Raw genomic sequence first — 112,305 nt, 5'->3', positions numbered from 1 at the left:
CTGATGATGGCCATTTGCTGCTAGAAATAGTGGGAGTTAGTTTTCAGATATTCAATAATCCAACTTTTTTTCATTCCTGTCACATTTCTCCTTATTGCTACCCCAACTTAGTATAATATTTAAACTGGTACAGGGAAAATTTACAATGATGCATTATTGCTGCAAATGTATCTTAATTTATACGTCTAAAACACTGCTAAAATATCATGCTTACTCATTTGGATTTTTTTTTTAATAGCACTGTGAATGATGCAATATTAACTAAAGCTTGATCAGCCAGTTGTCTGTGCCCTCCCCCCCACTACCAGTTCTCTCTTTTTAGGTGGCACTACTGTTTGCTTAAGATGAATCAGTAAAACAAATACATGCTTACTGGATTAAACAAGAACAAAAATGCCGATGTCTTAGGTTTAGAAATTGCACTTAAAAGTATGGGGGACAATATCAATAAATTGTTCCATGAGAATATAATCACTTACTCTGGAATATAAAATAGAAACAAAAAGTATTGGGCAACAAGAGCCATTCAAACCAAAATCAACATACAAACCCAACCGACAACCTTTGCCAAAAATCGTATGAAAAGTAACATTTATATTCTATTTATATACATATAATTAATGTTTTGGGAGTCCAGCCCCCAGCATGAGACGCTGAGTCGTGTACACGTACGTGCAGTGTGTATTTGGTCAATAAAAGGTAAACTTATGGCACTGATGGCTTCAACTCAACGTTTTCCCAAACCCTTATTGAGAAATCTCTGCTCTGATTGGTAGAGCAGAGCAAGACGCCCTCGCAGCAGCCAATCGGAGATAACCCTGAAACTTGCACCACGTCCCGGTTTGGTCCACGTGTTTCGTCACGAAAACCCGCAGCCTTTGTCGGAAGTTGCTCACTCCGCATCGTTGTCGTGGTTTCGGGTATATGTCGGGCGCCGGTCTGTGAATTTTTTTCTTTTCTTTTTCAGGTTTTTGTGCACATTTAAATCATAAGGTGAGTGAGAATGAACTAGTACGGAATATATAGGTTGATATAAAATGGATACATTAAAACACGTGGTAATTGTTTTGTGACTGAGCCTGTTCTGATGCAACGTCGGTACTGCGCAATTCACATTTTTTGTTGCATCATTGGTCACTTAATTTGATGTAGTTTAGGTTTCCGATTATTTGCTGCTTACACTAAACTAGATATAACGTTACATCTCATTTAATGTAATTCTCCAAGAATTCTTACGGTTACGTTTACATTTTGACCATGTATTCAGTTAGTGCTGAATGGTGTAAATGTTGGCTTCTTTTATTCTCTCAAATTATTATTTTTTTTTAATTGGCTGCCTTTTTATTTATAGTTTTCCTGTTACATTTCTACCGGATGTTATGGGTAGTACAGCTGTATAGTACAGGTCTGCGACTAGCACCGTGGAAAGCCCCTTATTCATCGGTTAACGTTAAGCGGTTAGACACAGCCAGCGAGGAGAACAGTGACACATTCTAATTCCTAATTTGTCTGCGATATATAAAATATAGTTTACTGTAAAAAAAAAAATTAAAAAAAAATTAAAAAATAAACCCAGCAATAGACTTTTTTTTTTTAAGTTGTACACTTGTTACACTTATTATTTTTAATGATCAGTTTGGCTAGGTTTAGGCAACAAAACTGGGTGCAAATAGCATTGTTGACTACTGACACACGGTGCTGATGATAGCAGCTACCATAATCAACTTTCTATACCGACCACTGACATCTATGGCATAGCAGAGTGGCTCTTGACACTCCTGTGGCAGTAGTCTGTTGTAAAAAACAATTTAAGAAAAGCAGATCAAGAAAAAAAGCAGACTAACATTTGAGCAACTGGAACCAGGGAATGAACAACTCTACATTACCATTATGTTCTAAAATAATGTCACTAAAAATCATTTATTATTTACTATTTTCGACTAATCTGCCAAATGTTTTTTTTTCTCTTTACTCCATTAAAAAAATAAAGAATACGCACACATTTACTATATTGTAAGACCAAACATTTTCAAAATAGATGACGATTAATTTTTCTTTTGATCAACTAATCGACTTCAGCTTGAGGTATCTTCATCAGCGGTCACTCATTTTTCTGACAGCTCCACATTTAATCACAGTAACCGATTAGGTTTACTTGCATGTTTGCTCCTGACCATTTGGTGGTGGGTTTTAAGGTGTACTGCTGTTTTACATTGTTTTTTCTACTGCCAGCATTCCTGCTGTTCACATTTGGCCTAGCATTTGTTATGGGTGAGTGCTTATCTATAGTCTGCTCTTCTTGTGCTGTTGACCAGCTGTTGCAGGCAGAGCAGAATTCAGACGTGCATTTTCTAACACTTGCGCCATTTTTAAATAGCCTAAATCATAAAGGGCTGCTGCACAGTTACTCATGATCCATGATTAGTAATCATAATGAGAGCACCGAACATACCAAAGGAGATTAGAAATCCCACGATTTAAGCAGATAAAGAAGTCTGATAAGGTAAGAATATTACAGGGATTTTCATTAGATTGGGATTGATGTTGCCAGATCAGGTGATTCGTGCACAGTATTTCTTCAGCCTGGTAGGTATTTGAGGATTTGATTCTTGCCTTAAGTGGCTTATTGAAAAAAAATATAAGTTTCTCTTTGTTAAATCCTCTTGCAAGTCTTTTCTGCCAAAGCAGCCCTGGGCTCAGTGCCACGTGTGCTCTCACGGAGGATCACATTGCCCCCGTTAAACCCGGCAATGCCACCAGACACCATCTACCCCTTTTAGACATTCACCACGGCAGTTGTGGAACCTTAATAAGCAGTGGAGCTTCTAGTGGCTGCAGAGATCTGATATCAAGTATTGATGTAACATGTGGGGAGGAAAGGACAGCTAACACCTAAGATTGGGTTCTGTATATTTTTCATTTTGTGGATAGATGGTAATAAGGGCGGTTACCACTAAAAATCCATATGTAATGAAAGTTAAGCAAGGGAAAGGGTTTGCGCTCCCATGCACAGCTGTTTGCCTAAGAAGATGTTGTTGTTTCAATGTTTGAACGTCGTTTGACCTGTTGGTGCAGCCAAAGAGGGGGTTTAACAGCTGGCCTCAGTGTGTGTGCACTGTTCATTAGTGAAGGTTCATCTGCAGCCATTTCTGCCGGACAGTGTTGGAAAAACCTAATGCATGCACGGACGAGCTGAGAAAACATTTGTGTCGGATGTATAGGGGCTTAAGGATTGGGAGACATGTGATACTTTGTGTTTTTCACTTTAATATGTTGTAAAGTAGTCTCATACATTATATTGTCATCTGTAGGGCTGTAACTAACAACCATCTTCATTAGCGAATTAAACGTGGTCATTAAAGCTTTAATGCGTAACGTTTTGATATTAATGACTGGCCGTTCCATTCAAGCCATTGCCGAATGAGTTTCTACAAAGCTAATTAGGACTATCGGCTCCACACAGCTCTCTCTGTATTTCTCAGCATGACTGTGTACAGAAGATTGTGTCGTCCGGTGACTTTCCCACGCAGAAACTCAAGTGAAGATAATTACCTCTTCTGAAGAGTCCATCATGTTCTTTTTAATCCGCCGTGTCCTCCTTGGCTACTAGCAACTGCGTGGAGGAGGAGGGGGGGTGCACTCACGGAAGGCTTGGATCATTGTTCTTTTTTGCTACAGTGAATGAATGATGCAATATTAGCGCTACCAGACACTCGACCTCAGGCCCTTCCCCTAATCGCAATTCAGGTTTTTTCTCACATAACCCTGATGAAAGCAGAATTAACTCATAACTCATTGACTCATTAGATTGCTCAAAACGACAGGAAACAGTATAAAGCAGTGAATCTTTGCATAACTGTCACATTGTAGGGAAAGGAAAGGGTGGGGAGGAGGCTGCCAAAGTTCCTGTTTAAGCATGATGAAGCTTTATTTATCCGTGCTGGTGTGACTCAGCGATAATGGAAGTAAGGAGTGGTATGGTGTTTGTTTTCCACTCGCTGCTGCTTACATGTGGTGACCTATCAACGTAGGGAGAAATATACATTGAATGTACACTTTGAGCTGGCTAGAGACGGAGTCACAGATTTTAAGACTTGCGCAACAAGCAAAGCAGATTATAACATCAAGCTGTTTCCTCTGTTTTTGTCCAGGGTGAGCCATGCCGTCAGTTCCTTCAACCAAGGAGACCACCGCCAAGGGCCCCGTGTGCCCTCACGCTGCCAAGCTGCTCAGCCACACCAACGGGGAAGGCAAACTCCGGGAGGGTTCGCTACCACTGAACGGGGTTGACAAGCTGCCAGCGGTGGGCACCGAAGACGCAAACGGAACCATTCAGATTAACACACAGAACGTTGCTGCGGAGAGGAAATGGATCCGGCCCGACCTTCCCAGCCGCTGCACATGGAGCCTGGGAGCCTCGAAAGACGACTCCCCTCACACACAAGTTCCAAGGTTGGTGTGACGTTCAGAATTTCCACCACTCTTGCCCGTGAAACAATTGGAATATGCAGTTAAGTGACCTAAGGACACTTAAAGCTTTAGTGCGTAACTTTTTAATATTAATGAACGTCTGTTACATTCAAGCCATTGCCAAATGAGTTGATGCAAAGTAGAGCTGGGCAATATATTGATATTATGTCGATATTGTGATATGAGACTAGATGTCGTCTTAGATTTTGGATATCGTAATATGGAATAAGTGTTGTCTTTTCCTGGTTTTAAAAGCTGCATTACAGTAAAGTGATGTACTTTTCTGAACTTACCGGACTGTTGTAGCTGTTCTATTATTTGCCTTTACCCACTTAGACATTATATCCACATTACTAATGATTATTTATCACAAATCTCATTCTGTAAATATTTTGTGAAGGCACCAATAGTCAACACTACAATATCGTTGCGGTATCGGTATCGAGGTATTTGGTCAAAAATATCATGATATTTGATTTTCTCCCTATCGCCCAGCCCTAATGCAAAGCTAATCAATACTATCAGATCCACGCAACTCTCTGTGTCACTGATTGTATTTCTCTTCGCTGAAACATTGTTTTCTCCCACTTTTCTCCTCCCCAGAAAGGTCGCTCCAACCCTTCTCCCAAACATCCTGCACAGGATTGGCGACACTCCCTTGGTTCGCATCAACAAGATCCCCAAAATGTTTGGACTCAAATGTGAATTGTGTGAGTCACCCAGCACTCGAGCCGAGACACACAAATCTCAGATCAGCCAGAACGCGTGACTGTCGATCACTCATTGACACCATGTAAACACGCGAGTGGTGTGGTGAGACGTGTTATTTTGAGATAATGAATGTAACAAATGAAGGCGGTTCAGGCTCCTGTCTTATCAGAAATGGCTTTTAATGGAACACATCTTTCCGTTGTGTAGTGGGCAAGTGTGAGTTCTTCAATGCTGGCGGGAGTGTCAAGGACAGGATCAGCCTGCGGATGGTGGAGGACGCTGAGAGAGCCGGGCTCCTCAAGCCGGGAGACACTATTATAGAGCCCACCTCCGGAAACACTGGTAATTAACTGCATGTGTTGCTATGGGGGGAGAGGTATTTAAAGGTACGAGTGGTATGCAATGTTGTAAAGTGTGTGTGCGTGTGCGTGTGCGTGTGTGTGTGTGTGTGTGTGTGTGTGTGTGTGTGTGTAGGTATTGGGTTGGCCCTGGCTGCAGCTGTGAAAGGCTACCGCTGCATCATCGTCATGCCTGAGAAAATGAGCATGGAGAAGGTGAGTTCTGTTCTATTGAAACTAGGGCTGTGCAATTAATCGATTTTTTTTAAAATCGTGATTATGATTGCTGCTCCTAACAATCCCAAAAATAGAGTAATCGAGAAAAACGATAATTTTTTACATTCCGTTTTGCAAGTCAACACTTATTTTCTAAATGGAGAGGGGAAAAAAGCTCAAACGTATTGGAGGGAACTTTCACAGTTCAAGGTGTTTTCACTGTTGTTGTTGTTGTTGTTGTTTTATTTCAATAATTACGTCTTTCCAAAAGTCAATGAGTAATTGTGTAAAAATAATCTTGATTTCAATATTGACCAAAATAATTGTGATTATGATTCTTTCCATAATCGAGCAGCCCTAATTGAAACCGTCACTCTGTCCCACTTCTGCATTCTTTTGTAGTAAACCAAGTCCTTACTACTTCTGCTAAATGCAGACTTGAGATGCCCTGGATCAGCACATTTGTATTGATTACTGTTGGCTATAATAAGATAATTAATAGTTAGCAAATTATGGGAAAGGCTGGTATTTGAGTGGTAAAAAAGGTATAAAAGTCACTTGAGTCTTTGTGACATTGTGTTCTTTTGTTTAATGGAGTGACAAAGCTGCTAAGATCCTTTAAAACCTTTATGTCCTGCTGAAAGATTCATAGTGAAACATGTCAGTTTTTCCACAAAATTCTATAGCAAACCATAAAAAAACGGATATTTTCTCTTTAAACCGTTCTTATCTTAACTGAATTAGCTTAATTTTAAAATGTGGTGTTACTATACATAAGTGCACATCATGCTACTGTGGTACTCATAACCTATCAGTACTGGATCTTGTTTTGGCAGATAATCATTACATGACACAACTCACACGTAGAGCAAAATATACACATCATCCAAAGTCTCTTTTGGTCACAATGCCATTTTCTCTAAAATGTATATAATACAGTATTAGTAGACATTTGGTCAGATTTATCTTCTTCTTTTTCATTTTTTTTCCTATACAGGTGGATGTTTTGAGAGCTCTTGGAGCCGAGATCGTCCGCACGCCCACCAGCGCTCGCTTCGATTCGCCAGAGTCTCATGTGGGCGTAGCCTGGCGCCTTAAAAACGAGATCCCCAACTCTCACATCCTGGACCAGTACCGCAACCCGAGCAATCCTCTGGCTCACTACGACACCACAGCTGAGGAGATCCTGGAGCAGTGTGACGGTACAAAGCTCTTTTACCCACAGCCCTGTCATAAGCATGAAATGAAAAAAGAAAATCCTCAGATGTTAGATTTCTGATGGGACTTGATGCTATTGTAAATAAAAGTAAGTAAAGAAATAAATAAAAATACAAGGTATAAACAACCTTGTATATTTACCTCAAGAATACCAATTTTACAGTTTGGGTTTTGTTGCCTCTGTCCTAGTACATTTTTATCAGTGGAGGAAACATGAACTTTCTCTGAACTCATCAGGTAAACTGGACATGCTGGTGGCAGGAGCAGGCACAGGGGGGACAATCACAGGCATCGCCCGCAAACTTAAAGAACGATGCCCCAACATCAAGGTAAGTTGCCTCTGTCCAGAAGTCATTGTTTTCTGAGATTATATTTCTTTTTTTGTGAGGTAACAATTTAACAACATAACAACATACAAAACATACAACTCGCAACATGAACACCCCCTTCGTTATCACCACACACCCAGAAAAGAAATCTAGAAAAGGTGACACAGTAGCTACAATATTCAAGACCATTCAACAAAATAGACCAAATAAACATATGTGTAGATGACAACAGCATAAGCCCACCATACACGTCTCTCCCCAGCACAAAGCTTCTTAGGAATCCTCGAGAAAGCTTAGGTACTTTCCCCATTTTCTAGTATAAATATCCAATCTGGCAAACCGTTTATATGAAATAATTTCAAACGCCGCCACCCTAGCCATCACACAAGCCCACTTCCGGATTGACGGCACCCCTTCGTTCTTCCATCCGCTGGCTATCGTTAAACTAGTCTTGACCCAGCTTGTTACGTGCTTATCTGTCCCGCTATGGTTTGACCCATCTCCCAGAACGAATAGTCTTGGGCTGAATGGAACCTGGCTCCCTGCAATCAGACATTTCTGTAGGTTATCATGTATCCCGGTCCAAAATTCCTGGACCTTGTCAAAGGACCATAGGACATGAAGTAATTGGCCGTCCTCTGTCTTACATTTCCAACAATTTGGTGTGTCTTTCAGACCGATTCCAAACAATCTGGAGGGAGTCCAATAGAAGTGATGCATAATCTTGCACTGAATGAGGCGCAAAAATCCAGCCAACAGATGGCAAAGTTGCAAATATCTAAAAGATTGAGACCTAGGGATTCCAAATTGCTGTACCACATCCTCAAAGGATTTCAACATGCCACCGAGATACAGATCCCCCAGTGTGACAATTCCCTTTTCTAACCAATCCCTCCAAAAAAAGGGGAGATCTACCAATACATAACTTTGGATTTCGCATTTAGATATGGATCCAGTTCAAACACCCGGGCCACTTTGGTCCAAACACGTGTACACGAGAAATTATCGGATGTGTTTTTGCCTCACCATACAGTTTAACAGACAGGCATTGAAAGGGCGATAATGGGGCAACAACTTTTTGCTCAATACAATACCAGGGTGGGGCTTGAGATCATATTTCTGATTATCTTTCCAAGTAGTGAAGCTATGATGCATGGCTCAAGGAATAGTGCGCTGAGCTACACGTTGTTTATGAATGGTGTGTTGTGTGCAGATTGTTGGTGTTGACCCAGAAGGCTCTATCCTGGCTGAGCCCGAGGAGCTTAACAAGACGGATAAGACCCAGTACGAGGTGGAGGGCATCGGGTACGACTTCATCCCCACCGTGCTCGACAGAACAGTGAGTTCCAGGGGCCTGTTTTTTTTTTTTTTTTTTCCCTCATGTGTACCTGACTCACAACCACTTAATGTAGTAATACGTCTTTATTTTTTTACTTCAGGTAATTGATAGCTGGTACAAGTCAGACGATGAGGAGTCCTTCAACATGTCTCGCATGCTGATACGAGAGGAGGGCCTGCTGTGCGGTAAGTGCTCAGGTTCCCGCTAATACAAACGCCAGACGTCCGGGTGAGGTTATGAAGGCGGCTCACATTTTGCTCTTTTCTGTAACAGGAGGCAGCTCCGGGACGGCCATGGCAGCGGCAGTACATGTCGCCAAAGAGCTGAAGGAGGGTCAACGCTGTGTGGTCATCCTGCCGGACTCCATCCGCAACTACATGTGAGATTCCCCACCTGTCCAGTAACCACACAGTCCATTTCTATACTGTCAAAAACTGCAGCACCAACTAGTTTCTTTGGACAACTAGGGGACAGAAAGACCTAAACAAACTCAAAACTGGTCTTGATGTACTATTTCAGCTTATTATATTCTTTTTACATTTACATTCCTTTTCCAATTGATGTCAATGTGTTGGAAAAATCACTAAGCTGAAAAACGCTTAGCTTCCATGGTCTAGAGCTTTTTCTTCTTATAAAGAACAAATGTCTGGGGATAGTTTATTGTTTGTTAGTGTAAAACATTAAGCCACGTTAAGCCACTTCCAGCATCCCCATGTGGACAATCAAGGTAATTTGATCAGCATAATATGTCACGGTGGAAAGATGGATGGATTAATCACACACAGCTTCTCAGAAAAGAAAGAAATTGTGCAACAGTGTGTTGTTTGATGATCAGGGTCATTGCTGCTCAAATGGCCCCAGAATACAGACAGAAATACTCAATGGAGGCCACTTGAGATTAGCTGGGCCTTCAGATCTGTATCGTGTAAACGCAAATCTTGATTTTTCTTTTTTTTCCCCTCAAGGTCCAAGTTCCTGAGTGACAAGTGGATGGTCCAGAAGGGCTTCCTGAGTGAGGAGGACCTTATGGTGAAAAAGCCATGGTATGTGCAATTATAGGGTGGATTCTGCTCTTATGCAAATCTCCTCCATGTATGGTTGTGTAAGAGCCTCCCATTTCCTCATTTTGTCAGGTGGTGGAACCTAAGGCTGCAGGGCTTGAACCTGTCCGCCCCCCTCACCGTCCTGCCTACCGTCACCTGTCAGAGGACCATCAAAATCCTCAAAGAAAAGGGCTTCGACCAGGCGCCTGTGGTGGACGAGGCTGGGTGAGTGTCCTGAAAGAGAAACTAGCTATCTGTCACGCTGAAATACTGCATGCCTGGACCCTTTTTGGTACCTTGTGTTTGATTGCAACGTCACTTGTGTGTCTGTACAGGTTAATCTTGGGCATGGTGACTTTAGGGAACATGTTGGCCTGTATTCTGGCAGGGAAGATCAAGCTGTCGGACCCGGTCAGCAAAGTGCTCTACAAGCAGTTCAAACAGGTCAGCTGCTAACTTAAACATCTCTATCTATCTCTTTGTGGCTCTTGTATTCAAGGAAATGTGTGAAAGTGATGCCATCGGGATGTTTTCTTAATAACTTAATAGGCTGTAATTGAAGACTAAATTCTTAATTCTGATTGGCTGGCAGCAGCAGCCAATGAGACAAACCAGTTCAGGAAGGGTCTCCAAGTGAAAAGGATTTAAACCTGCTCGACTAAACGGATTTTGGCAAGTTGAGTGCAAAAACAAGACAGAGTCCAGTTGGGTGTTTTTGATTGGATTTGGTCCAAAACGGATTGTAAAACCAGATGGTTATAGTTAAATTCAGCCAGACAACTGTAATTAAAAATTAGACAGTGACAGGGAACTGTTTTAAGACTTTGTGGAATTTTCCCATTAGTCAAAGTACCAGAATAACATTGTTGGCGTCTTGACACATTTCTTACTCATCTGATACATTGCCCTGTCACTTGTGCATTGGTTGCTTTCATTTTCATACAAATATTGCTCGTTTTATTCATTATTCTTAAGTCATTGTCTTTTTTGCCATTCTTAGATCCGTCTGACTGATAACTTGGGAAAGTTATCTCGCATTCTCGAGACTGACCACTTTGCCCTGGTAGTGCATGAACAGATCCAATGTAAGTACAACGTTTTCACACACTTCCTTCATCCATATGCTCTCATTTGCCTGAGCTCCTAGTGCATCTTTGCACAAGTGCAACAAAATCTGATAAACTAAATGTAACTTTGGCTCCTCCCGGTGGTAGTATGGAAAAACACACCGTGGCAGACAGCAATGCTTTCTTAAGAACAAATTTAAGAAAAAACGTAGGAAGATATTGGTGAATGAGGCCCAAAGTCTTTCTCAAGGTAACAGTATTGACCGCTGCAGCTCAAATGTGCACCCAGGACCCTTCCACGCCTACATATTTTTTTTTAAAGACTTTTTTTTGTGGGCATTTTAGGCCTTTATTTTGACAGGACAGCTGAAGACATGAAAGGGAAGAGAGAGGGGAAATGACATGCAGCAAAGGGCCGCAGGTCGGAGTTGAACCGTGGCCCACTGCGTCGAGGAGTAAACCTCTCTATACGGGCGCCTGTTCTACCAAATGAGCTATCCGGGCGCCCCACACCTACATTTTTATGATAATGTTGGTCTTTCAGTGGGTCGACTTGGGTTGACTTGTCACTGATCATTCCTCTCTGATACATGAGTGTCAAAGTCCAGCTGCAGAGCCAGCATCCCAAGGGTTTTGGACAACCAGGCCCTTTCGAAGTAGTCTGGTTGAGGTGAGAATTTGACAACAAAATGGCACACTGCTGAATTGTTGTGAGTTTTGTCTAGTGTCATACACCCATTCAAGGTCATGTGTACATGAGTCAAAAGAGAGAAACATATCTCCAGATCGTTCCATAAAAGATATGAGACTTTGATAATAGGGTGTTGCGTTTGTTTTTCTTTGATTGTAGGCGTTAAATAGGAAGTCAGCAAACGTATTCTCTGGATCTGAACATGCAGTACAACCTGACTTCACCACACAGAGTTTACTGTATTCATTCTCACTCTGCAGGATTGATAAGCATTTCCTCCTCTCTTTAGCAGTTGTATTCTAATAACCCCTGTTGTGGTGTGCCAGGGGGGAGGAGTGTCAGATCAAAGCTGGACACAGACTGACCGTTTGAATTTGTGGCTCCACTTTTTTTTATAAAAGCAGCATAAAGCTTTTTGGAAATGTAGGGTGACAACTCATCAAGCAAGGTAGTCATTATCTGTCCTTCTCATCATCTTAACCTCTCTCTTCCATTCTGTTCTTTCACCAGACTTGACGGACGGCTCCCCTAGTCTGAAGCAGATGGTTTTTGGGGTGGTGACGGCTGTTGACCTGCTCAACTTTGTCACGGGCCGGGAAAGGAGAGAGCGATCCATGTCGGAGTCCACCGACGAGATGAACTAAACTGAACTAAAAAGCTTGTACATTTCTTATACTAACGCAACAAACACAATGACAAGTTGGGTAGACGAGTAGAAAATGGCAACAAAAATATATATATATCTTGTGAAGTTTTTGATTTAAGGTTTGCTCTTTAATTAATTTTTTTTATTTTTTGACCTTGAGTCTTAAGGTATAATAAGCCAAATATGTCAGGCTGGTGTCAACTTGTGATAGGGTTACATATAATTTGAAGCAGTTGATTATTTCTTATTATATTTGCTTGTAGTTCTCAAAGCAAATCTTTTGGAAGTTTGTAACTTGTAGAAAGCTTTTAATTTTGTGTCAGTCTTGAATAGAGGCCTCTGTGTTGCTGTTTTTTTTTGTTTTTTTGTCTGAAAAGTACAAGATTGTTGAAGACATAGTAAAGTATTACAGCCACATTCATCTCATTTATCAAGATTAGACAAGTAGAGAACTGCTGTATATAAGCACATTATCTTTCCAGTGCTGCTTATTATGTGCTTCCTTTTAATAATAATTTAAAAAAAAACATACATGCAGAGTATAATCAAATTTCTTGAAATAAAATCTGTTAGTGTTTTTTTCCCCCTTTCCTTTTTCAATACAGCGCTTGGGATCGAACTGTAAAGTTGTCTTGACTTTTTAATCTTCGCTGTGTCTGAGAGAAATGTTTTGTATTGCATAATTTTTCCTTAATGATTGTGTATGATTAAATAAAGTTTAAAGGAAGTCTGTGACTGCTTGCATACAGTCAATTAGGTCTAGAGTGCATTTATTTTTGTATATTTGCATTAAAAGTGCCCAGAGTACAATTTTATGTTGAAGTATGTTGGGAATACAAAATGAATAAATGCAAAAATATATAGGGATATAGCTTGAAATGTAATTTAAACGTTACAGTTTATATTTTGATAGGACAGCTAGGTGAGAAAGGGAAGACATGCAGGAAATCGTTAGAGGTCGGATTCGAACTCTGGACCTTTGCGTCGAGGCCTAAACCTCTCAGTATATGTGCGCCTGCTGTACCCAGTGAACCAACCCGGCCACATACAGTTTTACATTTAAAAACATCTCGACATAAAACTTGGCTTTAGCCTTGCTTAGGATGTTTTAAACTAGGTCAAATCTAAGGAATATATATCTTTTGTTAGTTTTTTGTTGTTATCCTAATGAAACTATATAATATAGATATCTGCACGATGTACACGTTTACATAGTGTTTCTATTAATTATGTAAATATATTTGATAATTCCATATATGTGTATGTAAATAATGTATAAATATGATTAAAACACGAGTAAAAGTCTTTCATATGTATGTATTGCAAGGTTTTTAACAGTAGAATGACAAACCGAATAGCTTCGTCAAACAATTTCCCAAGTTTATAAAATGGGACGTGAACGCAAATAATAACAAGTCATTAACGTGCTGTGTTTGTGTCTGCCATGTGGTTTATGGCGCATGTAATATTCTACTCTTTGTACCGTGGCGGCGGTACTTTATTGGAATGCAATCTGATTTAATTGTGGAGCTCTGACTCCGCTAAACTCTTCTCCGGTGCATGCTGGATTAATAACCGAGCCCCTTAACGTTTGCAGTATCCAATCAGCGCTGTCAATGCAAGTGGTTGACCGTGGCGATGCTACGAGCAAGGCTAGACAGGCAGTATGGCGGAGGAGGGCAGTGTGTACGAGTTAGAGGGGCTCGAAAAACAATTAGAGAGTTTGTTGACCCGCTACTCAAGTGATGAATTGCGAGCCAATAGTAAACTGTTCTGCTCCGACTTTTGCAAGGTAAGGAGCCGTACCTGATGTGATTGTCGAAGATACTAGCTAGCTTATAACGTTATGTTAGCCGAATCCCCTCCCCCAGAACTGGCCGATACACGGCTAGCATTAGCAGGTAGGCTCGTTAGCATCTAGCTAGCTAACTAGCTAACGAGTCGTAGTCTCTTTAAAAACAAATGCCGTAACGCCTTTCAAACATTAACGTTATGTCTGATAACCCAGTCTCAGATTCAGGTGACTTTATTGAAGCGTCCGAGTCAGTAAACCAGTCATATTTTGACATGATTGTTTACTGTACAGCTAGCAAGCTAACTGGGCTAATTGTTTGAGCCAGCCTGCCCAAAATATGTCTGCAAGTTAGCTTAGTTAGTACGCTGCATGTTTACCAAACTACCGAGTGGACACATTTTTGCAAGTTTGCAACGCGCTTGATAATCATTTCACTAGTAATGAATTTAGATAACCTATCACTTAAGGTTGTTATGCAATTAGTAGCATGCATTATTAAGCATTCACTTAGCTATAAAGTCCAATTTCGAATATAGTTTAACGTTAATTAAACTGCAGCAAAAGGACATGTAGCTGAAAGTGTACCTTTGTTGTAATGCATCACATCATTCCTTGTATCACAAGATGTCCTCCATACCCTGAGGTTTTCATAATACTATAACGTTAGAGGAATAAAACCAGTTGGTAAATATAACCAAGACAATAATTTTTGCTACTAAGCTATTGGCATTGCCTTTAAACTTTACATGTAAGGTTTTGCTCTGTGTGAAAACACAGTTTGGACACTCCTGAAGGTGGATTAATGAACAATGCGTTTTATCGGCGTTTTGCCACAGAGGCTTCATAACTTCCCTGCAGTTTAATAGTAGTGAAGTAGTTGTACTAATGGGACAAAGGCCTGAGAACAACATTGTTGACAGTTAACGTTCACAGGATTCCAGTGGTGCACAAGAGTGATCTCCACCATTAGAGGGCAATATAAGCACATTGTATTTTAGGGACTTGACAGCAAGTATTGTGTAAAGGAGCACTAAATGTCCCGTTTTGGTTGCACACTGTAGTAAATGTGTGTTAAAGAGGAAAGCTGCAGACAGGCCTAACTGTTCCAGTCAGTATTTTGATTTGAGCAATATAATAAAAGATGTGGCTCAGCCATGCTGATTAATTCCATGTGTTAGTTACTGTAAGGCTAGTTAATAAGTAGTTAGACGAGCTGTCGGTTTTTAATGTCCTATCTACCAAACACAGATATTGATAGGACTCCAATGTTTTAAAATGTCTTGTTTTGTCTGACCAAATTCCAAATTCAAGATAATACGTTGACCATGTTATAAAACAGAGAAAAGAAGGACATCTTAATATCTGAAAGGCTGAAAATGCAAAAAAAAATGCTACTAGGCTTAGCCTTGTGCCTGTTGCATCACCAGTGTACCTACCGCTGCAGTTAAAACATCTAATATCGCCACAGACTTAAACAAGTTAAATGGTCCAAACCGTCATATGTCCTTGTAATATTTTCTTTGTTTTGTCTTTTCTCCGTGCAGCTGGTGGAGGAGTATGCCTCTCGCTGGCAAATGCCGCTGCCTCAGCTCAGGATCCTTGAGATATCTCTCTGCTATTTCGCTCGAGCCTGCACCTTCTTTCCATCAAACTGTGATCATGTGCTCCACACGCTCAGTAGTCTGGCTTTGTAAGTATATAGACCCCTCCCTAAAGACTTTTTAACCCTAACCCTGATTGCCACAGATTTGACTTGCCGTTTTTAGAACAGCAATGACAAATAAATCAAAAGAAAGCAATGCCACTTAAGTGCTGTGATTTAAAACGGTTTCCGACGAGATTATCTCTTACTGTACGTGAGGAGTCTCAATTGTATTCCAAGTAGTTCAACAGCATACGTGTCGTTGTGGTCACTCCCACTCAGTGTAGGAGTCAGGTGAAAGCCCGTGGGTTTTAGTCACATACTTTGCAGTACCAGCCATGATCATGTAACGTGTGATGGGAATACTCTTAGGATAACTAGCTGAATTTGCTGTAGGTGATAGCAGCACAATGTGCTAATGACCGAGTTACGAGACCAATGACAGGCTTTTTGTCCAAGGCAACTTCTCCTCCGTACCATCTCTTAATCTAATTACTTGTAATGTCCAGAACGAAGCCAGAAATACCGTCTATGCAAGCAAAGTTTAGATGTTTGTTTAGGTAATATTACTTCTTCTAAACCACATTTACTATGGCTGTTTCTGTGCAACTGTGAATGGTAGCGGCCACATTTAGCTGCCACTAGCCTTTGGTTCACCTTGATGCCAGTCCGGTGATGTCTGTGAGCGCTTAAGTGTAGTTCCCAATAACGTTTTTAACCATTAATGAATGTCAAGTGGATTTTGCAACGCACCTTCTATTTCACTGGAATCTGTTCTTACTCATCAGTCGTGCTAGCTGAAGTTATTTAACCAGAACATCAGTTATTATTATTATTATTATTATTATTAGTTGGCAGTAGGACTGTGATGACAGGGACATTTGTTAAAATGTCTCGTTTGAATTATTGTTCCTGAAAAACAAGATATTCAAACTTGGTGAAAAACTTAAATGTATGCAAAAGCATCTCACGTTGACATTCCCTTAATCCTTTGTTGTTTTTTGTTTTTGCTTTTTCCAACGTTTTAAATTGTTACATTTTTCTTCTACACATTTTCAGCGCTTATTTCTACGTCTCATATTTTCTGATATAAAACAAAAATTGAAAACGGGTCAATTTGACCCGAAGTCAACACAAGGGTTAAGAAAGAATGTAGAGTGTAAGTATATTGTACTGTTTTTTGTTTATTTTTAGTTTTGCTTCGCTGTCCCAAGTTTCACATCCGTTTAACTGTCAATGAATGAAACCCTTTATTGCCCCTTAGGGAACTGGCCCAGCACAATATGCCCTTGGAAAAGCACACATATCACATCAAACATCACAACCCCTTTGGAAAAAACACAGACATTGATTAAACAGGGCATTAACTCTATACACATACATGTTATGATATAATCAGGGTAAAAAAATCACTTGTATTCACTTGCCATTGTCACACACAGAGAGAGAACCTTTCAGACCAGTTGCATACAGAACGCAACAAGAATATTCAAATATGCAACAGGAAATATTTGGCAACCACCTCCAACGCAGTCTTGTATATTTGCGGACGGTTAGTGGCAACGTTAATGGAATTGAAAGTTGATTGTGTTCCTTGGCTCAAGTAACTCATTTTGTGATCCAGAGAAAAACCCTGGCATGCTGCCAGCGGTTGACCTTACTCCAGCCATGAATCCGTCATCCCGTCTTCCCCGGGGTTTCCCCTTAGCTTCCCAATTAAGTGCATTCCTCTGCCTCTCTATCACAGTCAGTATTTTTGCATCAACACAAATACTTGAATTCCTGTGAATACGCAGACTTAAGTTATAAAGTAGGTAAACAACAAATGTTTCCATGTGGATTTGTAGATAGAAGCCAAACAATGTTGATCTCCTCACAGGAGTCTTTTTGAGTTGCTGCTGTTCTTTGACCAGAAGGACTTCCACCAGGAGCCACTGAAACAGTTCACCGTTACATTCCAGGTGAGCACGAAGTGTAGCTCATCTTGTCAACAGGACAGTGTTGTTAATTGTGCGCTACACCTCTCAAAACAGTTGATTACTGTTATGAAGATTATTGTAATACAGGATGATGGTGCTCTTAATATAGCAATTGAAATACTAGCACTAGCAAGAAGTCCCTTTTTGTACTTCTCATCTTTCAGGAATGTCACCAGTTGGCCCTTGGGAGGCTTCAGAATGTCCACTTACTTCAGGTGGAGCGTTTGGTTCGGGGCGGCGGGCCCTGGGCCGTCCCAGCCCTACAGGCAATCCTCAGTGAGTCCAATTTACCTCAGAGTGAAGGTAGGTCACATGGTTAACATCTGTAGTATGATAAACACTAATGTCATTACCTCTCTGAACTACTGATTACACTAAATTAGTTGGCAAAATATATATATATTTTTTTGTTTCATGATGAGGCATAAACCAACAGGTTTGACTAACAGGTTTATTTAAATACTTAAAAATGGTTTTGTTCTCAGTGGTTGTTTTCTTACCGGCTAATCTCTGAAGCAGTATCAAGTAAACTCTTGGCTATTCCTCAGTGGATGGGTGCATCAGCTCCGAGATGCCGGTGTTCTTTGAGCTCCGGGTGCACTACCTGTTATCCTGTGAGCGGGTCAGTGAGGCTATGGCCCTGGCTAGGTGTTGTGCTCGGAATCCCACAGCAGGACAACACTTGTTCTTCCTCCAGGTCTACCTCACGTGGCTTTTCAAAACTTCACAGCATGACCGCCTACATAAAGAGGTGGGTGGAGTGACTGTGCTATGCAGAAGACTGGCGTGTCGTTCAGTCAAACGGTTGAGAATTGTCTCTTCAGTCTGTTGTAACTGTTGCTTAGCTACCGCACAATTATACCAAAATCTATGAACTATCTTTGTCCTAAAAACTGATGCTTTCATTGTCCCCTGATTTTCAGGTGGCTGAATTAAATGGTAAAGATGCGATTCACATCATCTGCAGTTTGGAGTGTGAGGAAAAGGACGAGTTGCTACTCGCCCTCAGTAGAGCCTTCCTCTCCCAGCAGCTTCGCAGGGGAGACATGTACTATTTGTGGTAAGTAAACTTCAGTGTGATGCGAATGTAAAGAGAGGTCAGTTTACTTACCAAGGCCTCCCCATTTAATTATCATTAAGAACAAGTTTTAACTCTGTTCATTGCAGTGATCTTGTCTTCATATGGAGTAAACTTCATAGTCGGTTGAATACATCCAAGAACGCTCTCCTTGGGGAGAGTCATCAGCTGATGCTGTCTGCGACCAATGTCAACTCAATCTTCCCATTCATCAGAGCCATACTGCAAGAGGTAAGACAGATATTTGAACTGCAGTTTATTTGTACTGTATACGTATAGTAGATTTGTGAGGATGTTAGGGTTTCTATATTTGTTGAATTGATGTTTAACCTTTTGTTTGTATCTTACAAGCTGGGTGAAGATGGTATCCAGTTCTGCGTGGAGCTTTGTGCCAATGCTCTGGGGTCTTGCCTTCCCTGCGACGTCATCACAAAGTCCTTAATCTACAAAACGATAGCCGGCCTGCTACCCAATGACCTGGAGGTTTGCCGGGCATGTGCTCTTCTCGTCTTCTTCCTCGAACGCACTGTCGAGGCCTACAAGATGGTGTACCTTCTTTACATGCATCCTGATCAGGAGTACCACGTGGAGTACAGCCCCATCAGAAATCACGTTCGCTTTGAAACCCTGCAGGTATAGCACCTTTTTAACAAATCATGACGGAGAGAAGGCATAGTTTAAGATTCTCAGTCAGTTCAGACGATGATTGTTGCCCGTCATTATTCCATAATGGAATACCAACACAATTTCTTTTCTGTCTCTCCTCAGGTCTTGAAGAAGGACTTGTATTTTGACCCAGAGTTTTGGAACCTCATTGCTTTGCGGACCAACTGTTTGAAGCTGATGAGTGAGAAGGTGGTTAGTGGGGCCCTAGAAGAAATCATGGAGGACAAATGGATCCCGAGCTACTGCACCAAAGAAGCTGCTTCCCGATTAAGCACTCCAGCATGTCAGAAAGGAAGTAAGGAGACAGCAGCTAAAAAGCGGCACCATAAAGAGGACAGACATCATAAAAAGGATACTGACACTGCATCCAAGAGATTAAAGATGGGTCCAGGCAAAACGCGGCCTAATGTTGACCACACTGTAAAGAAGAAAGGCAACCGAGGGTCATCATCATCAGCTGAACCTTTGAGGCGTTCATTTTGGCAGCTAGACAGGCTACAGGACAGGCATGGGGAACTTAAACGCACAACACGACTCTCGGAGAAGAACCCACCGAAACGGAGGATTAGAAAACCCAAGTGGCTTCTGGAGGACTCGGGAAATCTTGGAGAGAATAATGTTCTTCCGAAGATGAAAAAGCATGGGTTGAAACATCAAAAGCACCACGGATCCTCTGTCGTAAAGAGGTCTGAAACGGGTGAGCTTAAGAACAATACAAAACACAAACCTTCAGTAAACTCTCATTTAATGGCAAGGAAAAACAACCGCAGGCACCAGAAAGGGTTTTTGCTGGGCCCTCTAAAACCAGCCACCCCGCCACAAGTAATTCTTGAGCTCTCCCTACCAGACAATGAACTGATGGGAACGTTTACCGAGGACACTTTGAACAGACAGAGAGGTTTACCTCAAGTGCTTCTTTACAGACCTACGGTGAAGGTTCCTGCCGCATCACAACCCGTGAAGACTGTGCAGCGCAAAGAGGTGATTCTTAGAGCGCGGGATGCAGCTATGTTTGTACAACAGTTGCACTGTTATGCTCGGCGGCAGAAAGGAAAAGGTAATAGGCTGAACATTCAAGGCTCGGTATCAACAATCACACGCTCCTCTGTGCAAGGAAGTCCTCCAAAAGATCCACACAGAAAGCTCTGTAAAAAGCCTGCAGCTGAGATGAAAGGTGGAATTGCCCCTCGGACACCGGCAGCTGAAGTTACACAATCCCCAGCTTTAGAAACAGTCCTTCAAGTTCAAACTAAAAAAACAGTCTCACGAAAGACATTTTCAGGCGGAGAGCTCTCCAAACAGTCTGCTGCAGAGATGGAAGCTACCAGCGCGTCAAAGACATTAGCAGCAACTGAAGCTTCAGCAGAAAAACTCTGTGAAGAGTCTGCTGTTGAGATGAAAGTCACTATTGCCTCAAAAGCGGCTAAAGTGACTCAATCCCCAGGTTTAGATAAGGTCTCCAAAGATCAAACCGTTAAAGACGCTTCAAAAACCACAACTTCAGCTGCGGACAACAGTCAGATGGTAGTTACTGATAACGTCCCTCCAGTCTCAAATATGGCCAACATTTCAAACATTGGATCTTTTGAGCCCACATCCTCGCAGTCTCAAGATGTTCTTAGAGATAGAAAACAAGATCTGAAGTCACTCTCTTCTCAGGCTGAAACAGGCAGAAATCTTGTAGCCCAAGAAAAAGCAGACATCCCAGAAGTGCTCAACATTTCTGAGGTGGATGTCACAGATGTTTTCCCCAAACGCTCAAAAGGATATATGCCTTGTGAAAATGACCCAGGCGGAGGAACAGCGGTCACTACTAATACACCTACAGATCAGGACAGTATAAATAACATATCTGCTCTGACTTTAGTAACAGAAATGGTTACTGAACTTGCACCTGCGGCAGTTGATCTGGAGAATCACAAACGGCCAGCTCCAGAGGACAGTTCAGCGACAGTTCAGCGACCGCCAGAGACAGCTGGAAGTAAGTCAACAGCTGGAAGGAAATCTACAGCTGGAAATTCCTCACAAGTTCCTCACAGATTGCGCACTGCCTCCAGCTGCTCTGTAGTTGCTGATGTGCAAGGGAAGGAAGCGGGAACTCAGGATATTGGTCCAGAAACACCGGAGAACAGTAAACTACTAGAATCCGAGGAATCCAAGTTGGAGTACTGTTGTACATTCTGTAACAAGGTCTTTAAGGGAAGTCGGGTTGTGGCACATGCTATGTTCCATTATCGTAAAGATGAGTGCATGTTCTGTAGGACGATGTTCAAAGATGACCTCCTGGCCATGATGCACCTTTCTGACCATATTGAGAAGCTAAAGAGGAGCAAAGAGTCAGCTGGTAATACCCAAGAAAACTGGGTCTCTGAGACCAAAGATATCGCCACACCTAAGACCTCTGCCAAAGCTAAGACCACAAACGTGTCTTCTGGGTGCCGTAGCAGTGGGAGAACAAGGCAGTCTGCTACTGACGGTCTTAAATTAATAAGCCTTCCAGATTCAACACCATCTGGCTCCAGAAAGTTAAGATCCAATGACAAGCCAGTGGATCGTCAATCTTCACATGAAAAGAAACAAAACGTGTCAAAGCACCTTAATAATAAATCTCCTGTTCACAAGGTAAATGGGCATATCGGCAAGAAGAAAAGGCTCGGCAGACCGAAAAAGGACACCGTGAACTCGGAAGCTAAGCAGCCACTTGCACATGAGGAGCTCTCTCAAGTAAGATCAAATGATGAAGCTGAGAATCCCAGATTGCAAAAAAAACAAGATATAGAGATGGATTCCTCTGCAACATCAGTACAGGTAGACAACAAGTTGGGCTGTTTCACTGAAGATAAAATGAAGGAGACCAAATCTGTGCAGGTCCTGAAGACGGCCACAAAACACAGTGGGAAAGTTGTCGAGGAGAAAAATGTGGAGCCACAAGAGAGAGTCTGCTGTCCTGTGGAGGGTTGCGCTTGGATTACAGACCTGTCGAAAAACCGCGTCGCACTCCTCTACCATGCTCTTGAAGATCACTACGGCGAAGTCAAACCTTTAGAACTGGCGTTCCGTGTGGGAAACAGCAAATGTAGTAGTTGCATGAGGGTTATGTGGAGTTTCGATCATTTTCAGCACCACGTTGAAAGACACAGACTCACTCCGCGGCATCCCTGCCTTCATCAGGGTTGTACTGCCCGGTTCAAAACTGGAATGGAAATGAGACGCCACGCCAGGAGGCACAGTCCGCTGCAGGCAGTGTGCTGCCGCCCTGGCTGTTCTCAACTATTTATTTGTCTCTGGGCACTGAACCTCCATGAAAGAGAACACTATGCTTCCCAACCCACTAAACCAGACAAGAACACAAATCAGCAAACGGGTGACAAACATGATAACACGCCGGGTGCTAAGAAACAACCAGATCACAGGCCACAAGATGCAACTGCTACCACTACTGTAAATACGACCATGAGTGTAAAGGCTGCTCATAAATTAAGAGGAGAAGCGTTGCATAACTCGTCAACTGGGAAACCTGTTCAGGCTCCTTCTCCCACCACTGTCGGATCACCTCTGTTGAAAGAGAGAAACGCGACCAAGGATTCACACGTCTTAAAGAATCTTTCTAACAAGGACACCTCCACACAGCCCACTGGCCCTAATCTGAGATTAAGGCAAACGTTAAGAAAAGATAAAGTAACAAATACAACCGAAAGTCATAAAGTCATCTCATCGTCGTCGTTAAAACACAATATCAAAGTAAGGCATAAGTTGAAGAAAAAGCAGGTCAAAGTAAACACCAAAGGTCCTAAGAGAAGAGGGCGTCCTCCTAAGTCAAAGGAAGCTGTGCACGATGAAAACACTACTTCTGGTCAAAACAATCCAGCGGTCATAGAAAAAACGGCTCCGCTTGCGAGCCCCACTAAAGCAGCAGAGACCTTGAATGTGAGCAACGAGTCAAAAGAAGAAGAAAAGAGCCAGCCGGTCCAAGATGGAGTCAAAAGTACGGAAACGTCAATCAGTGAATCAAAGTCTAAGAAATCAACGATCAAGCAGATGAAGAAGAAATTTGTCAAACAAAAGGGCATTTCTCGTACCTCCACAGCCATTGTGACCGCTAACGGCTTAAATCAATCAATCAGCACCACCTCAGCAGACAACACACACAAGTTGACAGCTGACAAAATGAAGAAGCTGCATAAAGTGAAAAAACGCTCCGCTCCTAAAGAGAACAGCAGTCAGACGGCTTCTTCAGACTCCAGCAAGTCAAAAAAGCACAAGGTTACAAATAGCAAAGCCACCGCAAAGATTGTTAAGAAAAAATGTTCTCTCAAAGAACCAGAGTCTGTCTGGAAAAAGCCTGCCAAGTCCACATCTGATGTCCAGCAAGTTGAGGCCAAAGCATCGGCAGGAGTAGAAAGTTGTGCTGAGGAGGAGGGAAAAGCAAAGACAGAAAACGCAGACTCAACACAAAGCCGCTGTGGTAAATCTGTGTGTGCTGTCCCGGCTAACAGTTTAAGTGTGACACCACGCACCACCTCGGAGAAAACACCGAAGGTAACAAAAGAAGAAAAATCCAAGAAATCACATGTGAAAAAAGAAGGAAAGAAAGAAAAGAGTAGTCATAGTGTTTCTTCAGACTCGGGCAAGACTAATAAGACGAACAAATGTATCAATAAAAAAGGGGACATGAAAACGCTCAAGGAAAGGCGGCTGTGCAAAGATGCAAGCACAACCTCTGCTTTGAAAAAGAAAGCCAAGTCTAAATCAGCAGAGCAACAGGTTGAGGCTAAAGCAGCAGCAAAAGAAAGCTTGCCTGATGTGGAAGGAAAAGCAAAAGAAGGACCAACGGATACAACACACGACGGCTCTGGCTCTATCGCCCCTGCCGCCAAATCCGAGAAACCTCACGTCGCGAAAAACTCAGATCCCAGCAAGGCAAATAAGAAGCGCAAGAATGTTCATAAAGAAGGTGACACAAAGATTGTCAGGAAGAAATGCAAAGGCCAGGGTGCTTCATCGGCATCTAGGACGCCCGCAAAGTCCCAAACTAAAATCCAACCGCTCGCTGAGGGGACAGCCGAGGTAGCGGGGAGCGCTGTAGGCGAGGAGGGAGAAACTTTAGAGGAAACGCCACAATCTACAATTGGTAGGGCTGGTTACGCTGTAGTGACGAACGGACAAGCAACAAGGGAGGATGTCGAATCTACAGTGTTTAAGAGCGCTCTGGAAGAGTATAGTAAGAGGCCATTCATGCGCCTGCCGCCTACAGCGTACTTGGATGAGAAGTACATTACCATGCCAAAACGAAGGAAGGCGCTGTCGTTTTTCCAGTCGTCTCCGAGAAGCCCCCCGTCTCCTCAGCAGACCTACGTTGCAGCGGCTCGGCAGAGACAGCGATGCGCCAACTGTTTTGCTACTTTCAACAGTGCCGAGGATCTGCAGAGTCATCTCCAACTGCAGAAGTGCTCAAACATCTTTGGATTTGACTCTGATGACGAGGGTGAGTCTTTTTATTATTTAAAAGTTAAGCAAATTGAAAACTTAAGCATGCAAGCTTGGATATTAAGAATACCGTATTGGTCCCGAGTACAGGACAGCCCCTGAGTGTAAGACAATACAAAAATCTGAGATACTGTCCTGTATTGGGTTCAATATGGCAATAAATAATGCAAGCACGGAAGCTAAATTTGTTAGGGTGTGTCATTATTCTCTTTTTTTTTCTGTTTCAGGCAACAGTTGAACATGTCTAATGAAGTCTAAGTGAATTGACATTTTGGATGCGTAATATACTGACCTGCGTGGAGCCCACCGGAGGAATCCTAACTCGACAGATCAGTTCTCTCTGGATGACTTGTTCATTGCTGTGGGCAACGGCTCGGGCATCTGGAGCCTGAGAACTGAAAAGGGATACCTGACTTTGACTGCAGCACGTGCCTGTAGGAGCGGTCAGGACACATGAAACAGCCGCTCGACAAAAGACAACCGAACTGAATCCCAGTCAGACCGTTGGCAGAACAGCTAGTACTGAAGTGCCTGCTCTGGAACCGCCGTGCCGTTTCCAGCTGCTTCACCTGGTATGGAGATTAAGAATTGTGGCTTAAAGACTGGACTCTTGAAAGCTGTGAAAAAAAAAAACACTCGAGCCAGACGACAAGGCTGCTCCTGCTATCACTAGGATACATATTTTTTCACATCAGTAAGCCATATAATGCCATTATTTGCTTTTTGCACTGTTCTCATACGATTTATCAATTTCTTTCTGCTTAAACTCTCAACGTGACGGGGATTGTGAAATGAAAGAAGCATTTTACGAGTCATGCTATTTTAACATCCTGAGGTTGCATATAATTTTCTTACATTTGCAAAGTTGCAAGATTGCTGTATCAGAGTCTTCTTTGGGAAAATATGTCTAACTCTTGTTTAAAAACTAATTGTATTTCTTATATCCCTATGGGGTTGATTATGTACGTGCTTGTCCTCACCATGAGTAACCAGTAGGGGGCAGTGTGCACCAATCTATTTAGATTAACAGATTTTTTTTTTTTTTTTTTCTTTCTTTCTCTCTCTTGTAAATCATAAGATATTATTTGCTCTGTTTTGCAACAGAAGGATTTCTACATACAAAGCTGCTCCACTGTTTTATCACTGGATGTTACTCACTTCCTGCTACCCACCACAAAATGTGCCAGTATCCCGCTGATATTTTGCTGGGTTCTGTCACTAATCATATTCTGTTAATTATTTGCTGTCAGTGGAGCAGCTGACATCCTTGCTTATATTTTCTCACTTAAAACACAGATTTTATCTACTGAACTGTCCAAGACCATAGAAACATTGTGATTTCTCTTTTAGGTTGAATGTTCTTTCCTTCAAAGAGAGAGTCATAAACAACCACAGTTTCTAAGTGTTACCAGGAGACCTCATCGAGTCTTTCATGATCAGCGGCAGGTTATATTTATTTAAGTATTTTTCTTTTTTTTATCTTTTTGTAAATATATGAAGAGTTTCAGTGGCTTATTATAAAAGGGGATGTCGGAGCTGGGTTTATATTTTGTTCTTGAAGTAAAAAATAAAACTTCTTTCGAATGGCATCTATTCAGTTTGCCTTTAAAATGACATCCGATACACCAGAGGAGTGCGTGTTTTCATCAGAGGAGGAATGAGCAGTTTATTTCCAAAAGTAGAAAATAAAATTATTCAGTGCACTGGCAACAGATAAGACACAGCAGTATTGGAGAGTGGTCTGCAGAGGAAGAGAGAATGTTGACTTAGGTAGACGATCTCACTTTTTGCCAACCTTGGGCTTGTGTTACAGTAGAGTTTGAAATCCAGCAGGTGAAACTACTTAAAAGCTAAAACAAAAAAAGGGAACCGAATTGCCAATTGTGACTAACCTAGCAATAAAAGGTTCAAAGTTTGAAGCCTTTATATTGATATATTTGAATTGCATGTTTCTGATTTGAAAAGGAGCTGAACCTCCACCAGCTGTAGCCTCGGAATCAGACTCTCACTACCAGAAAACTTCGACTATTTCAGGGTAAATTTCTGCCAACATGAGCACATTTTCTAGCGTCACTATGAAGTCAATTGTATATCTGCCAGTGGATATTAACCCTGAAGAGTATAATGTATTGATTTGGCACAGTCCATGTTCACACACGTACAAAAAAGCAGTCAAGGGATTACATTTGTTTCAGGTAGCTGAGGCTACAGCTCATCCATTAATCGGTGTAATCAGTTAATGATGCAGAAGAATCAGATGGTCACGTAATGAGGCAGACGGTCACATGGGCCAGACAGAAAGGCGATCTCTTTGTTTTCCCTCTGAGTCAGTATTGTTTATTGTGGTAGAGAGAGAGAGAGAGACAGGGAGGGAGAGAGACTGCCGAGGAGGGAGAAGAAACGGGAGACCACAGGGAAGAGTCAAGTTCCCACCCAGAGGTGTTTGCGTGCATGCTGTGGGGTGGAGGTATTTTTGAAAAGATAGTCATTTGAAACATGAGCAATGTAACGGCTATTTCTTATCCTCGAGTTGCCAGAGAGCTTACATGCAATAGTTTTTTTTTTTGTTTTTTTTTAAAGGAGCAGTGACAAATTTCTCATTTTATGTGTGATTATTGTATTAAATGTTTTATATTTCTGGAAAACATAACAGAGTAGTTACATTCTACAATAACACATATTACTTGTAAATTATGGATTTTGACAACATTTGACAGTTTTGATGTAAAAAAAAAACCCAAAAAACTAATTAAACTTAAATGATTGGAATGTAGTGTTCACCAGAATTCACATACCGCTGCCAGTGTACCACCAAAAGATATAATATTCAACATTAACAAAACAGGGAAACAAGGCTTTTAATCAATACTTCAAAACTAGCCTACTTTAAATATTTAGTAGTAGCAGAATTTCAGTTTTTCTCTACATCCGTATAGCACAAACACTACAATCACCTCTACCCTGCAATAAATCATCCTAACATTTAATGGATTTAGTGTGCCCTAATATCATTGTTTTTCTTAAAGCTGTATGGTAATGCCTAAATGAACTGTTAAAAATAATCTTGCAGTGCAGGCAAAATGGACAATTACAAACATTCAAATTCTCCATAATAATAATAATAATAACTGAGTACAAAGGCATGTCAATTGTTTTAATGCAAAACAACAGTTACGCTTGTGACTTAAATACAGTATTTTACAACTACACATGATTCTGTCTTCAAAATATCAGTTTTAAATATGACAAAGATTTAAATATTTACAAATAATATTACTTGAGTGTGTAAAGTTAAATTACCAGACGATCCAGAGACCCAAGTGTTACCATCAATTGTGATCAGTTTCAGCCACATATGAGTGAAATCTTCAAAGAGCAGCGCTACAGTAGAGGCAAGTAGAAACTGGAGGATATAATAGCTCTTTGGGAGCGTTTAAATTAGCGTTCAATCAAACCGGGTCTGGCATTGAACCTCTTCCCTTTTACAAACCATGAGACGACGATGAAACTAGCTGCAACAAGACCTTCACTCCATCCCTTTCAGTATAGTCGCTAAAATTAAAATCTGGTGTTGGAAACATCCTCTGGTGCTCTGAATAGACCACCGAAACATGTTGTCACCATTTCCACCTCTGCTTAAAAGAAATGAAAGGAATAATAAGGCCTCGGCAACATCACAATACATGATTTCTGCACAAAAAAAAATCCTTCAACCTCTCAAACATCTCACGACTCAAGACTGCCAAAGTGCCTACAGTTTATTTCATCTAAACAAAAAAAAAAAAGAAGCATGGAGTCTGGTCTGTTATTATAAATTTCACTTTCCATTTCACACAGTTATGAGTGTGTCTGCAGCAGGCCGCTGGTTGAATATCTTGCTCAAACACGTTGTGGCGGGGATGAACGCTGGTTTAGAGTCTGATTGGTCCATCCCGCCTGTCATGCTTTTAGGCATGTGTGATTGGAGTTATTAGAGTCCCAGAGAGTCAAATATCTCTCTTCATTTTCTTTTTGGCTGAAATCACTCCACTTTTATGAGTTTTGCTGCATATGGGTGGCTGTTTTAGCCTTTTTGTTTCACTGGGAAGCACTCCCATCCTCTTGCAGAGAGTATCAGAGCACAGACAGAAGTACTAAAACTTCTCCATGTGCTGCTGTTGTAATCCAGTACATGTAAATGTGTAGTTCCACCTTCCTGTCCTCCTGTCAAGATGCACGTCCTTCTTATTGTCCCTTTGTTTTCAGGCCAAAAGCTTTCTAGCCTCATGTTGAAAGGCAATAAATGGCTTCACCTCAGTCTTTCTCCTCCTGTCTGTGATTGGTTAATTCCACCCAGGCCTCATGTAGTTGGGAATGCACTGGCAGACTTGGTGGCTGTAGTAAAAACCAGCCTGGCACACACGTCTGGGCTTTCTGCAAGGCAACCTGTAACAACTGGACAGAGGGAGAAGGAGGAGGAAAATCAAGAGGAAGATAGGAAGTGGACAGAAAAGCAGTGAGAAAACGTAGTGAGAGGAGAAAGTGAATATACATTAGGAATTAGAAGGAGAAGGATTTTTAAAGAAAGGGTGAAGGGAAAGTGGGTGAGGTTGAGAGGAACAGAGAAGAAAGACACAGGAGTTTATACTCTTTTCTTGGCTTGAATGCTATCAATTATTCAGATCTTCACATCCCTTTTTGGATAAATCCCTGTTCCAAGTTTAGTTTTTTGCGTGCATCAAACGATTCTGTGCGTGAGAAAAAGAGGGAGTTTTTCTCCAGAGAGGGAAGGAATATGGCCAAATTCTGGGAACTCTCATCTTCAAAATCACAGTAGGTGTATTGTCTTCAGTGCACCACCTACTGTGACCAGATGTTGAATCAAACTTAAAAAAAAGGACAAAACAATGAAAAGAATGATGGAAAAAGGACATGTGTACTAACGTCCCATACTGTATTAAAGAAGCTGGATTGGGTTGCATCAGCCACTCAAAAATCTATACTGAATTGTGGTTACTTAATTCTTATAAGACAGGTTCAACCCAGTGATTTAATAAGCCAGTTTGCTTGTAAAGACTTGTAATGTGGTTGCTAGAAAACATCCCAAAAAAATGAAGTCACTGTAGCACCACAAGCTGATATAAAGCATCGTTTAAGTTTGAGTAAAGAGCTTATTTATTTCAGCCCTCTTAAGCCGAGAACGTTATAGAAACTCTGCCTAAGGTCACGTGTAGTGTGTGTATGTCTGTGAACTTTCCCACACGTGTAAAGCCACCATTAGATATCACTCATATCGAAGCTCATGCCTGCCTGCGTGTTTTTCCTCGTCACTCAATTTGTCTCCGAGCCCGTCATATTGCTGCTCTGCTCACTGTCATCAAGTTCGCCCAGTCTCCCCGTCTGTCTCTGCAAGGCCTCTTGGGTCAGAGGGAGGTTGATCTCTTGCGTGCTGGCTGTGGGAACCGCGACACGCATGCAACACACGCACACGCAGCTGAGACCCGCAGTTGAATGTCTTGGACCCCCCCTGTGTCCATAAAAGGCCATGTGGAAAAGAAAATGGAGGAAGAACGTTTTTCTTTCTCGAGTTTGGAATGTATGACATGTCCATTGAGAGTTTGCTTGCACCCCCTTAACGGCCTGTCCCTCAAAGCTCTGGTTCTCACTCTTTCCTCGCCCCTTTCTATGCAGACTCCCAGGGTGAAGACTAGTGAAGGCACCCCAAGGGCTGAGCACAGCGAACAGGACCAGTTAAGTCACGGGTTCAGGTAACTCATGATGAACTGACGCGCAGAAATGCTGCATTTGAATTTGGAAAAATTGGTAAATAGTTGTTTCCAAGTGGAAGTTACTGTAACGCAGGAACTAACTTGTCCTTAGCTACAGCTGCAAAACACTGAGAGCTTTTAAGAGTGAACTAATATGTGGAGCAGCAAGCGTGACACATTAACCACAGACTGTGGTTTGACAGGTAACAATCAGGCATTTCAAAACAAACAAATATCCAAATTATCATTGCAGAAAGTATATGTTTATGAGTAAAAACCTGCAACTGTGCCAAGTTGTATGTTCTCAAGCCACTATATACTAATAGAAGTCATCACTGTCCCTTGAGCCCATGTTACATCACCTGCTCCATAGCCGCTAACATATTTCATGCTCTATTGAAACTCTTTATAAAGTGTTTGAGTGTGTTCTCGGCCACATATGGCAGTCAGTGCCTACACGCAGATCATATTTCAGACAAGTGCAGTACAGCTGGAAGATTTTCGGAACTGTGGGTTTTATGCAACTTTGGAAGTAGGAAAAGAGGAAACAATAGCTTGTTCTGACGCAAGCTTGGAAACCAGAGTGAGATACTCTTTTTCTATGGAATTGAAGTGACTATGAACACACCATTTTCATCTTATGTGGAATGTGCTGTACAACTTGTATTAAAAGAAGAGAAGGTGGGTGTTTTCTGTCAGTTAGAGACAGTAACACAACTGATTGTTAAATATATGGATACAAACAAAGGGGAAATATCATCTTTGACATCATTGATTGAATTGTTTATTATTGCTTATTTTTGGGCTTAGGACAGACGGGGTTCTAGGAGCTAAGGGTGGAGTTGGCAGAGACCCAGAGTGTGGATACTTGGGATAATTTAATCCCCCAAGGGAGACATTCTCTTGTTTGCTTGCCCCTTTCCACAGGGAGACAAGACTGCAGAGCTGAGAACTTCAGTGTTTGGCTCAAAGGAGGGACTTAGGCTTGAAACCAGGACGAGGACAGACTTGTACTCCTACCTGCAGGAGTCGGGGTTGAACCTTTTGCCCTGCCGCAGACACGACTGTGGACTCTCTCTGCACTGACACAGGCAGGTGTCGGGGTTCAGGGGCTGATTCCCAGGACACTCTGCAGCACACACGCAGCCACACAGCTCCTCATCCCACCGCTGGCCGGTGGGGCACCACTTCCCCTCACCTTGGCCTTCACACTGGCATTCACCTGAGAGAAGGAAGAGTTTCATTTAATGAATTAAAACCAAACATTATTAGAGATTGGATTGTGCACCTCTGTTGGTTTTGTTGCTGAATATTTGGTGGTCAGGTTCTGACTTGTTAGATAGTTACATAAAGCCCTACTTCCCAACAGCTTCCCTCCATCTGTGTTTATCCATTCTGGCTCGATCTTGCCTGGCAGCTTTCAGAATGACAGCCCTTTTCTTCGTAATTTGGTTTATTTACAGTAAATTGATAGGTCTTTCTTTCTTTTTTTACCACTTTCTCACACAAAAGAAGAGCACTTTTGGCATCCCTATTAAGGCATTAGAACCGACTGTGTAAATGGGATGTTACACTTTGGAGAATGGACAATGTTAAGACTCTCTCTGGTATCCCCTCATATTCATTTATTCTTTCTTTACATCTTCTGAAAAACAAAGGCTTCCACTTAGACTCTGGGGTTTGAATTCCTTTTTCAAACGGTATGGTGTAAAATATTTGCAGTAACTGTAACCCTCCTTACAGGTGTTGTGGTCCAGTTTCCAGCCTGGATCGCAGCTGTCCTTGGTGAGTCCATTCCGACAAACGCACTCGCAGGTGGACTCATACAGAATCCTGTTGGGCCCACAGAGAGCCAGCAGACCCGAGTCCAGCGCCTCTGGAAGCCACATGGAAAGGAGGTAAAAAAACATAATTGGTATTTAGTTGTTTTTTTCCAGCTTTGTTTTTGCATGCACGCACAATTTCCCATCGGTATCTATTTTCAGTCGGTTCAGACCGTTACGGATTATGTTAAGTAAGGTTTCCCAGTTTATTATTAGAAAAAAGAAAAAGGTTACTGGAGATGGAAGGCCCTGTAGTTCACTACATGATTGTACAAGTAACATGCCACAAAGACACTTTCGCTTCTCATGTTACAGTTGAATAAACATTCCCTCGGGGGGGAAAGTCGCTTCAGATCATTTCATTTGCCGCCCAAGCAACAGCAGCATCATCATCATCATCATCATCATCTGGCTGTGCTGGTGGAGTTTTTGAACGAAATCTGTCTCACATCCCAAAACCTGCTCAGTGGGGGTTTAGGTGTAGCCACATTTTGGATGATTTGGCATTCTCTCTCAGAGCTGGGCATTGTCAGTTCTGTTAACTAGTTACAAGGTGAAAGTTAGAAATAGATGCACATTTCTTTAATATTATAACATGTGGGGGATTATTTGTGCTGGAGAGGTGCAGGAGAGGGGAGGGGGGTTACACTGTGCAGGTTTTAGACTCCTGCCAAACTCTGCAGCAGGTGATTTGCATTCATCAGTGAAACCACCTGTGTTGTATCAGATGTCCCAATCTGAACCTGCTGCTATGTCATCACACTATTCAAACTCACAGATGAGGTAAATCCTGCTTTTTTTGTAATGCAACATACTGCATAGGTTTTGCTTGTTTGACATCCTGGTCTCAACCCTTTATTGAGGATGTAACGTTACATTTGCTATGACAAGTTATACTTTTGATTTGTTGCTTGATTTTGATTTGCCAAAATCATCCCTGCTTTCTAGTATTTGATTGGTGCAAAGCTTGTTTTTTTTTTGTTTTTGTTTTTTAATTTGTTAAATTATCAGATAAGGACCCAAAATAGAGCCAGCCTGAAATATTTTCTGCTCTCTACACCAGTTGTTGTCAACCTTTTTGGCTAGCAAAATCCTGAAAGTGGAGCAGTGTCCCCTCATGACTCATTCGATTGATTTTAGAGCCCAAAAAAGCTAAAGGTACCCAGTATTTCACCGAAAACAAGCACAGAAAAGTGTAACCATTTATATCAAAACCCCCTTAAGGGTCATCTCAACTGAATAATTTGACTTTATCATGACTCATGCACACTCACCTGTTTCTCTCTCAGAGTAGTTTAAGGCGTCTGTAGAGACACACACACAGTTCATTGGATCCCATAATGACCCGGAGGCACAGGGAACTTCGGGTGGGGAACACCTGCACAGACGCACATATTCTAAATGCATGGATACCGGACAAATGACTCAGAAACGTTTGTAAACACACACACACACACACACGTGTCACACGTCACTCCTCACTCTCACTCACAGGTGATCGTATGCAGCTCGTCTTATGATGGAGTGGAGCGGCCGCTTGGAGAGGCATTCGCATGAAGTGTGGTTGACGAAGGATACCATGACGACGGAGCGATCCATCCTGGGCGGGGACAGTTCCATCAACTGGCAGGAGGAAAGATGAAAGTTAGAGGTGTGTGTGTGTGTGTGTGTGTGTGTGTGTGTGTGTGTGTGTGTGTGCAAAACTAATTTGTGTAAGCCATTTTATTTCCCTTCTCTTTTCTTCTTCTGATGCTGCTTTCATTACAATATTGCTGGTTGTGACTGTGCAGAGGTTGATGTAATGATATATATGTAAGATTGTGCAACTGTGTGTGTGTATATTGTATTGACTTGATGTCTAGTTGTAGCCAAAGGGTGTCCCACTGCAGTAGGGCGGGCTGTAATACTGTCAGTGATATACTTGTTACACAACTGGATAGATTCCCATTGTCCTCTTTCCTGAGGCAGTTCGAAGTGTGAGAGCAGAAAATACCAACACGATCGTGTAATGTGAGCCAGTGTTGAAAAACTCAAGTGCTAAGAAGTGTCTGACATGGACATAAGCAGGGCAGATACAAGAGAGAATCCAGCTGTGCCACTTACAGTCTTGTTGACGAGCGTGTGACTTGTGTTGGTGCAGTAATATGCCTCGTTGGTGCAGCACCCTCCGCACCGATGCAGCGCCACACAGCGAGGGAGGTAGAACTGACTGGTGGATTCTGGGTATTCTTTGGCGACCTCAACACACACCTCTCTGGGCTGGCATGAGGTCCGCTGGATCTCCTCTAAGATGACTGAAAACAAATGTGACTTAGTAACTGAATCTGAATACAAGAGAGAGCTTTTAGGTCTTAATTGATCTGTAATTAGGAAATCATCAACCAATAATGTATCTTATTTTCATTTTCCAGTCTTCTATCCAACTTGGCTTTCATTTATTGCATTTACCACCTACGTTTGTGTGTCTCCAGTGCAAAGAAATCTGTCTGGCAGTCCACTCTAGGGTTTAAAGCAAGGCCGCCCAATTTGGGGCCTGCGGGCCAAGTTTGGCCCATGCCATGACATTTGACATGCTCATGCTTATTCTCCTATTTTTAAAAGTGCTGTTAAATCCTAACTTTATTGACTACGAAACCTACATTTTGTGCAGCTAAAAAGTACTTTACTTTAGTTTTACAGCAACGTAAAGCACAGTGTTGTTTAACAGTGCTGTTAAACTTCCTTATTAAACTTGTCCACGGAGAATTACAAGAATTAGGGTACTCTCCCCGCTCTCTCTCACGTGCTGTGAGCCGTGCTCACTTCACTGGCTTTGAGTAAGCCAACATTTTATTTTAGATTTAGAATGTTCACTTTCTATCAAATATAATACATTTTTACATAACGTCATCAACGTTTATTTTTGGCCCATGGCCTTTCGTCCAGATACATCTTTGGCCCTTCATATGAAAGAATTTGGGCACCCATAAAGAGGCTATCATTAAAAAAGTTTGGATTTGGGGTTTTTGGAAGTGATCTGGTACTATATACGCTTTCACAAATTAAAGTATTAAATATCTCATCTGAGAAACCACTAGTTTGTGGCAACTAAATTCACTGTACAGTACTTGTTTGTGAAGTATCGCAATGTTTACCTCCCAAAGTCCTGTCCATTTTGAAAAGAGCCTCCTCCCTCGGCTGACCCCACAGGTCCTCATCGTTAGAGTGGACTAAAGGGTTTGCTGAGGCGGTAGGAAAAGCGGGGGAAGAGGAGGCGTGCCATGATTTCTTCGTCAGGCAGTGCTGAAGCAAATTGTATTCGGGGTATAGAAGCTGTAATAGCTGATCCACACTCGTCACTGACTCCAAACTGGCCTGGTCATCTGACAATACTGGAGCCTGGAAGACAGGAAAGAATCATATAGACAAATGCGACCTTAATGACACAATATTTCTTCAGCTAAAATACACTTTTAGTTCTTCATGTGTTGATAGAAAGCGTTGAATTCGTAGATAACATCCCTAAGAGGGGGAAAAACAGGAGTTAAGGAGATGATAAAATGAGTCTTAAAAACTGGCATTTAAGTCACAAATTTCAGGCCCAATATACCGCTTGTGGTTATTAAATATAATAGACATAAAAAAAAAAAAATGCAATACACTTTATATTTTGAAATGTTAGAATTGGGTAGGTGATTTGTTTGCGAGTCATGTTATTTGTAGGAAAACTATTAGATACTGTTGAATTAACAGTGTAAGCTTTGCTGGTTTGAGCTGGATAAACAGTGAATACCTCAGCTACCAATGTGTTGTAACATGTTGCTGTTGGCTACTGTTGGTTATTGTGGGTACGTGTGTCCTCTCCTCACCCACACACACACACACACACACACGATTGCATATACACATATACACACAAAGCATTTGAGTTCTCAAGGAAGCTGCAAAGTCTGCGTTTTCTTTATGCCTTAGTATTGCTTTTCTTGCTGTTTCTGGTGGTTCCCTTTTATAGCTTTCAGACTGCTATACACTTTAAACAATCTCACCTAAGGCAATGTGATAAAATTGGAAAATACCTGCCCCGCAGTGCCCTTGAGCAAGACGCTGTAATCTGAGCAAGTTTACCAATGAGGTTACATTTTTGTACTGCATCTGAAAGTCCTTTTGGTTGCTTTATCAATGCAATTCATTTCTTTCTGCTACCTTTCCTTAATGTGCCCTCCATGACTTAGGAGTCTCCTACGTAAGAGCTTCAGTGGAGTCGTTAAATGCAGCATTAGGCCTGCTTAAATCACATCCATGGCTTAAATGGACCAAACAGACTGGATATTGTCAGCTCAGCCAACACCCACATTATTATTTTTATTATTATTATTGTTGTACATAGAGGGATTTATGTGGTTGACCAGGTCTATGCAGGAAATCTCGGTTTACACTAGCTCTATAAAACATTCCTGCTGTGAGTCATCGCCATAATGATTTTTCTGCCGTCATGATAGATGACTCTGTTCCGCTCCGTAGAGATACAGTAGATGAAAGAAAAAAGGTGAATTGTCTAACTGACTGGCTGCTGTATCATCTTGTGGGGACTAGATGTCAGCTGGGAGTCGGAAGAGTGTCACATATTAATTCTTCCTCCGGGGAGTGAGCGTGGCTGTTTACTTTCCCAGGCTGAGAGGGAACAGACTGGTACAGCTGGCATTACCTAAACAGAAACCAGATCTCTGATGTTATCAGTCTATCCATTTATCTCTCTCTCTCTCTCTCACTCTCTCTGTCTACCTCGCCGTCTTTTTCTGGTATGTCTCAACATATGTGTAACCTGTGACATCAAATATGAAATTATTTATCAACTTTTACAATTCTTCCAAAACAAGAGTTGTTGTTTTTTTAAACATAATAATATTGAATACAAGACTAAGAGGCTACAGCCATGCTCTGTGAGGCTGTAAAGTGGTGCTTTAAAGGGATAGTTCGGATTTTTTGAAGTGGGGTTGTATGAGGTACTTATCCATAGTCAGTGTATTACATACAGTAGATGGCGGTCGGCACGCCCCCAGTTTTGGAGAAGCAGGCAGGAGGACAGGCACAGAAATTGAGCAATGTACTGCTGTGGATGGGGGCAACAGCAAAAATGTATTTTAGACACCTAAAAAAGGCCCACCTAAAAAAATATATATCAGTTAAAGTGTACGCTATATTTAAAATCTTTTCACAGCTTTACCTTGCCGTCAAACCACCTTGTTTAAGTGTACACAGGGGGAACTGAAGCTGTTATGTATACTCTCGTCAAAGCCACCAGACTCCATTGACAAAAACAGTAATTTTACCTCGCAGAACACAGGGGTTGCTGGCCTACTGCTGCCTTGATCGGTTAGTTTGTTTGTTAGTTTTGTTAGCGCCTAACCCTTTTATAACACAAAAATCACACAATAGAACATACAAACTAACCGATCTAAGCAGCGGTAGACCAGAAACTCTGGTGTTCTGTGAGGTAGAATGTTTGTTGTTTTTGTCAATGGAGTCTGGTAACTTTGACAAGAGCATAGATAATGGCTTCTGATGGCAAGGTTGAGAAATTGATTTTTTTTTAGGTGGGCCTTTTTTTTAGGATAAAAATATTATAAATAAAATATATTCAGCTGCTGCCCCCATCCACAGCAGTACATTGCTTAGCTTTCGTGCTGGGACTCCTGCCTGCCTGCTTCTCCTAACTGGGGGCGTGCTGACCGCCTTCTACTTATGTAATACACTGACTATGTAAAAGTTATAAGTACCTCATACAGCCCCACTTCAAAATATCCTAAGTTACAAGCTAACATCAGCATGCTTACAATGACAATGCTAACATGCATGTTTAGCAGGTATAATGTTTACCATGCTCACCATCTTAGTTTAGCATTTCAGCATGCTAACATTTGCAGCTGAGGCTGATGGAAATGCCATTACCCTTAGAGTAAAGTAGAGGCTACAATTGCCAAAATGTTTTTCATTACTTGTAGCATTACTGATTTACACGCATCATTTCTGCAGGTGTATCATTTTTTTGGCCAGTTTTTAGTATTTAAGCTCAGACAATTTAACACTCAAACCTCCATAACACTGTAAGACATGACAGTGACACAATCTCTCGATAATTTTGATGGACAGTTGTAATTAATAATTGAAGGATGGAGGATTTTCTCTTATTCTTTTCTTTCAAGATCTTTCCAGATTTCCTCTTTTTCTTTTGGTCTGTCTCTCTCTCTCCCTCTCTCTCTCTCCCTCCCTCCCTCCCTCTCTCTCTCTCTCTCTCTCTCCTTTGGGTTGTTAAGTGATTACATGACATGAGATCATTGCTGTGGGACTATGAAGTCATAATGGACGAATGACCAATGCTCTTGGGTTCAGCATGCAATACTGTTGGCACACAGACACACACCCATGCATTCGTCACTCACTCTTTCCTCCAGTTTAAACATGTTATGTCTGAAGCCACAAGTTCAAACACAATTTTATTTTGTCTTTTTTTTTTAAACAATTGATAACTGGCTAGTCGCATCAAAATATGTGTTTTGGGATTCCTTCATTCAATTCCACGAGGATTGTATTACTTAAGATCTCTTCCAGTGCATTTGGACACAATCCCTTGTAGTAAACTATTTTCACATCAATAAATGACAGAGAAAGTATCATAAATCACTGCTATTAGTGACATTTTTGACAAGGAGGAAGCTTTTACCTCAACCCCAGGGATCCTTCCACAGAAGAACACCAAACACTTTCCTGGTTGGCAGGTAAACAGCATTTACAGTAAAGTAGACATTTGAAACCAAAGCAGTTGATGGGTTTTACACAGAATTGTGCTCATAGTATTGTCTGAAATGACATCACAGAAACAAGCTTTGGAAACATGTTTGGCACTATGTAAAGAAATTGATGTTTCACGGTTTCATGTAAGGTAAAGGAAGTGGTTTTATAAGCTGGGGCTTAAATTAGACTCCCTTTTAATTGCTTTAGGGTTAAATCCAATTGATTGCATTAAAGCCTTTGGATAATTACTACTACTAGGAGTGTTTTGCCAGGTAATTGAGTTCATTTTAACAATGATAATATACATTATTAAAACAAATATTTAAGGCAAAGCCAACATAAAGCACCTTGAGATGATTGAATGAACACATTACACAAAGGTGGTTAGACATGTGAGCTTATCTAAGCTGTCCTGTCCGCTGGTCATCTCACAACTACATGCCTTTTCTGGATGAAAATAATGTCCTTCCGTCACAGCAGTCACAGCACTTTAGACCTGCACTCTTTCTCAGTCTGCCCAAGGCTTTTGATACTCTTGATCATAATATTTAGCTAAATAAGCTTTTTATTGGTTCTGATGATTCTTACAACTGGTTCAAATCATATCTTTCTGGTTTGGGCTGTTGGTGCCGATAGTTTCAAATCAAGTCCCCTACGTTGTTGGTAAAGGTGTTCCACAAGGATCAGTGTATTTTTTTTGACTGAATGTCCATTTTTATGCTGACGATATCATCTTGTATGCTATCAGCTCAATCACAAAACAGGTTACAGTCTGCCTTTGATCATCTCCACACCTCTTTTATCAATTCAGAGCTTGTTCTTGACTCCAGAAAGACAAAATGTTTGCGTTTCACACAAGCACAGAGCTTGGATATTCCTTCTCCGATGCATACTCTTGTAAATCTAATAGATACATTACAGCATTATAAAAACACCTGGCTTAAAAGCAAAAAAAATTGAATTGGATTCTTGTACCGGAACAAAATAGCAAACCCATCATAAAATCTTCTCTACACTGGATTATAGTTGTATACACATCTTGTGTTTGTCAGGTCTCTCTATTAAAAGAGCTCTTGATCTAACCCCCAATAATATGACTTCCAGAGTAAACAGAGCTTTACTAGCAGCATTATCCCAGTAGATATTCTCTCATTTGGTGTTTCGATGATGGTTGAGAGCACTGTCTAACATTTGTCACGCGTCCTGTATGTAATCCACGGTAGACGCTTATTTACAAGCTGTAGAAGTTAGTGAAACTTCTCAGTAGATTGGTTTAAAAAAAAAACATTGAGTTTTTATACACTAAATTGTAAAGAAATGTTATGTCTCACCTCGGTGCCCATGTCTCCAGTTTGGTAATAGTCCATATAGTCTTGTCCTGAGCACAAATTGCTGATATTAAGAATCCATAGGAGCAAAGCTGGTATCCACATAGTGAGGAGGTGGAGAGGAGAGGAGATATCAGGGCAGAGGAGGAGGAAGTTAGTGAATCTAAAGCTGGATGTAAAGTGAAAGAAAGGAAGGAGGAGAGGAGGAAAAGGAGGAGCAGGAGGGTATCACAGACTCGGCAGGTATCTCTTTGCTCCTCTCTTCATTCTATCCTGGGACGAAGTTGCTCTTCCGGCGCAGGTTGTTTGAATTTGGGAAACCAGCTGAATAAAACATGATGAGGGAATCGTCTCCTCTTCTTCGCGACAGTTCCTGTTTTCTTTTATCCTTTCACTTCAGAGGAAGTCTTTCCTCCTGTCTTGCTGCATTTCCATTCTCACTGTTGTTTTATTTGATGATATTTGGTGTCTTGTTTGCCTTATGTCTCCAACCTGATTAGTTTATTTGCTGACGCTCCCTTTTTTCTTTCCAGCCTTGGCTGTGTTGTCAGTCTCTTCTCCTTCGCCCTTCACACTTGTGCACCTTCTCACTTTCTTTATCTATATTATCTTCCCACACAACAGCTGCGCTCTTCCCTCCCTCTCACAGATTATCTCTGCCTCTTTATCTGTCTGTTTCTTCCTCAGGAACCTTCGGGGCATAGCTCTGTCGGTCTTCCCTCTGGACTTTTTTTTTTTTTTTGCCGTTTTCTAATCTGTCACAACTTTTTCTGTAAAGCTGCCTGATCCTTGGAAAAGCATCAAAGAGAGAGAAAAAAAGAGGGAAGAGCTTATTCCAAATCCCTGTTTCCAAATGGAGTTAAAAAAAAAAAAAGGAAAGAAAAGAAAAAGAAAGTAGGTTTTTAAAAAAAAGTGTCCAACTTTTGGTATTAAGTTCTTGTCCAAACAGAGTGAATGTGCATCCTGCTCATAGACATCCTGGTGGAGTGAATGAGAAAAAATACAAGAATGGAAGGATTGTATCTTGTGGGCGGAGTGAAGGATTAGAGAGAGATGATTCGTGCGTTATAGCTGATTGAACTGGCACACTTCTATTTTCCCCCAGAAATTGCAGGCTTTACAGTCTGCAGAAGCAGGCAGCGCCTTGGCACTGATACCTTTCCTCTTAACACATGCCATCACTTTTTATGTGATTTAAATTCACTGGAATGGCTATTTTTGCTCTTTATAGCTTTTTCAAAAAGACATTCTCTCAGGCACAAAAAGAGGTTCAACCACAATCAGATAATCCTCACATGTATCACTCTTTGTCTTTGTCCTTCCGTCTTTGTAATTTCTCGTCATGGGAGCAGCTGCCGCTGAGACTTTAAAAATGTGTGTGTGTGTGTGTGTGTGTGTGTGTGTTCAGTAGCAGCCAGCGGTGATGAATGTGCAAGTTGCTTAACTGCAGCTCTAAGTGCCTTTTTATGACCTTTGCTGTGTCTCTCTCTGCTGTTTCTGCTTCACGTCAGCTGTCGCCAATTCCTGCTGGTTTCTCTTCACCGCAGCAAGCACTATTTCAATGTCAAGACTGGTTTCTGTGCGAGAAAGAGGGACGGAAATAAAACCACTAAATTGGGTCTCACACCTGCAGCTCCAAACACCTTTTCTGCCCCTACTCCTTCACACTTTCTCCCTCCCCCTCTCACCTCTTCTCTTGTTCTTTCTCCCTCTGGTTTGCCGTTCAAGGTCCTAAAAATGGCAAACTTTACATACCTCTTTAACTCTATTACCCCCAAGGCTGTAGGCATGTGTGTGTGTGTGTGTGTGTCATGAAGGATGAGGAGGAGAAGGGGAGGGCAAGGAGAGGTGAGCAGCAGCAGAAGCTTTGTCTAAATTATATCTTTCTTTTTTTCTTTTTTTCCTCTCTCAGGGCGAAGCAGTTACCGACAACTGTAAAATAAATTATGGGGAAGATGGACAGACAGACAGACAGACGAGAGAAGGAGAGGAGACAGGAGGCCGACGACAAGGAAGGAGAAAGAGGTGTGTCTGGGAAACGCTCGAATGAGAAAACATCCGATTTTTGGGCCAGTCACTGCCAGCCTTTTCAAGGATTAAAGACGCACCCCCCCCACCGCACACACACACACACACACACACACACACGGTGGCAAGTGTCTGCTTGCAGTACGCTTTATGTGTTGAAATCTGTCGACCAAATTCCACATTCCAGTCATTGCTTTCCCCACTTCAACATGTGAGCTTGGAGCAAAGATAGAGAGAGAGAGAGAGAGAGAGAGAGAGAGAGAGAGAGAGAGAGAGAGAGAGAGAGAGAGAGAGAGTGTATCAGATTGTTAAAAAAGGAAACAAAATCACCTGCTTCAAAGTGCACTTTAAATATGTATGAGATGACATTCTCTATGTCTACGTCTGCTTCCTTGGGGGGCAAAGGGTAAGGTAAATTTAAACCTCTATGATAAAATATTTAATGATCACGATCCTCCCCAGAGGCTGACAACAAACCAAATGCATGCTAGAAGAGTCACGTCAAGTGAAAAATGATTGAAGAAATACTTTTCTTCCCATTACGTTGCTTATCTTCTGCATCATCTTGGGTGGTCCTCACTCTCAGGCCTACAGTTTCTTTTCAAATGATTCTGTCACGCACAAATTACCACGTACAACTGCTTCTCATACAGGTACACATCTTAGAAAATGTGGGCCTTTATGTTTTCATAGCGGTCCTATTACGAAGCTTTGAGAAACTGAAAGAAATCTAGTCGAAGTTGTTCCGTTTTTTGTTTTTTTTAACCGTGATAACTGCTCTACGTCACAGGAATGAGTTTGGTTTGTGAAATAGCTGCCATGCTATGCCACAGATGAACTTTGTGAACCTGCTCAAAAACAAACTAATCAGAGTGGCTGCTTTTACAGTTTAAATATATGATATATATATATTTTTTAAGTTTATTTGAATATATATTTCAAAACATTATGAAGGCTCATATCAGATTTCACTCAGAATAATTATAGAAAAGTTTGTGTCCAATCGTCTCAAGAAAGGGAAACTATACACTTGCACTAATTATAGGTGCGTTTATGACAACTAGGAACTTAACTGTTTCTGAATAGTAAAAATCATATTGGAACTACGACACCCAAGTGGAAAGTGAGAACTTCTCTCTGAGCTCCAGGTGCCACGTAGATCTGAGATGTTCTACAAATACAAAAACTGGAGAAACCATACTGCTGCAATGTTAATAACACTTATTATTGTTGCTCTCAGATGAAACAGATAAACTTTTATTTTTTTATATTTCTGAGTGCCCACATTTCCCTCATCTAGTCACTATCCCAACATCAACAACCAAAGAAATGCATTTTTATTTTGATATTTTATTTATTTTATACTGTATCACCCTAAAACTACAGGCTCTGAAGGTGCTTAACCAAGCAATTTCAGGTTTTGAACTATATCCCAAACACGCTTACTTAATTTCTCAATGAAGGAAAAAAAAAAATAAAAAAAAATGTAAGAACCAACTGCTTTTGAAAATATATTCAAATTCTATTTTAAACAAATAATATCACAGCCAGCAAACGTTCATTTAAAGGCGACGAGGCAAACACCGACACAAGTAATACAATTCATGGCTCAGTTTCTCGTTTCCCAGCCGTCCTTGCTCGGCTTCGTCTCGGTTTATCCAGTGCCGTTCCTCCGTCACGACATCCTGTGCCCTGCGGTAGATTGAGTGCCCTTTGCACCAGACACTGAGGGAGTCCACACAGCAGTGCCGTTGTACTCCACAATAGTGGAAAAAACTCTTTTTCTGTGTCTGCTACAGTTTTAGAGCAGTCATGGCATCCACAGCTATTGAGCTGCTGTTGACTGGACTGGAGGCTCTTCACTTGGTTCATCTGTCTTGGTCTTCATTCTCTCAACTTTTGGCCTCTGTTTGGCCAGCGTGCTGTAAATGGTCATGGCCTGAGGGTAGAAGAACAGGATGGAAAGTGTAACCAGCATATTAGCAATAGCTTAGTAGGTGATATTTCATGATGAAAACATACCAAACAATAGGGGCGGGGGAGAGAAAAAAAAAAGAAGGAAAATCGTATGTATCGTGATTTTTTTTTTTTTTTTTTTTTTTTTTTTCCCTAGAATCAATATTTTTTATTTATTTATTTTTTTATTCAATGATTCACCTAAATATTATTGTTTATTCGCTACTGCTGACGGTTACTACATCATGTCCGTTTCCAGCAAAACAGAGCGAAAGCAGAAAATGCAGAAAATACACGTTATGTTCTTCTTTACAAATGAAATAAATGTCAGACTGGCTGACATGTGATGTGCATTCTATTTAGAAATGTCTCACGTGGGTGGCGATACTGCGATACATCAACCAACGTGTCCCTGAGCGAGACCCTTAACCCCTAGTTGCTCCAGAGGCGTGCGGCCTCTGACACATACAGTATATAGCAATTGTAAGTCGCTTTGGATTAAAGCGTCAGCTAAATGACATGTAATGATATATCATCTCCAGAAGTGTATTATTCAACTTTTCTTTTTGTTAAAGAAAGAAAAAGAAAAACGCAATACTGTCGAATCGCAATACTTATGCAATTGCTATATATATATATATATATATAAATAAATAAAAAAATATTGCAATACAAATCGAATCGGCACCCGTGTATCGTGAAATAATCGAATCGAGACAAAAGCATTTCGTCCCAGGCCTACAATGACCATAACTCCAAGATTCGTAACATATTTTGTGGACAAATTCATATTTAAAGGAAATCACAAAGTCTATTAGTGGGCAGAAACCAGTATACCTGCGTGACCATTCCACTAATGTCACCAGTGTTGGAGGGCAGGAGCACAGTGTTGGACTCTTTGGCGAGGTTGGAGAAAGCAGAGACGTACTGTTCGGCAACACTCAGCGAGGCGGCAGCATTTCCGTTCTGTTAGGAACACAACCAACAATTCTGGTCACTGTGAAATACTCGGAATGACGTTTTATTTTTGTCTTCAAATAACCCCGGATCATCTCTAAATCCTTTTTAACGACAAATGAAGCCGTGAAATCTACTTTGTACCTGTTCAGCCAGGGCATCCGACAGCAGACGAATAGCCTTGGATTTGGCTTCAGCTTTGGCTAACACAGCTTGGGCCTCACCTAGAGACGACACAGCAAAGTATCAACAAGAGTCGATTTGTTTTGGATTTACAGTATATTGTAGGCTTTAAACCTTTTTCCACATTCCCCTTGATTCACTTCTACTCAAATGTGCTTGCATGTTTGCTTTGTTTAAAGTCTGAGTCGGGAGATCCTCGTGTAGTGTTGTAACACAGTCTGCAGACACGTAATTAAATGCTTTGTGGATTTAGTGTAATGACGGCCTAAGTCCTACGTTAACAAGACCTTCAATTACATAAGTGATTGCATGATTTATGCTTGTAACCGAGTCAATGGAAAATCCGAGTCGAAACAGTTTCTATTCGTCAAAAGTCAAATGCACGGACGCCCGGGTAGCTCAGTTGGCAGAGCGCGCGCCTACATGTAGAGGTTTATTCCTTGACGCAGAGGCCCAAGGTTCGAATCCAACCTGCGGCGATGTCCAGCATTCCCCCCCCCCTCCCCCCTCTTTCACATCTAAGCTGTCCCAGTGATTAAAGGCGGAAATGCTCAAAAAATAAAAAGTCAAATGCACCAACCGGCTGCTTTGTTGATCAGTTCAGCCTTCTCTCCCTCTGAAGCGAGGATTTGGGCTTGCTTGTGACCCTCTGCGATGTTGATGCCCGCTTCCCGTGTCCCCTCAGACTCCAGCACTGTGGCTCTCTTCCTGCGCTCAGCCTCCACCTACATAGGGAACAATCAAACAAGAAGGATGCCAAATATTTCTCCTCCTAAAATCCTAAAATCACCCTGAGCCCATTTTCATAACCTCGAGGAACTATCAAGTGTAATAGCAGTCTCTGATTGTCTTACTATTTATTATAAATTATACATAAACGTGTATTGAAGGGAATGACTGGAAAAGTGGAAGGCCTTGAAGGTCGGAGGAATCTGACTCCAGTAACATCTCTAAGTTCTAATTCCCCACGTACTCGATGACCTATGTAACCAGAATACCGTGAATGATGTACAGAGACGATAGAGTAAAAGTCAATCACTCTTACTGAACAGTATTTGAAGATAATTCTAATTAGAATAAATAATAATTTTGAAGATTTGAAGTATTACAAACACGTGCGGGCTCAAGCAGGGACTACGTATCCCTAGTAACCGGACACTCGGTACGGAGCTCAGTTCCACGAAGCCCCGAATCTATCTGTCCCTGCCCTCTTATCCTCTCCTCTTCGGGTGCTGTCTTCCCTGTTGTCAGGCAGAATCTGTGTGTATGTGTGCTGCTATCTTCATCACAGCTGGATGTGCGTCTTCGGTCTAGTTTCACTTCCTCTTCGTCACCTTTTTCCCTGCCATTTCCGGTTGTTTCACTTCTCTGTCTGGTACAAACACTATGATAAACTATAGTCAAAAGCTTAAAGCTAAACCATCCTGTGCAACGGAGTCATTCTTCCATGTACAGAGGACACGAGTGTGTTTCCCTTAGATATTGTAACCGTCTTATTTTTTACCACGCAACTCTGTTGCAATGAGCACAAACACAGTAATTCATATTATAGTATATAACTTTACTAAGATAACCTGAAAACAAGGTGGTGCTGCAAAGAGGATTGCTAAATGCAGTACCCCTGAATTATAGGGATGTCATGGTTATGTGTGTGTCTTACCTGCATCTGCATAGACTCTTTAACACGAGGTGGAACCTGTATATCTTTGATTTCATAACGCAGGCAGCGGATTCCCCACTCGTCTGACGCCTGGTTGATGGAGTGGACGATGTTGGAATTAAGGGACTCCCTTTCCTTGAAAACCGGAGAGGCAGCAGGTTTAAAACGGTACATACCTGTATCATTATTTTGTTGCAATGTTTTTTTGCAAACCAAGCAGTGCAGATGTTTTCTTTTTTTTTTTTACCCTGAATACTTTATCCAGCGTGAGTTTGCCCAGTTCTGAACGCATTGTGGTTTGTGCAAGCTGAGTCACAGCATATTCTGGATCCTCTACACCATAACTAGCCTGGGGGGGGGAGAGAGAGAGAGAGAGAGAGAGAGAGAGCGAGAGACAATCATCAGTCTATGTGGATCATTTTATGTATAGGTATAATCCAACCAACTGGCGCCACCTGCTGGCAAAACACAGAGCTTCTTGATAGACCTTTTTCACGGCAGACATGTTGACATGTCATAGTAGGAAAAGCACAGGTGTATTGAAAACCATTAATGATGGCTGCATTCCACTTAGGAGAGACCCTGGTGTTGTGCATGCTGACTCACTGAAATAGCTCACTGGGACACTTGATGGAATTGAGCCATCGTTAAGGTTATCAGTTTCACCTATGCTTTTCCTAACTATGACAAGTCATAATGTCTGCCGTGAAAAAGGTCCATTACTACAAACCAGTGTTCATATAACAGATTTTTTTTTTAACATAAATCAATTTAACAATCAACTTATAGACACTCAATTAAGTAATATAAGTGTAAAATAACAGTCTGGTCTGACAGCAGTTTTGATGCATTTGTGTGCATTGCTTAAATCACAAATTTCCAACAGTAAATGTAACTTTGCCTACTGTAAAAAGTGCAAGTAATGTAAATAAATGTTTTTTGTTTTAAACACTGTATTTTTTCTGGGTTATGGTTTGATAGATGGGGAAAAAGGTGCAGTGAGTAAGTTATCAATAATAATAATAAATCAGGTGAATCAAAGGTTATGCGCGGCCCACTTTATGTTATCCCCTACATAACCAACCACGCACTAGTAGTAACAGAATGTTGGCTTGTACTTTTGAATATATCATCACCTATTCTTACCAGCATACCTTAAAAGGATCTAAGATTCTCAAAAAAAGGACTCCGTCGATTTGCAGAGTCACGTTATCTGTGTAAAGACAGAGAACATATCAGTTCATTCAGCCATGAAGATGGTTAATTCAAACCATTAATATGCACAAGTGTTTACTGTATGTCATTTGTTGCCTTCTCTTTTTCCAAAAATGGAAAATGAAAAAAAAAAAAAACTTACCTAAGGAAACAGCTGACTGTTCAGGAACGTCAATAACAATCTCTTTAAGGCTTTGTACATAACGAATTTGGTCAAGCATGGGAATGAGGACGTTCAGTCCCTATAAGAAAGGACAAAGAGTGGAATAAATGATAAGTGTTAGTTCTCTATTAGGGCTGCACAATATATCGTGTTCTTTATTGTTATTGTGATATCAACTGGCGCAATAAACACATTTCGAACGGCTGCAATGTCACGAAAGACATTTAGAGATTTTTGTGTTAGTTGAAAGAAAATATCAGTAGAAAACTGCACTTTAAAATGTAACTAGTCTTTTTTTTTTGTGGTGCCTTCCATATTCAATTAAATGTTGGATTTGTTCCATAAAAGAATGCTGGAAATGATTTCCTTTCATTCGTTCTAAATTCAACAAGCAACTTGTTATATTTAGCGGAATACTGGAAGCAGCAGAAATGTGCAGAACTTAGTACACTTTAATATCAGTTTTTATTTATTTATCGCAAGTAATATTGTTGATTGCATATTTCCCTCATATCGTGCAGCCCTATACTTTATTAATATATACATAGATGATCCTCGTGTACAAGCTTGTTGAAACGAAAATAATTACTGGCTCTAAGATCCGGTGAAAGCGACCCATCCTCTCGACCACCCAGGCCTCCTGCTGGGGCACAAACAGGACCACAGTGTTCATGGGTAAGTGGGAGGCCCATCGTTGTTGTGCTGGAGTCACCCACAGCCTGGGCACAGTCTGCTGAGAGTTCTGCAGAGACAGGAGACACACAGTGATGTACAAATCAGTTAGTCTGTCACAATAATACCCACACTTGTACTATCTCCGAGAGTTCAATTTTGGTAACAGTGTCCAAGATCTTGTGAAGACTGCAACAGTGTTGCCAGCTGTACCATAGTTATTGTATTTGTATGATCATGTTGGCCTCTGGACGACAACAATGTCAAAAGTGCCATAATGTACGATAATACTTGAACCTCCTCACTGAGGTAGCCTATGCTGTGGTCAAATCGAGTCGTTATAAATGCACCACTTAGCCCAGTTATTGATTTAATTAACTAATGGCCTTCATGCAGAATATGAACAGTATTCCAGTCGTGCTGTCTTGTACTTTAGTTTTGTAATAGCAGGCTATTACAAACATTGACAGACTGATGGACTAATGGACACATACCCCTTTCCATGCGGCACATCAGTTTGCTTAAAAAAACAATGTTAGATTTGTAGGCGTGTCAGAAAAGTCGTTTTTAATACGTGTTTTGTAAAATTACACATTAAGCCTATTTGTTCACGGGGTTATGACTCGCGTACGATCATTTTCTTTCAAATAAAACAATGTTAAGCCTGTATAACGATAGTTTAACATTTCCCATCTGGCAACGCTGAAACCAATGACTGAAACTGAAAGGTTGTGGGAAAACATCTGGTTGTTGATGACGCCATCGCGTCATTCACGTAAATGCGTACCTGTTCGTGCTGCAGCTACAATGTTATTTCATCCGTACTAATAGTAGTGCAGTACGAAAACAAACAAAAAAGTTCAGATACAACATTATTTATATCTAGCATATGTGCGCATTATAATAGACCCATAAATAATATCTGTAAATACTGTCACAGCTGTTAAGACGCTGATTACGAGGTACGTATGGGCCAAAAGCACGCAGTGCAACCAGTTTAACAGGAACAGCACCCAGGTAACGTTGTCTGCTTATGTTATTGAGAAAGCTCTGTGTTTACTGATATAAATGCACGTATAGGAAGCTTAAATGTCAGGTGCTACCAGTTGAAATAACTGGCTACGTAACGTAACGTTAACTTCACCGTATTGAGTTAGCAAGCAACTAGCTAAGTAGCCAACCTGTTTGTCAACTATAACCACAGAAAGACTGTTGGTGCATGATAAACAGTGTCCTTACCTTAAAAACGGCAGCGCCGGCCCGACACAATGTCCGTAACATTTTTGGATAAAAGTAGTCAAATTTTATAGAAAGTCACAGAAATGTGAAGGTGCATGTGTTAAAGCCAAGGGCTCAGAGACATGTCATTTTCTGGATAGGCTGTCTCCGTTGCTTTCTGCGTGAGCCATTAAATGTTACAGTGCCCCCTACTGCTTCGGATGCTGCGTTGCAGCTGAGTGTCCCAGTCATAGACGTAAATGTCTATGGTCCCAGTGCCCTCTGACAATTAAGGGACTGTATCAAACTAAACCTGACACTTGAGAATAAACGTTCCAAGCACTGCTATCATGGTAAACATGCCAGAGTTATATATAGATCTTCTATTATTCATATTTTGCCATTTCAAATGCCATTTAATAACCATTTTCTCATCCATTATGATTTACAGGCTTGCTTTGTATAGACACGTGAGAAAGCCTGCTTTACAGGTAAGTCTATGAATTAATTATGCCCAAAAGTACAGTGCTATAGTGAGTGTTTGTAATAAGTGTGTTTAGTGCATTTGTTTTTATTTGACTTTTTGTATGGCATCATATGTCATTTAAATATTGACAAACAGAATTGCAGCATTGCATTTTTTCATTTGGCAGCAGTGTTAATGCTACAGGAAATAAATCATTGTGTGTTCTTGTTTTTTAAATACAATCAATCATTTTTTATAAAACACACTGATATATTGTGTATACATTTATCGCACACTGTATCACAGTTAGTTGGCATGCATTATTTATAAAGCCTTGATAAGATGCACATGATTTTCTTTGTACATCTTGCCATTGGGCAGTAAACCCATGCAGTATTACCACTGTGCTATATCCAATGAGTAATTGTTTATTTTTACGTTAGTAGCGTGGCAAAGTGTTTGAATGTGAAGCTTCAACTCATGATCAATTTTACAACAGACCATGTACAGAAGACTTTTGAGCTGGCGAGTCTAGTGCAACACCACAAACTATTGTGTCTGTAAAATACAAGTTGAGGTTTCCATCAATGCACAGTTATTGAGAGTTTGATGGGAATGAATTGGTATGGGTTGGTTATAATCTGTTGGTCTGCAGCTTCTCTGCTTCACCAAGAGGCAGCAACGCCTCCATGTGGCTACAGCCTGAGTATGCATGCCGTGCTACTCTGGGCCAACACAGTATGTTTGCTGAGACATATTTATCAAGAGAGTGTGTACTTGTTCAGCAAATCCACCCTACACAGTTTAGTATTATTTTACAGACGCATACCTTAAGAACTGCTGTGTAAAAATCACATTCTTTTACCACTCTCATGCCTTGTTTAGTAAAATACATCAGACCCGCCAAGACCGATACTTATATTTACCTGTGTCAAATAAAAATGTATTGACACATTGAAATAACAGCTGCTATTTGATTTGACATCTTAATCTTGTGAGGTACTTGATCCAATATGAAAGGTCCTGAGATACTGTCTCGAGTTTAGTGAATCTGTGTATTTTGCTAACCCTGGTGTCAGAACAGAGTGGTGCAGAGCCCGGCTGTCATTAAGGAGAGCATCGCTGCTATGCTAGCAGGCTGAGTTGGACAAAACGGCAGAGTTCAGTAAACACCTGTGCTTTTCCCTACTGTGACAAGTCAAAATGTCTGCTGGGGAAAAGCCCTATTGTGGCAAAGCAGCCATGACTTTGATGAGTGGTAGCAGGGCCCACTTTGTAATGAGGGAGTAGCAAGCCGATGGGGCAGTAGCACAGTGTAGTGGACGGTTTGACCCTGTCCTGAATGGAAGATGGGTCTGAGCCATTCACAGCACTGTAGGCATGTACCAATGTCTTGAATGGGACAGGAAGGTACATAACATAAGGAGAAGCAGGTATTTAGACAAAGGGAAAAGATACCAATACTCCTTTCTTTGTCTGATGAAGCTGCCGCTTCAAATAACAAGTGACGACTTCTTCTTCAACACTAGTGCTCTAGTGCTACTGACCCTGATGGTGTCATGGCTGCTTAACTGTTTTAAAAAATGGTCTCTTAACCCTAGTTTGCAAAAAACGTAGCCCAAAACGGTTTACTAACACCATAGGTTAAAATAGTTGGAGACTCAACTAGATTAAAGTCAGTTGGTTCAATGACTAACCTGGGAAGCCCCCCCCTGTTTTCCAGGACCCAGTGCTTACAGGCTCCATGAGGAAGAACTTGGACCCTTTCAACCATCATACTGGTGAAGACCTGTGGAAGGCTCTGGAGGAGGCTAGTATCCAATCAGCACACTCCAAAAGTTGAGTTTCTAGCTACTGTTGGTGCGTGTGTCAGGCAAACTCACTCCGTGTTCCCTGCAGGTGCAGCTGAAGTCTGTGGTGGAGGAGCTGCCGGGGAAGTTGGAGACGGTTCTGGCCGAGGCCGAGTCGGGCTCCAACTTCAGCGTTGGCCAGAGGCAGCTGGTGTGTCTGGCCAGAGCCATCCTCAGGAAGAACCGCATCCTCTCCCTCGACGAGGCCACAGCCAACGTGGACCCCAGGTAGGCCTACTGCTGACACAACTCACCTCAGCGGCAGTATTTGCAGAGAGCACCCCATCACCCCTGGCCGTTCCCCAGCAGAAGCCGTTGCTTCACTGCTGTTGGCCGCGGGGGACAACCATGAACTTCAACTGATTTAATGAGAACACACTGACGTTCAATATCTGGGTTTAAAGGAGAGAGAATAGATGATTGTTGGGGATGTGACAAGACCTGATACTACTTTTGTCTAGATTGCGAAAAAAAGAAAGTTACAGTACTATTTAAGTAGTATTTAAAAGCTGACCAGCGCAGTGACACTGGGCTGAGCTACTTAGACAAGTAAACAACTGATGCCAGCTTCCAGCTTCCGTCTCTCTCTCTCTCTCTCTCTCTAACCCTCAATCTGGTATAGTATATTGAATCAAAGTCATACTATAGTATGTTGAAAAAGTGATTGAAAAAAGTCATAGTAGGTTGAAAAAATAATATAAAAGTCACACTTAAGTATGTCAAACAGTCATGAAAAGTCATAGTATAGTACGTCAAAAAAGTGATTAAAAAAATGTCATGGTATAGTATGTTGAAAAAAAATGATTAAAAAATCATACTATAGCATAGTCCAAAAATGCATCCCTATCTTTAATGCATGTTCAGTGTCTCTGCAGGACAGATCCAGAAAACCATACGGGACAAGTTCAGAGAATGCACCGTACTCACCATCGCCTCAACACCATCACAGACAGCGACACAATACTCATAGATTCTAGTAGAGAGTACTTTAAAAAAATTTTTAAAGCATGGGGTTTACACTCAAGATGTTTGCAACTGTGGACAAATTCCATTGTTGCAGCAGTACAACAGAAATAAATACAGACAGAAAAGCAATAGCTGCTTCCAGATTGATACCTCTCATGACTGTACATTAAATGTGGACCTAGAGCCGCGAGTCACTTAGTTTAGACTGGACGCAGGGGGGAAAATTCTCTCACAAACCGTTTTTTTTTTTTATAATTGCTGAAAAGTATTTGTGTCTCTGGGTTCTAGATGTAGGGAGAATTCATGCCTATGAAGATCCAGATGGCATCTTTTATAAAACGGTGCAGCAGACTGGCAAGCAGGAGGCAGCAGCTCTACTAGAGGCAGCTAAACAGGCGAGTTTTTCCCTCTTACTTTCTTTAGACACATTTTAAAGTATGAAAAAGTTTTATCTTAAGTGAATCTAACTTTGCAAAACATGTTTCTTCAGGTTTACAACAGCTGAAGACATCCTAGCATAGCAAACGGAGATGCAGTAACAGCAGACGATAACTCGGTTATCTTTGAGACAGCTCTGTGAGCTCAGCGAGGCTCTGACTAGAGAGTCAGAGCCTGGGCTCGTACTGCGCCCCTCCAGCCTCTGGTAACAGCACCCAGGGGCTGATAGAAGGGCCTCCTCCACTCCAGCTGATGAGGAGACAGGATCTGAAGAGGTTCAGTGGGGCCGTGAATGGCTGAGCCAAATATACGCACATTATGCTGTTGTTTTCGCCAAGCCGAGAGAGCTTGAAACTGTTGAAATAAATCACTATTTATTTTCAATGCTTCATATTTATCTTATGTTATTTGCTGCTCAGTATACTGATGCCTTGGAGAAATTGCTTGTAAATGGCTGCATAATCCTTACAAAATTGTTTGTGCCTTATTTTATGTTTATACATGCTAATTTAGCCAATGATAGTGTGTAGATTTATCCAAGGTTGCCATTTTTTTTAAATACAGGAAACATTATTGCACATGATTTCGTACCAGATCTAAGGAATTACACAGCAGCATTAATTTCTGTAATCTCGACCAATGTTTTGTACAGCCTTTAGATTCTTGGTAGTAAATGTTCCTACTCAGGTGGCATTCTGAACGCCTCTCCTACAAGTGGTGAATTCATTTTGGTTACAATTATTTGACTTTTTTTGTTGTTGGTTCTTACCATTTCAAATGCATCATGACTATCTGACATGTTGTTTCAACTGCTGCATAAACACCTACACATCTTACTTTGGTGATTTCCTTGGGGTCGACATATACACTTTAACCACTGCTCTAACTATATTTACACAGAATAGAATATGTCATTTCGTATGGCATTTGTTTTATTTACTTACAATTTTACCAGTACACCAGAAGCACCTTAGTCCTATCACCAATCTCTTGCAAAGTAAAGTGTCTTTGTTCTGCAGAGCTTTAATAAGAAAGTTTATTCACACCAGTTGAATTCTGAAATCATCAGACAGTCAAACATGATATCCTGAAAACATTTCTTCTTATCAGTTCCTGTAATCCTTTCAGCAGATTTATAAGTGACAGTTCCATGTTTGTTAGCTCCCATGTAATCGCAGGACGAACAGCCTCTCATTTCCAAGCATGACTGTCCCCTCAAACCACACGTCCAGTAAACAGATAATCTCCTCTGGTGAGAAAAGGAAAACATACTATACTTGTTATCCAGAGTGTTTCCTGCACTGAAAATAATTGCCGAGACATCAGGTAACTCACCTGGATCGTTGTCCGCTATAGTAATGAGGTAGAATAACCCTTTGCTGGAGAGCAACTGTGCTACCACAGACCGAAACCTGTCGGTCACCTCTCCTCCTCATCCCAGGCAGCCTCTATACCCGTGCTGCCGACCTGAAAGAAAAGCACACATTGATCAAATGCTCCTCATCTCTGAACTGAAGATGGTGCTGTACAGAGCCTCGCTACCTCTTCTGAAGGTGTGGGTAGGTTTGAAGAGAAGGACGCCCACTTTTCCACTTAAGCGGGGCAGGAGACACTCTGTCTAAAGAATAAAAAGGAAGGAATGGAAAACCACCTATACAATTCATAAACTTGCACTCGAAGCATGTGAATACCTGAAATGTGAATGTAAAAGTCTCCCCAGTGATGTGTTGACAGGCTGCGGTGAAACATTGTTACAGGGAGCTATAGAGCTGAAGGTCCAACCACTGATGTCAACCAATAGGAAAGAGTCCTCCGCCCTCTCGTAAACTTCTCGGAGGTGTCCTCTTCCTGCATGGGAGGAAACAAGTGACTGTAGTGGTGTGGGATAACCATGGGCACACAAACAAACACACGGTTCCTGTGTCCCGTTGCTAACTCACAGCTAGCTTATGCTATCCTAGTTGGTACTTTGGCTGTTCGGGGCGAATAAACAAACGACCCCGCTGTCACATTCACCGGAATGACGCTAGGCCAAAAGTATGCATCGCTGTGAGAAGGAATATGGCGTTTTATATTGGTTTTGTTTGTGTTTCGGCAAATAGACGGTTGCAGGTGGACTGGTGTTTACATGGTCCGTGGGGAGCTGGACGTCCGCAGGTTTGTCTTTGCCATTGTATTCATGAACATTTCCACATTTCAGTGCTAATGCAAACTATAACTATACATTACATAACAGTTGATTATTGTTGTATGCTTTTCACTTTGACTGTCAGCTGTGTCGCGACTGCAGTCCTTTTATTTGTCTCATACCTGCAGATATGCAGCCTCAATGGATGCCACCTGGGAATAAGTAGAGGAACCTTCTACAGACCAACTGAAGGAACATCTTTGTGCTGAAGCTCTGAGGTAGGACATGCTTTCTCTCTCAGGATGAACAGCTGCTGTGTTTAATGTTGAGGGATTGAGTTCATTTGAAAGGGTCAGGTCACACAGAGTCCAGAATCTCAACAACATTGTCCACAGTAAGGATTCTAATATATATATATATATATTTATCTGGAGTAACTGAGACACTGTTTGTGGAAATTACCTCAAACGAAATGTTAATGAGAAAAGACTTTAAGGTTAGGTTAAGTGTTTGCATGAGTTTAATTCCTGCTTGAGGTATTTTCAGTGGCAGAACTGTCACCTTCTGTATGTTAGACCCAGGTGTTGTTTATAATGCTGAAGAAGTCTAATAGGACTATGTAGTGATAGAGCAGAGTGTAAACTGCTGCCTTCCCTGTGTTACATCTTCTAAAACCCGCTGGTCAGGTGGCTGCTTTGGTGTTCGGAAGGTTGTAGTTTGAAGCCCTCGGCAGGTCTGTCGGGTTTAAAAGAGTAAACGCACAAAGCAATGTGTGAAATGTTTCAGAGAATTTGTGCTGAAGCTGAATGTTCCGTCAGCTCATGACAACGATGGCAGCGTTAGTGTTAGAGTTGTTGGTAAGCTGTCGTGTAAGAGAAGACGTGTGAGTGTGGTAGGCTTGGTGGTGTAGTGCTGCTGTTAGTTGTCATAAATCTCTGAGAACGTTTAGCTGGTTCCATCTTCCCCACTCAGATGGGTTTTGAAATTTAACACTTTGGAGACACAACAGTGAAAATCATGCAGCCGAGTGTGAAAGTAGATTGAAGTTCTTTGTGGTACCTTCATCGCTTAATATTGTTCTCCTCCCGCACCTCAGCTTCATGCATCCTGACACATTGCATTTTTTTAACGCCTGTATGGCATAGAAATAAAATTAGAAATACTTGGCATCATGTATATAAAATCATTTATTTAAATTGTGAAAGTGCCGCACAGTTGTTTGTGAAGGCTGACAAAAGTTTTAAACCCACTGAGTATTATACTATATGAGTATAGTACTGAGTAGTAGCACTGAATATCAGGCAGTCAGCTGTAGGAGAAGTTGACGTTAGCCAGCAGTAACTAAACAGCTTTGGACAGGCGCTTCCCTCCAGCATGGATTAAAAACGCACAGGTCAAACACTGACCCCGGAACAGTTTATAAGAAAACTAACCGTTGTGCATGTCAGCAGATGTGTTTTCTTGTTGGAAATGTGATGGTGACGGGTTGTTGTATGTGGGTTTTGGCAGGCGGCTGCTGTTTTCACTTCCTGCGTACCGGCACTGAATCTTTAGTGGTACGGAGTATTGGACCACACCGGCCTTCTCTCCCGCCCCCAATTGCAGCCCTAATATTAATACGTATCACACAATTTCATTTGTTACGGTCTTTGTGTCAGCTGGATTGCAATGCAGCTGCATGTAGTTGACCTTAGGGTGCAGCTCAGATACTAAATGATGTTAACAAAACACGGCCTGTCCTCTGCATGTGAGCTACAGTTCTCAGCACTAGTAGCTTCACCTTGTGTCTCGGTGTCTTTTATTCCTCTTTAAGGAAAAGAAATGGGCACAAATGTTTTGAAGCAGAATAATCCAATAAACTCTTGTTTTTTTCTTGTTTTCTCCCCAGATGAGTGCAGAGTTTCCGGACCACAACGGAGAAGTTCCTTCACTCCATTCATGCCTTCTTCATACCGTACTCACTGTATACTCATAGTGTTGTATGCCATGAAAAAAATAATAAAAAAGTAATTATTATGTCAAAAAATCTCTGAAAAAGTCATACAGAATGTCAAAAAGTGTTATTACATAGTTATTACATTGTAATAACACTGTTATAACATGTATTATGTTAAAAAAAATGCTGTAAAAAAGTCGTACAGAATGTCACAAAGTGTTATTACACAGTACATAAAAGTGGACGTACTTTTTTTTTTTTTCCATAAAAAAAAAAAAAATTCTAAAAAGTTTTATCCCCCCGTTCCAGATTTTTATTTCCTGCTTTGGTCTTTTCCTTTCTCTGAGTTTATCCTAGTGTTCCTTTCTGAGTTGTCCTACTGTGCTATCTTCCTTTGTCTCAGGTGTCCTACTGATCTCTCCCTTTCTCTGAGTTCTCCTACTCTGGTCTCTTCCTTTCCTCTAAGTTCTTCTACGCTTGTATCTCCCTTTCTCTGAGTTCTCCTACTCTGGTATTTCCCTTTTCACTGAGTTCTCCTACTCTGCTCTCTCCGAATTGTCCTACTCTTCTCTGAGTATTCCTACCCTTGTCTCTTCCTTTCTCTGATCTCTTACTGTCCTTGTCTTAATACTCTCCCTTCCTGTTCTTAATACTCTCCTAGTCTCTTCTTGCCTGCACTTTCTTTCCTAACCTCTCTTTCCTATCTAAGTGGCCTATCTAAGTGTTTGCACATACGCTAGCACCGAGCCGGTCTTGAACACTCGACCCTGGGCGCCTTAGAGTCGAGCACAAACCAACAGCACTACCAACGCAAGTACGCTCGGAAGAGTTCTCCGGGTGTATTTGTCGTTGTCATTCTGGGTGTAAAGCTCAAAATAAATTTGATTTAAACCAGTATGAGAACCCGTAACCTTTGTGTCTTCCAACCCATGTTCCATCACACTGAGCTATCAGATCTGATACAACCTGCACCTGCAGAGAGTTGAACCCACAACCTTCTGAACAGATCATGGCACATCTATCATGTTGAGCTATCCATGAAGTTGGAAAAGAGTTGGTTGGAGGTTGTATTTAATGTTCACATTACTGAAGAGAGACATTTAAAAAGCATTTGACTGAGCTGGGATTTGATCCCTCAACCTCAGGTTGTCATGTCAGCATCTTATCCTGGTGAGCTATTCCTCAGGCTTGGAAACCCAATTTTCGTTCTATTATTTGTTCTTCACACTACCAGGGAGACTCCTTGGACATCTTTAGCCAGATGGGGGGGGTTTGCTAGATCGGATCCACTGGCCGCTGTCAAAGGACGTGCCTGGTGGCCTGCCTTATATTGCCTCTGATTGACTTACCCTGTTATCCTAACCCTATAACCAATCCCCACTCCTCATGCCTGAACCTAACCACGTCAACACGCCTAGTGGATGTGATCTAGCATTTACCGGGCAGCTTCAGCCTGTCTTGCTGAGCCACTTCTCTCTCTCATAATGAAAACTTTCAGGAGTGGGAGGGCACATGAATGAATGAATTAATGAGTGAACAAATAAATCCTTTATTGTCCCCAGGAGACTAAAAGAGGCTACACATCCTTTGTCCCACACAGCATTCAGCTGCTTATTAACAAGCTCCGACCACATGGTCTGAATTGGCACTCTTGAACTTGCATGGTGCTTTTAATATTCATTATTCAGAAAGGATTTATTTGTTAAAAGTTTCATTATGAGAGAGAGAAGTGGCTCAGCAAGACAGGCTGAAGCTGCCGGTAAATGCTAGATCACATCCACTAGGCGTGTTGACGTGGTTAGGTTCAGGCATGAGGAGTGGGGATTGGTTATAGGGTTAGGATAACAGGGTAAGTCAATCAGAGGCAATATAAGGCAGGCCACCAGGCACGTCCTTTGACAGCGGCCAGTGGATCCGATCTAGCAAACCTAAAGATGCCCAAGGAGTCTCCCTGGTAGTGTGAAGAACAAATAATAGAACGAAAATTGGGTTTCCAAGCCTGAGGAATAGCTCACCAGGATAAGATGCTGACATGACAACCTGAGGTTGAGGGCTCAAATCCCAGCTCAGTCAAATGCTTTTTAAATGTCTCTCTTCAGTAATGTGGATATTAAATACAACCTCCAACCAACTCTTTTCCAACTTCATGGATAGCTCAACATGATAGATGTGCCATGATCTGTTCAGAAGGTTGTGGGTTCAACTCTCTGCAGGTGCAGGTTGTATCAGATCTGATAGCTCAGTGTGATGGAACATGGGTTGGAAGACACAAAGGTCACGGGTTCTCATACTGGTTTAAATCAAATTTATTTTGAGCTTTACACCCAGAATGACAACGACAAATACACCCGGAGAACTCTTCCGAGCGTACTTGCGTTGGTAGTGCTGTTGGTTTGTGCTCGACTCTAAGGCGCCCAGGGTCGAGTGCTCAAGACCGGCTCGGTGCTAGCGTATGTGCAAACACTTACATAGGCCACTTAGATAGGAAAGAGAGGTTAGGAAAGAAAGTGCAGGTAAGAAGAGACTAGGAGAGTATTAAGAACAGGTAAGAGACAGTAGTAAGACGGAAGAGACAGGAGGAATACTCAGAGAAGAGTAGGACAATCGGAGAGAGCAGAGTAGGAGAACTCAGTGAAAGAATACCAGAGTAGGAGAACTCAGAAAAAGGAGATAGCAGACGTGAGAAAGGAGAGACGGAGAGATGGAAAGGGAGAGATCAGTAGGACACCTGAGACAAAGGAAGATAGCACAGTAGGACAACTCAGAAAGGAACACTAGGATAAACTCAGAGAAAGGAAAAGACCAAAGCAGGAAATAAAAATCTGGAACGGGGGATAAAACTTTTTAGAATTTTTTTTTTTTTTTGGACAAAAAAAAAAAGTACGTCCACTTTTATGTACTGTGTAATAACACTTTTTGACATTCTGTACGACTTTTTTTACAGCATTTTTTTTAAACATAATACATGTTATAACAGTGTTATTACAATGTAATAACTATGTAATAACTATGTAATAACTATGTAATAACACTTTTTGACATTCTGTATGACTTTTTCAGAGATTTTTTGACATAATAATTACTTTTTTATTATTTTTTTCATGGCATACAACACTATGAGTATACAGTGAGTACGGTATGAAGAAGGCATGAATGGAGTGAAGGAACTTCTCCGTTGTGGTCCGGAAACTCTGCACTCATCTGGGGAGAAAACAAGAAAAAAACAAGAGTTTATTGGATTATTCTGCTTCAAAACATTTGTGCCCATTTCTTTTCCTTAAAGAGGAATAAAAGACACCGAGACACAAGGTGAAGCTACTAGTGCTGAGAACTGTAGCTCACATGCAGAGGACAGGCCGTGTTTTGTTAACATCATTTAGTATCTGAGCTGCACCCTAAGGTCAACTACATGCAGCTGCATTGCAATCCAGCTGACACAAAGACCGTAACAAATGAAATTGTGTGATACGTATTAATATTAGGGCTGCAATTGCGGGAGAGAGAAGGCCGGTGCGGTCCAATACTCCGTACCACTAAAGATTCAGTGCCGGTACGCAGGAAGTGAAAACAGCAGCCGCCTGCCAAAACCCACATACAACAACCCGTCACCATCACATTTCCAACAAGAAAACACATCTGCTGACATGCACAACGGTTAGTTTTTCTTATAAACTGTTCCGGGGTCAGTGTTTGACCTGTAGCGTTTTAATCCATGCTGGAGGGAAGCGCCTGTCCAAAGCTGTTTAGTTACTGCTGGCTAACGTCAACTTCTCCTACAGCTGACTGCCTGATATTCAGTGCTACTACTCAGTACTATACTCATATAGTATAATACTCAGTGGGTTTAAAACTTTTGTCAGCCTTCACAAACAACTGTGCGGCACTTTCTACAATTTAAATAAATGATTTTATATACATGATGCCAAGTATTTCTAATTTTATTTCTATGCCATACAGGCGTTAAAAAATGCAATGTGTCAGGATGCATGAAGCTGAGGTGCGGGAGGAGAACAATATTAAGCGATGAAGGTACCACAAAGAACTTCAATCTACTTTCACACTCGGCTGCATGATTTTCACTGTTGTGTCTCCAAAGTGTTAAATTTCAAAACCCATCTGAGTGGAGAAGATGGAACCAGCTAAACGTTCTCAGAGATTTATGACAACTAACAGCAGCACTACACCACCAAGCCTACCACACTCACCCGTCTTCTCTTACACGACAGCTTACCAACAACTCTAACACTAACGCTGCCATCGTTGTCATGAGCTGACGGAACATTCAGCTTCAGCACAAATTCTCTGAAACATTTCACACATTGCTTTGTGCGTTTACTCTTTTAAACCCTGACAGACCTGCCGAGGGCTTCAAACTACAACCTTCCGAGCACCAAAGCAGCCACCTGACCAGCGGGTTTTAGAAGATGTAACACAGGGAAGGCAGCAGTTTACACTCTGCTCTATCACTACATAGTCCTATTAGACTTCTTCAGCATTATAAACAACACCTGGGTCTAACATACAGAAGGTGACAGTTCTGCCCACTGAAAAATACCTCAAGCAGGAATTAAACTCATTGCAACACACTGCTAACGTAGAGTCTTTCTCCATTAACATTTCGTTTTGAGGTAATTTCCACAGACGATGTGTCTCGGTTACTCAGATATATGCATGTATATATGGAATCCTTACTGTGGACAATGTTGTTGGATTCTGGACTCTCTGTGGCTGACCCTTTCAAATGGACTCAATCCCTCGGCATTAAACACGGCGGCTGTTCGTCCTGAGAGAGAAAGCATGTCCTGCCTCAGGCTTCAGCACGAATGTTCCTTCAGGTTGGTCTGTAGAAGGTTCCTCTGCCCACTCCCAGGTGGCATCCATTGAGCTGCATATCTGCAGGTATGAGACAAATAAAGGACTGCAGTCGCGACACAGCTGACAGTCAAAGTGAAAAGCATACAACAATAATCAGCTGTTATGTAATGTATAGTTATAGTTTGCATTAGCACTGAAATGTGAAATGTTCATGAATACAATGGCAAAGACAAACCTGCGGACGTCCAGCTCCCACGGACCATGTAAACACCAGTCCACCTGCAACCGTCTATTTGCCGAAACGCAAAGCAAAACCAATATAAAACGCGTATTCCTTCTCGCGGCGATGCATACTTTCTGGCTAAGCGTCATTCCGGTGACGTGACCGCGTCGTTTGTTTATTCGCCCCAGCAGCCAAAGTACCAACTAGGATAGCATAAGCTAGCTGTGAGTTAGCAACGGGACACAGGAACCGTGTGTGTTTGTGTGCCCATGGTTATCGCCACTACAGTCACTCGTTTCCTCGTGGGAGCGACACCTCCGAAGACTTACGAGAGGCGGAGGATCTGCTCACGATCGAGTTGACATCAGTGGTCGGACTGGCTCCATAGCTCCTGTAACAATGCTTTCACCGCAGCCTGTCAGCACATCGCGAGAGACTTTTTCGCATTCACATTCAGGTATTCACATGCTTCGAGTGCAAGTTTACGAATTGTCTAGGTGGTTTTCTTTCCTTCCGCGGACTCTTTGGACAGAGTGTCTCTGCCCCGCTTGAAAGCGAAAAGTGGGCGTCCTTCGCTTCAAAGCTACACACCTTCAGAGACGTGGCAGGCTCTGTACAGCACCATCTTTGCGGTTCCGAGATGAGGAGCATTTGATCAATGTGTGCTTTTCTTTCGGGTGCAGGCGGCGCGGGTATAGAGGCCGCCTGGGATGAGGAGGAGAGGTGACCGACAGGTTCGGTCTCGATGTGCAGCTGCAGTTGCTCTCCAGCATGAGGGTTACGACCTGCAATTACTGTAGCGGACAACAGTCAGTTGAGGTTACCGATGTCTCGGCAATTATTTTCCAGTGCACTTGGAAACACTCTGGATAACGAAAGCATGGCTATGTTTTCCCTTTCTCACCAGAGGAGACATCTGTTTGACCTGGACGCGTGGTTTGAGGGACCGGTCATGCTTGGAAAGCTGAGGCTGTTCAGTCCTGCTTGATTCCATGGGGCTATCAAACGTGGAACTGCTAAACTTAGAAATCTGCAGAAAGGATTGCAGGAACTGAGGTTTTTGCAGGATATCATTTGGGACTGATTGGAAACTACTGTATTGTTTGCAAGGACAAATATTTACTGCAGAGGAAAACTGAAAGAAAATTTGTACTTAAGTACAGTACCTGAGTAAATTTACTTAGTTACATTCCAGCCCTGCATGGTGATCAGTAGGCCTTGGATGGGGAGACTGCCTGGGAATACCAGGTGCTGGAAGCTTTTACACTTCTATTTACAAACAGCTGCTGCTTCACTAGAGACAGAACTTTGAAAATGTTGTAAAATTATCTACAAGTGAGGCAAAATAAAAGAGTAAAATAGTTTATTGTATCAGTAAAGATAACAGAAGGCACACATATAGTATCTGAGGGCAGACATCACACCAGTGTCAGTATCCTTCTCCAGCCTCCACATACACCACCTCCTCCACTTAAACCACCATGTGATCATATAGCAAAATACACCATTACATTACAGCCATTTCTTTCTGCAGGACCCAAAGGCTGGAAGTCGTCCATCTTGGAGAGGCTGGAGTTGATGCAATACATTAGCAGGCTAAACGTCAAGCAAATGCAGCCTTTTGCAAAAATATATTCATATACAATTATACACATTTTCTAGACACTGAAGCAAATCAACTATACAAAATGCAGAAAACTATCTCAGTACAATAACTGGGGAGTCGGTTTTAAGAAAGTCCATGCTTATTATTATTATTAGCATTGTAGTGGCAGTATTACAGAAAAATAGTAGCAGTACCTTTGTCATAAAACAGTTTAGGAAAAATTACAAGTCAATATAATGCCAAAAATATTAGCTTTGAAAACAAGAAAAAGTACACAAAAGACATTTCAATATACATGTTTATAGGAGGACTACAACATCTGGAAAATACAAGTGTGTCCCTTTCAAGCAGTATAAGGTTTACCCAAAATCACAATTAGAAGTAAATCAGTTAAGGAGTGCCCATGGTTTTGAGATGCTTTTTGGTTGAAATACAGATCCCAGAGTTCACATACGCTACGCCATGCTACAAAACTACAACCGAGCAGGTTGTAGGGTCCCTGCGACGAGGAGAAATATTAAATATTGAGAAAAAGGCTGTAATGCTATGAGCGTTAAACCGTAATTTAAAGCTGTAATATTTTGAGAATACAGCCGCACGAGAAAAATTTGAATTGTAAAATGCATTACACTTTTAGCTCGTGTGTCAAAGTACAACGTTTTTCCTGAAACAGTGAGTTACAAGTTATTGTATGACTTTCCCCCCCGTAAAAATCACAATTTTATCTTGTAATATTACTATTCTTTTTTTCAAAATATTACAACTTTATTCTGGAAATCTCCAAATTCTTCTGTGGTTTTCTTTTTGGCCCTAAGCCATTGAAACAAATAAAACCAAATGAGAACTACAATAGTTTCAGACTAAAGAGTTGCATTCTAGCTTCAGGCTGAATCATCATTTTGCAACCAAAGCTTTTTGGCAAAAGAGACATTTCTTTTCGATAAAAGATTCTCTGATGAATTCAAATTTTTCTGTGGCAAACACAACGTGGGTAAACACATGTTGAAAAACCTCAAACACTGCTCAGTAGGCTAATTCAGGTTCCTCCAGTAAAATACCTCCTGTTCCCTCCAGCTGCCAGGCTGTGGAGTCTAGAACGGGTAGCCGTCAGGGAAAGCCAGTCCCTGCTCCGCTCCTTCGGCCAGGTACGGACCCTCGTCCTCGTAGCTCGGCGGGGGCGCCGTCCTCCTCGCAGGGAGCCAGGACGGCGTCCGGGTCGGCCTTCAGACTCGGTCTCTGGTTGTCTGGGAAAGCCATGGAGAAAAGCGCCTCGGGGTTGCATACAAACTTGTAGACGTACCTTTCCCCAGCCACCTGCAGGACGAGCCAATCAGAGGTGGGACAATTAAAGATGACCATTCTTTTAATACAAATTCCAATTATTTGGTAATTTTATTTACATGAACTCAGATTTTATCATGTTATGTGACTCTAGTTCTGATAAAGAAAACCCTAACATAGCGTAGCGTAAGAGTACTGGAGGAGAGAAGTGAAACCTGCCTTTACCTTCTGCATGATGCCCTTCTCGTAGTAGTACCTCAGTGAGCGGCTCAGCTTGTCGTAGTTCATGGCCGGTCGGTTCTTTTGGAGCCCCCAGAGCCGAGCCACCTGACACAACACCAGATGCGAGAAAAAAACAAGCAATAAAACATCCAGCTGAATAATATGCACGCCTTTCTAACAGAATGCCTCTTGAAACAGCCCTGTGTGGTGTTCGACGATGACTGACCTCCTCAGGATCGATGAGTTTAAACTCCATGTTGCGTCCCGTCCAGACGATCAGATGCCCGTTGGCCGGGTTGTCCAGCAGCGTGAGCAGGAACTGCCAGAGCTGCAGGGAGCCGCGGCGCTGGTACGGCAAACCCTCCTGCTTCACTTTACCTGCTTACAGAGTCCAACAGGAAACAATAAGTACACCTCTCGCTATTTCGGAGCACCACAATAATCATTATTAGGTCTATTCCTTCCAGACCATCAGCAGCAGTAATTAGAAATACTTCTTTAAAAGTTCAAATTCTGTCTTACCTTCCAGTCTGTCAGGCACAACACAAGTGTCATCATAGTACAACCGTGGCTCTCTGTCAGGACCAAATCCTGCGGGGCGTAAAAATAAAATATTAAGACATTTTACATTTGTTCTACTGAGAAACAACTTTTGTCATTTAAATTTTATTGAACATTTTGAAAAACACACAGAAGCACATATAGACAAAATTACAAATGAGTTGAAGATCCGTAAGAAAGAGCTTTGAATGGACCCAGCATGTAGTAAAATAGTAATAATTTCTTACATTTATGGATATGTATAATGACAAAACGCAAACATAAATTGAAGAATAATAATACAATAAAGTAAATAAAATGAGAATATATAAAAAAAATAAAATAAAAAAAAAATCAACAAAGTGACACGTGAGCTTTCTCCCTTATTTGTAATGCAACAAGAAACAACTTTTTTTTAAAGCCAACACACAAACTTACCAACACTGTTATTCTGGTACAAGACTGAAGACTTCCCAAACGACGACTGGCAGGTTTGAACTTCTGGAAGACACAAAGCATTAGGGGTGTAAGAAGAAAATCGATACACTTGAGTACAATATACTTTTTTTTTTATGTGCAAAAAATATTCATGTAAGACGGTGGTTCACGTTTATGTTGTGTTTAAACCTCCTATCGTTAGATGGCTATGCTGAGACACACCACTAGTGTCCTTGCCTAACAGTGCCTAACAGGGCCTGACTTTTTTGCTAGAAGCTAACAATGTAGCTATGGCTGAACTTTGGCCTACTTTAGCATATATGATATATGACACACTCACCTGAGTCAAAGCCAAAGTCTCTTGGCTCTTGTTTGATGGAGACATGGTTGAAGGTAGTCTGGGACCGGGCCAGACCTGGAACAGGCGGCCCCGGCTCTGGGTATCGTGGATCCACCAGCTCCTGTTTGAAACCTCTGGGGCCGTTGGGAACCAGGGGCTCCGAAAGGTGCCGCTGATACGACGGACGCCCATCACGGCTCGAGGGTTGGTACGCCGTGTTGACCGCTTTCTCCGGAGGGAGGAAAGACAAGCAGGGCTCCGATAGCTGCCGCTGGAACCTGCAGCGTGGAAGAACGCCAGATTTCAGGGTTTGAACTTGCTTTGTTTCCAGCTTAAAATGCTATTAAACCATGTATCTTGGAATAATAATTGATTATTTCACTCTCAGTTAAGCCTCACATCCAGCAAGTGGTGAAAAAAAATTGAAGTTGAAATTGGGTTTTTAATTTTAGAAACTTGCTTTTCCTTCCGAGGCCAAAGAGAGACTGGTTGCTGCCACCTTTAGGTCTGTGCTGGACTACGGCGATGTTGTATGTACATGCTGGATACAGTCTGCCATGGAGCAATGAGATTTATCACAAATCTCAAAGCCCTGACTCATCATTGTTCATTGTATGCTTGGCCTTGTATGCGTAGACTTAACCATTGGCATGTTCTCATTTGTAAGGCTGTTCTTGGACTGCTTCATTCTTACCTTCGGGTGTACATCCTACAATAAAGTATGTCTATTCTATATCTAAAATGGTCCCTAATGTCCATACTGAACTGGGGAAAAAGGGCGTTTACGTATGGTGCTCCCTCGGCTTGGAATCAGTTACAAAACCACATTAATCTTTGGGCGCTGGTTTCATTGGACGCATTCAAAGCGATTCTAAAATGACTTGGAATCCAGCACATCTGGCTGTGTGATGTTCCAAATGTTTTTAATATCTTTCATCTATCTTAATATCAGTTTTTTGTCTCCATTTGAAATTGTTATATATTTGTTTTATGTCCGATACCATATTATTTGTGCTGCTGCCTGGTTTTTACTCCTGGTTAAATAAAAGGTAAAAAAAATGTTTTTAACTTTTGTGGCCGGGTTGGTCAGTGGGTAGGAGCAGGCGCACATATACTGAGGTTTACTCCTCGACGCAGCGGCCGCGGGTTTGACTCCGACCTGCAGCCCTTTGCTGCATGTCATTCCCCCTCTCTCTCCCCTTTCATGTCTTCATCTGTCCTATGAAAAATAAAGGTCTAAAAATGCCCAAAAAATATAATCTTTAAAAAAAAAAAAAAAAAAAACTCACCTTGGTTCTGTGCTAAAAGATGCACCGGGGCAGCTGACATGAGGCAGAGCAAACTGCTGGCTTTGGTTGGGCTGTGGGAGGATGCAGTGGTGGGAGGGGCTCGGGGCAGGAGCGTGGCCCGGGGGGCAGTTATTGGTCAGCTGGGGGGCAGACGGGGGCAACTGCCTCTGTACGGGTGGAGGTCCTGAAGGATGGGTGGAGCCACACTGTACGGGTGTGGCGGCTGAAGTCAGAGCTTTGAGCCCAGCTGGCTTGTTCTCACAGGCACTGAGGAGAGAAAACAGGAAGCAGCTGTAATCATAGAGCATTATATGCATATATTTATGATAAAAATCATACAACACACTGGCCTAGGACAGTCATTCTGTACCTGTAACTATAAAGGCACATGTCAGCGTGAGGCGTTCTGCAGGGAGACATGTCTTTGGACGGACTGGGCTCTCTCTTCACTTTGCTGACAGGCAGTCCATGAAACATCACTGCGCGCGCACACACACACACACACACACACACACACACACACACACACACACACACACACACACTAATTTATACTTTGTTTTCAGAATCTGATTTATTGGCCAGGTTTGCAGTTAATCTTTGCTCTCAAAGTACAACACTCACTTAACATATAAAGAATAAAAACAGAAAGGACAGTAAGCAATACAAAAAAAATACTGTTAAGTATGCAATATAACAATACAATAGAATTTAGAAGATGAAATGGTATTAGATTATACTTAACTATCAAAAAAGAAGACTTAAGAGAGTATCAAATATTATATATTTTGATATTATTATATAAAAATGATGTATTACTTATTTATTTTTTATGTATATAAAAATGGTCCTGGTTAACCGACAAAAATACTGTCAACAATTTTAACAATTGTCTTAAACAAAGTACAAACGTGACCAGTTGGAATAAGCCTGGTTGTTACACAACACCTAAGAGGATCTACCATCTGAAAAGTATAATTAATGGCATAAATGGAGAAAAAAAAGATAACCAGCCTCTGACAGTTTCCTGGTAAAAAAAAAAAACAGCGATGTCTTCGGAGTCTTATTTTTAGAGATGTAAACCACCGTGGCTCCCATTTGAGTTTTGTGTTTGAGCAGGAGAAGGAAAGCCTCCTATCTGATCTCAGCCTTCCTGGACTCTGCGGCGATGTTTCCATCCACAACGCAATCGCTGTCAGATTTATTGTCTGGACCGGGAGTCCTTCAGTTGAGGCAGCTATCAAGCAGCAATAAATACATGCAGTACGTGTTTGGCAGCGGCACTAAATGTTCCATTTCCCCAGGTCTTATCTGTGACATCATTATTTTAAGGTACCATTACCTGCACCACATGACTACCATCATCTAACTGGCACAGATCCACTGTCATATACTGTAACACCGTAAACAAAATAAAAACTTTATTTATACCATTGGCCCTGGAGAGTACATGGATTGTATTCATTCACACACGCTGTAAGAAAAACTGTACAAAGCCTCAATAATATACAATTTTGAGGTACTTGTACTTTACTTGAGTTCTTCCATTTTATGCAACTTTATACTGTTACTACAATAGAAAGGGAATATTGTACTTTGTACTTCACTACATTTATCTGACAGCTTTAGTTACTGGTTACTATACAGATTATACATCCTAAAACATATTGTGAGTATTTGTGTAGTATTGCTACTTTATTTATTGATTAGTCTGGTGCAACGGAAGTAGATTGCAAGTACAATATCAGGCTGTGCCCTTCCACTTCTGGTATTTGTGCGTTACCGTTCTCAAAATCCAATCGCTACAGAAACCGACAACAACCTCCGAGCTACCAAGCTAGACGCTGAAAATGGCAAGTTTTGATGAAATTTTGAATTGTGCATTAAGGCAGGCCTGCTTTGTTCTTTCTTCACACGTTACTGTATTGTGTGAACAGTTAACTTCATTTAATATTTTGATGTGGCTTTTTCTATTGTGGGGTGCAAATGTTCCACCAAAACAAGTTCCTTGCTGGGACTATTTGTAGAGCTGCGTCCGGAGCTTAGCTCTGTCCAAGACGATTGGGATTGGTTAAAAGAAATGCAAACAAGCCAGAGTGTTTTCTTTCTCCTTTTGCCAAATTTATGTGTTGATGTAGTCTCGCTTGGACAGACCTTCCTACACCGCGGCGCTGCGGAGGAGGGTCCAGCTAGTCCCCACAGCATTCCGGGATGGGAGAAAAATGTGCTCTGGTTTATTGGCATTTCTTTAAACCAAACACAATCGTCTTGGGTGGTGCTAACTGCTGTATGGAGCCACGGGGCCGCTGCAAAATTGCCTCGGGAAGGAACTTGTTTTGGTGGAACGTGTGTACGTTCAAAAAATGCCAACACAAAGGAAGCCCAAGGATATCCGGCCTAAATGAGTGAAATCCAGCAGAATTTCCAGCGGCAACAGAGCAAACCCGGAAGTGGAACCTCGAGGATATAGGCTGTGTGTGGTGTAGCCAGACCTTACTCATAAAGTAAGATCTGACAATGCGAGACTACTGTACTTATTGATAAAGCTGCCATTGTTGTAGTTTATTTACTGTCAACACCATCTGTGGCCCAAGCCCATTGGCTTCTACTGAAGACTTAAATCTCTTCTTTTTTTTTTTTTTTAAAGCTTACAAATGTATCATGTGTCATCTTTTAGTCTTAGTAATTTCCATAATCAGCTTGGTGCTGTAGTTTTCAGGAGAAAAAAAAGTCACTCAAACAGGTCTAAGTAAATGTAAATGTTTGGGGCTATTTCTACATGTCGAGGCATAAATAAAGCATGTGTTATTCTACAAAATGTTTGTTCGCTGTTTTACAACTCTGAGCCCTCTCTATAAATATTAGAGGAGGAGCAGCTACTCACAGTTATTGGACTGGAAATCTGGGACAAATTGCTCGTCATCAGGAACCTGAGCTGTCAGAGGGGAAAAGACAGGATATTAAAAGACCCTTCTTATCACATTTACTAATTCTTCATACAATATTAATACAGTATTGAGTGCTTCATATTTCTCTGCTTTAGTTAGTTATTTGCTAAATTTCCCCATTAATACTCTCTGTGGAAGGGGCTTTAAATCAGAGAACTGCATACAGAAATGTGTGCATTTTGTGTCATGACGCTTGCAGGTCTCACCTTCTGCGATCCATATTTCCTGGAGCTGGATCAGATCTTGAAAGAGCTCTGCAAGACAGTGATGAATTATATATATTAAAATAGACGTAACAATATGCGTGGTCAATATTACTTTCCTTAGTGAAATAACTTTTATATTGTAACCAAGTTCCTTTCCAAAACTCTCCCAGACAACCATTTCACTCTTCCAGGTAACCAGTAAATACCAACACAGCAAACCCTTGTCCATGTGGACATGACGCCATGATGAGCCTACCTTCTGTGTCCTGAGCCAGCTCTGTGTCCATGAACTTCCTTTTCCGGTCGCTGAGACATCTCTCTGCTCCCTCTACGTGGCATTTCTAGGAGTTTGACAACAAAACGGTTTAGTGAACGTAAATCGTAAAACCCTAAATGCAATCAGTCGTTGATCGGCTTTCTGAAAAACTCACACTCTCTGGGACCACGAAAGGGACCTGCTGGTCATAAAAGCCGTCCATGTTGCAGGAGTCTTCACCCTGCAATAAGGAGGGGTGGGAGGACAGATAAGCACAATATATTAGAAGCACAATGCATTGGCTGCTACTACTACTACTACTACTACTACTACTACTACTACTACTTCCATAAAACTATCATCTTTTTCATGTATCTTTGCGTTTTACTGACCCCACAGCGAGGTTTACAGTGACTATAAAAGCTTTATCATCAATGGCAGCGTTATGCAACCTCCTGTAACTTAAATCTGACATGAATACAAGCTGCAGGAGGAACTACTCTTCAAAAGACATCTGAATAGGTGATGCTAGTTAAGATAAACAAGAAAGCAGCTGTATAGTCCATTAGGGCTGTGCAATTAATCACAATTTTAAATCGCAATTACAATTTTGGCTCCTAATGATCTCTAAAAACTAAATAATCGAGAAAAACGATTATTTCGCTGTGACAGCCCTGAGCCTATTGTCATGCATGTATACTGTGGTCTGTCTTGTGAGCTTTGCAGGTTTGTGGCTGAGGCTGGCCAGTCCTCCCAGGCCATTTAACCCTGCCTGCTCCGGGACCAGTGTGCAGCATTCCCTTGACCGAGCACCATTATGATTTCATTCTGTTTAGTTATTTCCTTAGTTAGCTACTGACAACATGTTCACGTTCCACACATTCTTCACTGCATCCATACACTCTCACACATCACTAATACGGACAACCACACCTCATCGCCTTCCTGTTTGCATTATTATTTCATAAATGTCACTTCATTATTGTTAAGTTGACTGCACATCTCCCTATTTTGTTGTGGCCTGTGAGCCGGTCGTAACGTTTGCACATTATGTTTTGCACGTTAACTCTTATTTTGTCTTGTGTTCTGAATGAAAAGTATGAAGGGTAATATCACAGTTCCAGGTGTTTTCACTGTTGATCTGTTTCACTTTTTCACTGTCTTTTTTTTTTTTTTTTAACTTCAATAAATGCAACATCTTTCCAAAAGTCAATGAGTAATTGTGTTAAATAATCGTGATTTCAATATTTTTTCCATATTCGAGTGGCCCTATAGTCCCATTTTCCTTCAGTCTGGCAGCACTGTTAATCATTAATGTAGTTTGGATAAATCTTTGTTTTAATGTTGCAAAAACTACAGGCATTTTTATAAACACCACCACAGCAAGAAAAAGAGTTTTATCAAGTGGTCAAACATGACATAACTTAATGCACTTAATTGAAGCGTTCCAGTCTGCTGAAGAATCGGTGGCTGTAACAGGTTTATAGAAAGGCACTTAAAGCATTTTGGGAAATCTCCTGAACACGACTACACAACTGATGTACGTATATGTCAATTATATAAAGGCTTCAAAGGATAAAACATGTTTAAGAATATAATCATTGTTTTGTGTGGCAAAATAATCTCAACTCAAAAACATCTTTGTCTGAGCTTTTGACCACATCTCACAGTTGTCATGGATGAATGGAGCTGGCTCAGGTGTCAACACACTAGTAAGTGGGGCTTTCAGTCCAGATTGTCACACACGTACAGTTCCCACGTTCAAGAATTAACTTTATGGTTGAATTATTGTTTTGATTTTTGTCAACAAATTGTATCAGAAATCATGTAGGCTATACTTTACAACATAACTTCAATGACGTGTTTTTATGGCTTTAGTATGAGTTAGTAAGTTTACAAGCCTTCCATTAGCATAGGTGATAGAAAAATGGGTCCAAACCTTTTTAGATAATTGATTTCAAAGTCCCTCATCAAGCTCTAACCAATTAAAACCCATTCAAACGCACATTATAGAAGTTAATCAAACTAAATCTAATTCAATTTAAAATACTAAAAGATAAATGGTCTCATGGCTTTATCTCATAATTGTTAGATGATGATTACAACATACGAAAGTCACAAATGTTTCACAATGTCTTTTTTTTCCTTTGATGATGAATACAGTGGGCTTCAGTAAGTAAACAACAGCCCTCGCTACAACTGCTTTGTTCGAAGAATTGTGGTATTGGAAGTTTGGTTGTGTTTGGCTCAAACGAGCCCAACACAAAATAAAATGATATGACTCGTAATCCTTGTCTTTTCACCCTGTTAAATTGACTATAAACAGAACAAAAACTAAAATAAAAGATTTGTGAATGGAGTTTGGCGTGACGCACGGGAGAGGCCAGCACGTATCGTGGGACCTTGTTTTTTTCTCAATGAGGTGAAACTTGATTCTCGCGGGGGGGGAAGGAAGGAAGAGAGAGAGAGAGAGAGAGACCAGCTCACCATTGAGAAATTTACCACAGAGCACAGAGAAAGATTCACGCTGCTACTGATGCTAACAGGCCGTAAAGACAGCTGCTGCAAACGGAAATACCGCGCTGCAGAACTGACAGATGCGGGGAAATGGACGCAATGTTGCCTTTGATTTTCAGAAAATGGCGTTCGCCTCTTAACCCATATCTGCTCACAGCCAGCAAAAAAAAAACCGCGACGACGTCGTTGATGTAATAAAACCAAGCAAAAACCAAGCCCACGTATGTTTTTATAAAGTGATATGATAACAATGCAGGACTCACTTGATACGTGAAGTTTCTTGTCAGTGTGAAAATGAACGCAGACTTCCTCCCCTAGCTACATCCCCTGCAGCTCCTCGTATCAAAACTCGGCTGTGAATTTTCCTCAATGAAGAGCTCTGACCGCTGGATCTAAGCCCGAGCCCTGTGCTGCCCTCCCATTGGCTAGAACACAAAGTCAGTCAAAGGGCGAGCCAATCGTCTTCAAGACTGCGCTGACAACCGTCCCTTGTTTTGTTTTTTTATGAATGGCCGCGTTTCATTCATGGCTCCAAAGCTCTCTTAAAGTGCCAGAGCGTCAATTCCATTTAATAAGTAAGTAAATAAATATCTGAACTAAATTCTCAGTTCTACATGTATATGAACAAATAAAATAATCGTAAAAATAGCAATAAATAAACAGAATGGTTTAGCTAATGTATTATTATATGTAATAATTACTTAATTTACTACTATTACTGCTACTATTAGATAACAATTATTTGTTCGTGAATACACTATAACGATTTTAATATTCAATAATGCAGTTTATTATATATTTATTAATGCAATTTATTAAGGAAAACTTATTTGTTTTATTCGTTGTCGTTTACCAAATATACTGGTCAATATGATTTGGCATAATAGCATAATAATGAACACAGTGGCATTAGTAATTGACAATTAAGGGGGCACTTGCAATGCAATATTCATTTTCATCTACATATAGAGTCAAGATGCCTAAAATAACATATTGTGCCATTATAATTAAACACTTACTACTACCAGTACTACTACTGTGGATAATACCATTCGTTATTATTATATAAACTCATCATAAGAGTACTGCTTAAAGAATTTATTGTTCAATCAATAACTCGATCATTTGAACATGAATCATCAACTATTTTGATAATTAATTCATATTTTAAGTCATTTATCAAGCAAAATGCCAAACATTCTAAGTTTCTAGCTTCTCAAATGTGATGTTCACTATTTTCTAGCATTTAATATGTTCAACAATTAATCGATTGAGCACTAATGGATTTTCAATCCATTAATTAAAATTATCATTAATGGCAGCCCTAAATAAGAATAACTTATCATACTTCATGTAAAGTGGGATTGAGAAGAACATGGGCTAAAGAAGCTGCATTATCCTTCCATGTTTCATCAGTTCATCATGGACTACAAGTAATTTTTCACCTAACGATAAGCCAATGACTGCACCTTACCCTCCTATAAAAACTATGCATGACATTTTATGAGGAGGCTTTTGTTGAGGTGTAGAAATGCTGTACTTGCTTTCCTTTTCCAAGCCATCACAAGCCACCAGAGACATACAGGCAGTTATGTAGCTGCTGCATGTTTGACAGGTTTAATCCAGCATCACACATGACTGCTTCAAAGTCCATTCATCTCAGTGGGTGGTAGAACAGTTTCTCCACTTTTAATTCCACTTTGATCTATTTTCACTTCATTACCATTTGCTACAGAGAGAGCTTGCCACCTGATTATGTATTAAGTCTGTTATTTAGTGTATTCAGAGGCAGGCATTGAAGTTTTTTGTACAGTGTACAGTCTTTGAGAACTGATGGTTCTTGAAAATCTGAGACAAAAGAACAGTATAAAATCACTGCAGTTATGACGACTTATGAACAGTTAACAAAAAGTTCAAAGGTCAGCAGCAGCAGCAGCAGGCCCAATGCAATGCAATGCTCCCTTTATGAACACTGTAATTGAAGAGCATGATCCCAGACTACATCATTTAAGGAATGTCAATTGTGATGCACATACACAACAGGTACTGCAGTTATTGTAGCTCTGTATTGTCTTGAGAAAGCTCTGTAGACGGCAACACCCACTAAATACAGATTCAATCAGCATTGAAGTCTTCCTTATGTTCTTTTTTTGTCTATGCACCAAAAATGATGCTTTTATTAACTTTTGACATTGCAAAGAAACTGTTCCATACACGCAAGTTAAAGAATTTTCATGCACAGTAGACATCAAAGTCCCGTTTGATGACTTCAGACTGAATGACCTGTTCAGGTGGATGTTTTTTTCCTTTTTCTTTTGCAGGGCACAGTGATTGTTTGTGTTCTTAGAAATGGCTTGATCAGCAAAAGGGGTTTCCAGAGATAGATCTGTGTGTGATAAAAGTTCCAGTTCAGACATCGGCTGAGCTCAGCAGCTCTGTTACTGATTTGCAGCGTCTCCTGTTTACTCGGCCATCACACGTCTACTACCGTGTACACATCACATCACATATTTGTATTCATTTGTTCTGGCAGATCAACAAGCATGATATAATCTATCATATCCTGCGTCAGGAAATGACACACTGCAATCTTTTAGTTTCTTATCAAATGTGTCTGCAGGTTGTTTATGATGTTCTTTCTTCTGTTCCTTGCTGAAGGTCTATTAGAATATTCTCTGTGTCTTTTGGTGGATTAATTTTACTTGCTGACTTTTAAAAAAAAATTTTTTTGCTATGCTAAATGTATTTAAAATGCTAAATAATAATGTATCATCTTTTTTGTTCTGGAAATACATACTATTGCAATTCATTAAGGTTTTACACAGCAATACGATATACATCAACATGATGTATACACTAGTGTGTTCTCTAGCGCCACAGAGTGGACACAGGAAGTTGCACACAATTTGAAATATGTAATTTCCAACGCTTTGCACTCTGTGGAGGGAATTAAGTCTTACTCTTGCATGCAGTGTCCAACAGTCATGGAAATACACGGCCATGTCGACTGGGAGCTGCTGGCACCCCCGACATGCACGGAGTTCGAGGGCCCGTTCATCAACATAATGCATTATCTTTTTTTGTCTTCTGGGAATACATATTATTGCAATTCATTAAGGTTTTAGACAGCAATGATGCAAAGTTACCACATGGTGCAAACAAGTGGTGAGAGAGAAGAAGAAAAAGAAAACCAAATGGGATATAATGATGCTATAGTATTTTACAGCTTTGAGTCATAATTATAAGTTAGTATCTCCTAATTCTCAATATTATAACTCTTAAATAGTTTTTGACTAGCTCTAAATATCAGGCCTTTTTAGAACTGATTTTGACTTACGAAGACTTAAGTAATATATGATTGATTTAAGTTACATAGCTACTGTTAAATTATATCATAATTAATAATGTTGACTTACTACGGTGAAGCTTTTTTGTTTCATCCCCAAATTTATATCTATTTATTTATTTCCCTAATGGGTTTCCATACAGAGTCCAGATTGTCATGAAAGCTCTGTCCTGTGTAATGAAGCTCTAGCACCACTAGGTGGCTCTTACTGTACGCCTGCTTCCTGCATCCTGATGGTCAAAAGACTCCTGTACTCATTAACTTAACACACTAACCTGACGGCCGACCGTTGGCAGAAAAGGCAGTCGGACTGATCAGTCGGCTCTCCGAGGTCCAAAAAGTGCCTCAGAACACACCGAAGCGACGCCGACTTGAGCGTGTAATACGTCTCCATAACAGCAGGCGGCGCTAATCTGTATTGTCGCCCAAAACATGAAAACCGGCAGCTGATTGGACGAACGCGGGTGTGGCTGCTCCCGGATTTTTCAAAGGGGCATAATGGCGGCTCGTTCAGAATACGATCTCATATTTTAAGAAGATAGTTCACCGAAACGTGTTTCTGAAAACATTTTAAGCGAGAAATAGGCCATGCAGTTGCTGAATCTGTCTTCATTTCAGATCGACAAAGGTCAGTTTAAAAGATTTTCGTCAGATTTTGAGAGGCGTTAGTCACGCTCATCCCGCTCGTCATTTCCGGGTTAGCACTCCACCAATCAGATTGGTCATGCCCGCCCTCCGACGCAACATGTCAGGTCGGCCAAAATGAAGGCCGACAGCTCCTCGGACGGACGACGGCACGGAACGCACGGAACAGACTCGAGTCACTGACCTCGCCAGACGGCCGATTATCAGGTTGGTGTGTCAACGCCTTTACACGTTACTGTAGCCGTAATATTAACCCAATAATATAATATATAACACTCATATGGACCATTTTTCTGATTATGAGGTAATTCACTCTTGATATTATAAATATCGTTTGCTATTTTCAATGCAGGAATTTTTATATTGGAGTATTTCTAATTTTACTTAATCAAAGGATCTGAATAAGTCTTCCACCACTATCACTTTTTACTAAGCCATCAAGTCTTCCGTTATGATTGTTGATAAGTATAAATTGGGGTCACATGTTTCTCACATTCTGATAAGCCAACAGCAAAATTTAGTTTCTGTAATTAAAAATGTTAACACACATTAATAAAGGCATTCTTTCTACAGCAATCCATCAATTTACATGGACATTTACAAGTCTTAAATAGTCAATGTTAATGAGTTGTTAAATGGAGTTTAGTCCAGATGCTCTGCAGCACTTTTACAAAATAAAGGTCAAACAATCCATTGCAGAAGTTTACATAAAGAACTACAGCTATAAAGACAAAGCAAGTGGAGCAGGTGGCATTATCAGTCCGAAAGTGGCTTGTGTCCAACACACTGTATATTTTTGTTGTTGTTGTGTCTGTGCACCAGCTGGCTGGTGGATTTCTGCTGTATTGTTCTCTGGCACAGGCTGCCATCTAAAGAACAATGGCTGCTTACATACCACGGGTCCCTGTTGGTGAATACTCTTGAATCATCAGTGTGGGCTTTTGTAGCCGTGTGGCTCATTAGCCACCAGATGTTAGCACCCACTGCTAAGCTAATAAAGAGCTACCAGCATCCAACTCACAGCCAGCCTAATGCAAATGATATGAAAATGATAATTTCCATGAAATATGACGAAATATTCATTCAGAAGACGGATCATATTGTTTTTGGTCTTCTTCTTCTATCTTTCGTCCTTAACACCAAAAGCAGGCCAAGTTTCTACTTTAAATCAAGGAATATAAACATTTGTCATGAAATGTAATGCTCCCCAGATGTCCTCTATCATTACGCTGTTACGTGCATGTTCAAAAATGTATCGTAAAATGTAACTTGGTTTCTCTTTGTGCAGTTTCCTTTAGACGTACATTTTTATTTTGTAATCACAACAACCCAAAATTACTCCCATCTGTTCTGCTGCAGTTTGTGTGCTTTTATTTGCAGGTGAGTTAAGTTCAGGGTAATGGGTGGAGGAAGGTGTGAAACAGGAAGGTTTAAGATGTGTCCACAACACGTCTAACGGAGCCCACAGATGGATGCTGGGCCCCCCAGTCTGGGTACCGTCTGTATTCGCCCTTCTCCAGCAGGTACTGGCGCCCCCTGTAGTTTGGATGCTCATAGAAAACCCAGCAGCCGTCCTGGACGTGAGCCGAGTGAATGTCACGATAGCGCCAGTGGTCCAGCAGGTTAGGCAGGTCCTCGCTCAGCTCGAACATCTGGCCGCTGAAGTCTGGACGTTCGTAGATGCGGATCTTATATATGCTAGAAAGCTTGAACATTAAACAAGCAAAACATAATATGCTAATTAGTGAGCTTTAGATGTGCTGGTGGACAGGTTTTTAACCTTTGGCTATAGCTGTTTAGCCCTGTCTCCAGTCTTTGTGCTAAGCTAAGCTAACCATCTCATGGATGTAGCTTAATATTTAACAGACAGATATGAGAGTGTTATTAATCTTGTACCTAACTCTCAGTAAGAAAGCAAATAAGTGTATTTTCCTAATCGTTGAACTATTCCTTTAACTTTCCATGGGTCATTAGTAAGTATGTATTTTATATTCATACATGTGTAATAAATTGCACATTTTGCAATATTCTTGTATCATTAAGCCATAGTTTTTCCTACCATAATAAGGCTTAGGCAAAGAACCCAAGCCGTTTTGGGCACCCCCAAAGCCAAACGAATGAAAAATCAATGTGAGCATCAAAACTAACTAAACTACTTTTGTCAGATCTAATGTAGAAATGTAGTTGGTCCACAGTGGACTTCTTTAGCAAGTTTTTTCTTTAAGCTTTTTGAGTGTTATTTATTTATTATCTGCTCTAGCTTTTTTAGAGTTGTGAAATTTCAAAAAATAAATAATATATATATGCCAAATACGTGCACCTAGGTCTTCCACAAACCTAGGGAAAACACAAGCCGCAAATCCAAATCCACTGAAAAACCAAGTTCTGCTACACTACTACTACTAGACTAAAACTGGGATGTTTTGTTACAGTATAGGATAAGATAAATACAGCACCATATTATGTAATGTAAGTATAATGGTATTACCCAGACAGTTGCATTGCTATAAGTGGGTGAAATAAGAACATAATTGGAACCAGGACACCCAGAATATCAGCATATTGGATATAAAGAAACTGATGTAAAAACCAGCTTCATGCTTGGTCAGAAAAAAACGTTTATATTCAACTATCTTGTAGGTGCAAAAGTGATACAAACATTTCTAGCCTTGGCTCAAAAGCTGTTTTCCATAACTTACATGTCTGATAAGCCGACAGGAGTGGATGGTGTCATTGAAGCCGTTCCAGCTCTGGAAGTTGGGGTACTCCCCTCTGTTGAGGACGTACTGGTAGCCCTTGTATTGGGGTCTCTCATAAATGACCCAAGCCCCGCTCTCCACCCGGATGGAGTTACAGCGCTGGAAGTGAGTGCTGAGCTCATGACAGTCACCGCTGCATTCATAGTGATGACCCTTGAAGTTCTTTTCCTCATAAAAGAAGATCTGCACACAGGATTCTGTGTTAGAGCATCCACTTGTAGAAATAACACTAAAGCTAAGCTATTTGAATGATATGTACTACCATTCAGCAATTAGCATGAGGTGCATCATGTAATATTGTTACAGTACAGTTACAGTACTCACCTTCCCTGTGTGCTCCATAGTCACCTTATGTCTCTCCTCACCCCTATCAAATCAAAGCCCCTCATTCACATTGCATTACTGATGGGCCACTTTCATATAAAGGCTGATGAAATGCACTGCCAGGAGAAGTATTGTCATTCAGATGAGCTCTCCATTAACTTTGGCACATTAGCTGATTCTGCACTTGTTTTAAAGTACATAGCGTCTGTTTGATTGCTCCTGTGGTGATGCAGAATGCTATCACAGTGTTTTACTATTTCATGCTGTAATATTGTTTTATATGTTAAATACGTGTTTATGTTCACTCATATTACATAGTTTATATTGCATATACTGTACTTTACTCACTGACAATTACCATGTCCTATCCCCAGTCTACAAAACATACAGTATATGAGCAGTAAGGAGCAAATACATAAATTGATATGAAAATATTGCATTTTAAAAATACAATATTGAAGCATATTCTGTGACTAGTTTGTTTCTACAGTATTTTATGGCCATAAAATGTTTGCTTAATTTTGAAACCTCCGTTAACCTAAATGATATATATTTTAAGTTTTTACTTCAGAATGTATAAAGTTTACTGCGTAATCACAGCAGCTTATCAAACATCTATTTAAAGTGATGTAGTAAAATAAATTAAACATCCAAGTTAGCATTATGTAAATATGCCCATATTTGAGTGGCAAAATAAATAGTGTGTTTGAAGAATGAAACATGTCTAAAATACGACATACTGTATGCCATATTCAATATTTCCAGATCAATACAGTGTAGATACTTTTGTATTCTTTAGAAGATGCGCCGTTTCATATGTGACATCAAATATGTTTACACATTTCTAGCATATAAGATGAAGCTGGGAAATAAATAATAAGCAACAGCGTATCATTTTGTAGCATACGTTATAATGCTAAGATGGAACAGAAGTGAGATGCCTCACTGTAGCTAAAACAGAGAGCTCAACACACAGGGCGAAAAGAGGAGCTGCAGCAATGTGGAGTACAACAAAAATATGGTGTTTTTTGAAAATGAATCTCATAAAAAAAAACGATCAGTCCGTTGGCTTCTTCACTGGCAACTTTACTCTTGGACATCAGACATTGGAGCAACTGAAGAAGGCAGTGCAACAGTTTATATGCTACACTGTGCCAATGGATGATCTAGTGCGTTTGTACATACTAGCTATATATACCACATAAGAAATAAATTAAATAGGGGTATCTATCATTATACCGTGAAAGAATAAGTCCTTTATCCTCTGATAAAAATCATGAGATGCTGTTGACAGCGCTGGAAGACGCTAGGAAGTGGACCTTGAGTTCAGATTTGTTTTGCTGTGTCATGCTTTGGAAAATATTTATAAGGTAAAGTGTACATGATTTACAGGCAAACGCTGGTTTGGCAGTATTTCTCTCTCTTAACTTACGCTGCTAATAATGCGACAGGACCTGATGGTGTCAGTGATGCCCAGCCAGTGCTGGTAGTCTAGGTACTCTCCTGAGCTGAGCACCTACTTTACTAGTAGCCCATATAGTTTGGTATCTCGTAGATTACCCAGAATTCTTCAGAGTTGCAGCGGCTGAAGTACGTGTGTAGGTTGCCAGAGTCATTGTTGCGCCCGTGGAATCGACCCTGGAACTTTCTGTCCTCACAAAAGCTGATCTGTAAAAGAAATATGGTCAAAATATGACATGCTTAAGGCTGTCAAGTGGCTTTTATATAGGTTTTTATAGTCTGTTTAGTTTGCTCACATTTATCTTTAAAAATAATGTACATGTTGTTCTACATTAAATATCTGACACTAAATATGTGAAATGTACCTTCTCAATAATTAATATCAATAGGTTTGGTGTGCTATGTAAAACATTAAAGCAACCACCTCCAATATTCTCTTTATACAGAACAAGAACAATAAAACTAAGCACATGGTTTGCTTTGTGTGAACTGGATTATTCAATCAGCGATTCCAATATTTATCCAGGCTTATCGCATTGTTCTGAAGCAGTGAATCCTGTTTCCCTAAACAATGCAAACGCAAAGTGCAAAGCATCCCAAAGCCACTGGATGCAGCAAAGCGGGCTGACAAAAAACAAGGGCACTGCAGTACATCTGGTTTGATATGAAACGCTTTTGAGCTGAGTCAGTGACACAGCGGGAAGGCTCCAGAGACTTAACAGGAGATACTGAGTTGTGTATTTTACACACGGCATAACTGATTCATATGAAACAAGGTGCACTTTTGACCTCTGAAATAGTGTTTTTATGGAGATGATGTAATACTCAGCCTTACATTATGGAAACAATTTGGCACTCAGTAATAAAACGATCTGGCCATTCAAAAGTATCATTACAACATTTACCTCAGATATTAATAGTCCCCAGAAGATGAATCCTAAAGTATGTGGTGACCCACCTGACCTTTCCTCTAATGCTGCCGTCACAAAAAAATAATGAAAATCTCAAGGCGGATTTCATCTGGCACCACCCTCAGGTAAACGTTTCCATTTTTACAACTGGTAAGGAAGCTAGAACACTGTAGGTAAATCAACACTTTGATATTGTGGAGTGTAATGAACGATGCAGCTACGTGTGTCTGCTGGCAGGGATTTAGATGTGGATAGCTTTTTTATTATAATGAAAGACAGCAGACATACTATATGTACACATGTGTTCTTGGCTGCAGGGGAACTGTGCATCTGTTTTTGTTGTAGTCTGTTTTGAGTAGCCACGGGACGCATTTTAATTACTGTTCACCTGCGTTCCTCTCGTACAAGTTAAACAAAGCATTGAAATGAGGTGCAGTAGTGTTTGGAATGAAAACATTTGGTCATATTTAATCAGTTATCCTGAGATCCATCCATCCATCCATCTTCATCCGCTTATCCGGGGTCGGGTCGCGGGGGTAGCAGCTCCAGCAGGGGACCCCAAACTTCCCTTTCCCGGGCCACATTAACCAGCTCCGACTGGGGGATCCCGAGGCGTTCCCAGGCCAGGTTGGAGCTATAATCCCTCCACCTAGTCCTGGGTCTCCCCCGAGGCCTCCTCCCAGCTGGACGTGCCTGGAACACCTCCCTAGGGAGGCGCCCAGGGGGCATCCTTACCAGATGCCCGAACCACCTCAACTGGCTCCTTTCGACCTCCTTTTATCCTGAGATGACTGTTTTATTATTGCATTGTCTGAAGTTATCAAACACTTATCTCATTGTCACGATTTACTGTAATTATCTATATTAGGCCTACTTTCACTTCTTTCTCCTCATTTTTATTCTGTTCTTTTTAACAAGATAGAGAAGAATGCCTTCATAATGAAACTGACTAACAATATTGACTGGAGATAATGAGACATTTAAAAGGGTCCAACACTTTTACTTGTTGATGTCAATTTACTAGTTTGAGTTTAGAGACTGCAGAATTTATAACTGTAAAGCGTCTGTTACAATCTGGAGACATGGAGTTTAAAGGTGTACCAGGCAGGGAGAAGCTGCTGAGTTGCATTATGGGAGGACTAAAAGTCAGGATGCCTATTTTTAAGTATCTTGCGAGTCTCCCTAAATCCCTGTAGTACACCTTAAAGTTGTAATTATGAGAAAACAATGTTTCAGCATTTACTATCTCAAATGATGTGATCAATTATGTCCATTATCGCAAACCAGTGGTCTTGCATGGGACACATTTACAAAAAAGAACTCCATAAGAACAGTCAGTGTTTTGCTTCTCATTTATTGATGGTGTTGTGTGAGAGTGTGGGCATTTGGAAAGGTCTTGATCCCTTTGCTGGTCAAGGCTAAAGCTGAGGTAGGGTTAAAACTCTGTGATCCTGCGGAAGGAGCCGACACCAGGCAAGGCTGACCCCCAGTCGCTGTGCTGCCGGTACTCGCCTCGCTCTAGGAGGTATTGGTGCCCCCTGTAGTTGGGGAGGTCGTACAACACCCAGGCGCCATCGGTCACCACACAGGAGTAAGCCTCGTGCAGCTTGTAGGTATCATACACTGAAGGACAGTCATCAGAGCACTCCACCATCTTCCCTCCGAAGTCTGGCCTCTCGTACAGCCTCAGCTTCCACACACTGCCATACGTCTAAAAACACAAGACAAAATTTGAGGTATTGAGGTTCGATACCCAGCTCTGTTACTGGTCTAATGACATGATCCCTTTGTTCTGGGAAACATAGAGTAATATCAGGTGGAAGGCTACATTCAGCCCAAAACAATGATTGCCAAATATGTCGCTAAACCTACAAAAACGTTACACTTCAAAGTGGAATTAATACATTTATTCTGTATCTTTTTAATTTTTGCTATTTGTTTAGCTAACATTTGTAATCCACACATAAGCCTCATTTTCTTTAGAATTATTTAAACGTGGCATAAGAGTTTATAGTTATTATATATAGTATTATAAGGCTCTGTAAAGCTGTATTTAACTCTACAACAAGTCACACACGTTTCGTGTTGTGGCCAATGTGTTAGCGAACTATTGCCAGTTTTCACAACCAGCAGACATTTGGAGTCGTGTTTCCGGCCTTTGGGTGAATTTAAGTCCAATATTCACTCTCCTTTTAGCTTAGTTTGGTCTCCAGCAGCTCCTGAGAAAGAAAAAAATGATCTGGCATCCTTAGATGTTAAATGCCCTGCCATGGTTAGCAGCTAGTCGCTGTGTCTGTCTATCTTGGGTGCTGGGCAGGTAGCAGTTTATCTGGACGCTGAGAGACAGAACCAAAACACTTAAGGTATGGTCCGTAAAATCATAATAATGAGCAGAGACACTAAAACTCTCTGTAGAGTTAAGGGTAACTGCAGTTGGCTCATAATTCTCTATGGGATTGTCACTACGAGAAACCCCTTTGACATCAGTCACTTGGCCCATTGTAAATATAAAAGTATTACTGTAGCGTTAACATTTAGCCATGTTTTTTCAGCTTGTATTCCCCTTTAACATCTTTTTTGCTAACTTATTAGAAAATTGCTGCCAAATACTTTTGCTATTGTCTGCCCGTTTAGTCTGTTATGTTCACAGAGCTCAGTCCTGTTCTGCTGTTGACTGCCCAAACACTATATCAAACCTAAAATCCTTTGTTGTATTTGACCTGAATGAGGACTCTTACATTCTTTATGGGGCGGCAGGATTTCACATTTTCGCTGAAGGCCATCCATTGCTGGCTGTCAGCGTACTCCCCAGGGCTGAGGATGTACTGGAAACCCTTGTAGTTGGGTTTCTCATAGATCACCCACACACCGCTCTCCACCCTGATGGAGTTGCAGAGGCTGAAGTATGTGTGCAGGTCGGCACAGTCGCTACTGCAGTTATAGCAGCGGCCCTGGAATTTCTTCTCCTCAAAAAATGTGATCTGTGGCAAAAGAGGAAAAACTTTTACTAATAGAATGTGCGTATTTTCTGAACATAAATATCTTAAAAGGAATTTTAAAAAGCACACGAGCTGTAGTAGGTTTTATCTTACCTTCCCCATTTGGATGCACTGTAAACCTCATTCTCTGCTGCAGCCCCATCGACGTATTTATTGATTAACAAAATGTGCAGAGTGCGGCAAGTCTTTGATACCCAAATGAGGTAGATTTACATATCAGCAAAATGGCTTGGTGCTGTTTGATTTGGCTTTTGTTCCAGTCTGATGGTGACTCTGTATCAAACACATGCTGGAACAGTGAAAGCAGAGGGTCAGTGCAACACAGTGATTCAGCAATGTTAAATGATCTCCTGTATGTTCATGACAGCTGCAAATGAAAACATTACAATAACCACCCTGCAAAATCAGACGCAACGATTAATGGCACGCAGACCGGAAGAGCCTATGTTTACATTTTCCCAAAGTTTTGCAGTGAGTTGTACGTTAGCCAGTTAAAAGGAAGCAAGAGGAGAATATTTTATTTAGAGAATATTATATAAATATTATTTTGACCCTATGTTTTGTGGTTATTACAGCTGAAACTGGGGAAGGGTCAGCAAAGAGAGAGAAAAAAGAATTGACCGAAAAACAAAATAAAAGCTAAAAAAAAAAGGGACAGGTATAGAGCATGTAAAAACACGAGTCAAACTTGGTTGGTCATTCAACAAATTCAGAGAGTTACAAAAATTGAAAACTGATCCTGAATTGGAACTCTTCCTCTTAGACAGATATGTACAATGTCGATTTCATTTATAAAATATGTTGTGAGACGCGGTTTTACATCAATTACATTAACTACTTCACTATCGTCATATTACAGTTATTAATCTTGCATAGCCACAAATAGATACTTTACCTCATCCCTATGCATCCTGCACGTGCTAGCCTAATCAAGATCTTTACGACACAAGGCAGTGGTGCTGTAACGCTTTTGTCCACACAGTCCGTCAAAATCAAAGTTCCTTGTAGTTGCTTTAAACAATATCTGCAATCTTTGCCAGACCTTCCTCCACAGCGCTGCTGCAGAGGACGGTCTGGCTAGTCCACACAGCATTCTGGAATGGGAGAAAACCGTGCTCTGGTTCATTGGTATTTCTTTTAACCAATCACAATCGTCTTGAACCGAGAAAAGACGCTTTGCCGCTGCAAAATAGCCTCGGGAAGGAACTTGTTTTGGTGGAAGATGTGTACGTTCAAAAGTTGTTTTAGTCGTGCAACAGAAAACTCAGATTAGACAGATAGTCTAGCTAGCTGTCTGGATTTACCCTGCAGAGATCTGAGGAGCAGTTAACCATAGTCCTCAGAAATCCACCGGAGTTTAAAATGCCAGCACTAAGGAAGCCCAAGGCAACGGATATCCGGCCTAAATGAGTGAAATCCGGCGGAATTTTCTGCATTGGAGCAAGTGGAACGTCAAGCATATAGACTACAACCACGACAATACTGTTATTTCTCTGTTGTCAGGCTGTCAAGGTGAGTTGGATTATGGAATTATGGAATTACTCCTTGCCAAAGTTAAAAGGAGATTTTCTTAAAGATAAAGATGCAAACATGTCTCTGCATTTCTTTCAGCATGAAAAAAAAACAACCTTAACATTCAGTTGATACGCAGGTCCCCTATCAACCTATAGTACAATATATGAGACAGGTTGAAAGAAATAGGTAAATGGGGAGTTTTCTATTGAAGCATGTATTCTGACACATCAGCATATCAGTTTCTTGTAGTAGTAATTTATTGTTTTCAACAACGATGGTTTGCTGTGAATTATAAAAAAAAAATAGGGATCTGTGGACTGTAGCACATCTTTGCTGTTGTTTGAGCCCCATTAAGCATCCGGTATGAAATTAAAGAGTGTGAAGAACTTTTGAAAGGATTGACTTTTTATTTTATTTTCCTAAACTATCCAGAAGCTGAGTGGTCAGAATGCCTGACATCATGGTCAGTGATTCCAAACACAGCTTTGTCCACCAATAAGTGTTTTAAACTAAATAAACGTGCACTTAAAGATATTAAATGAATATCTTTAAAAGTAATGAACCAAACCTTATGAATGCTAACATTTTATCCCCCTACTTCTGTTTTATAGTTGTTTTGCGTACCCTGTGTTGTGTTTTCTTTAAGGAGATGTGTAAGACCACATGAATTTCCCAAGTTTGCTCTGACTTTTGACTCTGTTTTGCATACACTCCAGGCCAGTAGTTTCAGTTGAGATTGCAGAGACTTGGCCTGAGTCATGGAGCTGCAATTAGTGACTGTTCTGAAAAACGTTTTGGTGTGTTCAAGTGCTTGAGGGAAACTAACTTGAGTCCAGAGAGTCAGCTGCTGAACCGTTTTAATGGAGGAAATACTGTAATTTCATTATCCTTTTTTTACAACCTTCCTGTTTGCTTATTGTTTCCAGTGTGGGCTATTTTTAATATCTCACTTTCAAATATTGAATGTCAGAGCATGCAGACAAAGGTACTGCAGACAATGACCCTGATGAAGACAAGTTGAAACGCATTGGTCATTTTTAAATACCTTGCCATGTGAAATAAACACATTTTCGTTTTGCACAAAGCCTACAGAATGGCCTTGGATTGTTTTTGAAGGATATATGCATTTTTACATGTTTTGAATTGAGACCAGTTGCAATGAGCCCTTCACAGGATGGAATAAACTGAATGTTTCCATAAACGCACCAGCAAGGAAGAATTTCATAACATGCTGACATGAAGTGAAAGTAAACGGCTGCACAGGGCCAACCAGTAGGAGTCACTATTTATTTTTGAAATTGTTTTTCATTATGCACCAAATAACAGGCCAAGAAACATTGGATTTCAGTATGCTTTATTTTTCCTCCCAGTACATTTAGAGTTAACAGGAGTCCATGATGCGCCTGATGGAGCTGAACCTCGACATGTTGCTCATCGCCATCTCTCTGAGGTTCCTGTACTCTCCTGGCCTCAAGTACAGCATCTTGCCTCTGTAGTTGGGCTGTTCGAACATCAGCCAGTGGCCGTCCATCACGTTGCAGGACTGGCAGTCAGACATGTGGAAACGATCCATCATATTGTCACAGTCGTCCATCAGCTCGTGCATCTGGCCTCCAAAGTTCTCCTTTTCATAGATCCTCATTCTGAAGGGTCCCCTGTGCTGCAGATGAAGAAAAACCATGGAAATGACTGAGGACTTCTGAACCTAAAATAAACCCAACCTTTAGATCTACACATTAGTGGTTTTACACTTGTGTGATGAGACTGGTGTACGAAGAGGACGGCCGTGATTACCTTGGGATCTGGAGATTGATTTCATAATCTCCAAAAAACAACCCGTTGTGATAAGAAAACAACTATCATGATAACATGATACTTCTCTTGTGATCTTGAGAAAGGTTATTAAAACATTATTGCAACCACAGCCGTTTTGGGCCTCCATTCTGGTGATATTAAAAGCTTTTACAATATACATTTTGTAAAACCAGACCATGTTTAAAACATTAATGTTCCTATCTTATCTTTGAATCACAAAGTGGGTTTGCAAATACCATTTACAATATTGGCAACACATTCTGGGCAGAATCACAGTATCATTGGGATCTGAACAAACTGAGAAAATATTCTGCACTCAAGGTCCACTTACTTGCTTTTCCAGGAGCTTTTTGCCAAATATCTCAGCCTTGTAACCTGCACAGGAGTATCACGTAATCAAAGATTGGCACTGCTGATTACGTGATTACACCTGTGCAGGTTCCATTCGTTGAAGAAGGCTGTGAGATACGGTCGAAGGTTAGTAAGTGGACCTTGAGTTGAGAATATTTTATGATGTGTTGTCCTACAAGCCTTTTGCATTTGCTCAACTTACAAATTTGTTCTGAGGGCCAATAGAAAAGCTGCTTTTAATGTCGTTGGAGTCCAACATGGAGGAGGGTGTCCTTTCAGCTCAGTCATTTTACAGAACCTCTTTGGCAGATTATTTACTGCATGGTTTGCAAGGCTTTTTAGTTGCAACAATGTAAAGGAATCTCTCTTGTAATTTGTGGTGTGGCTGGGCTCTAATGCAGCTCAGCGTGACAAACCTACCATGGGGATCATGCGACTGGACCTGATGCAGTCACTCATACTCATTCCCATCAGGCGCTGGTTGTCTGGGTACTCGCCCCTCCTCACCAGCATCTGATGGCCCATGAAGTTGGGCTTCTCGTAGACCATGAAGAGGCCGCTCTCCACCCTGCAGGAGTTACACCTGCTCAGGTAGGAGGTGAGCTCGGGGCAGTCACTGCTGGTCTCATAGGAGCGACCCTGGAAGTTCCGGTCCTCATAGAATATGATCTGCAAAGAACGATGCGACTTGATTAGCAATTTGTCTGTACATTTTCATCAGAATGTTTTTTTTTTACTGTTATTGTGTCACAGATGTATCAAAAGTTCCACTTACCCTTCCCATGGCCATGATCTCTGTGAGCTAATTTCAGATGTACTGCTTCAACATCGACCCTTTTCCCTTTTTATACATCGCACAGCCGTAGTATTTCCACATGGCTTGTGCTGAAAGCTTTGACTCATCACTATATTGTGGCAGAGCACAGCACTATGGGGTGGCAGACTTCACTGTATGTTAGAATCTGCAATAGTTGTTGTGAATATTTGGTTTTATACGTGCTTCCAGAAACTTGAACTATGTAATTCACATCTCGTCTGTAGAAATCTATGTGGTGTGATTGAATATCAGATCTGAAGAAGAGTCCGAACTTTATGGTTACACTAAAGGCATTCCACAAATGCCACAAAACAAAGCTTTGGAAAAGTAAAAATGCTATTAATATAACATCATTTGAGGAACATTTTTGCTTCGGTCAGACAATGACCTGAATTGTCTCCCGAAACTATATTCAACCTACAATAATGCATGTGTGTTGTAAAAAAAATTAATGCAGGCCCACGTGCACCTCGTGATGAGTCATGATGTTTCACACAAAGCTGTACAAGGTGGTCTGCAGATGATAATCTATATAAAAGTGGTGCTGGGTTGGCATCAAAAACTAAGTGTCACCATGGCCAGGGTAATATTTAGCATATGTTTGTATCATGTTGGAACATCTGGTGCTGTAGAAGTAATAAATTGCTTAATAGTTTACATGTATGTACAGTCTGTGTATGGTCCAAACTGTTATGCAAGGTTATGCAATGACTAAGTTTCCTTCCTAAGATTATTTTCTATGAGGACAGGAACTTCCAGGGTCAGTCCTATGAGTGCAGCAGCGACTGCTCCGACATCCACATGCACCTGAAGCGCTGCAACTCCTGCAGGGTGGACAATGGGTGCTTCATGGTGTACGAACGCCCCAACTTCATGGGAAATCAGATCTTCTTGAAGAGAGGGGAGTACTCAGATATTCAGCGCATGGGGAGCATGATGGGCATGATGGGCATGGTGATGATGGACACCATCCGCTCCTGTCGCATGATCCCCATGGTAAGACATTTTGATGGTTGTGGTTTCCAACCACAGTCCAAAGACATGCATGTTAGGTAAACTTAGGTAAAACTAACCCTGCTTCCAGAACAGGCTCGTGAGCAAGAAAGGTAGTCTAACCGATGAACTGATATCATGTCTTGTCTTCCTCCAACAGCACAGGGGGCAGTTCAGGATGAAGATCTACGAAAGGGAGAACTACGGAGGCCAGATGCACGAGCTGATGGACGACTGCGAGTCTCTCCAGGATCGTTACTTAATGTCTGACTGCCAGTCCTGCAACGTGATGGACGGCCACTGGCTGATGTTCGAGCAGCCCAACTACAGAGGCCGGATGATGCTCGTGAGGCCAGGAGAGTACAGGAACCTCAGAGACTCGGGAGTGAGCAACATAATGAAAATCAGCTCAATCAGGCGCATCATGGATATGTGCTGATTGTCATTCACTTAAAGAAACCGTGGGTGATATTAAAATCTTATTTTGAAGTATTTCTCTGCTGTTTTGTACTTTTCTTTATATGGGGTAAGACTACATGCTTTGCAATGTAGCAGTGGTGCAAGGGGCACAATTTGTCCCCCTAGAGGTCAGAGGCAACATCGACATTTTGAATTCTAAATAAAGATTTTATCTTATGTGCCCTGGTATGCTAACCTGACTCCGCCAGATGGGTTTGCTCGGCATATCGGACGGTATTTTGTATATATTTCACCTTTGCCAAAACTAAAACTGAAATGTATACAATGCCATTTTTCTTTATGATTAATTGTAATTACATTTCGCATGGCATTGAGTAAATATTATAATATTAATAGTGGGCTTTTGTTTCAATTTCCAGTACTGATACATAATACCAGTGAAGATGGATAGCACTTACAGCAACTTCATGACAACAAAGTGATGAATTTTTTTGGAGTCTTGCCATACAAAGTCTATCCTGACGGTGGCGGTAAAGGAAATGTCATGTGGTTATTAAAGCTAGGGTAGGTAGTTTTCTGGGAAGGAAAACGCCAGAATTTGAAAATACAGCCCTACTCCTGCAGCTCTCCTCTCCCACCAGACGAGACTAGGCAGATGCACACGCTTACAGTAACCTGTACATTCATTTTAATCCTTCCAAATGTGATTGTGAATCCCAATGCTGTTATTTAGCAGCAATCTATTAGAATTACCATCCTGTTTTATTTGCAAACGTGTGTGCCTGTAAAGCCCTTTGAGATGACATACTGTGATTCAAGGCTAGCTAGCTACATAAACACTAACTTGAATTAGCTGCAGCCGTGAGCCTAGAAGGATAAACTATGAGCAACATTTTCTCTCTGTCTCTGAAACGCTTTGCGTAGGCAAAACTACTTTTTCTGCAAGATTTTCCACCATTGAGGCTTTCACCTTTCATCTTAAGGGACATGCAGGTGCATCTGCATTTGTCGAACAGCCAATAGGAACGCCCTCTCTCTGAAATGACCTATGTTTGGTCTCCTGTCACAGGCTAGATTTTCTAAAGACTGAAAACAGAGCCAAGAAGACATGCGTAAGTTTAGTTTTCTCTTAGTCCACTTGAATTACAATATGATTCAAGGTTCTTATAGAATCTTTGCCCAACGGCGCCAAAAGAAAACTGCCTACACCAGCTTCAAATTCGAAAGGTACTTTGGAATGTACTAGGTACATTTCATGGCAATCTGCATGTTATATTTTGAGATATCTGGTGTACAAAGCTGTCCTAAGGGGGGTGCTAGAGGGACACTAACGGAGTGTTCAAAATAGGAAGGTTTCATCCTCTGAGGAGCATGAATGTGTTCAGAAAATACTATAGTGATCTGCTAATTACATTTTGCACAAGTGGACATTTTGGCCTCATAGTGACACACAAGAAAGGATAAGCAGGACACAAATGATATTGGGATTCTTCTTTTGGGCAACAATGAAATGTTTTGCACACAGAGATTATGTCAATTTGGTGGTAATCACAGCATAATAGAACAAACATGTCTCCTAGTGAGGAACGCCGTTTACTTCTTGTGTTACTTTTACTTAACAACCATATAAATGTTTATTTGTAACATAATGAAACATGTTAAAGGTATGTAAATGATGACGTTACTGAATTGACTCAGGAATGTCAGTTAAACAGCAATGTCTATCATAATCAAAACGTTTGCTAACATAAGCCACCATTAGCTACTGGCTACACCAAACCAAGTAAGGCTGTAGCAGTATTACACTGTGCAATGGTGTGTTTCATTTCTCATGAAATCAAAATTTGTAAAAGGAGAATTGTGTTACGTCTGCTTTCAAAAGTTGCATATTTTAGCTTTAAATCAAAGCATTTAATTTAATCTTGCATCTGTCTGCATGTCTGTTGTATAATGTTATCTAAACATAAATGTGTCTAATAATGAAAATGCACAAGGAAACAAAAGTAATGCAATAACCAGAGTTTGCTTTGTCACTGTGAAATCTGCACCAATACGGTTTAATCTGTTCCAGCGTTGATGTATAATACAGTAGGGACTTCCATGCTGATGCGCTGACTCAGTTAGTTTGCACAATTGAGGGGCAGATTCTTTTGATGTCACATGACGCATAAAAGGCAGCGCGCCAGTGGGAAGAACAGAAATCAAATAGCGCGACCATGAGCGGAAAGGTAATGAAGGGTACAGATCACTGCACCAGTCTACTAACTGATGCAGATACTGCATCAAGCTCAATCATAGCTTTATACTGTATATGTCCCAAAATACTGTAGCACATAACTTATCAGTGTGATTTGTGTTAGTTTATGATAATCACACTTGAACCTTTAGCTCTGGAGGTTTTCCTAATGCATGATACAATCTGTGTGTTTTTTCTCTCTAGATCGTCTTCTTCGAGGGGAGAAACTTCCAGGGCCGCTCGTATGAATGCATCAGCGACTGCTCTGAAATCACCTCCCACCTGAGCCGATGCAGCTCCTGCAAGGTGGAGAGTGGGACGTTCATGGTCTACGACCAGCCCAACTACACGGGCCAGCAGTACCTCCTGACCAGGGGAGAGTACCCCGAGTATCAGAATACAATCGGCTTCAATGACTGCATTCAGTCCTGCCGCATCGTCCCTGTGGTAAATATGAGCACAATATTACTATGACATGGGCATGAAATATGTTTGGTTGCTGTCTTACGCAGAATCAGATGAGGATATTGGGATCAGTTTCTCTTCTGCACCTCTAGTGATATTTCCAGGATTGTTTGGGGGGGGGGGGGTGCCTTATACTAGGTTTTCTCTCAGCTTTTAAGTGTATTTCACAGTCTTGATATCTCCATTGTGCAAACTCCATCTGCTGATTAAGAAAATGGGATGTGGTTGTAAGCTCTGGGGGAAAAAAAAGTGGACATTGGTTGAGGTTTTTATGTGTCAAAGATCAACTTTCTTCTGCCTTGTAGCTAGTGGGCTAGCTAGCAATACCTTGTTTTGTTTTGTTAATGCTGCAGCCAATGCTGCATTTTTATTCATATATTTCTCAACAGGACGACTTTTAAGATGTTTAAATAGATATGTAGCTTCTCATTTGGCATGGCAAACAAGTTGATTGCTAAAAAGAGTTGGTTCCTATTTCCTAGCAGGATCTTGAGCTGTTTTTGGTACTTAACATCTAAGCAGCTAGGTGAAACTCTTAACAGCACCATACACCAGCACCAAACACCATGACTCATGCATATATTTCATTTGACATTTTGTACTTTAACAGCACAAGGGGCCCTTTAAGATGAGGATCTACGAGAGAGCGAACTTTGAGGGGCAGATGCATGAACTGACTGATGACTGCGACTCCATCCAGGATCACTATCACATATCTGACATGCAGTCCTGCAACGTGATGGAAGGCTACTGGTTGATGTTCGAGCAGCCAAACTACGAAGGCAAGATGTTTTATATGAAACCAGGAAAGTACAGGAACCTCAAAGAGATTAGCAGCGATGACACGAGGTTCAACTCAGTCAGACGCATCACTGAATCTTAACTGTCTAATCGCTTACATTTAGCTAATAGGTTTTGCAGATGCTTTTGTTTTATTAACATTAACAAGATGTCGAAGAGGGAGGCAAAAAAGAAGGAGCCTTGTTTTTATCCTGAAACTGTGATTTGTGCATTGTTTGCATGTAGTTCCAGTTGTACTGTGCAATCCAGCCACGATGAATTTACCTCTATAACTGTGTGATGCACACAATAAAATGATTTGCTGCATATTTTGTGTGAATTTTGTCCTGAACACAATTTTGATTAAGTGACTGTTTGGCCAGTATTTAGTTACATAAATAGATTAACATACAGTTCACGTCTGTATTAGAATCGACTAATATGAAATGCTAAAAAAAAGGTTATTTCCCAAAAATTTACTAAAACACAAATACAAGTGCAATGTGAATATATAACATCTCAAATATGAGTATACAGCACAGCAGCAGACTATATTTTGGTAACACTAAAATCCCTGCTTTATATTTTTTGTGGGTGTACGTATATGCAATCTATGTTAATTAATGATGCTATTGCGATGTGAAGTTATAGTCATACACTGTATAAATAGTGGACGTAACATCAGTGACATCACTCATTGGTTTGTAGACTGCTGTTTTGAAGCCTTGAGTTAATACATCAATGGATGTATATAAAAAAAAAAAAGTTCAACTTCCTCATATAAAATGACCCCGATGAGCAGTGCTGCTTCTGCACTATGAGACCTCAGTCGTCTGAGCCGGCTACTTCCGGTTTAGGGCTCCACTAACTTGAATGGATATTAAATGATTTAATTGTGCGTCTCTTTTAAACTTTCTAAATGTTATCAACTGAATGGATCAAATTCTGATTGTGAAATGAGTCATTTTGTGGGGTTGTGACGCTCGAAATAAATTGATCCACTGATTTGAAGATGTCTCTTTCTCCAAGTTTTTTGGGCCCCATTTCATGATGGACACAGTTATAATTCCCCTGTTTGGGCACTATGTCAAATAATGTTCAAAGTCCGGCACACTTCCTGGAGGCAAATTTGCGTTTCCCTGAATGGCGAAGGCATGTCCCGCCCTACTCTGCCTCTCATTAGTTTACCCTGGAATTCTATGTTTATGCCTAAACCTTACCAATCCAAGTATTAGCCAATCAGAGGGAGAGTAGAGCAGGTCATGCCTTCACCTTCCTAGGAAATGCAAATTTCCTTCCCGGGGGCCTACCCATGCTCTAGTTTGGCAATATGGCCGTCGCCATCTTGGTTTTTTAAAACCGGACATGACGATTTTTGATGAAAAGGTGAAGCTGGGGAGGATGACACTGCCAAGTCAGTGTTGTTTATGGTTGCAATGGCGATGCGCTAAGCTAAACGCTAAAGAGGGAAAGTTGCCGATTTCCAACTCTTCTGAACTGAGTCATCCAGTGGAGATTTACTGGCAGAAAAACACAGACAACGCTGTAGCCACGCCCCAAAGCGACCCCTGCTTCGTCAATTTTAAAATAAATGGGAGCATAATTTACAAAATGAACATCATGTTGTACTGAAGAATACGTGAACGTACTGAATGAGACCATAAACTCATGAAAATGTTTACTGAGGTAATAAATCAAGTGAGAAGTAGGGTCATTTTCCCATAGACTTCTATAGAAACAGACTTCTTTTTGCAACCATTGGAGTCGCCCCCTGCTGGACTTTTTTTTTTTATACACATTCTATGGTTATAGCGGATGACATTTGTGCAGGTCTACAAATACAGTAACTTGTAAAAAAAACTGTAAAATACTTAATTGACTTGGTCATATTTACATGCAGACAAAAAATGAGACTGTGGCTTTTGCCATGAGAAATAATAATATAAAATATAATGACCTTCTCATAACATCTCCCAGTGATTTGTCACACAGATTATGTCACAAATTCAGTTTGTCTGCCTTTATGTCTGAAACAAAAAAGGACATTAGGAAAGGCAAAAAGACTTAACAGGAGTGTTACAAATGACTCCTGGCACCTCCTCCTCATGCTGGTCATCAGCCTGGTCACACACTGCTGTGGGATGGCATCCCATTCTTCAACCAGCATTTGTCGCAAGTCAGCCAACGTGGTTGTGTTGGTCACTCTGACACGAACATCACGCCCAAGCTGATCCCACAAGTGTTCAATGGGGTTGAGGTCAGGACTGCTGGCAGGCCATTCCATCCTCTCCACTCCCACATTCTGGAGGTAGTCTCTGATAAACCCCGCCCTGTGGGGACGAGCGTTGTCATCTCGGAGGATAGACTTCGGTCCAAGACTGGAGATATGGGATTGCCACTGGTTGCAGAATCTCATCTCTAAATCAGGCACCTGATTGGCAGCACCTGAGGGTACCAGAAGCTCAAAACAAGTGTCAATAGCAACAGCAAAATAACCTGTTTGGCAATGGCAGAGAAGATTTGGCAAATGTTTCATGGGTGCAACCCACATACTCAGCGCTGCTGCTCATCCCACAAATACATGTTCCTTGGGGCACCATTTGAAAGAGAACTAAGCAGGCTTTCCAACAGTATAAGATTTATTGCCGAAAAGCATTGTTACCACAGAGAAATAATCTACCAAACACAAATTTCCTTACTTTTTGTGCTAAGTTTAAATGCTGCTGCTGAAAAGCAAGGCCGTGGTTGTGTTTACTTCACAAAATCACAGTTAAAATCACTCCAGCATTTACAAAGTTGAAATGGGCAGTATCACTACAGCCTCCATACAATGTACAGTACCAAATTAATCTGCATTAACAGGGATACACTGGATTTTACATGTATATTGTGTACTAATGTTAAAAGATAAATATACATGTAATGTAATGTAAAATGGAGATGGAAAAATAACTTTGTACAAACAAATATGTGCTTTCCCATGAGTTTCTTTTACTTCATAATTTCATAAAAAAAGGCCATTTCAATAAATATGTATGTTTGGAGATTTAGATTTGGTTCATTTGTAGATTTTATATCATCGACCATTCAAAGGGAAGCCTCTGCTCAAAACAGCTGATTTGCTCAGTTGACCACACAAAATATTGTTCTGTAAAGTGCTGACGAGCCTTTTCATTGTTCTGAATCACAATGACAAAGGTCATCCGTGGGTTATAAAGGCAGCAAGGCTGCTGAAAAAGGTTAGCCGACACAATGGGCAAGGTAAGGCTGCTTGTTTTTCTCTGTGCCTTCTGTGCTTCTTTATACCTGCACGGATTATTCAGCCCGAAAACGGTGAACTGGAAGCACTCTTTTCATGTGGTATAGTATACACACTTATTATTAACAATTTTTGAAAATCCCTCTATGGATCTTTCCAGATCATCTTCTACGAGGAGAGGAACTTCCAGGGCCGCTCCTATGAGTGCAGCAGTGAATGCAGCGACCTGCATTCCCACTTTAGCCGCTGCAACTCCATTAGAGTGGAGAGCGCTAACTGGATGGTCTATGAGAGACCCAACTACATGGGCTACCAGTACTTCCTGAGGAAGGGTGACTATTCAGACTACCAGCGCTGGATGGGATTCAATGACTGTGTGCGATCCTGCCGAATGATCCCTATGGTAGGCCTCAGTCGAGTGGTTTCAGTTTACAATAAGATTTCTTGTGATGAGCCTTTACTGATCTAGACGCTAATAAATCACCTTGTCTTTTCTGCAGCACAAAAGCTCTCACAAAATGATGATCTACGAGCGCCCAGAGTTCGGAGGCCAGATGAAGGAGTTGACCGACGACTGTCCCTCCCTGACCGAAAACTTCCACTTCAAAGACATCTCCTCCTGCAACGTGAAGGACGGTTCCTGGATCTTCTACGAGCATCCCAATTACAGAGGACGCCAGTTCCTGGTACGCCCCGGTGAATACAGGAGGTTTAATGAGTGGGGAAGCATGAGTTCTAGGGTGGGATCCATCAGACGCATCACTGTGTGAGAAGCTGATGTCCAGAAGTACTGTCAATAAATAAATCTATCCCATAACCACTATTCTGTCAACTGTTTTAGGTTTCTTTGGGCTCGTTGATTTGAGGGGTTCAGTGGATTGAAAAGTTTGCTTAGGTGGCAAATTAGGCCTCATTGCTGCACGTGTTTTGGAGTGGACAAAGCAGTATGCAAGGTTTCAGACCAATGGGGCAAAAGAAAATTTGCCAAGCCATACTACTATTTTGTGAGTGGATCAAATATTACAGGAAAGGGACAAGAACACAAGCTAAACAACAACAAATGTGTGATGAAAACATCTTCATGTCTTTTAGATACAGACACACACACACACACACACACACACACACACACACACACACACACACACACACACAGTTTAAGACCAGCATGTTTATTGAGAACAGAGAGTGGAAGAAGGTCCAAAAGACTTCTAGTTTAAGTCAGTGATCCGCCTGAGCGAGCCGATCTTTGGACTAGCGGCGCCCCAGTCGCTGTATCTGCGGTATTCGCCGGGTCTAAGGTAGTAGGGTCTTCCCCTGTAGTTGGGCTGGTCATACATGAGCCAGTGGCCGTCAATCACATTACACGAGTTAATGTCAGACATAGGCAGGCGGTCCTGGACGTTGGGGCAATCATCGCTCACCTCATGCATTTGGCCGCCCATGTCTGGACGCTCATACAATTTTATTTTGTAGGAACCTCGGTGCTGCAGGAAGAACATTTATGAGTCATACATGTGCTATCCAGTAGTACTTTTTGGTGATTGTGAACATAAAAAACAGTCCAGGGATAATTCTGTTAGTCTATTAAGTGTTAATCCACCACCTATCTAATCCTAGTTGCAGGTTAACACATAGTTAGACCAAGAATGGTTTGTAAAAGCAGTTTAAATCAGAAGTCCATCCTCAATTTAGAGTTTCTTTTAAGCTACATGAAGTTACCAGATATCCTTATGTGATAAATCTAAGCTATCCTCTAACACAACTCTGAAGGATGTTTTTGTATTAAGCAATATCTATCTAACATGAGTTGTTGAGGATTTATGTAGGCAAAGCCATTTTCACCTAAGGTTATTGTACTTATTGTATTTCCGATTTGAGGGACATGATTTTCACGAACTTCAATTTCTCTACGGACAAATTTTGTGTATGAATCTATTTCCTTTCCTTGTACGTTGTTTTTAGCATATTTTTCTCATGTTGGGCATTGACATACAAGCAGGATAAAGATCAAATAATAAGATTCTGTCTTATTGCTTCTGTTATACCCTTTGATTTGACTTTATTCAGTTTGAATGCAAGTATTATAGGTTTTCATTCCTTGACCTATTGCTTTTCGCACAACACAATAAATCAGTGTGCACACATGAATCAATAACTTCCTCCTAATTAATTGCCTTGATGCCTCTCCTATACCATGTTAGGCTTACCATGGGAATCATGCGACATGAGCGGATGCAGTCATTGATGCCAATCATGCGCTGGTTGTCAGAATACTCCCCTTTGCGGAGGAAGTACTGGTGGCCCAGGTATTGGGGTCTCTCATACACCATGAAGCAGCCGCTCTCCACCCGTACGGAGTTGCAGCGGTTGAAGTAGGGGTGCAGGTCAGCACAGTCGCTCATGCACTCATGGTGCCGACCCTGGAAATTTCTTTCCTCGTAGAATATGATCTGCAAACGTTTGTCAAAGTACTGCTTAACTATCAACTCCCACTGTTAAAAAACATCTAAAAAGGTTAACATGTTTTAATTCTGTATTTTCAGTAACAACACATAATAAGCTTACCTTTCCCATTGTTACATTAGTGGGGGCCAGACTGGCGCTCAATAGACGCTCTCCGTGCCGCTGTCCTTTTATATAAAGTAGTTGTGTGATGGCACAGCATAAAGTATTGTCATCCAAATAGGTTTTATAACACAAATCTGGTTACGTATAGCGACGCACCACAGTGTGATGATGAGTTATTGTTGTCCAGTTTTCACATGTTCATCAAAACACCACAGTGTGCTAAAGACCTGGGGGTCACCACTCACATTATCAGCAAAACAACAAGCATTATTTCTGTCCTTTTCATTCAAAAAGGTTCCTAAAGTTCTATGCCAGAGATGGGACAAGCCTTTTATCGGCCCCTAAGCACAACCGCCACCCAACCACCCCACCCCTCACTACCATGTATGAGTATTTTGACTGTTCACAATAACTTAAGGAGCTGCACATCATTGTCATATCCTTTCAGATAAGGACCCCACAAAACCATAAAATGAATCAAATAATGACAACGTTGTGTGAAATGTCCTCATCGGGGGACACCTGGGGACTGGTTATGCTTTGGTGCACTTTTCTCAATATTTTCTACAATAAACTGATGAACTCTTGGTCACATGAAAATGAAGTCTGTCTCTGACTTTTCATCTAGCACCATCATCAGGTCAAAATGTAATTTTTCAATACTGTGGTTTTATGACCAAATAGCAGCAGCCTCAGATGCACTTTGTGGCTAGTGCTGAACAGAAAATGCTATCATGCTAACACACCACACTAAGCTAAGATGCTGAACATGCTTTACATTATATATGCTTTAACAATAACATCGACATGTTAGCATTGTGATTATGAGTGTGTTAGCTCAAAGCACTGCAGTGCCCAAATACAGCCTCAAATAGCTGCTAGCTTAGCGCTGTCACAGAAACAGGCCAATAGAGCTCAACAGTGAGCGCCCAATGTTTTTGAACGGGTCCGGTACTGGAAGTGAATTTCCCATTCATTCATTCCATTGACGTTTCAGAAAAGCCCAAAACCATAAATTCCGAATATGAATGTGATTTTCACTTTCGGAACCTCACTGCTGAGCTCTATTTGTCTTTTAAATTATTTGTCCTTTAATAATTCATGATGTGTATTTTTTATGCAGACATACATACACAGAGTGAATTGCCTTATGCCACAGTATTTATGGTATGAATGCGTAACTGTGTGAATGTGATCAGGGTGTTGCTGCAAAAGAGAGGCTTCCTCTCAGTGAACCTTCCCTGAATAAATAAAAGGTAAACAAAAAAAAGTATTAGAGCCTAAGCTACTTCTACATGTCTGTAGATGGGCTTTCAGAAAAACACACATCATATTACCTGTCTGGCACTAGAGCTACTAAAAGCAAACCATTTAGTGTTTTGGCATGTTATTTATCTTATTCATTTCTTTGGTCTTGCACTGCATCCGTGAAAAACTTAATATAAATAGGCAGTTTTGGAAAGATGCGGCACAAACATTCAATTCAAAAGAGTTTACAGAGTATTGCCTGTATTTTTTGCACTGTAGTTGACATGTTTTCCAGGACAGAACCAAAAGATTCTATAGATCAATAAATCATAAAATCAGTGTAATGTGTGTGTGCAATTAGCATGTTACATATAGAATAGTTCATTTGCTTATGTCAGACTAATCATTTATTAAAACCCCATCACATTTCTAATGTGCCCATTTTAGTTGGGTATATCTGTTTCCAATTGACTTATTTGTTTGTGTTGTTACAGTATGATACAATACACAGTAACCGGAAAATACTGTAGATGGACCCTACACCTCATCAACTTAGAGATCTTACTAAATGAAATGCTTTTTTTTTTTATTTACTAGCAAGCTGATAAATTGAAGTGGTGCAGGTTACTTCCCCTGCACTAAACTTGTGCCTGTCGAGTTGGAAAACGACCCTTGAACATGACATGACACCCAAGTGAGGTGTTTTTATGGGCCCCAGAATCGATTGACAAGACAAGAAATTTAGGTTTTGTACAAAAATTAGCATTTCTGAGATCTGCCTAAACACACTTTGAAACTAAAACCGCAGCTTATTTTAGTATAGACTTTTGATGTAGAGGCTTTTGGAATGTTGTGCTTTACAGTCCAATATTACACACATCTGAAAGGTTACTCAAACTGTAACACTACCTCTGCAGTAAAGCACATTTTGGAAACTTAAAATATATGAAAAGTCACTCTAAACAGTCTGAAGCTCACCATGCACAGACGGTGGACACAGAGACACACAGCTTTTTTATAAACCTCTGAGGTCACGTGATTCAATCTTTTGTTGTTCTAATGAGCAGGCATTCGGTGCTTTTGCCACCCTGCCAAGGTCTTGATCCCATTAATACAAATAAAAACCCTGATTCATCAATGCCCATGGCCTAGAGACTGGGACATTATGGGATGTCAACATAAATACATCGGATTTGGTCATGTTTAGTGTTTTAAATGCAGCTGACCATTTCAACTCTCATTTATATACGGGTTAAACAATAGCCAATAAACAAATGTATATCTATATCACAAGATGGTCACCCATGGCAGAACATGGTGATACTGCAGTCAATATTTGGCTTGATTGCAGCATGGGGGCACCGGATGTAAAAAAAAGGCAATGGGGTGTTTGCTCAAGAAATGCTATCAAGGTGTATAGTGGGAAATGTAGTATTAAGCATTTCTGTAGCATAACCCATAACATTCAGTACATCTCGGCCTCTGCTGGTTTGATTTTGACTATTGTTTTTTTAAATTTGGGCTGCACGATATTAGGAAAATATCTAATTGCGATTATTTTGACCGATATTGCGATATGATTCACGATACTGGAGGGAATGATCATTTTTTTTGAAAAAGTGTGATTTTTTTTGCGAGGATCTGTACCAAACAAAGATTTTTTTCTTTAGTCTGTAGGATATGATTTGTAGGCCGGGACGTCTCTGCAGCACCACAATATTATTCTTATTTTAGAATGGTTTGACACATATTTTGCCTTTAACAAATATTGCGCCCCCCCGCGATGTGGATATTGCACTAGTTCATATTGCGATTTCGATAAACTTGTGCAGCCCTATTTAAAATCTTTCTCTTGTGAGCCCCATCCTTATGGAAATTCCATAAATCACTTGAGTAGTCCTTTAATAAAAAGTTGAATTACCTAATTAGCAGATCACCGGTTTTGCACGTTTTTGCCCATTTACTTTCAATCACATGTCACATAGTTTTAGATCATAGTTTTGGTAATTGCATTTTTTTCCCAGCCAGCCACTGGTCTCCATTCACGAACATAAACTCAACTAATCACTCATGCAGAATGGTTGCATATGAATGCAAAACATAGCCACTACACCAAAGGAAGCATTTATTCATTTAAGAACTGGAAACACACTGAACTTAAAATAATGTTGTTAAAACAACAGAGTTAAATAAGTACTGCACATCTCTCTTTAAGAAAACGTAAAGAAATCACAAAAATAGGTTCGATTAGGTTATTCTTTGGTTATACAGTTCGCCACCTGCTTTCAACAGCAGACAAAACGCGAGTTTGATCCCAAGACAAAACATATGGAGTTAAAAATACAAACGACTCAAATAGCAATGTCATGAAAAGCACACTGACAAACGTACATCTACATTTTGACCTAAATTATAAGCAGAAACACTTCAAACTGAACAGATACGTCAGGGGAATTAAAGCATTGTAGTTTTGCAATAAAACAGCTTGGAATAGTTAAGCATTTAAATGTAATACAACCTATAATGAATTTCAAGGCAGGCTTGTGAAATATTTGGAAACAACAAACTCAACAACATAACCTGCAAATCTAGAACTTTTATATAAGTGCAACTAATTTACACTGAAAAATGACAACACACGACCTTTAAGAGAATTTCCCAATCCCTTGTCCGAGAAGTTACTGAATAAGTATTTCTATTATTACTTTATTACTAAAACTATTGAGCGAGGCCAATACATTTGCTGACGTTACTTAGAAGGTGCAGTTTAACAGTATGACAAGTCATCTCCAGCTTTGAAAGCAGTGTGCAAGCGAGATGCAAATCCTCTTGAGGCACACTCGTTTCTTACATGTTCTGGGAATAGAAATGTGTCTCTGTGTGCATAAAAATCCCAACTAGCAGATTTATTATGGCTCAAATTTGTTTAATGCTCCTCAGCAAATTTCTATATATATATATATATATATATATATATATATATATATATATATATATATATATATATCCAAATATAAAATTATGATTCCTGATACACAAAATTGCCAAGTACACTGTTCTGTCAAAAACGGCTAAACATGCACTTTAACAGTCTATTTTATATAGAATAAACTAAATTGTCATATTGCTGTTACTTCTGTACTGTTTCAACAACACAGCTGCCTATTGCTGGTTCTAAATTATTAAACCAATTAGAGCTGGTTTAAAAATGATAGCATACTGAAAACAATAGTTGAAAATAATGTTTATGTGGATCAGAGGATCCCGAAAGGTCCCAACACTGATAAAGCTGAGCAGAGGCGACAAGAGAAGATGCAGCAGCTCACTCAGAGCATCCAAATATTAAGATTTGACTGATAATCTCAGTGAGCCTCAAATAACTATACCTAAAAAAAAAATAATCAGAGTCGCTTCTTCATATCCTTCCAAACAAATGTGATCGCTGATCCAGAGGATGTACAGCATTGCTTCTCTGCACATTAAGGTAAAAAGAGAAAGGGACGACATAGTATGAAAATAAATCTTTGATATTCTCAGCTACATCATGGTGTCTCTGTGCATGTAGCTAGGAGACGTCTGCTGTTGCAACAGCGCTATGAAAAAAGGCAAAACATAAAGTAGTTTTTACAAAAACAAGAGAAGGGTTCAAGCTCCGCTCAAGTCAATTTGGAAAGACGCTAGATCTGGGCTTGAACGCACGGTTCACAGGCTGTTAGCCAAGTTTTGGTTATGTTTGATAAAAAGAAATAAAATCAGGTTTTAAAATGCAATTGTTTAAACCGACTGTTTTCAATATTGTACATTTCGGAGGTTTTAAAACTAAACTGAGTTTGAGCAACAACAAAAAAACACACACAAGAATTCAAGCTTGACATGTTGATGGCACTGAAACGCTGTAGCCATCTCCTGACTACGTCACGGATCGTTAAATCTGAAGAACGTAGACATTTGTCGTGCTCCAATAATATCTGAAACCTGTAAATCTGGAGTCTCAGATTTCAAGATGGATTGTTTAGTCATCGCAGAGTAGGGCTGGGCCATGCGTAGAAAATCAAATATCACGATATTTTCTGACCCAATACCTCGATAGATATTGTAGGGTTGACATTTGATGCTTTCACAAAATATCTTTTAAATTAGATTGATGATATATAATCATCAGTAACATGGATGTAATGACTGCGTGGGCACAGGCAAAAAACAGAACAGCTAGAACAGTCTGGTGAGTTCACAAAATCTAAGACGATATGTAGTCTCATATCGATATAATATTGATATATTGCCCAGCCCTATCGCAGAGTTATTGTGTTAGTACTAGTAAAATAAATGATTTACTGAAAACTCATATCACTGCTAGGTTTATGCGTCAATTGAGAAATTAAGCCCAACCTCTGTCAACACTGTTATGCAACGTGAGCCACTGTAATGTAGTGAGTTAACCTCAATCATCCAACTGTATTAAACCATCGATACAGAAACAGATCAGAGTGCTGCGAGTCTTACAAGGTGAGAGAGCATTCCTTGAGTTGGTGGTAACAGACAAACTCTCAGCAAAGAGGCCATGAAATCACATGTCACGAAACATACTGCATTATGTTGTAAAGCACAGGTTCAACAGTTGATAGATTATATGTGCGATGGGATCCGAGGAGAAGGAAGAGGAACTAAACTGACGCGAGAGGTTGTGGCGCTGCGGGTGGGATTCTTCCCTTGACCAAGCAGTCAGTGGGTTTAGCCTACATGAGAGGTGGGTGAGTGTGATGCATCGATGCGTCTAGAGGCGCTGTGGCTTCTGGCAGGTAGTGGTACTCCTTGTGATGGATGTAGCGGCGGTACTTGGGCTTCAGATGGACCCGCGAGTGTGGAAACATGTGATTCTGTCGCAAAAAAAAGGTGACATTAGGACTCTGGGAAGGTTTGAAGAAATGGAGAGGAATACACAAATTGTGTCCAGTCCAAAACACACTGAACAATTGTTTTTTTTACTTTACCTTTCTATGGTCATGTTGCAGAAAAATTGGCGTCATTCCTTCAGTTCTCTGAGGATACAATGGGTAAACCTGCTGCACCGGCGTGGGCTCTACAAACTGCAAAAGTATGAGAACACAAAGTCATGAGCTCCAGCTCAGAACAAGTTTACTGAACACCAGCAGAATCACCACTAAACTAAATGTATATGAATTCAAGTGTTTTACACATCTGAAAAAAAGAAGTTTGACAGCTAGAAAATGAAAAATAGACATTTTCTTGCTTATAAAGTCATACCAATGCTACAAATAACACAACCAAAACAAACGTTTACCTCTGGTGTGGTGTCCTCCATGACAGGCAGAGGAGGCTGGAAAGGGGCTCCATCAGCGTGCCGATACAGATAATCTGACTGCTGGGAGTACATGACTGGACCGGAGGGCATCGGCGACTGAACAAAAACATTGACAACAGGTGAACGATTGGCCAAACTCTCCCGAACAAAAAAAAGAAAAAAGGAATGGCTTTATTTTGCCTACCTGGACCACATTCCACTGATACTGGTTCGGGGCACACTAGGGAGAGGCAAAAGAAGAGACAGAGCGGACTGTTAAATAAAGTTCATACCCCTTCTGTGCTTGTTACTGAAAACGGTGACATGGTGAGAAATCAATGGATCCCTGCAGGGCTGAGCTGACCTGGTGGTGGTGATAGGCTGGTTGCTGGTAGACAGGCTGATGGGACTGAGGAAGCGTCACTGGAGGAGCAGGTTGCTAGAAAACGAACACACACATAAACATTTTTGTGTACCAACAGTCCTTAGCCTGTAGTAAATGCTTTCCGTTAAGGAATTAACTGTGAAGCACATATTTAAATACCCAGGACATAAACTTAAGTTTGAATGACTTGGTTTTAATAATGCTATTTAAGTCGAGCGTTAGGTGGGTGTGATAGCAGTGACAACTGACAGGCCAGTGGTGGGCAGGAGAGCTCATGTTGGGGCAGTGGAAGTAGGCCACTCCGTTGTGGTAGGTGTAGGGATAGCCTGCAGACGTGGTCAGGTGCAGCGTCCCACAGGACATCGGCACAGGTAAGGCAGAGTCAGGGATGGTCACAAATACACTTTTAGCTGGGAAAAGAAGGAAACCACAAAACAGTAAACCTACTGGGCATTTCAGAACCATCTAAAACTAATTAAGTCACCTTGTGGGCGAGTAACAGTTTGAGAGAAGCCAGCATTCGGTGCCCTGGAACTTTTACAAATGGGATTCAATTTAAGGTTCCTACTGTGGTCCTGATGTAAAACAGTATTCCTTTACTTTGGTGTTCCATTTCAGTAAAAAAAAGGGACATTTTGGCTTTTGAAATTGTGACAAAAATCACATTTAAGACAATCCTAAATGGTGAGTGAATGTTGTCATCAAACTGGTGAACTACAGCTGTGATGCTGAGTGGAAGGTGATATACTGAAGCGGGGCAGTGCCACTGTGTGATCAGGGGAACGCCTGGTATCACACAAGGGAATTTAAACAGTCAACTTACTTTGTCCTGGACCTTGCTGCTTGCGGACAGCCTGACCAATGCTCAGCTTCTTATCTTTGAAACAGATGCCATTAGCCTTTAATATGGTAGTTCGAGGGGAAAGAGAGAAGACGCACATTAGATAATGCATTTCGGTAGCTGAACTACATCATTACATGCACCTTAAGTTTAGTTTGAGATACTTTATTAGCCTGCTTCACTTACATCATTAAGGACTTTCAGTGCATCATCTTGAGTCTCAAATGTAACAAAGCCATATCTGTTGAAAGGGACAGAACCAAGACCAATTATGTTTTTTACCTGGCTGACTGTAAATCTGTGAATAATGCTCAAAGTCAGGATAGAAAGTCATGGCTGCATGCATTACTATTCAGTCACCAACAGTACATGACAGGAATGATGACATTAACTCACCCCTTTGACATTCCTGAGCGATCTATCACAATCTTCACCTCTTTTACGGCGCCATGTTGAGAGAAGACATGTCGCAGGTCGCTCTCATTAACCTACACACACACACACACACACACACACACACTTTTATTTTATTCTCATCTCACAATCTTATCCTCCTGACCTTTGCTTATTTACGTGCTTTGCTGCCGTCTAGTTAGTAATCTTTTACAAATCAAGTATTCACACTTTTCTGAATTTACACTCAAGATCAAAGATGCCAGTTACTCTGCCAGTGTATGTTTGCAGCTCTCACCCTGTAGTCAATCCCCCCGACAAAAATCCGATTGGGGATAACAGTGCCGTGGCGGGGGGTGTGGTGGGTCAGGCTGTCACCGTGGTTTTCTGAAGGTAGCACATCAAGAGTGGAGAAGCTGCTGCCGTTCTCAGACGGACAGCTGGATGTGAACTTAAAATGATAAAAAAAAAAAAAAAAAAATGTCAAGGCATTTTAGTCTACTTCAGGGCCGGTAAGGAACAACATAGCTGGTATCACCTTGTAGGACAGTATGTAGTGACTTTACTCAGCTTGGATCTGGTGTGATCAAGTCGTTTCCCGCCAGGATAAAGTCAAGTACTCAGTTTTAAAGAGACAACAAGATCGAAAAGTGGCTGATGGTGAACCACTGTGGTACATAGGCAAAGGCCGATCCCCTGGCGGCATGGTTAAACGGTGCATACTATGCTGCTATAGTGAGCAACATTTGCCCCCAGGGGATTGGACCCCCTATTTACCACAGTGGCTGACCATCAGCCACTTCTCGATCTCTGCGCTACTGCAGTTTTAGTACTTGAGGAGTACTAAGTCCAATTTTAAGTACACATGAAGAGTTTTAAAATTAGTGCGAGTATGGTAATGAGGGCAGGCTCTCTGGTGTTACTCGATACCAGATCAAAAGAAAATCACCAGCATGATCCATTCTGACCAGACAACACTTACTGTCCACTATTTAATCATCACTCATTGAAGTCCAATAAACAAAATAAACAGTAGGTCCTTGGGTCTTTGAAGTCAGACTAAGTTGATGCACCTGCAGCCAGTAGATAGAATCAAGTTAGTCTTACAACATGGCTGAAAGCTAAGTTTTTCTGCCCTGAGAAAAACTCACTTTTGTAGCTATAAGCAAGCTAGCTCTGACATGAACAATGATAAGGTATGACAAAAAGCTCCAATGTTTATCCACCAAGTATCCCTCTTTAGTTAGCTCACGCTAGCTACTTTCCTAAAGTAAACTAGCATGGTGAATCTGTGAACAGGTCATGCTTGCATTTTCTAGCTTGGTCGATTTTAAGTAAAATGAGCTAAACGAAAAAAAGAAAAAAAAGTTCACAATGTGTGACAGACTTATCTGGCAATGAATATATAAGAACGTTACATTTAACACCGACTTAACGTTACTTAATTACCGTAACAGTGTTATGCTAGCTAGATTTGCTCTAACGTTATACCCTTATAACGTGTAACAGGCTTTGCAGTTCACTCACCCCGTTTTGGTTCTCCACTTCCATAGCCACATTCATCTGGT

The 112,305-nt window shown here is 41.0% G+C and overlaps 10 protein-coding genes, 2 long non-coding RNA genes and 2 pseudogenes across 15 annotated transcripts; 5 read left to right on the top strand and 9 right to left on the bottom strand.

The window, feature by feature from the left end:
• The first annotated feature begins 861 nt into the window (after positions 1-861).
• LOC144512759 (cystathionine beta-synthase-like) lies at positions 862-12,821 on the top strand. 2 transcript variants are annotated; one of them, XM_078243666.1, is made up of 15 exons: positions 862-993; positions 4,152-4,452; positions 5,074-5,180; positions 5,389-5,523; positions 5,656-5,735; positions 6,733-6,937; positions 7,191-7,282; positions 8,496-8,621; positions 8,722-8,806; positions 8,895-9,000; positions 9,587-9,664; positions 9,755-9,889; positions 10,000-10,108; positions 10,665-10,749; positions 11,933-12,821. In XM_078243666.1, exons 2-15 carry the CDS (start codon positions 4,160-4,162, stop codon positions 12,064-12,066), a joined length of 1,770 nt encoding a protein of 589 aa, XP_078099792.1. In that variant the 5' UTR covers positions 862-993; positions 4,152-4,159; the 3' UTR covers positions 12,067-12,821. The 2 variants fall into 2 exon arrangements, with proteins under 2 accessions (XP_078099792.1, XP_078099793.1); XM_078243667.1 differs by lacking the exon at positions 862-993 and adding an exon at positions 3,942-3,965.
• Positions 12,822-13,509: 688 nt separating this feature from the next.
• Positions 13,510-26,304, top strand: LOC144512849 (uncharacterized). 2 transcript variants are annotated; one of them, XM_078243801.1, is made up of 10 exons: positions 13,510-13,860; positions 15,408-15,553; positions 17,385-17,466; positions 17,649-17,787; positions 18,033-18,235; positions 18,408-18,544; positions 18,652-18,793; positions 18,914-19,195; positions 19,331-24,713; positions 24,943-26,304. In XM_078243801.1, exons 1-10 carry the CDS (start codon positions 13,735-13,737, stop codon positions 24,951-24,953), a joined length of 6,651 nt encoding a protein of 2,216 aa, XP_078099927.1. In that variant the 5' UTR covers positions 13,510-13,734; the 3' UTR covers positions 24,954-26,304. The 2 variants fall into 2 exon arrangements, with proteins under 2 accessions (XP_078099927.1, XP_078099928.1); XM_078243802.1 differs by lacking the exons at positions 13,510-13,860; positions 15,408-15,553; positions 17,385-17,466 and having other exon boundaries at positions 17,728-17,787; positions 17,970-18,235.
• A 1,551-nt stretch (positions 26,305-27,855) lies between these two features.
• On the bottom strand, positions 27,856-41,382 carry LOC144512850 (vascular endothelial growth factor C-like). The gene is made up of 8 exons (XM_078243804.1): positions 40,388-41,382; positions 35,420-35,663; positions 34,389-34,579; positions 33,778-33,908; positions 33,560-33,663; positions 32,204-32,338; positions 31,483-31,684; positions 27,856-29,149 (listed from the first exon to the last, which is right to left on the bottom strand). The coding sequence occupies exons 1-8, from the start codon at positions 40,487-40,489 to the stop codon at positions 29,038-29,040; spliced, it is 1,221 nt and encodes a 406-aa protein (XP_078099930.1). The 5' UTR covers positions 40,490-41,382; the 3' UTR covers positions 27,856-29,037.
• Positions 41,383-43,742: 2,360 nt separating this feature from the next.
• On the bottom strand, positions 43,743-50,623 carry LOC144512772 (stomatin-like protein 2, mitochondrial). The gene is made up of 10 exons (XM_078243695.1): positions 50,458-50,623; positions 49,136-49,288; positions 48,526-48,625; positions 48,323-48,381; positions 47,416-47,517; positions 47,169-47,303; positions 46,089-46,233; positions 45,470-45,549; positions 45,206-45,334; positions 43,743-44,351 (listed from the first exon to the last, which is right to left on the bottom strand). The coding sequence occupies exons 1-10, from the start codon at positions 50,497-50,499 to the stop codon at positions 44,238-44,240; spliced, it is 1,059 nt and encodes a 352-aa protein (XP_078099821.1). The 5' UTR covers positions 50,500-50,623; the 3' UTR covers positions 43,743-44,237.
• A 4,602-nt stretch (positions 50,624-55,225) lies between these two features.
• On the bottom strand, positions 55,226-55,938 carry LOC144512770 (uncharacterized). The gene is made up of 4 exons (XR_013501036.1): positions 55,848-55,938; positions 55,699-55,774; positions 55,492-55,623; positions 55,226-55,405 (listed from the first exon to the last, which is right to left on the bottom strand). It is a non-coding gene; the product is annotated as an uncharacterized LOC144512770 (long non-coding RNA).
• A 282-nt stretch (positions 55,939-56,220) lies between these two features.
• Positions 56,221-59,106, top strand: LOC144512771 (uncharacterized). Its single transcript, XR_013501037.1, has 3 exons — positions 56,221-56,313; positions 56,473-56,562; positions 58,173-59,106. It is a non-coding gene; the product is annotated as an uncharacterized LOC144512771 (long non-coding RNA).
• A 5,498-nt stretch (positions 59,107-64,604) lies between these two features.
• On the bottom strand, positions 64,605-75,280 carry LOC144512870 (ETS translocation variant 5-like; annotated as a pseudogene). The gene is made up of 13 exons (XR_013501048.1): positions 75,165-75,280; positions 72,560-72,625; positions 72,385-72,469; positions 72,129-72,176; positions 71,859-71,909; positions 69,345-69,453; positions 68,975-69,241; positions 67,686-67,963; positions 67,346-67,408; positions 66,890-66,958; positions 66,594-66,745; positions 66,371-66,472; positions 64,605-66,178 (listed from the first exon to the last, which is right to left on the bottom strand). The product of XR_013501048.1 is annotated as an ETS translocation variant 5-like (transcript).
• Positions 75,281-80,322: 5,042 nt separating this feature from the next.
• On the bottom strand, positions 80,323-81,993 carry LOC144512858 (gamma-crystallin M2-like). The gene is made up of 3 exons (XM_078243814.1): positions 81,976-81,993; positions 81,592-81,834; positions 80,323-80,598 (listed from the first exon to the last, which is right to left on the bottom strand). Exons 1-3 carry the CDS (start codon positions 81,991-81,993, stop codon positions 80,323-80,325), a joined length of 537 nt encoding a protein of 178 aa, XP_078099940.1.
• Positions 81,994-85,782: 3,789 nt separating this feature from the next.
• On the bottom strand, positions 85,783-87,488 carry LOC144513085 (gamma-crystallin M2 pseudogene; annotated as a pseudogene).
• A 2,754-nt stretch (positions 87,489-90,242) lies between these two features.
• LOC144513060 (gamma-crystallin M3-like) lies at positions 90,243-91,817 on the bottom strand. The gene is made up of 3 exons (XM_078244125.1): positions 91,803-91,817; positions 91,448-91,696; positions 90,243-90,521 (listed from the first exon to the last, which is right to left on the bottom strand). Exons 1-3 carry the CDS (start codon positions 91,815-91,817, stop codon positions 90,243-90,245), a joined length of 543 nt encoding a protein of 180 aa, XP_078100251.1.
• A 635-nt stretch (positions 91,818-92,452) lies between these two features.
• On the top strand, positions 92,453-96,841 carry LOC144513083 (uncharacterized). The gene is made up of 6 exons (XM_078244157.1): positions 92,453-92,472; positions 92,561-92,840; positions 92,998-93,271; positions 95,329-95,359; positions 95,718-95,940; positions 96,569-96,841. The coding sequence occupies exons 1-6, from the start codon at positions 92,453-92,455 to the stop codon at positions 96,839-96,841; spliced, it is 1,101 nt and encodes a 366-aa protein (XP_078100283.1).
• Positions 96,842-99,990: 3,149 nt separating this feature from the next.
• Positions 99,991-100,767, top strand: LOC144513062 (gamma-crystallin S-1-like). Its single transcript, XM_078244126.1, has 3 exons — positions 99,991-99,999; positions 100,158-100,400; positions 100,498-100,767. Exons 1-3 carry the CDS (start codon positions 99,991-99,993, stop codon positions 100,765-100,767), a joined length of 522 nt encoding a protein of 173 aa, XP_078100252.1.
• A 441-nt stretch (positions 100,768-101,208) lies between these two features.
• Positions 101,209-102,589, bottom strand: LOC144513063 (gamma-crystallin M2-like). The gene is made up of 3 exons (XM_078244127.1): positions 102,566-102,589; positions 102,208-102,450; positions 101,209-101,484 (listed from the first exon to the last, which is right to left on the bottom strand). Exons 1-3 carry the CDS (start codon positions 102,572-102,574, stop codon positions 101,209-101,211), a joined length of 528 nt encoding a protein of 175 aa, XP_078100253.1. The 5' UTR covers positions 102,575-102,589.
• Positions 102,590-108,289: 5,700 nt separating this feature from the next.
• Positions 108,290-112,300, bottom strand: LOC144513059 (protein boule-like). The gene is made up of 11 exons (XM_078244124.1): positions 112,265-112,300; positions 111,036-111,188; positions 110,741-110,832; positions 110,531-110,585; positions 110,327-110,402; positions 109,753-109,913; positions 109,483-109,557; positions 109,324-109,359; positions 109,119-109,235; positions 108,808-108,903; positions 108,290-108,693 (listed from the first exon to the last, which is right to left on the bottom strand). Exons 1-11 carry the CDS (start codon positions 112,298-112,300, stop codon positions 108,553-108,555), a joined length of 1,038 nt encoding a protein of 345 aa, XP_078100250.1. The 3' UTR covers positions 108,290-108,552.
• Between the last annotated feature and the right edge of the window lie 5 nt (positions 112,301-112,305).

This window comes from Sander vitreus, chromosome 24 (genome assembly GCF_031162955.1).
Source record: "Sander vitreus isolate 19-12246 chromosome 24, sanVit1, whole genome shotgun sequence".
NCBI classification, from domain to species: Eukaryota; Metazoa; Chordata; class Actinopteri; order Perciformes; family Percidae; genus Sander; species Sander vitreus.
The sequence above is the reverse complement of the archived record's forward strand: the minus strand, read 5'-3'. Positions and strand labels throughout refer to the sequence as shown.

Excerpts from the sequence above, each read along its gene's own strand:
- LOC144512759 (XM_078243666.1), top strand. The coding sequence starts at position 4,160 with ATGCCGTCAGTTCCTTCAACCAAGGAGACCACCGCCAAGGGCCCCGTG. Across the intron at positions 5,181-5,388 it reads TGGACTCAAATGTGAATTGT|TGGGCAAGTGTGAGTTCTTC; the intron begins GTGAGTCACCCA and ends TCCGTTGTGTAG. Across the intron at positions 6,938-7,190 it reads GATCCTGGAGCAGTGTGACG|GTAAACTGGACATGCTGGTG; the intron begins GTACAAAGCTCT and ends TGAACTCATCAG.
- LOC144512849 (XM_078243801.1), top strand. The coding sequence starts at position 13,735 with ATGGCGGAGGAGGGCAGTGTGTACGAGTTAGAGGGGCTCGAAAAACAA. Across the intron at positions 18,794-18,913 it reads TCAGAGCCATACTGCAAGAG|CTGGGTGAAGATGGTATCCA; the intron begins GTAAGACAGATA and ends GTATCTTACAAG. Across the intron at positions 19,196-19,330 it reads TTCGCTTTGAAACCCTGCAG|GTCTTGAAGAAGGACTTGTA; the intron begins GTATAGCACCTT and ends GTCTCTCCTCAG.
- LOC144512850 (XM_078243804.1), bottom strand. The coding sequence starts at position 40,489 with ATGTGGATACCAGCTTTGCTCCTATGGATTCTTAATATCAGCAATTTG. Across the intron at positions 34,580-35,419 it reads AATGGACAGGACTTTGGGAG|TCATCTTAGAGGAGATCCAG; the intron begins GTAAACATTGCG and ends ATTTGTTTTCAG. Across the intron at positions 29,150-31,482 it reads TTCAACCCCGACTCCTGCAG|TTGTTACAGGTTGCCTTGCA; the intron begins GTAGGAGTACAA and ends CCCTCTGTCCAG.
- LOC144512772 (XM_078243695.1), bottom strand. The coding sequence starts at position 50,499 with ATGTTACGGACATTGTGTCGGGCCGGCGCTGCCGTTTTTAAG. Across the intron at positions 48,626-49,135 it reads TTCACCGGATCTTAGAGCCA|GGACTGAACGTCCTCATTCC; the intron begins GTAATTATTTTC and ends CCTTTCTTATAG. Across the intron at positions 47,518-48,322 it reads GAATCTTAGATCCTTTTAAG|GCTAGTTATGGTGTAGAGGA; the intron begins GTATGCTGGTAA and ends TCCCCCCCCCAG.
- LOC144512858 (XM_078243814.1), bottom strand. Across the intron at positions 80,599-81,591 it reads CCTGTCGGCTTATCAGACAT|CTTTCTAGCATATATAAGAT; the intron begins GTAAGTTATGGA and ends TTAATGTTCAAG.
- LOC144513060 (XM_078244125.1), bottom strand. Across the intron at positions 90,522-91,447 it reads CCAGTCGCATGATCCCCATG|CACAGGGGACCCTTCAGAAT; the intron begins GTAGGTTTGTCA and ends CTTCATCTGCAG.
- LOC144513083 (XM_078244157.1), top strand. The coding sequence starts at position 92,453 with ATGTTGGAACATCTGGTGCT. Across the intron at positions 93,272-95,328 it reads CAGGCGCATCATGGATATGT|CGTTGATGTATAATACAGTA; the intron begins GCTGATTGTCAT and ends AATCTGTTCCAG. Across the intron at positions 95,941-96,568 it reads CCTGCCGCATCGTCCCTGTG|CACAAGGGGCCCTTTAAGAT; the intron begins GTAAATATGAGC and ends GTACTTTAACAG.
- LOC144513062 (XM_078244126.1), top strand. Across the intron at positions 100,401-100,497 it reads CCTGCCGAATGATCCCTATG|CACAAAAGCTCTCACAAAAT; the intron begins GTAGGCCTCAGT and ends TCTTTTCTGCAG.
- LOC144513063 (XM_078244127.1), bottom strand. Across the intron at positions 101,485-102,207 it reads CATGTCGCATGATTCCCATG|CACCGAGGTTCCTACAAAAT; the intron begins GTAAGCCTAACA and ends TTCTTCCTGCAG.
- LOC144513059 (XM_078244124.1), bottom strand. The coding sequence starts at position 112,300 with ATGAATGTGGCTATGGAAGTGGAGAACCAAAACGGG. Across the intron at positions 109,558-109,752 it reads CTCCTGCCCACCACTGGCCT|CAACCTGCTCCTCCAGTGAC; the intron begins GTCAGTTGTCAC and ends TTCGTTTTCTAG. Across the intron at positions 109,236-109,323 it reads ATCAGTGGAATGTGGTCCAG|TCGCCGATGCCCTCCGGTCC; the intron begins GTAGGCAAAATA and ends GTTTTTGTTCAG.